The sequence below is a fragment of the Sinohyriopsis cumingii genome, unplaced genomic scaffold (assembly GCF_028554795.1).
Source record: "Sinohyriopsis cumingii isolate HCF-2022 unplaced genomic scaffold, ASM2855479v2 utg000622l, whole genome shotgun sequence".
Classification (NCBI taxonomy): domain Eukaryota; kingdom Metazoa; phylum Mollusca; class Bivalvia; order Unionida; family Unionidae; genus Sinohyriopsis; species Sinohyriopsis cumingii.
In genome coordinates this window covers 4692597-4836775 of record NW_028315918.1, presented here as the reverse complement: position 1 = coordinate 4836775, position 144179 = coordinate 4692597, and the positions used below count along the sequence as shown (strand labels likewise).

Sequence of the window (144179 nt, the reverse complement as noted above, 5' to 3'; positions counted from 1 at the left end):
CGATGACGTCGACGTGGTTTAATAATATCATGGGGAAAAAAGAAAATATTGGCCTAATTAACTTCATTAGGGGTACTGACATCAAAATGCCCTTATTAAATTTGTTTAGAGAGAGTTGTTATGCAATTTATTTTATTCAATTTCATGGAAAGTGTTGATGCTAGAATTGTTATGCAATTTACCTTTCAATTATACAGTTATTAATTCATTGGTATTATTGATTGCATGCGATCCAAATGTCCATATGTGTAGGATTCCATAGGCTTATATGAAATGACTTCCTTTGTTTGTTAGAACGATACAGATTATGGTGAGTTAGCGATACATACCTTCTTGTATCTGATTTTGTAATGTTTTAATAATTTTGTAGGTCAAGGATTGCCGTGAGTCACAATTTGTGAATCTCATGTAATATTAATCGAACATGTAGTAGTATATGTAAAATAATATCGTAATATTCGATAGACGCTCACGTGGTAATTTAAGACCTGCCAATGGAAGCGAAGTCAATGTCCTACGATACTAAGTCAGAATGTACGTATTGTGTAGAGACACTGAATAACGTAAGTGAATTTTATATACATCTTAGAGAGTGGAGTATACAGAAATTATGGGATACTTTTGTCCTTTAAGTAACAGCTTTCTGGGAGAGAGAGACGGAAAGGGACACATCACAGAGATTAGGAAGGATGAATTAGGAAGGAAGGGCATGCATATCAATCGTGGACATTGCGCTCTTTTCACCTCTCGTTATGATGATTAAATAAATCCTAATAGGACACACCTGTTAAATTCTATTGATTTAATCTAAGTTGAATTTTAATTGCCATTATTAACTTGTTCTAATAAATATGTTATTTTCTTGTCAAAAGGGGCTCGTATTGTTTCATTCTTCCCAGTATTCTCACTCAGTTCACTGCTGAAATTCTATTCTCCTTTCACTCCCGCCGGGCTATAATGTCGAGGGAGATCATCCTTTAGATAACGCCAGCCAAACCCAATTAACCACCCCTCTTACTGAGACGGAGACGTTAAGAAGCTACTAACACTAATTTGTCTTTCATCGCTGATATTACCAACGAATGAGCCAGTGATTCTCGCAGATTATTATTTTTACTGACTTTAGCGTGTAGATCAACTTCACGTCTGCGATATGTCGTTGTTGTAAATCTGGACTTTTGTACACGACATCATGAACACACCACGTCTGATCAATCGCATTCACTGTGGACTCTCCTGGTTTGGATTGATTTCCCTCATCGAGTCGAAAATCAAGTCGGGTTAGAGGACCACAGTACTTACGTCCAGGAAAATGTTCATCGCAAGGATACTTAGACCATCGAGTACCTGGTAATTTACCAAGTGAAGCAGCGATATCACCAACCGACTTCTCAGGAGACGAGATAAACCTATATGTTTTGGTGCTACATTTCACACACTTCTCTGTAAGTGCACGCATTTTATTTCTCGTCGTTATTGTTGCTAATTCTCTGGTATTATTAAATCCCTTGTACCGAATACAATATAAAATCATATTATTCGTTATTTTTGCACTAATATGGATGTGATTGACCTCTCGGCGATACAAGAAATAGAACCTGTCAAGCAGCTTCCAGCATTGCCAGTCTCTATTCGAGCAATTATTATAATGCCATCTGGGTCTGGGAAGACTCAGTTATTATTCAACATGATAATGAGATGGTTACGTGGAATTAGTTATATTTAGTCGCGCCATCTACAAATTATCAGCAACGATATGATGTTCTTAGCGATTTTAATGATAATGCAAATACTGTTGTAGCCGATAAATCGGGCGGGAATGATGTTATTGATTATATTACTGATATTGATGAGACTCCATCGGGAGATGATCTAAACGGGGAAATCAACAATCTCTTAGTATACGATGACGTGGTGATAGGCAAACAAACCAATCAAGCTTGGATATTATTTATAGGAGACAAAAAAGCCATCGATATTATATATGTTACTCAGCGATATACTCAAATACCTAAAGTGATAAGAGATAAATGCAACATTTTGGTTGTCTTTAATAATTCACACCAACACGCTACAAACTATTCATCAGACTTGCTACTCCTTTTACATGGATATAAACAAATTAAAAAACGTTTTCTCACAAGCGCAAACAATTTCTCATCGATTTGTCAAGATAAATTTACATGACCCCAGACCGAGGTAATGCACTGGTCTCGATAAAAGTTTTGTTTGAGACACCATACTCTCTCTCCTCGTTTCTATCCTTCCCGCTGACTCACTAAAACAACCACAATAACATTCAAAATATCACGTAAAGTCCTGTTTAGTTGTCGCCCAATGCTTGATACTTCAGAACAATAACAAACGCTGCCTCCTGCACTAACTTAATACTGGCGAAGTTCTCGCGGCCAGTCGGGCAGCCAATGGAAATAATCGGCGCCTGGAACAATATTGTACCTGTAAGCAATGTCAGGAACCGCTCGGTTTAGCTCGCTTGAACAAGGATTATATTGGATTTGATTTTATTCACGGTTGGAAGATTTGGGTTCCCATAGCAGCAGAGGGGGAAGGCTGACATCATAAATATCTCGAGGTAAATAAACAAACAGTCTTTAGAAATGTGTATATGCAGTTGCTTAGCACAATAGCAGAAAAATACGCTAGAAGTAGTGATTTAACAAAATAAAAACCAGAACGAAATCGTAGGGTACGTTCTCCCGATGTTTACCACATAGGTTCTTACATAAAAGCCTGACGATATTCTGATCGTAACTTTCTAATTTTAACCGTGACCTCTTAGCCCCAATTTATTGTACAATGTGAAAAAACGTAGTCTCTAATATACATCCCTGATTTCTTCCGATACTTGGCGGAAGACACCGAGGATGCTTCGAGTGACCTTTACATATTATATACCTATAGAGTAGCACTTTATGATGTTCGCTCATAAGAGAGTCGTAGATTTTTGGGCTTGTGATACTTCATAGAGATAGCACCCACCATCATGGTGAAAGTACCGAATCGTTGTATGTTTATTCCGGTTGTCCACCACACCCATTATTCGTATGGCGTATGATAAGCAATACGCAACACGACTATATCGTGAAAAAAGAATTTACAAGTTACAGGTATATGAATTGTTTTGTCAATTTAGTCCGGGCTCCAGCTAACCTATTATGTTGATTGTGTCACGTAAGACAAATGTTAATGATATAGATACCCGAGTGTGCGTGAAAAGTAAACCCCTCCATGTCTGGCTCGTAAAACGTATTAAAAAGAAATTAAAAGTGTTCAATGTTTTATTTGAAAAGCCACAAATAAGGAACAGGTATTGCACCAGGGTTATCTGAAAACAGAAATTTATTGAGCTAAGATATACAATTGCGTAAATGGATCCAGTCATTGTTCTGTCGAAATGATTCGATGATCATTAAAATCTAATAGCGAATTAACTACGAAATAATGGATAAGAAAATGATATCTGCAGAGATTATAAAAAAAAATATTTTTCGTCATAAATTGAGACCGAAGTGGAAATGGGACATTTTACCAACGTACAGCTACCATCGTCCTCTTTGGCTTTCGCATTGTAATTTGTCGCATCTTCGTAAGTACATCCACGCGCATCGTACTTCGGTCGGAACGGTGCGACACAAGAACTCGGGTTACGGATACACTTATCAATATCTTTCGCAACCTTGAGAGCTGAGAGATATGAACCGTGAACGTAACCGTAGTTAAGGCGGTCACCGTAATCCTCGGCAGAGTAGATCTTGTCAACACGTGCGTGGAGACCGTTGAAGGTATCCAATGTATATTTAGGCGGCCAATTGGAGAAGCTCCTCGAAACAGATGATCGCAGTACCACCTTGGAATGGCGTAGGAGACGGGCTGAGGAATTCTGCGGCCACCGTACATGACCATAAGCACAGACAGTAATTAACGTATTATCTCAATTTCGTTCAACCTCTCTAACCGTCTCACTTCATCACGAACCACAGACACTTGCAATATTCTGGATCCTGGAAGAGTCTTATCAACATTCTGCCATATGTTGTAGTAGTTCCCCTTTTCAGTGGCGTATAATAAAAACTCGTGATCGTCCCAAAAGTTCTCGGCAAACTGAACATAAATGTGCATTAGAAGAGCCTGTTGAAACTGATTTATCGCCTCTCGTTTCCAAAAGGTAGGGGTCGATTAAAATGAACGTCATCAGGTTAGTACTTCACATTGTTTTTGGTGCGTATTATGATGTCTCCAACCTTTTGTTCAATGCCTGTAACAACCTCACTCAAACAAAGCGTTTTGTCTCCATCTGGTAAAAATTCACTACGCAAAATCGTCTAATAATATTTAAGAATCCTCGACTATATTTGAGTGTTAAATCGTCTGTTGTATTGAATTCTTCATACGGTTCATCATAATAATCGTGCAACCCGGATATGGCTTCAGGAGCGTAAGAATATGAATTATCTATGTTAAAGAATTAAATTACATCGTCAACAGCAGATCTTGGATGCCATCCTTCCACTATTAAAGCACTGTGTATCGTAAAATCTGATATATGTATATATCGAGCCTCCTTTGTATAACTCTTATAAAACTTAAAAGATGGGTCGCAACTTCTGTCATGACGTTTGTCGAATTCGTTTGTGACATTCTGTCCCTTGCTATCTCGAACCATGTAGTCCTCATAGTCTGATGTGACGTATGAGAGATTAAATCTGTCTGCGATCAGGTGTAATGGATAAGTCCCGCCAGCAAGGATGCAAGCCGCCCTGCCTCAACTTTGAAATCACCGATCGTAACTTCCTTCATGCGTCCACCGACTCTAATTGACCCCTCCAGAATGATGAAATTAGTATAACTTTTATCGTGCAAAGCTTTGGCTGCAGAGATTCCAGCCATTCGGGCCCCAGGAATCAAAATTTTTGGTCCTGTAATGAAGACAACTAATCAAGCTTTTGTGTCTGTAAGTAAATATTGAATACAAAGATGCACAGATAATTTCTATCTCATTATGTCATTGTTTTAGATTCCTCGTACTCTCATTTTCTATTCATTGTCCTTATAATGCGACATAATGCGGTTACAATCGTTATATTAAATGCTTCTCAACTCAGAATAAAAACAGACCGCCTATTGGTCATATCTCGTTTACACAAACACAAATACGCAGAGACAGGGGTAGACAGGCAAACACACACACACACACACACACACACGCACACAGACACTTCGTAATGCATGTCAAGTACATATTTCAAATGAACTCGATTGACTGGTCTTTTGATCAAAAGAAAGTACTGACTTGTGATGACTTCAGTCAAGAACTCACAGTGAAGATGTATTGTTCCAAACGAGTAAATATTGTATTATTTACATTGTGCTTTTTGATCTATTATTAAGTCCCTAACTTTAGAACCCCAACCCAACCATCTCTCTCTCTCTCTCTCTCTCTCTCTCTCTCTCTCAGGCACACACACACACACACACACACACACACACACACACACACACACACATCATTTAGGAAAATGTTGCCTTGTGTTTGTGTAGCGGTGTCATTCTGTGAAGAAACCGTTATACAAATGCAAGCAAGATACGGTAAGGAGAAAAAATTCTGACATGCGTGTCTTCCATCTGAAATAATTCGAGATCGTGAAAAAATGCATATTAGACAGTATTATGCTACGTGATTTCTTAGACGAAATTAAGAGAATGAAAATCGTGCAGTGGCAGTAAAGCGGCTTGGAATGAAACTGATCGTAAAATTATCATCTTATTCGCTACAATATACTTTCTACAGTATTCTTTCTTCATTGTCGAGTAATAAGTTTAACACTAAACGCAACTTATGCATACTTCAAGATTTCAAGGACTTGTCAACTTATATGTATATGTGTGTGCAATTTTAAGGCAGAAACAAAAGCAAAGATAATAAAACATATCGATTTTTGACGTATCATAATAATAATAATGTCACGTTTGCTTAGCCCAGTTCATAAGTCGTGTATAAACTAAGGTATTAGAATAAGCCATGTGTGATGTCTGAACATAGCCGCACGCTAGAGTTAATCCCTTACACATAGTTACCGTGACCACAGAGAAGACCCGGCATCTTAAATCAGCACATGCATTAGATAAAGCGACTTCCCTCCTAGATGTTACAGCTTTGTCCTAAGATCAGAGGAAACGCGAGGGACTTGGGCGTGTTCTTAGTCCGTCCCCACGTGGACAGACAGCAAGAAAACTTTGTCCGCTAAGTTTGAATGGATCGAATCAAAGATACATTCAATCGGAATTGAGACGGATGATGTGGCAACAATTTCGATCCGAATTATAAGTTCTAACTAGCAAGCAAAAGGTTAGTCTCGCCTAGGAAGATTGATGAGCATCATATGGTTACTCCGAGAGAGCCAATTGTAATTTGGCGGTAAAACTTAGAGAAGAGATTCTAAGGAAAGGCAAAGCTTCGTAAAGGTCAGTAAGTTATTTGCTCGATTTTGCAGACTATTACGGCATTGTAATTTTATTTATGTGTAGCATGCATACGTAATTATTAGGATTGTTTAGTACGAATAATTACCTTTCTGTGTTTAATTTGCACGCGTATCTGAGAACTGAGCGTGAGTATTAAGTATAGAATTATGTAGACTGTTAGCTTGTGGTCAGAATTAATTTTGTAATTCGCTATTAGATTACTTCATAGTAAACTAGTGCATTTATTCATGTGGTAAGTTAGATTTTACACATGTTTGAATTGTTAATTTGGAAAATGGTTGAAGTTTGTAAGATTAGTTGATATGGATGTATGGATATGCCAGAGAATGGGTATTTGTATATTTGTGTACTTTGTATGAGTTGTGATGTGAGGAAATGCGTCTGATTGTTATTGATATTCTATAGTATAATGGGATAAGGAATATGTACTGCTGTAACGGAATTTATTGATGTATGTATGATAAGTAACTGATACCATGCTTTTATTACGACATTGTTTTACTATACAAGGACGTATGAGTAGTTCGATATGAATGAATGCATGACCGAATAAATTTAATAGCCGTTATCTGATGATAGGCTGGGTGTAGAGTGAGATGAAAGGGTTAAGGATAATATTGTACCGTCCTTGTATTTTCACATGAAGTTTTTGGGACAGAACTTCCGGATAAGTTAAGTCTCGAGTCTCTAAGATGGTTGACGGAAGTAAACTAGCAGAGCAGTCGGAGTTGACAAGTCTAGTCGGTAGAGAGTCGACGAGGAGGAGAAAGGAACAGAGGAGGAGAAAATGGATAAGCAGGAGGAATATAGAGAAGTCGATGAGGAGAAAGAATTTGGAGGATGTCGGGAGGAAGAGGAGATGAATTGTAGGAATTGGAGAGAAGAATACAAAGATGAGAAAATACAATGACAGTTGGAAAGCTACTTCATACTACCTGGGAAATTTTAATCATTTGATTATTGAATTGTCATTGAATTGTGATTAGTTTAATTTAACAATTTTGTGTATTCAACCATTTAACTGTCGGCATTGCTGAATGGGGGATCAGAGCTTTACATTCATCTTTCATTAATTGAACGTCCAACCAAAATCGAGCCTGGGTGGGAATTCTATAATAATTGAAATAAATATTGGAAGCACCCACCACACAGTGTCAGCATAACAACCCGAACACGCCACACATATAAAGCATGGAAACCAGACTACTTCAGGTGGCTTCCTCTTGTGGCTTAGAAAGAATTTGAGCAAGTCTATAAAGGGGTGTGGTCTAGGTAGAAATATTTGTGTTCGTTTCAGGGTCCAGTTTCGTAAATTGACCACTGGCAAATTTCTTAACTTATTTGTTCTATACCATATTTTATTATTTACTGTGATTCTGTAAACTCCAGACATCATTAAAGTCAGTTGCAAGTGAAATGAATTGGTGTCTAAGAAGACATTTCTCTGTTAAAATTTATTGAGTATTTGTATATGTATGGTCAATTTCAGTGCCTATGTATAAATGGATTTATTTGATATATCACTTTGTAAGTTTAATATGGTCGCACACATCAGTATATCAATATTCCAGCATGGTCTAAAGTTAATTGATTAAACTTTGATCTCTCCAGATTAGCTAGACTGTTGCTGTGATTACCCCCCCCCCAACACCCACCCACACAACATTGATGCTGCTATTAGCATGTCCAGAATGATAATGAAAGGTTAGGAACTGCCTGTTAAACATCATTCTAAAAGTACATCTAAAGCTCGTTATTTACTCAAATTTGGGATTTCTTTAAGTTTCCTAGAAGAGTTTATAGAAACTTTTCACTTCTGTCACTGACAACTGATATAACTTTTCTGCCATTACCTCATAACATTTATAACTTGCAAATCTCTTTTTGACATTCATGAAACATTGTAAAGGATTTTCGAGTCTGTCCTGATGCTATGGTGGTAAACAAAGACCAAAAACATTGTAGGTTGCAAACAGTTTGAAATCTTTCAAGAAATGCTGTCAATCATAACTCACACTGTAAATAATGCAATGACTGATGTCGCAACGTAGTCTCTTTTCTAAAAAGCGTAATACCATTTTTAGTTTTGCGCACAAAACGTTTTCCTTTATGCCATTTTGCTAAAGAATGTTTAAATATGTGTACACAACTTTTGACATAAACCATTTTCAGCCAAAGTCTTAAGGTGGCAGGGTCCAGTTTCGTAAATTGTCATCTGACAAATTTCTTAACTTAAGGTTATAGTGTGACTTTTTCAGCTATTATTGTGTACTATTTAAAGATAGGGATATATTTGTGAAATGGGTGTTTCGGGCATGTGTTTTTCTTGAAATTGATGTCAGGCATGTACATCTTCCATAGTTACTCTACAGTATATTGATAGTGAAATACCAATAGTCGACCAGGAAGAAGAGCTAGACTCCCATTTAGGTAAACACGTGAGTTTGGGGCAAGTAGAATATCTCAAAAACGGCTTCGATGAAAACTATTTTCCACTGCATCAGCCTGTTTAGCACACACTGTTTTGAAGAATCGTCATATAGGAACAGGGCTTGTGTTTGCACCGTAAGCATCACTTGGTGTCACAAATGACCTTCGAACATGAAAATTGCGAGTATGAATTTTGGGATGGGGTGCATAAACTTCTTCTCCTTTCAGCCGTCATTGACTTCTCTGGCCACGTGGATAATATTCTTTGTCTTAACATATGTATACAAAATATGGTCCTTGTAGACCTCACTTGTGTATTTTATTTTTTTATGACTTTTATACTAGGTCGCTGATTGCAGCATTAAATTTATACATAAAACAGGCCCCTGCCCCCTTTAGGAAACGTATAATTTTTATTGGTGCAGTCAGCCAAATATGTTATACCTTTCTGTTTCATTATGCATATTTAAATAATTTGTATGCATTAGCTTCATCATATTTCCTTCCTATTTCCATATATCAATTAGTGTTGTATGTAATGCTCTTTGGAGAGGGAGGTAACTGTGTTTTGTACCTCAATGTGAGAACTGTTTACATCATGACAAAGGAGCATATTTTGGACTTAACTGAATAAATATGGGAACAAAATGGTAACCATAATGTATTGTCTTGCTCTTTTTGTAGTAGTCAACGTTTGCACCCCATTTGTATGATGAGTATTCACATTTCAACATCTGAAGTGGGAATATGCTTTTCACTTTTCCTTTAGATTTCCTCTCTTCTTTCCCTCTGTGCATTTGCATTTGCATCTGTCTGTTTCTCGCTCTTTCTTCCTTATCTAATTGCATTTGTTTCTCTTCTTTTTGTAACTGCATTTGTCTTTTTTTCTCTTTCATCCTTGTCTAATTGCATTATTTTTTTTCTCCAGTTTCGTTTGTTCTTTCTCAACTGCCTTTGGTTTTCTTCTTTATCTTTCTGAAGTTTCAGCTTCCGTAATTCTAATTCCATCTTGTATTTTAATTTTAATTCCTTTAATTTTATTTCATAGTCTGACACAGACTTACTAATCGAAAGCAAAGCACTTTTATTCAAAACACTCTTTTCCACCAAATGCTGGGCCAAAATATTTATTTATTTCTTGCTTTGTTAAGGAAGGTTTTTGCCTCAGAAAGATCACATTTTCTGGCAAGTTGAATCAATTCATCTTTTTTCAAAAGGTCTAATTTTTTCTGCGTAGGATTGGAAAGAAAGATTTCCACTTTTTATGACATTTTTAACAAAGCTTTCTGATTTCCCTAAAGATTTCATAAACGTAAAATAATACTTGGGATTTTAAAAACATTTAAAAAACTAGAGGAATTCAAATTTAAAAAAAAAATTCTGATATATATTTAGCCAAAATTCATATCTTTCTGACAAGCCCCCGATTTTTTAGTAACGTGTTTAGGCTCTTTTAAACAGTAACAAGAAAAAGTGAAGACAACTAGCTTTGTAAAATTAAGGAATCCTTTATTTCCATAGAAAAACAAGGTAAAATACAAATGAGAATACAAACTTACGGTTTTACGAATCAAATCCCAAAAATAATCCAAGAATTATCCAAGCATTAAAAATTAGAAGTCCTACTAATAGAACGATTTAATGAAAGTTCGACGTCCGATGGAATCTAAAATGGAAGGAGATGACGTATGCCTGGCCAGTGTAGTACTGATGTGTCAAAAGTCCTTTGTTGAATCACAGAAAATAATATTCCAGTGCTTGAAATCTGTAAATTTCGATAACAGTCTTTGTCCAAGAGTTAATTTGCATCACGAGTATTTCATGAGAAAACTAATTTCTTAGAACCCAAATAATCTGAAGAAAAAACAACCACTTTGACGTCCCAAGTGTAAGGAAAAGAATAAAATTATTTCTCAATGCATTAATATTGAATCTGGCTACTGCGCAAAACAGATGACTGGATGAAGGTCAATCTTCCGGTAAAACCAGAATTTGAAATAATTGCTACATATTACTTGTCACTTACTCGAAGTGCAGACTCGATTCCACCTTGTGAAACTACTCTAACAAAAAAAGTTGTTCACTTCAAGTCATGAATCAAGATCCGGAACTAAGTCAGCGTTAGATACAAAGTTATATTGTTAGTGTTCACGAGACACTGATCTGAATTCCTGGAAAATGTCAAATCCAGCAAATAAAATTAGATTACAATAGCATCTAATGGAATACAAAAAATTAAAACTAACAAATAATCAATTAAATGAAATCAAATATAAATTAAATTAAATTTACATAACACTTTCCCCCATGAAGAAGAAGAAAGATTTATATAGTAAAACTTTCTTTTTACCATGGATTAATTATACATGAAGTTTTAAAAAAAACATATGAAGAACTCTTATTAATTATACAAAGTGTATATGGGATAATACATTCCTATTCACGGGAAAGTGCATCTGCTACTAAATTATCTTGTATCTTGATGTGCCTGATGTCAGTATCATATTCCTGTAACAACAAACTATATCTTAGTAGTCTTTGATTTTTGTTTCATCTTGCCGATGAAAGTAAGCGTGTTGTGGTCACTAAACAATAATCAAAGAAGGAGCTGAACTAATGTAAACTTCAAAATGTTGTAATACCATTATCAAAGCCAAACATTCCTTCTCGATTGTTGAATAATTTCTTTGGTGCTTATTTAATGTTTTAGAAAAACACAATTAACTCTTCTTGAATCAAAACTGCTCCAACCCCAACATCACTTGCATCAACAGACAGTTTAAATGATTGGCTGAAATCTGGAGCTGTAAGAATTGGCGCGCTTGTAAGTATGGCCGTTAATTTATCAAAAGCCTCCTGATATTTTTCAGTCCAAGGAAACTTGTTTTTATTGCTCAATAAAATTGTCAGGAGTTCAGCAATTATGAAACAATTGGAACAAAATTTCCGATAGCATCCAGCTATACCTAAAAATCGCATCAGCTGCTTTTTACTAACAGGCAAAGGGAATTCAGAAATAACCTTGACCTTAGCATATATAGGTTTAACTTGTCCATGTCCCACGATATGTCCTAGAAATGTTACATAAACACGACAGAACTCACTTTTTGGATAAATTTTCAATCTTGCATCAGTGAGTCTGTTAAATAATTTCCGAATTGTTGCAAAATGTTCTTTCCAGGTGTCGTGTAAATGACGATATCATCGATGTAAGTATCACAATTATCAAGACCAGAAGTGATCATATTCATTATACGTTGAAAATGACTTGGCGAACCTTAGATCCCACGCGGCATCCCTTTATATTGATAAAGTCCCATTGAAGTCACGAATGTCGACGTTTACTTTGCTCTTTCCGTCAGTGAAATTCGCCAAAATTCTTTCAAAGGTCATATTGTGTGACATACTTTGAATTTCCGATATTATCAATGCAGTCATCGATTACACTGGTCAACAGTGAAATCATTACTGACTTGAAAAGGCCCTAATCTGTAGTATTTTGGTGTGCCGAACACGAATATAACCGTGAAAAATTTGTATTGGCTCTCGTTTTGAAGATATTCATATACCTCATTTTCTATGTTTCACTGTGTAAATTTCTCCAGTAGGACTGCAGCAACATCCGGAATAATGATGTAACATTGCATAATACCATCATGCTCACATCATCCACAGTTGATTGCATCATTTTCTGATGCAATGCAATACTAATGCCATGCGGCTGCTGAAGTAAGTTGACGTCAGCAGTGTACTATACATGTGTAGGCCTATTATACTAATGCCAGGCGGCTGCTGAAGCTGACGTAAGCAGTGTACTATATAAAGCCCAATCAGATAGGTTCAGCATTTAAAATATTTTAGACGTTGTGCGAGACAGTTCAAGCTACTGTTACATAAAACTTATTATTTTATCCATTTACGTACAATAAAGAACAGTAATGCCTCGAAAGTGTGTTAATACCGCGGACAATTTTTGCTATATTTGTGGGGAAGTGACATTTGCCAACCAGAAGAAAAGTACCAATTCTCAAGTGAAGAAGGCATATCATCTTTACTTCGGATGCAAGGTTGGTGACCAAGACAAGCCTTGGGCTCCGCATATATGCTGTGCTACATGTACAACACAGCTTTCACAGTGGTTGAATTGCAAAAGGTCATCAATGTCGTTTGCAGTCCCAATGGTGTGGAGAGAGCCAAGCAACCACCTAAATGACTGTTACTTCTGCTTGGTTCCTCCTCTTTCCGGCGGAATAACGAAGCGAAAGAAGTCGAGAATAGTCTACCCAAACATTCCGTCTGCATTGAGACCAGTTCCACATGGTGAGGGACTTCCTATTCCAGAACCTCCAGCAGAATATTCTCTTGATTCATCTGACGAAGACAAAGGTGAGTCGACCTGTTCTTCTCCTGGTCCATCAGCATGCAGTGATCCAGATTTTCACTGTGGTGCATCATCAACCCCACACAGAATAACACAGGAAGAACTAAATGACCTGATTCGTGATTTGGACTTATCAAAGAACAAGGCAGAATTGCTAGGATCAAGACTCCAACAATGGAATCTTCTAGAAGAAGATGTCACAATTACTGCATATCGAAAGCGCCACCAGCAATTGGAGCCTTTCTTCAGAAAGGAAAGTAATCTGATATTCTGTTCCGATATTGAGGGCCTCATGAATGCTTTAAAAATCACTCATGACCCACAAGAATGGAGACTATTTGTGGACTCTTCGAAACTGAGTCTCAAGGCTGTGCTTTTGCACAATGGAAACATTCTTCCATCTATTCCAGTAGCGTATGCTGTCCACATGAAAGAGACATACGATAACTTAAGGCAGCTACTGAATTCCATTGAGTATAACAAGTACAGCTGGCACCTCTGTGGTGATTTGAAGGTAGTTGCCCTTTTAATGGGACTGCAGCAAGGATATACAAAATACATGTGTTTCTTATGCGAGTGGGATAGCCGAGCAAGGGAAATGCACTACATGAGGAAGGAATGGACTCACAGGCAGAATGTAGCCATTGGAGAGAAGAATATCCAACACCCAGCTCTGGTTGAGGCTCAGAAAATCTTGCTACCACCCCTTCACATCAAACTAGGTTTGATGAAGAACTTCGTGAAAGCCATTGACCGGACTTTGCCAGCATTCCGATACCTGCATGAAAAATTCCCTCGACTCAGCGAAGCAAAGATTAAAGAGGGAGTTTTTGTGGGTCCTCAGATTCGAGAGCTTTTCAAAGATGACCGGTTCAACAACTTGCTGGAAGGTGACGCGAAACAAGCATGGAATGCTTTTCGCCTAGTTTCTACAAACTTCCTCGGAAATGTTAGGGCAGAAAACTATAAGGAACTAGTAGAAGACATGTTGATGAAGTATAAGAAACTTGGCTGCAATATGTCTCTAAAGATTCACTTCCTTCATTCCCATTTGGATTTCTTTCCTAGCAACTGTGGTATTGTTAGTGATGAACACGGCGAACGTTTTCATCAAGATATCGCAACAATGGAACAAAGATACCAGGGAAAATGGTCCACTACAATGCTGGCTGACTACTGCTGGACACTCCTCAGAGATGCTCCCGAACAGCTGTACAAGAGACAGGCGAAGAAATCTAAGATGTAGTCAATGACTTGATTTTTTATAGGTAGGCTATTACAGTTGACCTTTTACTATTGGAATGCATTTCGTTATGTAAACATTAATTTCTTGCAGATTACAAAAAAACTAGAGCCAATTTTGCAATTTGACTGTCATATTCGTGTTCAGCACATAAAAATTGATAAGAATTGACTAATTTTATTTCAGTAACATGACTTTTGTAAAAATTTGTTGTCCAGTGTTATTGGTAACGGAAATTGTTGTTTTTGTCACACTGTTCACCTTACTATCAGTGCACATACGGAAAGTTTTATCTGGTTTCGGAACAAGTATACACGGTGAACTCCAGTCACTTTTACTGGGCTCTATGAAATCATTCTCCAGCAAACACTGAATTTCTTTTTTTCAAGTATTTCTGTTCGAAAGGGTTCATTGTCTACGGGTCTTGTTTCACAGTGTGGAATATACAGTTAAACTTCATGGAAAATTATGTTCGTTCTTCTAGGAACATCTGGAAATAGGTGCTCGTATTCAAATAATAATTGTTTAAGTTCTTTCCTTTCTTGTTGTTGCAAATGTAAACGTTTCTGGTCCAGATCTTTCATAACTTCTTATTTTCGAAGATTTGTCACTCCAACATCAATTTTTAGGATATTAAATAAGCACCAAATAAATTATTCACACTCGAGAAGAAATGTTTGGCTTCGATATTGGCATTACAACATTTTGAAGTATACATTAGTCCAGATCCGTCATCGATTATTGTTTAAAGTGACAACAAACCGTTACTTTCATCGGCAGGATGAAACATAAAAATGGAAGACTACTAAAGTTGAGTTTGTTGTTACAGGAATATGATATTGACATCAGGCACATGAAGAGGAAAGATAATTTAATAGCATATGCACTTTTCCGTGTATAACAATGTATTATTTCTTGTACACTGGGTGTAATATTTAAGAGTTTCAAATTAATCTATGAGAAAAAGAAAGCATTGTTATATAAATCTTTCTTTTTCTATATGGGAGAAGTGTTATGCATATTTGATTTAGTTTATATTTGATTTAATTTAATTCTTTGTAAACTGTATAATCTTTTTATTTTTAATTTCATTACATGTCAAAATATTTGAGTTTTGTTTACTAGGAACTCGATATTTTTCAGAACATTGTTTGACATTGGCTCTTCAGTTGTACACACCTAAAGTCGACCTAGTTCCCGAACTTTATTTAGAAATCAGTGAGAGATGTAAACAACTTTTTATTTTTTCCTATTCTTAGAATAAAATGATTGTCAAGGTCTTATATGTAAATACTTCTCGAAAGTTCTGGAAAGTTGACCCTCATCCGGGAATTCGTTTTGCGTTTCGAGTTACTGTATACTCTGTGTTTATATAGATTTTTGTCATTTGGGCTTCTAAACATGGGACTTAAAGGTATTTCATTTGTTGTGTCATTTTGGAGTTATTTCTAATTTTTATTCAGGTTAAATGGATTCTAAAGGAAAAATCTTTTTCCTGAAAATATATGACTGTTAATACAGAATTAATGGACAATGACATTTCATTAGATTTTATAGGGAAATTCAAACACCGGATTATTGTTTGTGAATAACGCATAACTGTGACACAACATCATAATAATAGCTACAGTATACGTCATCGCCTTCTATCTTGGATCCATTAGAACATAACATTATTAGGACTTCTAAAATTTCATTCGTTGATTATTCTTGGATTATTTTTGGACTTGATTCTTAAAACCGTAAATTATTATTTTTTCATTGTTACAGTATTTATTTCCCTGGGAAATAAATTATTTCTTAAATTTATCAAAGCTTGTTGTTTTCACTCTTTCTTTTGTTACTGTTTATTCGAGTCTAAACAGGTAAAATAATAATGATGCAGTCGGAATGTACAATATTGGACTAAATATCGTCACATTCACCCCCTCGTGTAATATGGTTGCTATTTCGATCCTAAATATCGTCACATTCACCCCCTCGTGTAATATGGTTGCTATTTCGATCCTAATATTTGGCAACGTCTGAGGTGTCGTGTACAACGACATATCAATATCGATGTCAAATTGATTAAAGTATTTATTCCAGCTAGAATATTTCATATGCCATAGTGGCAAAAGTGCGATATTTGCAAAACAATCCTTACTCTCACCTCCTCGTAAAAGAGGAGCTATAATTTCGTCTTAACCTTTGGCTATGTTTAGACTGTCGTACATCACCTCATATCATTTTCGACGTAAAATTTATAAGGAATCGATTAGAGATGGAATTGTTTTATGACGCTGTACAAAATGTACAATATTATCAAAAATATTTGTGTTTACCCTTTTTCTTCATCTTTGCCTACCAGGTAAAATATTTGTAAAAAAAACATATATGACCGAATTGGTGGTTAAGCTTGAACACTAAATCACGAATGTTGTAGTTCAAATCGAAAGTATTAGTAAAGTTCACATTATGTCACTAGTAAACAACATATTAAAGGAATAACTGTGCAGCGGTTAGATTAACTAAATCTCTCCGTACGTGGAATCGGTTCACAATTAATACTTCCAGTTCAGTACAAACGAATGTAGTTCTAGTCTATTTTTAGAACATTTTTTCCTCTCTCATTTTGGTGGCGATAGAAGAGTTTTATTTATGCATTTTTGGTTGGGATTTAAAGGTAACTGTTTATTCTTGACAATATGAGCTCAGGGTGTTGTTGTATATGTGTATTTCGGCGACAGTGCACAGTGAGGAATAAGGCCTTGGTGATGCTCCGGAAGTGAAATCTGTGTTCTGTTTACATGGTGATGTGTTGACAGTTCAGCATCTAAATAAAGAGCAGGTCAACCTTTGACGAGAACTTCACCGTGAAGTCATCTTTGAAGGTATTTTAGATTAGCATATGATTTGTATTGATTGTCACACAGTGGAAAGGTCAGTACTGAGAAACCAATGTAGATAACATATAGTAAAATTAATTGTGTCCTATATCCACGTAGCCTTTTATTTTGATCACATGACAATATGGCGTCAGCGTTCACCTGAATTCGTATAGCGGAGGGCAACGAAGGGATCATACAAAACAGGGAACCAGACCACTATCTTAATTAGAATGGGAATTAGTCTAGAAATGGGCGTGGTTTAGAAAGAATGGAAACCAGTCCAGAATGGGTATGGTTTAGTTAGAATAAGAATTAGTCTAGAAATGGGTGTGGTTTAGTTAGAATGGGAATCAGTATAATAATTGGTGTGGTTTAGGAAGAATGGGAACCATACAAGTAGTAGGTGTAGCTTAGTAAGAATGGGAACCAGTCTAGAAGTGAGTGAACATACAAAATAGGGTATATATGGATTTGGATGGCGAGGGTTGCTTGTTAATTAAAAATAGTGAAAGTTCGATTTTAGTTAAAATATATATTGGGAACTTATCTATTTGTAATTGAAAAAATAGAGACACTGTTTTATCTATATAATTTCTATCCTTGTACAGACTTAAGTTTGGGAAACGCATTGCTGAAATTAGCACCTGACTCTGGTGCGGAATTGAAAACACTTTTTCAAACACGTATAGGTCCAGAAAATTCAGCAGCTCATATGGATTTCTCTGCACAGAAGGTGTTCACACTGATAATTCTATGTTTGATTATGAGCATCTATAAGCTAAAAGTTATTTAATTGTTTGTATTATTTTCGTTGACGGTGCTGTTGTTGTTTCTATGAATCAGAAATTAATCGGTCCGGAAGGTGAAAAGCAGTGTTCTGCTTTAGCTGGTTGATTTTGAATTTCACTGCGCACGAGCGCCACAACAAGGATATATGATAAATATGATTAATGTTGAAGGTTATTATCCAAGAGCGATAAAAGTGAAAATACGCAACAACGATAAGGTGAAAAACATGAGGATTCTCGATCAAAGGGGTATGTAAATATTATTTGTAAAGGGTAATAGGCAGAGTAAAAATAAACTAGGATGATTAACAGTAAATAAGGTCATTAAACTATTCAAAAATAGGTTTGAACATTAGCTTAATATTTGAATAAATGTCGATATCCTTTGAGAAATTTAAAATACAATACACATCTACCGTATCGAAAATTCCTGCATGTGCTGAACGTTTTAGTAATAATTACTTGTTGGTTAGAGATCGAAACGAAATGTCGGAAAATGTTTCATGGCGAAGTATTCATTGCGTAATGTTGTTTTGTTTTTGTGTTGGAATACAGTCGTACGGTTGAATCTTAAGTTTAGAGTGTATGATGTAGATTATATGATATAATTGACTCACTTGCTTCATTCAAAAGGTTTTCACCTTGGGATGTCCTAAATACACATTAGGGGCCAACCACTTGGTAACACTATTTTACTTTTGAAATTAAAAAGTGTTACATATACAATACTACTCTGGAACAAACCCATTTCTTGCTCGTACATATCAGAGAAGGTTGTTGTTGTTGTTGTGGGGTTTAACGTCATATTTCAGCACACGATAGGCTATGCATGGCGGCCAGTATTAATGACGGAGGACGAACCCGGGGAAACCCCGGGAAAAAGTCATCGACCCACGAGAAGCTACTGGCAAGCTTTCTCACATACCCACTTTAGCCGAATCATAGACTCCAACCCACGCAGACGGAGGTGAGATGGCAGTAATCCGTAACGGAGAGAGCTTTAGACCACTCGGCCACTCGGGGCCACCAGAGAATGTGGAACGCACTCGTTAATATTCATTATCTCGTAATTCTCCATGGTTTCATATATGTAACGGTGCTAAATTCTGTAGATATTTTCGAAGTACATTCTGTTTTGGCCAGGATGACACAGAACCAATAAGACTGATATACGGGCTAGGTTCTCAATAAATATCTGCCTGCGAAGGATGTGATATTCTCTGTTTGGTTTGATTTTAATTAGGACCCGTTAGGTTAACAGTTAAAATCAGATAGAGGTCATGTTGCAGCAGATGACAAAATTGAGACAAGCTAGAGAAAATGTTTGGAAAATCTCTGGCCTATTGAAATAAGTGTAATAAAATTATATTTTCCATAATACAATAAAGGCAGATTAGAGAGAATCATTGTACCTTGGATGGAAATGTTAAGATTTTGGTGGTTTGGGAAATATAAGCTAAGGGGGGGGGGGGGGGCGGGTATTCTCCAAACGAAATTTCATGGTTTAAGAAACATACGACGAAGTTTTTACGGAGTCCAAACTTTTCTGCCGAAGCAAGACCTTCTTGACTTCGGGGAAGTAGTAGTATTCTCCCGTTTTAAATTGTCCACGGGACAGGGGGTTGGAAATTTGAGAGACCCTGGACCAGAGAAGATGAAATAATTTTTTTATGATTTGCTTGCGATGGCTCAGGAAGCACAAGGTTTATTTTAAATAACATACAATATCCATTGATGTAAGTTTGTAATTATTTGATGAATATATTCGTTTCAAATTCGTGCTTTAATTTTTCCTGAATTTAGAATTCAATTGTTTGCTTTCATTTGTCTTGACCTTTATATGACTTATGCATTCTAGGATGCCATCAATATTTCACTGATATGAAGTTGTTCGGATTTAGGGGTTTGTATGTAATAGAAATCATGTAATCTGGGAATCTCATGCCTTACTCTGCTACGAATTGTGAGAATTAAATTATTAAATTATCTGTCTTAAGTGAGTGATATATATATATATATATATATATATATATATATATATATATATATATATATATATATATATATATATATCATCATCATCATCATCATCAGTCTCATGACCTAGTGTGGTCGTTGAGGCACTGTGCTTCTGAACATCTGACCAGTTCCCTCCACTTGTCTCAATCACGTGACAATGCCTGTGTCTCCGCAAAACTTTTCCTGGTTCATTCTGTGATGTTGTCAGTCCACTTTTTTCTCTGTCTACCTCTCCTTCTGCCACCCTGGACGCTCCCCTGCAGGACTGTTGTGGATAGACTGTTGGCTCTAGTGACATGGCCATACCATTTCAGCTTTCTCTTTTTGACGGTGGTGAGGAGGTCCTCATATTGGCCTACTTCGTGCGTAACACCATCAGGCGCGAAGTAGGCCATTATATATATATATATATATATATATATATATATATATATATATATATATATATATATATATATATATATATATATATATATATATATATATATATATATATAGGCTAAGAATTTATTTTTTCTAAGTCTGTGTCAATGGATCGCTAATTAGCAAGTAATGTAGTTAAGATAAGATGTCAAATCCATTTATTCTTTATGTCATTAATTATGTATTCTTTCAGCTGAGAATGTATGGTATCAGCATATGACACGCCTTTCCACCGATATAGTTCAGCTAGTGGTTTGCAGTCCGGATGTAAAAGATTATCTGAATGGTCTAGTTATATCACAGTTACAGTTAGGAATGAGAATAGGTGCCAGGAGAGACAAAACAAATCACTTGAATAGGTTCTTTGTTTTTGTATCAGTATCAGGTTGTTTTATTCTATATGTTTGCTCAGATCTATGTTATTCCACTCATTAATTTAATGTTTTATGCTGCTACTTGCTAGATGAGGGTAATAACACCTCGATAATGATAACTAAAGCACCATAGCAGGTGGGGATATATCATGTCATCCACAACTACCTAACAATAGGTCATTTTCCAAGTCGACGAAAACGTCTATTAAATGTTCTTTCTTGATAAAGTCTAACCAGATGATAGCTGGTACTATGGTCATATCGAAATCCACTTTGGAAAGAATATATCACATTATTAGTATTCAAGTACCAAACAAGCTTGGTATACCAAACAAGCCTTGCATTGATCATTGGTTCCATCGTTTTATGCACAGTGATCGTCAGAGCAATGTGATCACTGTTATCCTTATTTGAACTGGGAACAGGTATTACCGTATTTTCTTTCTATAATTATTATAATTATTACCAGTCCATAAATCAAGGAATGGATACAAAAGAGAGATTAATAGTGGTTCCTGTAGGGTTTTCAAAAACTTGTAATGTACGTCGTCAGACCGCTTTTATTGTGTGTTGGCTATGATTATGTTACTTTTTCAACTATATATCTTATATGGTAAGGTATTATATATTTAGACATTAATGACAGAACAGTTAATATAAACTGGTTAGAAATAGTGCTGCAATTATTTTGTATTAAACTGATGTTTAAATTAATAACAAAGAAAATTTATTCCAGGTAAAAGTGGAAAATAAGAAATATATTTATTATGTAGAAATTGAATAATTGACAGCAATATACTTGAAAGGTTCCTTTATATTTAAACAATTAACAAAGAATTTTGAGCAGACGCAAGAGTGGATTTTCCGGATATAAAGTGAATTGTTTGTTATGTGGAGATGGAGCAATTTGCAGTAATTCAATCATAATGAGCTCCCTCATATAAGTGTTCAGACCCCCTCCCCCATCCCGACCTTTTTATTCTAGAAAGTGTTCAAATTTGATTAATGAGGACTAGTCCCCCAACCCCCAACTCTCCCAAAAAACATTCCAATAAAACAAGAACGGTCACTATTGCATTAAATCTACTTAAATTTTCGAAGACGCTTGGGCAATATGCACGCACACACACATATATTTATTATTTACATCACACAACATTTTAATATAAATATTATCACAGACTTGTTTCATTATTAACAGAGAAATCGTGTAAGAATGCAGCTAATCAAGTGATGTAACTACAGGAGATGCAATCCAAACTTGCGATCTTCTGATAGCTTCTTGTGTTGAAATTTAAATTATGGTTTATGCTTTTTACAGGCAAATTTCTGGTTGTTTGTCACCTTTGTAAGTATAAGGTAAATTGTTTAATCAATCAGAATATTTAATCAGAGTCGATCGATTCTTAACATACACTTCATTTTGAAGATTTTACCTTTTCTACCTTTGATGTTTATTGTATACGCCTTTCCAATATTGTCAGATGGTTGTTGTAGTCTGGTGTGGGATTGTAATGTATTAGTGCTATAAGCTGTCGCTCTTACTTTCAGCCCCCACTGCTGACTATCAGCAATTCAAAAAATAGAACCGAGAGCGTAAGACTTTCCTGCCAGTATATAGCTTCGCAGGTGCTCGTGAACCAGATCTCCGACTATGGTCATGGTCAAATAGCCCCACTCTATTATGGGTGCCTCGAGAGAGTAGTGGCTAAAGGAGTAAACCTAGAATAAAAACTCAAGAGTGGAGCTTCTAAGGCGGTCATATGCCAGCACCTTGCAACTTCCGACAGCTCCTTCAGCTGAACTGGTACCACATGTATTACGGTTTCCTTTAACTTGGATTCTTCTAGAAAGGCCGAGAGGGGGACCTTGACGCACGGGGATCCCATCGTCTCCCAAAAACCTGCCCAGGTCTGTGCCCTGTAGAAGACACTGCAGCTTCTCCATTCGGCATAGGTACATCATGGGAAACAAAAGATCCCTGTAATAAGTCTCACTGCTTGATTGGCGTATGGAACTGCTTCCGATGCTGGAAGAGAGATGCTGTATTATCAGTGGACATATACCATCTGCAACAAACTATGCAGCCGCCAGCCAAAAACAAAGTCCTTTCCCGCCACGGGTTGTCTGCCTCACTTGCTGCGTGGGGAGTAGAGTGTATACTGAACAAGTGGATAGAAAACATTGCACCAGGAAAAACAAGACCGAAAGTAAAAGACCAGCATTTTGGCTGGGCACATGGAAGGTGAGGACCACGACACCTAGACTCTATGAAAACCTGCATTGACGCTAGCAAGACAGCCGTGAGACGGCTGCGATCAACAATGAACTGTGCAGGCTTCAGATGGACATTGTCACTCTCCAAGAGACAATACTCTCAGCATCTGGCACAATCATGAGAAAGACTAGTCATTCTTCTTGCAGGGAAAGCCTCAAGATAATTCAAAAGAGCATGGCGTTGTCTTCACTATCAAGAACAGTCTGCTTGTCTCCATCATACTTCTCTCAGGGGGGAACTGAGGGGATACTGAAACTTCAGCTTCAGACATTAGATGGATTGGTCAGCCCAATCAGCGCATACACACGAACATTAACATCCTTTCTGGAAGTTAAAGACCGGTTTTTCGATGATATTGGAGAAATGCCAGAACCGGTACTGACCATAGCTACTGGTCAACTTACTTGGGACTATCGGGGGGGGGGGGGGTAGAGATGAATGAGAACGGCCAGCGCCTCCTTGAACTTTGTTGCCATCACCATCATACTATTGCCAACATCTTCTTTAGAACCAAGCCTCTACACAGTGTGTCCTGGAGACACCACAGGTCCAAGCGCTGGCGTCAGCTTTATCTCACCATCACAAGATGCTCGAACCTTAGCTATGTACATATAAAACGCAGTTACCATAGCGCAGACTGTGCTATCTCGTATGTGAATCAAGGTGAAGCTCCAGCCAAGGAAGCTGCGTTGCTTTAAGAGAACGGGAAGTCCTTGAACTGACACATGCAAGATCCACCTGCGAGAAAAGATGTTTGATTTTGTTAGTGCTCTGGAGGAAGCCCTTCCCAGCGTAGCTAAAACAAATAACACTAAAACATGGGAACAACGCAAGGACACTACCCACACCACTACAGTATCCGTCTTGGGAATAAAGCGTGGCAAGTCAGATGATTGGTTTGAGGCTCAATCAGAAGACATGCTTGCTGCTATCGAGGTGAAATGACCGAGTTTTGCAGCCTCCAAAACCTCACCAACCGAGAGGATCACGCGCACCCTCAGGACAGACAAAGTCATATTGGTGACATAAAGGGCGTGTATGATGGTATCAAAGTGGATATTCGATCTTCACAAAAAAGACTGCCCCCTCCAGGAGGAATGCTACTAGCGAGTTTATAACAAATAGGCTGAAGCAGATGTAACGATGGGTGGGGCAATATTCAGAGTATTAGTTAAGAAAAAACAAGGTCTGTCAGGATGCTATAAATACTGTGCAGGTCTTGATAGTGATCCAACACTCAAAGAATTCAGTCCAACGCTGGATGCACTGGCCCCTGTGAAGGCACATGGAAGGGATGGATTGCCTGATGAACTCATAAAATGCGCCAAAGAAACCTCCTCATATAACTGCACGAAGTCCTCTGAGAATGCTGGAAACAAGACTCAGTACCACAATACATTTAGAATGCCCGTATTGTGTCACCCTCTACAAGAATAAAGGTGGACTTATCGACTGCAACAACTACTGTGGAATTTCCCTTCTGAGCATAGCGTGGTAGCTCTTTACTAGGTTGTATTAAAAATGCTCCAAGTGGTTGCTTAATTATGCGGGTTGAGAGCCTAAAGATCTACCACCGATTTAATATTTGCACTCATGTAGCTGCAAGAAAAGTGTAAAGAGCAAGGAAAATCACTCAATGTTGCTTTTATTGACCTCACCCAGGCCTTCGACCTTATTAGCAAGTAGGCACTCTTCAAGACCCTAGTCAAACTGGTTACCCACCAAGTTTACTCAGTATTGTGAAATTCTTTCATGAAGACATGAAGGGGACCATTATGTACTGTCAGAAATGACATGAATCAGGGCTGTGTCCTTGCCCGCACTCTGTTTAGTATCTTCTTTTCCATCCTGTTCAAGTTCGTTTGGCATCAGAACAGACACTTGGAAACAGGTTGCCTCAGATAGGTGTGCATGGCAATGTGAGGTACAGGAAGGACTCATAAAGTCCGAGAGAGATCTTAAGCGGAAAGCAGAAGGACAAAATGACCCACACAAAGACCCATGGTTTCGTGTGACTCAAGGATGTCTAATAGTATACCTTGTAAAGAATATTTACCTTTACTATAAATTTAATAGGAATACATTTTGTATTTATTATTCTAATGGTTTTATAGTCCTCGAAGTTGTAGTATTTTTGTACCTTGCCATTTGTATTACCCACCATATACTTGGCACACTATGGCGCCAGGATTGTGCCGATGTGCCATTTAAATTCCCTCCCTACATCCATCCATCCATCTATCAATTCATTCACACATACATACATACATACACACACACACACACACACACACACACACACACACACACACATACATGCATACATAAATACATACATACTCTAGGCTCTATCCTGTATGACATTTTATGTGCAGCAGTTTTAAAAAGTCCATACATTGTAGGTGCTTGAATCACGGAAGGTATTATTGATATTTCACTTGCAAAACGAATACTATACTTATATAGGACTAACAATTAAATTGATTATTTTGAAAGTGACATCATATATCAATTTAGAGTCTTTATTATGAAGAAATAAGCCTGTAGAAGAAACCTACGTGTATAAATTAGAAAAGACAGTTTTTGTAGCATTATCCTTTTCATAAATAATTACTACAAGTAAAAGGGTAAATCAGATGTGTGAAAACATCACAGCTGACAGATGTGTGAAAACATCACAGTTGACAGATGTGTGAAAACATCACAGATGATAGATGTGTGAAAACATCACAGTTGACATGTTTATTGCAGTTACAGAGGAAGGAAGCTCGTTTAGTTTGCCTCACTTGGGAAGAGATGAGGTATTATGTATTGAGGTTTATAAAACAACCACTTCGCAACCTCCAGATATCCAAAGTTAATTTTATATCTAATAATTTCACTTTTTCACGCTCTATATAACTAGGATAATCATCCTTGTACCATGCTGTCAAGTATAATAATAACCAAGTCATATGCAAGTGTCAAAACATCTTGTTACGGCCATTTTACTAGACTTAGATACAAAGACAATGACATCCCATTCGATGCAGACTATATTTTCCCTGGAGATAATACTGATGATACCTTTGGGAGCCCACTGACAAAGAACATTTTGATTAGACATGCATTCGAAATATTTTGTCTAGGAATGCAAGGTGGGGATGGGAGAAAACTGCATGCTGATTGAGGTGTTGCTATCAAAATACTGATTTTCAATAGATTTTTGTTCTTTCATGCAAGGGGAGAAATATTATTTACTCAAACATAAAAAGTTTTGTACGTGATTCCAAAACTTATCAAGGCATTTTCTGCTAACCAATATTTTCATCAAAAAGCATGCATTACAACATCATAGATGTTCTCTCCCATAGTTGATATGTTTATTCTGCACATGATGTTGATACATGATTTTGATGACATATATTAAATGCTTAGTGTAGAACAGAGGTGCGCGTTATTACCAGAATACAGGCTTACCGCAGTCTTGTTCCCAGTATTACGTATCATGGTTATTGTTCACTGTAATGGTACTTAGGAAGTTTCCGTAAGCAAGTAGGCTGTTTGGTTGAGGATTTTACGGCACAAAAGCACTGCAAGGCTATAATTGAGCGATGAAAGTACAAACACACAACAAACAATGACATGCTGAAAATATATGAAGTTTCTCGATCAATGGGGATGTAAATGGTATGTATAAATGGTGATTAGATAATTAAAGGTAAATTAGGGTGATTAACCATAAAATGCTGGTTAAAAATAATCAACGAAAAAAGGTCACACATAGGCTATATTTTAGAATATCATGTTAACTTTCTATAAAAAAAGCAAAATACATGTCACATTTACTGTCTCAAGTCTGTCAGCAAAGACTGTAAGTAAATTCCCAAAAATCTTGTTACGAAATAAATGAAATTAACATCACGTTTTTACTTTTTATGATAAAATACATAAATAAATTAGCTTTGCAAAACAATTGTATTTGTCTTAGAGTGTATAAATATTTAAAAAAATCCTTTATCACATTTTCGACACATGTTGCGTATGAAAGCATGATAACAAAATTAATAATAATGAGGACTTTGTATAGCGCCTAATCCTTAGAAGCTCTAAGCGCTTTACAACATTAGACAACACCTATAAGATAAAAAACATATAATGATATGATTACAAAAACAAACACCATGAAATCAGAAAACATTAAAACTCATGCTGAGAATATTTTAGGTAGGAAATATTATTAGGTCTTTATGTTTGTTCTTGCAGTCGAAATAAGTGAGTTTTGAGAGCCCTCTTGAATGTGATCACTGTGCCTTTGTGTCTAAGTTCAGTGGGCAATTCATTCCACGTTGCTGGGCCTTGGTATGCAAATGAACGCTATCCAGATGACTTTGTTTTCATAGTGGGAATAATGAGTATACGATTGTCAGAAGAGGAGCGTAAGTATCTTGCTGGTGTATACACATGGGTGAGGTCGGATAGGCATGTTGGACTAGAGTCCGACAGTGAAACGTAGCACAGAGAACAAATTTTGTGTTTGATTCTGGATCGAATGGATAGCCAGTGTAGGGTACAGAGCAGCGGGGAGGTGTGCTTTGATCGTGGCACTCTAAGTATGATCCGAGCAGCTGTGTTTTGAAGTTTTTGGAGCAGATATTGAGATGAACTAGACAGAATTGGGTTACAATAGTCCAGTCTTGAAAGTACTAATGAACACACAAGTGTTTTAGTGGCATCAACTGAAAGATATTTGCGAACTGAGCTGATGCGTCTCAGCTCAAGATATACAGCCTTGCATATATTTATGACATGTTGGTGCAATGTGAGAGTACTGTCCAGAGTAACACCTAGGTTTCGTACTGTTTGTGTGAATTTAATGTTGGTGTTGCTGATATTTATTGTTGGATGGTAGCATCAACTTCACTTGGGTAGCTTGATTTGTATAGTTGGGTGTCATCAGCGTACAATTGGTGAGACACTGGATGATGATCTATGACACTTGAGAGCGACTGAGCGTACAGAATGAAGAGAACAGCCCAAGAACAGACCCCTGTGGAACACCACAACATAGATCAACTGGGCTGGAGTGTATTCCATTTTCAGATACAATTTGTGTCCTGTTGACCAAGTAGGACGTTAACCACAGTAAGGCTGTATCATGAATGCCAAATACATGCTGGAGACTGTGAAGTAATATATCATGGTCTATTGTGTCAAATGCTGCAGACAAATTAAGGAGGGTGAGGACTGTAATCTTTCCGCTATCCAACGCAGAGAGAATGTCATTAACTACTTTTAGAAGAGTAGTTTCAGTACCGTGGCAAGAGTGATATGCAAATTGTACATTGCTAAATTTAGATGAGATACAAGCTGGGATAGAACAACCTTTTCTAAGATTTTTTATATGAATGGGAAATTAGAAACTGGGCAGTAGTTCTTCCAATCGTTATGGTCTAGTGTTGGTTTCTTCAGCAGAGTTTTTACAATGGCAGGTTTGAAACATGATGGGAATTCCCCGGATGAGAGAGGGGTATTACTAATATCAGTTATTGAAGGCAATACTGGATCGAAGCACTCAAGCAGCAGTGTTGTTGGAATTGGATCAAGTTCACATGACTTTGGTGCACTCTTCATCACAATTGTACGTACGAAATCCATAGAGGCAGGTTCAAATGCTGCTAATGGTTGCCGCTCAAATTATGTATCCCAACTGTATGGTGACGACGAGTCAATTGAAGATGTGGTGTCAAGCTTATCTCTAATGGTTTGTACTTTGTCGCGGAAGAAATTTGCAAACATGTCTGGAAGGTCGACTGGATAGAAGGTAGTTGAAAGTGGTGTAGATATGTTCCTTGACATTGGCTTGTTAGTAAACTCGAAGAGCTCTTTGCAGCTGGAATTTTCCATGATCTTAGTAGTGTAGTGGGCGTGATGGTTAAGTTGGATATGGTGAAAGATATTCGGGCCAGATCCCAATTTATGAATCAGTCTCGTATTTTAAAATAATGTCATTTGTTTTGGTTATTTACAAGCGTATGTTGATATGCTGATTACACGTGTCCCTTTGATTTTAGGGACAGAGATTGTTTTGTGTTTAAAATTTAAACAAGTTCTGAATTCCGCTGTATATTATTCAGTTTGTTGAGCGAATGTGCTGGTTGTATACTGGCATCATTTCCTGGTTGGTGTTGAAGAGAATGGGTGAGAAAGTCACCCTTAACTCCGACTGAGGTTTTCAACTAACTCCTACGTTGCGATTGATGAGAACTGTGCTAGTCTCTTTGTCAAACAGGTATTTTATTGTGCTGATTACTTTTGCGTTTATGTTGTTTATCTGCATGGATGCCCACAAGGCTACATGCTATACCTTTTCGAAAACCAATCTTTTTTGCATCTATCATGGATGTTTCTCCTGCCTGAACAAGTTCTGCTGGTATATGTTCTAGATCAGCTGATTTCCCTTTCTTTAGTGCCTCGACTACATCTTCTTCATTACACACATTTTCTTGTCCTTCCCTACCCTTTCACTGCACCAACTTCATATCAAGTTGACATTTCGATTGACAGAATCTGCCTTTCTGCAGCTTCAAAAGCTCTATTTCTAGTAATTGTTTTAGTGTCAATTTCATTCTTATCATTTGCATCTTAAATTGCGCCATTAGAGGTTATCGACGATTTGGTATATTATTTGTTCATCGTTTGTTTTGAATATAAAATCACAATTTCCTTCATGTGATTCAATTTCTGACTTTTAAATTTAGTGTTCGCAGGGTGGAGGCAGAGGAAATTATTCGTCCAGTTTCAGTTTTGCAGTTTTATACCTGTTGACTTCCTGTTTCGTCAAAATATTGAAGATTTCTTGTGCATCCACGTTTTCGCTCGTTATTGTAACTCCTTGACGAAGAAGAAATAGTTCGATAGCCTCTTTTAACGTTTTTATTTACTTGCATTCCATGTGGAATCTCCATTGCCACTGAATGCTGGAATGCACACAATTACAATATTTCGACGTTTTCTTTAGAGAAAACACATTCATGATTTTAAATGAATATCCTCGCCGCAAACTATTGTTTGTCTTGCCAATAACTAATTTCAAATAGGGAGATCAGTGGCGGTTTCAAAAATATTGCTTGTGGGTGAGAAGGGAAGAGAGTAAAGCTAAATAGGCGAGAGGGTGTTTTACAAACGCACCCTCTCCCTGTTAAGGGCCCAGGGGAACGATGTCCATGGAATCTATTGCATTAAACAAGTATCTAGGTCACAATTTGAACCATCTAACTGCAAAGGAAAGCGCACTCTAATAAACGTTCTGGTCCTTTCCTGCTCAATTTTAGGTGGGATGAGGTCGTGCGATTGCAGGTACTGCCGGCTACGCCCGCTCCACAGCCGCTGGATTCGTCCGTGGAATGATGGACGGCTTTAACCATCAAATTAAACGACGTGTTATCAGAATATGACCATTTTCATGGACCTCCAGAAGGAAGACTCTTTTATGGGACGAAATGTAAAGAAAATAATGACTAGTGCGATCTGAGATTTGCATTTCAAATATGTTTTAGGTGAATTTGTCACATGGTTTAACTTAGATTGACCTTCACAACTGAATAATCTTTCCTTTTGAAAGTATACATGTTATGATAAAAATATTCTTGTATGAGTGGGATTTAATTTCACACCCCATTCCATTAACCATATTTTAAGAAAGAAAGTTGATTTAAAACATAATATGTTGTTATCAGACAACAATATTTCCGCCAATCTGTAAAACGTTCGGAGAGTTTGACTTTGGTTGAATGTACATGTATACTAATTTGTCCAGTGTCGAAAAGACTCTCTTTCTCAAACCAATAACATTTATTCAGGACTATGAAGTACATCTGATACTAGTAGACTTTCGAAGTTTTGAAGAATAAGTTTGTGTCCATTTTTCTGTTTTATCATGAAAGTCTATGTGTTAAAGTCATTTTCCAATATATGTTCCTAGTTAATTGGAATACGCTGTAGCTGCAGAGAATGGTTGCATGTGGGCATTGAGCTCCCTTACATTTCCAGTTAAATCACGGTTACCTTGCCTCAGTATGATAGATACCATATGTGAGGTTAGATAAAATATACTTTTATATGCTGGAGAAACAGTTTCTTATATAAAATGGTCATATTTAATAATATATAATAGTTACCGACAAAGCTTTGTTCCGAAAGGATTATCAGTTGGATTTTAATTTAATGCAAAACTGTTTGAGATGAATTCAGACAGAATAGGATAGATTCTGACTAAACAAAATTCCATCTTTACTGGCGAAAGACCCTTATCAGTAGTCATTATTAAAATTGTATTGTAGGGATATTTCATTGTGCAGACATTTAGTAAAGATTAGAGCAATTTTATGATTTGCACGAATGATAAGGATAATGTGCGCTATCAAGCAAGATATAAAGAGAATTTTCATATATAAAGGAGAGATTCTTCACTTTTATCAGATGTGACAAAAAACGAGTGACTACATTCCAAAAAACAATATATTTCACGCAAGGCAAATTTGACCAATTTTCTACAAAATGGAGTAAGTACAGAAATGTCATGCATTCGGGGTGCTCTGGAAAGTAAGCTTAAATAAACTAACGAAAATAGATTGCAGACCATAAACACTGCAAGAAAATAAAATCGTAAACAATAATTAAAACGGAAATATTAACGCCATTAGAAGTATGCTATACATTTTCCCAAGCATCTCAGTTTCAATGTATTATTGCAGGTTAGATTAATACTTTTATTGGAAGGCATCTAGATTGTTTAAAAGTCTGTTATTGTGATGAAATTATTATTGAGTTTATGGCATCTTTCTTTTAATTATCTAATGGATATACTGTCATTTTTTGAAACTCATTTTAAATCAAGTGTTAACTGATCAGTTTTCTATTTATCATGTTCTCGGGATGGGTATACTGCGGAGAGAAAGATACCTGTGAAAAGACAGACAATCGAGTACCCGAATATTCTGAAAGTGTTTATCAAAGTGGTTACCATCAAGTGTACATTTATATAAATGAGATGTACTGTGATACCGACTCATCGTAACACTATAGATGAATCTCTCAGAACCATATGGCCATCCCTAGAACACGGGAAACAGAACTAATCATGTAACACTGGATGCTTGAAATTGAACTGCCCACAGATTTATACTCGTTCATTTATTTGGCAACATGAAATGCTGTTGTAAAGGCCAAATGTAAACTTAGCTAAACTTGTGCATTCGTTACATGCATGCCACTCTACCACTGAGGATCTGTAGTAGGAAAACAACTCATCAGCTACAAGCAGTTTGAGCCTGGGTGGAGGACATATATCATGACGTAGGAAACTCTAAATATCTGAATGAACAAAATCACTCCTCTAGAACGATATCATTTGTAATAATTAGTCTGTCTTCAATTGGCTTAGCATAAGTATACTCGTTTTATAAATTTATAATATAGAAAATAACATTGATTTCAGCATGCTGTACCAAATATGTCGTATTGGTTTACAAATAATACAAAATTAATAGAAAACATAAGCCCCAAAAACTGTAGTAGGAGAAAGATACGGATGAAATTTTAAATAAACATTGTGGCAATAACATCATTCGCTCTGATAGCATTAGTTGTTTGGTATATTATTTGAATCTTATGACTTTCACCACATACACATAATATTAATAAGAGAATATTCTAGCTATGATTCAAAAGCGTTTAAGCCAAACATTCCAATTCAAGACCTATAGTTTATTACAATATATGAAGTATATTCTCGAGACACTTACTATAAATTAAAACTCATGCAACGTGCTATTCACAATCATCATTTTGTTTTATGTTCTTTTTGGGCCTGCGGTCTTCCATTAATTTCATCCTGATTAAACATTCATGTGGAAAACACACAGGTTTTATCTTTGACGCACAATGATTAAAAAAGAGATTATTTCCTCACATTTGTACATTGGTATTACCTTATGTGGTCCCTTAAGTCCCAAATAAGTCCTGTATTATAAGCTGAACGTCTACATGTGAATTTTCTTCATTTATCCTTAATTAACACTAACTGGACTTAATCACATTTATGTTGCAGGTCAGGTAATGCCCAAGCACCACTTTTTATCAATGGATTATTTACGTAGTGTATATACGGCATCATTATCTTGTAGAGCGAATCGATTCATTAAATTAACAACTCTTTGCTTTGATTTTTCCCTAGTGTCAAAAGGTTTGATATTGCAGCTATGCTTAAACACAAATAATGGTTAATTCATTCTCTTTGCGCTTTTGTTTTCTCTTAAATTATGACAATGTCGGCACAGTATCTGCTATTTTCAAAGCCGTCAAAGTGTGTCTGCTAACATATCCAGTTAAGACCACAAATGTTTCGAGAGCATACAGTAACAGTTCATCCCGACATGCAGTTCTGGTCTTCACTATGACAAAACTATGTAATTGGAACATTACACAATGGAGGCCAATACAATTTGTGAATAAACAACATATAGTTGCTAACAGCTGAGACTGCAATACAATGTTAAGACAATGAAATCAATATTTTCATTATATTGTGTATATGTTCATCACAAAATAAACGTTAATAGCAAAATAAAGTTAAGAAAACAATATAAAGTAAGAGTTATTACATACATTGTACATGTATGTGTGTGCATAAACACGTCTCCTAATGTAACTTAAACAACTTCGAACATAAAAAAGTGTTAAATAAACATAGGGTTCCCTCTTAAGATTTCATGGACAATCACTATGATTTTGTTTCATTACAATTCCTCTATACAAATTTCTAAACATTTCATCATGAATGTGTTTACAATATATGCAATGTATACACCAGTAGAGACGTTCATCACTGTTGATCAATATTGCTTCGTTATGATAGGCACTCAATCTTACAGAGATGTTCATTTCCAAACAGAGCTTTGAAACCTACCTATGTAATTTGCACAAGGAAGTTAAATTATAACTGAGACAATCAAAGTTCTAACATTTGAAATTCTGACACAGGAGTAAAAGAATTATCATACAAATTATAACGTATTTTAATTAGATCCAGAGGATTCCTCTGCAGAAGAATCAAATACAAGTAGCACAGATGTATAGCGTCAAAGATTGACAATTAATCATAACTTCATTTTATCTTTCTAAACAAATCATTATATAAAACCTTTAATAAGTTTAAATGACATAAACTTGAGCATTATAAGTTTCCAAATATTTCTAAATAAGATTGCAAAGATGCTCACAAGTGTGTTTGTACAAAATGTATATATAAATATATTATTATCGGTATAACATTGCTAGGACCAATTGCAAAGCTTCGTGACTATAAATAATTTTCGTCTGATCTGGTTTGCACAACGAGAAAGCAAAAACTATTACATTTATATTTTATATTAAAAGAATTACGAAACATTTAATGTCAGGATATAGACCATGTTAGATGCCAGCAATGATGAATATCATTTGAAGTCGAGCAGATTGTCGTCAAAATATATTGACTGTAAAGCTTCAGGTACAAAATATCATACTAAAATATGAAACGTAGGCCAATGAATGAAATATATGGAATTAAAGTTTGACAACATATATTTCGGATAGCACACATCTCTAAAAATTTAACTTAAGGAGTATAAGGTAAAAACAAATAAAAACAATATAATATTAAATTTTAACATTTAGAACCATATACGACGAAACATTATGCTCAGAAATAAAAATAAATCCATTCATGAAAAGCACAGCAAAATATAATAGACAATCTTTTATATATCCATCAAATACGGGTTTCTTGGTAGTGTTTTGGTTACTATCACATCTAATGTGTATAGATTTTACTTCGGTAAAATTATGAAGAACAACACAGTTAACATTTTGTGACTTAAGCTGATATAGAAAAAGCAAAGGATCGACTTTGTGACTTATGATAACTAAGTCAAGATTTCAATTTTATTAATTGTGCAATGCTATGGGCTATATACTACTGTGCATTAACTGAACAACCCAATATGACACAAAATTGAAGAGGAAACTGGATGCTTAATGCTGGCATATTTATGACCAAGTAATTGTAACTCAGATATCATATTCTGTGCACAGGTGTATTGTGTTTCAAACCTCTCTAATATACACTCTGTATTTGCGATCATCTATATCCACAACAAATATTTAGCGCAAGGAGGAAAAGTGGTTTTCATCCAAATGAACAATATGAGACTTTATTTGTAAAATATTCTTTTTCAAGACATTAATATCAGCAGTTTTTAAAATGAAGTATAAGATAAATCGAAAACAAATGATTGAACATTTAAAAAAGAACATCATTTTCAGTTTATCTCTTTTGTCACAAAATGTGTATTGGTCTTTCTTTCCTTGGTGTATTTGAGATGTATGAAAGTTACAAGGTAAACAGTCACTCAAAATCGTTCTCATCAATAAACACCAAACTTTAAAATTACTACAAATCAAAACAATCAAAATATAAAGTTCTCCATTTAATCCATGGAACGTCAAGTTTGACATCCAAACCTATGTTGTTGTTTGTGTCCAAGTTTATATGACAGGATTTTGGCCAACCTTGTTGTAATGTTGTTCATCTGAGATATTTCTTCATTTCTTCTCAGTATCATTATTGTTCTTATTACCGTTTGGAATAAACTTACATAATGAATGCAAACTAAATCGTTTAAAAATGTATTTTTTTTACAACGGTTACCTACAACAAACGAATGGTCAAAGTCTTAGTTTAGCTGATTTTTTTTGTGCAATTTATGACCACCGATTGTTTTTAAGAAAATATCTTTTGATATGTCATCTTTTGCCTGTGCAGTAATCTTAAGTGTTTTTTCTTGTCAGCAGTTAAATCAGGATTTCGAGCAGTTATTACTTTTGATGCTTCGTTTGCGACTGACTTTATCACGATAGTTAAATTTGTAACGTATTAATATCCGGTTGTGATTATTCCGAAGTCAAAATCTTTCATCGCAAAAGTTTATATAAAGAACATGATTCTCAAAGGAAACTCGGGTAAATTCCAAATTTACAATAACACATATTTATTCCAATAACTGAAATCCACGATTCCACCTCCATGAAACGTTAGTAAAATCTTGGTGTTATATATCAGTTTTTAATTTGTAAATGTATAATTTTATCATTATGAAACTGTAGCCTGGTTATATCATAGGATCAGGATAATAGTATGTTGGATAAAGAAACAATACATGATAAAAGCTCTTGTTTACAAAAATATGATGCTAATAGCAAAATTATACTGAGTTTTTTCCACGACTTATTCGGTACATTTAAATGTGACAATACATTTGATTGAATCGTTACTTGGTATCTTCGTTCTCCAAATCTTTCCCTAACAAAAACACGATTTTATATATATATATATATATATATATATATATATATATATATATATATATATATATATATATATATATATATATATATATATATAACTTAATCGTGAATATATTTTGCCCTAATATTTCCTTTGATCATGACGAATCAGAGGTTTCGCTTTACTCTTAAGACCAGTATGATCTCGTGTACTCAAGCTTGTTTGCTACAATTATATTTATTTCATTCAAATCATGACAATTAAATGTTATGCCCTGGGAATATTAACATAGTACTTAATTAGGAGTGCAATGGCTATGGTGGTTTGTTTTGTTTACTAATATATTGTTTTACAATGTTCAGGATTATTTCTTCTGCTGAATCCTGCTTTCCCATCGTAAAGTGTTTTGTTTCTTCATGTTTTCGTTTAACTTGACCATACGTTGTGTTTTACATTTTAAGCGGATGCAAATACTTTCGTTTTGGAAAAACTATTTATTCTCTTTATTTTTCTAAATGGACTATAAGAACGCTATATTTCTTGTTTCATATATATTTTATTTTTCCACATCAATCAAGCATCCACAGCTTGGTCATAGAGATGCGATTAATGTTTTCAACAAAGTTCTAAGGGCCCAAAATCCAGCTCCTTATTACCGTAACATATAATTGTTACCATATATTTGTATGCGTTAAAAGAATGGTAAGATTATTTCTTACCATTTTTGATAGTTCAACACTGGTTCCATGTCTCAATAGCCCTTAATATCATATCGTGCTAAAGATGGCTAGCGGCATTTTACAAGACTTTGAAATGATGACACGTCGTTTGTTTGCATTGATATATAAAAATATGAGAAAATAATTATTTTAGCATTTGAACGTTTTCTTTTTATCATCACTCCTGATATAGTAATTAGATACAGTTTCGAATATCAGGAAAATACTCTAGATGCCATGGCATAGGCAAACCAACAAATTGCTATGGTGACTATATAGAACGACTCACTTTCCCAAAGGCTAAAAGACTATCTTCAAATAGTAATTTTTTTTTATTTCTTCAACGTGGGAAAAACACATTTCAGTGACCATGTTTTTTTTCTCCAGGTTGGCATGAAATTTACGTACTACTGTGACACAAAAAGGAAAGAACGTATGCATTTATCACCAATGTTCCTTTTCACATAGTGCAGTACAATGGTCACAGTTATATTAAATTAAACAAATAGTGTAGGACTTTACATGACCATCCAGAACATGCTGTATACACTAGCTTGTCGAAGTAACCGATGTATAATATAATTCATTTCAGGTGATTTAAAAAAAATGTATTTACCTCCTAACATCTAGGATATATACAGACGAACTACATGTTATAGCCACCATTCATTGAACGATAACGTCTTTGATGCTTGAAATGTATATCATGCCAGCATACTTTGATAGTGTGGTAAAATAACTGAACCATATATTATCATATTGTATTTCAATATGATAAAGGCAAGAGTGAGATGCGGAACTTGATGTATATGAAAAAGTAACTTTAAAAAACACACAGCATTTTCTTAATAAGTTGTTTGTGTGTCAGTGTTCCGATTATGTGCACATATGAGAATATAGAAGTGAGATAGTAGTGATTGCTAAAGGCGAGTGCTTTGGACCATTCGGAAAACCTAGGCCCCCAGTGGAACGTTAGAGATAAAAAGGAAACATTTTGAACTCAACGGCAAGTAAGTCATTTGCTCAAATGTTGATAGTGACCTCAATGCCAAAGGCTTAGTTTTCGATATTCTCTCTTATATAAAAGGTACAAATTAGCCACAAACATTTTATATACTTTCAAAATCAGCTGATACCGCATATTTTATGAAATTTAGTGTCGAACACGAATTGATGAAAGAAGAAAAAAAAGCAAATTTATATCTTTGACTGCCGCTAACCTGTTTCGCTATACAGATAAATATCTAAATGGGATATTCAGACATGGAACCAATTAACGTTATGCCATGTACGTTCTTACTCTTTCTTTTATTGGCTTCCAGCATTCTGGACACAAGTTGCTCTTGTTTGCGCACTCATGACAAAGACTTCGATGAGCACAAGGTAACAAAAGTATGTTTTTCTCCCTTACTTGACAATATTTGCACAACATCATGTTCTTCAGTTTATGGTTGTCTGCGAGTAGTTGTTGGCATTCTGAAAAGATCAGATACATATCGAGTCTCCTGTCATATCCTAATTATGGTGGCGGGTTTCCAGTATGTTAACATTTGCAAAAGATTCGAGTTCACATTTTTTTAATTCATTTAAGCAACAGTGCATTTTTTTATATTAATTTCGTACTATATTCACTACGTGCTCTTCTGCATACGTTAAAAATCATTAAATTTAAGTTCTGTTATAATTCTTACGTGCACACGAAAATACTTTACTTTTTAAAAACTTGTCAGAAGAAAAAATTAAAAAAGAAATAACTTGACTATATAAAATAGAAGTATGCACTATTTCGTGAACATAAACTGTATGGAACACAAAACCAAACGACATTGCGTTGCTACGTTTCACAAGCTGCATTCCTCATTGATCATAGTTGTTAATTGCGTCATGAATTAGAAGGTATCGGTACTGTTTTACGAAAATATAATCGAATTGAAAAATTTAATAGAGTTTATTGTTACCATTCCAGTTGAATTGAGGAGTTAACAGTTGCAATGCGATTTACGTATATGAGTCTTCCAATTTAGAATTTTATACGCAACGTTTCATCGGATTCTTTTTAAACATAGCCTTGCCATTAAACGGAGAGTGTCTCGTGTAATAAACTTAATTCAATACTTTCATTTAACTGTACATTCGTAAATTATGACGTTAGACCGATTATCGAACATGATACAGTTAGATAAACCTCCACAGCAGCATAGTGAGTTTGGTATGGAGTGCGCATTCATAACTTTTTCAAGGTTTGAATGTTTGCCAAAATAAATTTCATATTTGCATAATTACATTTCATTTCATCTTGTCACTGAACATCGAGTAGCAAATGAAAAACAAATCTTATAATGTATGAGATTTTTTATGTTTTGTTTGATATGTGAAAGGAATATACGAAAACGTTTAATAATAAAAACCTGATGCAATCTTTGAAGACTTTCCAGTACATTATTCAAAAACCTAATTTATCCTATCAATAACACCGATCGGAATGCGAACGTGGTTTACTAAAGACTGAAGACTGCTTTGATTTTTACATCTAAATAGGTGATAATTTGATATGTCATCGTCCTGAGATTACCATATCCGAGCCTAGTAATACGAGAATATGAAAGCGGCACTGTCTTTATGAGATGAACTATTTTGACAACATATGACGTGGTTTCGAGGATCCAACAATTTATAGACATAAATGATGTTTCCTGCATCTATTGACACAGACATATTTGGTTGTCCTTTTCCATAAAAATCAAACAACGAATAGTTTATTTGTGTCATTTAAGTTGCATATTTTTGTTTGTACTGAATTTTAATGAAATATATGCTGAAGGATCTGACAACCATCATTCGTGGTGAACAAAATGATGAATATGATACACCTGTCATGATATAATTCAAATCAGAATCATAACAATCAAACTCGCATAAAATCGAGACAAGCATTAGTAAGGTTAAGGTTAGGTTTTGTCGAATGATCATACGCATTTGCATGGGTGTACATCAAATCGAAAATTTAATAGAGGTACATTTACGTAAATAAGACTCAGAATGAACTTTATCTTCTTCTATATCAACACTGACAACATTATCAACCCAAAGTCCAAGTTCGAAGAGTTTGATTGGGCTGAGGGTTGAATTTGGTTGTGATATAAATATTTCATATGAAACCTTTATTTTATTTCGTATAAATAAATTACATATCATCCTATATTCTGGACACAAGAATGATAAATTAAGGGCATTACTGCTTTATATCATTTTCCTATTATAACTTTTAAAAAGGGGAAAGCTAATAACCGGATTTGAGGTTAAATACATGCTAGAGCACGCTGAGAAGATTTGAGATTACTGACTTGATAACCTATGTTTAAATATATTCTTTAACATTAAAATGGAACATATATATTCAGAGTAAGAACTCTGATCGACTGGGAAGCATATATCAATCAGCTATCACGGACAACTTCCAATGAGCCATTGCTCAGCCTGATCTTGACACTATTGTATATTTACAGGCAACGTATGGTGGCAGGACAAGAATGAGTCGAATCGGATGGTCATCTAGACACTCTGAGCTATATAAGATAAACAATTTTAAATTTTAATAACTCATATTTTTCATCTGATTAGCATGAAGTTTTCACAATTCAAATACATTTATTACGTCAAGATCTATTTTTATAAGGGGAAAAGGCAGATTTAAAATAAACAACTATGCTTAAGAAATGCATATGGACATATATGACGAGTTGATGTTAAGTATTTCAACAAACAACTGTTGTTTTTATTTGGCTTTTACATTTCAGTAAAAGATCAAACTTATACATTATTGGAATCAGGCCAGTAACGCGAGAATATGCAACGATTGTCGTGTCTAAATTCGTCAGCTTCCTTCGTAAGAAACACTAGCTTTACACGTTTATGGTTCTTTGTGTCCATGCTCAGATTTAAGACTGTAAAGTAACCTCACTGGTAGAAACACCAAGAGCACAAATAATCAAAAGTATAGAAGGAACAAAAGACTTATACATCTAAACTAAATGTTAGATAAAACAGATACTGGTTAACATCATTACGTAGTTGCTAGGGTGTACACCAAATTCGTCTGATAGTTTCTTGTGATAAAACCGTTAGTACAGCACTCGGTAACTTACATTTATTGCTACATATCAGATACCATCTTTGTCACAAAATAAGGCAAGAAATAACTTGGTTTCGCCTTATAACGATTTGATAATTTTCGTCGTACCTGCGCATAACGTTACCTAGGGTGAATAATTGTTTTTCTAGGTAAGCAACTGAACTAGCAAGTATCTCGGCGTAGATCGTTTGGCACAGAGACACTAAAAGCAAGGTATGCACGGGTATTCAACATTTACCAATACGCACTCTCCTGTAGATTTAAGGCAAGTTTGTTTTCTAACTGACACACTGATCTTTGGATCTTGTCAAGGAGTGAACGTTCTCCATTTTTGTTTTCCAGCCATAGGGCTGTCTGTACCTGTCAGTATCTGTCTGTACGTATGCCGATGCATATGTATGTGCGCATAGTGGATCAATGAAGGGTGGGTGTGGTCAATACAAGTGGGCCAACCCAATTCAGGAGAACTGTGTGCTGTCTGTGCGTATGTGTGAGCGGGTATATCAGCCTGTCTGTCTGGCCGTCTGTGTGTCTATATGGATATGGATGATAATGTAATCATCAACGCTATACAAAGACGAAACCTCTAATTTATAAACCTGTGCGCATGGTAGATCCATGAAAGATGTTTGCGGCCGATAAAGTAAGGGCCAACCCAAGAATTTGGCAGAACTGTGTAATTTAACAGTGGGCACATTTTCAGTTTTTTATAAATATATATGAATCATACGGCTGTACAAATGACCGAGTACAATTGGGTCATTTTGATTACATGAGTTTATTTGAATCTCACTTTCTAAACATGACATTACATGAGATTGTTTGAATCTTATGTTCATTAGATTATTTGAATCTTATTTTCCTTCCATGGGATAATGTGAATCTCACTTTCATTACATGAGATTACATACGATTATTTGAATCTTATAATCATTACGTGAGATTATACTAATCGTATTAATAATGGGGGCTGTCTATAGACTATGGGACCTGCCATTAAAAACAGGGTCGTGGAACACTGGGGACAATATGAATATAACATTGTGGGGCTGTCTAGGGACAATGGGAATTTAAGATAGGAAATTTTAACATGGATGGGTCTATAGAGGGACACAGAGTGTTGGGTTTGTCTGGGGAAAAAGGGAAAATACATTACAGGGAAGGTGACGTCCCAGGACTGGAGATGGGTAATAATGAAGCAAGGGGCTGACCTCAATACGACTAAAGAGCGGGAAAAATCATAGAACGTTTTAGGCGGGACAGAGACAGAGATAACACATACAACAGGCAACACACGAACATAAACAACTATACAACCGACTAAAGAATTTTTCGGCATGCAAGCAAATATTTTCGAGGCATATGAGTGGCCCTGAAAAGGGCCTTTGTTTCATGTTAACATCATTCACTTAACAAAGAGGGCATCGCAGAGGTCTTTTTCTCTTCCTCAAACTTTGTCTGATTTCTGGGCCGTAGATGATGACTCTCTTCAAACAGTCTTCTCTCTCCACATAAATTCTTCCTTGCCATGCGCTCGTATCCGTGATCCTGTTAATTTAGCGCGATGATCTGACATACATGGGTAAATCCGTACGGAACAGCATTGACGATACGGGAGTAGAAGATTATACGTTTGTCCACATCTTGTGAAGAAAACAGGTGAAGGGAATGCAGTGAACTGTGGTTATATATAGGGGAAGTGCGGACCGAAACGGATTGAGTTTATTCCCCAATCCAAACACGCGTTACAAAATTCAGTCACAACACGGAGTCGATCTTCAAATCCGAAGAGCAGACTGTGACGTTACATTCCCTATATAGATGCGCTAGCGTCTGTGCGCAGTCAATTTATGCGACACAGTTTTTAAATATGACGGAAACAAAGAAGACAATGAATTGGGTGCACCGGCCGTGGAGACAAGAAGCGATGGTATTGCAGCAGCTACCAAAGTCAACACAGACCTACTTCCACAAAAAGTCGATTTTAATTGGGATTTAGTCGATTTTCTTTCTTCGCCACCTTCTCCTTCTTTACCACAGATAGAGGATTTTAAATAAAGACGGAAAGAAGAAATTGAGAATGTTTTACAACAGCAGAAAGAAGCAGAACAAGCTTTTCTCCTGCAACAACAATAGCGAGAAGAAGAAGAGGCAAGAAGAAACAACATCAAGAAGTAGCAGAGAAGAAAAATGGTCTAGGAGAGAAGGAGAATATTGAAAGCCATACGGCAGCAGTACTCAGACATTTTAGTAGAGTTAAAGAGTCAGAAACAAATGTATCATATTTCTTTATTACGACCCAAGAAAAAAAGACCTTCCCGAGTCAAACAACCCAGCCCTGTTACTACGCCTGCGATACCACCCCTAGTGATTTCTACCAAATCATTGACAGGATCCAGTCCAGAAGTAGGCCTTGGCCGTGGCAAATGCTTATGGCAGTTAAAGATGATCACGTCCCGTTCCTGAGTTGTTTTTTTTTTTAAACAAAGACCCAACAGTCCTTTTCAGAGCCACCCACTTCTCTCGAAAAGATATAGCATTTCAAAGGCCAAAATCAATTAAAACTCAAAAGCACTTTTTTACCCATAATGTACGTGTGTGAGTGAGTGAGTACGTGAGTGTAGGTCCATGTTCTTAAAAATCAAAACCATGAGACACACTTTCTACCAGGTCTATTCTGGTATACATTTTACAATCCAATTCACAATATAACACAACACTTTAAAATGTTCATAGACTTCTTCCGTGTCTTTTTTTACTGACTCCTTGTTTTGTTTTTAAAATTGATTCACCTTCACAGGTGTTTCCTCCTCTGCGTCTTCGCTTTCTTCTCGTCTTCATTTCTTCTCTTTTTTCTCTTTATGCACGTGTTTGGGTTCTTCCATTGGGGGACGGTACCTCTTCTTCATCCTGTTCGAAACCCCTCTCTTCTTCGCGCTCCTGTTGTTTCCTAGGGCATTCCGAAGACCAGTGTCCTTTTTCTTGACAATGATAACAGATATCTTGACCTTTGTCTCTTCTGACACCTGTTTTGCTTTTTGACGGTCTGGACACTCTGTAGACCAATGTTCTTTCTTCATACAGATATAACAAGTATCTTGACTTTTATCTCGAAAGGAGGGAAAGTAGTCCGTCGGCTTGTCGGAAGAAAAGTTTATTATGACACCTCGCAAAGCTCTGATTAGAAGTTCGATCTGTGTGGGCTCTTCCATCGTTTTACTCGTTTTGAGAGTGAAATGTATATTGGAAGGGAAGACACACACCCTTTATATAAACGCCTGTCTGAGATGGATATAAAGTGACTAATGGCATTTAAAATGTAGTCATTTGACTTTTCGCAGTCAGTATAAAACGACTGCACCATGTCGTAGAAAAAGGAGAAGAAAGTAAGAGGCAGAAACCTGATTTATCGCCTCGTACAGTAGCTGAAGTCTTGTCCCAATTTTATACCAGTGATTTTGAAGATGACATGAGTGAGTCACAATCCAGACCCAGAGAATGTACACCCAGCCAAAGTTCACCGCCATTAGTAAACCCTGAAAAATAATATTATATTCATGAGACTGAAAAGCGCTTCTCTAGAAAATTTAGAATGGCGGCTTACACTTACACAGTGAAGTTTAAAGATTTCAAGTCCGAGTTACAGTTGGATAGAGCTGGGGGCTTAATCACCGAGGTGTGGGATTCTTTGTTCACTATACTGAAAAGACAATGTCAAGCCAAAGAAGACGATCGCTTGAGACTTTCCATTCATCACGACAATTTAAAGTCCCCCGTTTGGATCGAGTTTAGCAGCCCAGCAGAAAGAATCTTCCAAAGTAATCGACAAGATTCAACACGTGCAACAATCCACCGACAAGTATCACATCACCAATGGAAAAGCGACACTGTTGTTTATGACCCACCTGTATCTTCCCCAGGAGACCGGACGCAAAAAAGGTGTATTGAACGACGACCTTCGTAGCACCAAATCGACTCTCGTACAAATTAACAACCCTCAAGACAAAATGTGTTTAGCCAGGGCCATCGTGGTGGGACGAACGTATACCGAAAAGAACGGCACGGTAGAATGGAAAAGAGCCTGGGAGCACATTCGAAAATTGAACCGAGGCAAACAACGAAGTGAAGCAGAACTCCGGTTACAGCAAGCAGGGCTATCCAAAGACACACTGCGGCATACCTGAAATGCAAAATTTGCAAGATGTCCAAGTTCCACGCTTCACCTTGAAAGTACACCCTCAATAAGTGCGCGGACCTCTAATGTTTTGAGGCAAATATTTCAAAGACGAAAAATACATTCACGTCTATCATCACGATGAACATTTATATGCCATTACTAATATCGTCCCATTCATGGGATATAGTTATTACTGTGAGAAATGTGAATATGCATATAACAATCAAGAGCAACACCAACATTGTGGATTGAAATGCTCAGGATATCTGGCCTCTCAAGCCTGCCTGGACGAAGGACAGGAACGAGTGCACTTTTGTCAGTCCACCCTGTTACCAGCAACATCTAAAGATGCACGGTTCACAGCAGAAAAGTGTCTGTCAACTGCTGAGATTGTGTCCTACTTGTAGACAAGGAATACGTACCAAGAGTGCCAAGTTACACGTTTGTCGAGGAAATAAACGATGCCATATTTATCACCAAATCGTGAATTTGGAATACGAATGCTACATTAAAAAATTATATTCCAGGTAATAGAAGAAAGATGACCAGAAGAAAGACAATTTCATTTTTTCCGATTTCGTATGCATGCATTCACATTCCTAATTTCTGTGTGGCTCATCGAGCTTGCGAGAAGTGCACCCAAAAGCCTAACTTTAATCATTACCCTCACTGCAGAAAATTCCTGGAGGAGGTGAAAAAATATTTCGGGGACCGAACACGCTACCCAATTTCGCCCAATGTATCTTAGACCCCATCAACGAGACGTGGAGCCAAGAGAACATCGAACATTACAGAGATTGTCATACTTTTGCCACGGTGAAGGTTCACAATTTTTTCCGGATACGATGGACAGTTTCTTTTGAGATACTATACAAAACAAGGCACCGAACGTCCTTAAGTGACTTTGAACGGAAGCAAAATCGTTTCTATGCAAGTGGGACCAGTGAAGTGTACAAATTCAATGAGTTATGCCTTTGAGTCGAATGCCAAAAACGTTTGGAATGACAGAAATTACCAAAGGTTATTTTCAGCATTTTGTCAATACCGAAACCACTCAACACGCCGTTCTACCCCATTTCCCTACGACCCCGGCAACATGCGTAACGAACAACTAAAACTTTCTGCACTTGGTACCAGGCTCACGCCTCGAACCCCTTCGACTTTCAGGAAAAAATGTTAAAGTATTGTCGTTCCGGCGTGGACATTTTACGGTGTTGCTGTGGAAACGTTCGAGAACTGTTCATGGAACACGGAGGGATCGATCCTTTGAAAGAAGCCTGCACCATTGCCAAAACGTGTTCCTTAGTGTACCGCCAAAGATTCATGCCCGAAAACACACTGGCTGTCATCAGCCCTCAAACGATTAACTCTCAAACGTCAGTACTCTGTCAAACCCCTACGTTGGCTGCATTACTTGTGCGACAATGAAAACAACTGGATGCAGCACGCCCGCAGCAAAGGAGGAGAAACGATCACCGGATCATATTTGGTGGATGCTTGTGACTTATAAAACCCCAAGATCGTGTACGAGTTTAACGGTCGCTTATTTCATGGATATGTCCCCTATGCTACCCTGAACGTGACACTAAAGGTGAGTTTTTACAACGGACCAATGAAGACTTGTACCAGGCCACTTGTCAACGGCACTTGAAGTTAGAACAGCAAGGATACAAAGTGGTGGAAATTTGGAACACGAGAACGATCACTGTTTCAAAACCGATCCCGAGCTTAAACGCATCATGGAAAGTTGATGGACCCAGTGAACCCGCGAGAAAGTTTGTACGGAGGACGGACGATTGCCACCTATTTGTTGTACCAAGCCGACGAGGAGAAAGAAGAAGAAATCAAATACTTGGACGTGTGTTCAATATATCCTTACGTGTGCAAATAATGTCGCTTTCCTGCAGGGCACTCCCAATTGCTGACCGAATACATTTATCTGGACAACATTAAACAACACGAAAGGCTGATCAAGTCTTTCCTCTCACCGACTTGTACCATCCCGTTATACCTCACCATTGCCAAGGCAAACTGATGTTGCCCTTGTGCCGTACTTGTGCCGAAACGTGCAGTCAAGACCGACCTTGTCAGAACAACCAGGAAGAACGCACCTTGAAGGGAAAGTGGGTCAGCGTGGAATTGTTCAAAGCTCTGGACATGGGATACCAACTGCTGGAAGTGTACGAAATTTACCACTTTCCCAAGACAGAAAAATACCACAAGGACGACGAGATTCAGAAGAGCAATTTTGCAGACTACGTGGATGCATTTTTGAAACTCAAACAAGAAGCCTGCGGCTACCCTTCCTGCTGTCACACTCCCGAAGAACAATGAAATTCAAAGAGAAACACTAGGAGGAGGAAGGCATCACTTTAGACCACGTCGAGAAAAACGAAGGAAGGCGATCGTTTGCCAAAGTGGTATTAAATTATTTGTGGGTCAAAATAGCACAATGAGCGTGTTTTCCCAAGACAGAGTATTTGACAGAACCTTCCCATTACATCCAAATGATTTACGACAAAACCAAATACATGAAACACACTGACTTTGTTCGTAAGGATTTGATCCTGGTCAATTACGAAGAAGAATTAGACTTTGTACAAGTCGACAAATTCGGAAATGTCATCATTGCAGCCTACGTGACAGCCCATCCTCGCTTAAAATTGTTCGAAGCTTTAGAACTCTTAGGAGATCGCGTTCTGTACTTTGACACGAACAGTTGCATCTCCATCGATCGCCCGGGTCAACGTCACCCTAACATCGAAGGAGACCGTTTAGTACACCCCGACGACAAGATTCTAAGTTTTGCTAGTGGCGGTCCTAAACATTATGGCTACGAATACCGGGACAAACAAGGAGAAGTGCACACCGAATGTTAAGTAAAAACATTTACTCTCAATTATCGCAACAGTCGAGTGGTGAACTTTGGCATATTGAACGAAGCCTTGCAGTCTGAACAGGATGAAAATTTTAGAGTGACCACCTACGAACCGCATAAGATTGAACGTTTACCCACACACCAAATCGTCAGTTGGCCTTTGGAAAAACTGTACCAAATCGTGTAGCTTCCCAACCATTTCACTTTTCCGTATGGTCACGTCGATATTGGTCAGCATATAAAAAGGGACAACGTCCAAGACAGATAGTTCATTGTAACTCCCAAGACGAAGCGAAGAAACCCTTCAAACAGAAATCATTCAAGTTCGGTGATTCTGAAGTAAACTCCGATGCTGTACCTTGCGATGATAGCCATGCAGTACGTTGTGACCTCAGCGATGCAGTAAAACATCATTGGAATTTCGGTATAACTACTACTACTACTACCATTACACCTACCATGGAAAGGGATGTTGGCTGTGTCAAAGCTGATGGATGCGAAAGTGATGTCACTCGTTAAACCCATCTTGTCATTTTCGACATGTTAGGAGAAGACGAAGAAGATATTAAGCTGTGGTTTACGCGCAAATGGCATCATCGTAATGCCAGTGTCATTTACATTACTCAAAATTTGTTTCAACAAAGTAAAGCCCGTCGCACCATCAGCCTCAATGATCATTACGTGGTCTTGTTTAAAAGCCCTAGAGCAGTCCTGTCCAACCCGCATGAGGCCCGTTCGCTGATTTTAAATGGCCCGCCAGAGCTCGAGCAGCAATATAGTCGTTGCTTTTCAGTTTTCTGCTACGGCCCTCTGATTAAGGAAAAACATTTTTCAGTCGTCCATGGTGTCAAACAGGTTGGACAGCACTGTCCTAGAGATAAGTCGCAAGTGCAAGTCTTATCCAAACAGTTAGGAACACCTTGGCTGACTCTTGCGTACGATGATGCCTCTCGAACCCCACACGCCTATCTACTCAATGATTTAAAACCCACCCACCCCACCTCGATTATTTGGGAATTCGTACCAATTTGTTTCACCACAGGTGTCAAGACAGAGGGACTGACCTGTACACGTTCCTTTCGTCGACTTAACAAACAAATCTATAAAACAAAAACTTGGAACTTTGGTTCTATCTCACACTGTGTCAACATGACGTCCATTCGGTCGCAACTTCCCGTAAAATTGATTCGTGCCTTGTACTGTATCAATCGCGAATAAAATCCACAAATACGTGCTCGTGTCTAGGAAGCCAGTCTAAAAGAAGTCTTAGGATGTTTTATTGTGATAGCAGGTCAATTACTGCAAGGTGTCATTCACATTCCTCATTAAACCAAACGCGTTTTTGACAGAAGCAAAGTAGCCTTCACGAAACTGGCCGATCTCCGCATCGATACTCAAACCAAAAAGCAAGTTATTTAGAAAAGCTGGAGGGAACGGTTTCCTAGGAGGTGCAATCATTCGTTCCCTTTTAAAATGGACTCATACTGCCCCCACAGTCCTTCCCAAGAAAAAATCCACTCTCAAAAAGGTCAAACGAAGCCCAAAGAAGACAAAGAGCAACGACGTAAAGACCAGGTCACAATGAGAGAAAAAGAAAAGCCCACATAAAAAGATAAAGAAAAGTCTCAAGAAAAGAAAAGCCCCCAGAAAACAGCTTCTACCCGCAGGAGAGACACTTCAGCGAGGACGCAACCTTGCATTAGCAAACCACGACCTGCAGCGACGGTGACCGCGTCTCCAGTCTCCTCAGGTTCTTCTGATTCTCCGTTGCTGGTGATGCCAGCCAAACCCGATTTGACACCCATTCTTCCTCATTTGATGAAATAATGGAAACCCGCTTCTCCAAACACCACTCCAGTAGCGACAGCCTCCTCCTCTTTAGCTGGAGTTGGCAGCTGCTCACAAAGTACTTTCTCCCAAAATCAAAATCCGAGAGAGATCGGGCATATTACAGCGTTTACTGGATTTGTCCAAGCAAGAACTGTCCCGATTTAGTCCGTTGTGAACCCCTTAACGACGCGTAATGCCTGTCATCAAGTTGATACGACGTAAAGACAATCAGTGGCGACGCATTCCAGTATAAAGAAATGTCTAAGGAAAAGAGTGGGAATCAGAGTTTTTGTGCTCCAGAAAAGCTTACGATATCATACACACACACCTAGAATCCATCCCTCTTCTAAACCCAAAGGAAAGAAAAGGAAAGGACTGCCTCCTCGTTCAGTCAAACATGGGGACATGTTGTCCGTCCTGTCCAAAGCTTCTCCACCCATGCGATAAAAAACTCATTCAAGCCGCCTCCAAAGATGTCATCTATACCGTGTGCGAATGTTGTTTGAACGCCTTGAAAGGTGCGACACCTTTGTCTAAGCACCAGAAAAATATGCTTAGCCAAACGTCGTCATGTTCTTTCCAAATAGTTCAAAAGAATATACCCATTCGTCAACGAAGAAGATGTTTCTACAACGCGGAGGCATTTTGCCTCTGTTGTTAGGACCCTTTCTGAAAGGTGTATTGGGAACAATGTTGGGTGGACTCGTGTGAGCAGTATACAAAAGACCAAGAAGATAATAGGGACTTCTGGACTAGAAAACTCTCAGACGTAACCCTTGAAATCGAATGAAAGGACGAAAACTGGCTTTAGTAGCTTACAAACGATGGATGGAACACCATCGTTGGCAAGAACAACGGACCCCACATTTGCCTCCCAATCCGAATTTGACCAAGATGTCCCAGTTACAACACGAGCTGCAGTCGTTGATGGATCGCAACGATGTGTCCGAAGCAGAAAAATCGCAAAAGTAAGAAAGCTTTAGAAAAAAGAGCTCTGCCCACTCTGAAAGATCTTAAGACCTTGATGAAACGTCCATCACCATCACTACCACAACCACCCCCAGTGATCAAGATAGACGCAGCCCCAAGAATGCCGGAGGAAGAAGAGATATGAGAAGTCTTTCAAACACCGTCAGCAGCTCCCATTCTTAGTAAGATTGCAACGTCCTTGTTGACGAATTGCCCCACACCCCATTGAGAAGAACGGAAAACTTGGGTAAAAAGATGATGTCCACTCCTTGGACGGAAATGAAAAAGAAAGAAGGGAAACCAGAAATGAAAAAAGAAAAGAAGACTAAAGCCACTCCATTACATCTTCCACCACCAACACTACCTTCGAGTTCTACACCCGTGGCACATCGGACGCGTAACGCCGTTTACAAACCACCCTTTCGCCCTCTCCAAAGTAGCATCAGCGGAGAGTGGGTAAATTATTGAAAAAATGGAGAAGATGTTAGCCAGCATTACTACTGTCGATCATATCGTGCAGGTTACGGAGGAGTTCAAAAATTGTATCGTGCTGCCAAAACCTGTGTTAAAAGTCTTCGTTTACCTCAAGTGTAACGATGGTTACAAGAACAACCCACGTACACATTACATAAACTGATTCGAAGAATATTTTCCAAAAGTCGCACCCGAGTGGAGGCATAGATCATCAATGGTAAGCCGATTTAGCCGATGTCTCTCATTTGACAATCTACAATCGTGGCTACAAATATTTGTTTTGTCTTTTCCAAATTTGCCTATCGAGCAGTGAATTAGTGCGATCCCTCCAACTTGTGTTGAAACAAAGTGGTTAGCACCCTCTTCTATGGCAAACCGACAAAGACATGTAATGTCTGAACCAAGCTTTCCGAAAATAATTAAAGAAACGTGAGATTCATTTTTCACCACCGAGAATCCCGAAATCAAAGGCAGCATAGTGGAACGTTTTCATAGTACATTGAAAGAACGCATGTTGAAATATTGTACGCATCACCAAACTCTCAAGCACATCGACATCTTACCGCACATGGTCCAAGCGTACAACCAATCTTACCATCGAAGCATCGGCGGGCCCCGCAAGAAGTGACTCCCGACAACGAAGTGACCGTTTACGAGCGACAGTTTGGTAATTTTGCGACAGTGGCTGTCCCCACGAAAAGTGGAGTGTTGACAGTAGGGGATTTGGAGAGCATTGGCAAAACCAAACGCACTTTCGACAAAGGTTACTAGGTTACTTACCGAACTGGACCACCGAATTGTTTCGTGTCACTGGACGAGTGCACAGCCGTCATCCTATCGTCTATAAAAGGAAGACGTGAACGGGGTAGTGTTAAAAGGAACGTTTTACTTGCCCGAGTTACAACGCGTAACCAAAAAAGAAGATGAAGTGTACGACATTGAAAGCATTCTCGAAAGAAAACCCGTAAAGTTGGAAAACGACGTGTCAAAGAAGTCAAACTCCTAGTTGGATCGACTCTTCGCAAGGCATCGACTATAAAAAGAAGTGACCATCATGCCCTTCCACACATCCTCAGCTACCACTACCACTGCAGTGACCACTCATTCATCGAGTTCTTCTCTGCAAGATCTAGAAATGCAACCCTTTTAGGTGTGGTGTGGTGAACGTGTGCTAAAAATGCAAATCGTCTTTTTCTGTCAAATCAATGTGGTGTATTGTGTCATCGATTTAGCCATTGCCAATTTGAGTTTGCAACAAGGAGACAAACCATTGTGGACCATTTTACTGAGCAGCTGCATCGGTTGCCTTCTTCCCAATCCTTCCCTGAAATACTCCTCGAACGGGAGCCTTGCGCCCAATGTCAGTCACCACTCCAACAACAACAACAATCCTCTTTTAGACATTCCTCATATTGCCAGCAACAGATCTCTGGAATTATGAATAACAACAACCAATTTGAATTAACCTTATCCAGTGACAGTTCCATGGAGTTGTTTCCCAACAACACTTTGTGTTGTAAAACGTCTAAATTACATCAAGCTATTTAATTGGACCACGAAGCCTATTGGGAAGTGGCTTTGGTGGAAATCATTCACCCGACTCAAGTCCTAGATGTCCTTCAAAATCAAAAATCTTTTACGGTCGAAGTTCATGACGAAGTGCAAAAATACTGGATAATTTATAATATGATAATAAAATACATAACTGACAAACTCAAAAGTGGAGCTATAACATCCTAATTCCCCCAAGCTATTATTGTAGCGGTCAACATTTGGTGAGCACGATTGCTACCATGTTTAATGCCTTGTTTCTTAAAGCTTTGGAGAGTGTCAGGAAAAGTGGCACTATTGAGTACCATAAAGTATCTCGTCGCCTACGTGTCGTTCCTTTCAAAGTGGATTCTGCCACCATCGCTGACGAGGAAGATGGAAACACCTATAACTTTCACCGCGACGTTGTACATCCTAACTATTTGCCCGTTAGCATGTCTTTTGTTGACACTGTCAACATTGCTATAAAGGGAGATCTCTGACACAATATTCCATTCACCAAAGGGAAGGTCACGGTGAAACTACATTTTTGAAAACAATTCTCGAAAGACTCGTAAGTCATGTATCCAGTGTACCGTGGTGTCACTCGACAGCGAGGACATGGCTTAGGAGATATGTTGAAATCAGCCTTTCGTTCGATGGCTCCGGTGTTGAAACCGATGGTGACTACGACGAAAACACCCCTTCAGAAGTCTTCATACTTATAAAGTTATATATAAAAAAACTAAGAAAAGAAAACCCGTCCGAGACTAAGACGTTTTTGATTATTAAAATATCACGGAGACCAAAAACATGATGCACCAAGAGTCTTGGACCTCTTCCAAGTCGAAACTGGATCTGTTTGCCATGCACACACCATGATGGTGATGCAAGAATCCAAATGGGTCGAATTTCATCCCGTCTCCTCTTTAACGGATTCAGCGTCCATCGAGTTTGACATCAAAGGACAGCCGGAAGATTGCATCGATCTGAATAGCAGTTACTTGTATTTCAAAGCCCAAGTGATAAAAGCGGCAGACAATGCCAATTCGGGCGAAAATGACAGAGTAGCTTCCGTCAACAATTTCATGCATTCCTCTTTTAGCGACAGAAAATCAAGCAAGGACGTTTTATTAGAATTGATCGATCGTTTGCATTTGGACATGTGGATGAAAGACATATATTTTCTAAATGGTATGGATATCCGCCTGAGACTTAATCTCAGCCGTACCGCTTTCCATATGATGGCTTCTGCCAACGGTTACCAATCCATCACCCAAGAAGCCAGACACTACATGCGACGCGTGGAAGTGTTACCTAAAGTAGGATATGACATCAGTCACACAGAACGACCGCCGGGTATCCGATACGACTCGTGGAAGTAAAAGCCTTCACCATTCCCGTTACCTAGCGATCCATGATCGAACATCATCTCTTCAAAGGACAGTTACCCAAACATTTAATCATTGGTAACGTAAAGAATTCATCCTTCAATGGAACCCACAATGAAAGTCCTTTCGAGTTTAAGCAATACAAGGTGAGATAAATTGAAGTCAGTCGCGATGTCAATACCTTGTGTACCAGACCTTTCGAAACTAACTTTGAGCAGAAAAATTACTTCAGATCGTACTTGTCCCTGTACGAAGCTACCGGACAGTTAGGGACCGACACCAGTCACGGCATTTCGTACGAGGATTATTAAGAAGGCTACGCTTTGTGGGCTTTTGATCTTACTCCAGACCAAGGAAACAACAAGGGGCATTTCCACCCTATAAAACCAGGCCAAATTCGTGTGGAACTTCAGTTTCCTATCCCACCCCCCGACCACAGGATGAACGTCATCTTGTATGCCAAACACCTGGCAAAAACAAATTACGGAATTGATCAAGAAAGATTGTTATGGATGTCAAAACAATCATCCCAGTCAAATTCAACACGATAAATGTCTGATGCTGAGTCAAGAAGAAAAATTGGACGATTATCTGGACGAAGCTTGGAGTCTCATCTCCAAAGAAACCGTGTTGCATCAGTGGTAAAAAGACTTGCGTTATCTTTCCTCTCCTCCAATGATGACTCGAGCGAAATGCCCAGACGACACGATTCAATAATGTGAAATTACAAGGCACATATTTCATGGGTGTTAACAATATTGTGTGTATTTTCTTCAGCAACACAGTCTTGGGTATTCTTTAGAACATTTAGTGACTTATTTCGATCGTCACTCTTCTAGAAACGATGACAAAGTAGATCGATGGTTTTGTGACCATTATGGTTATATTTTGTCTCTTCGCTAGGAAACGTAATGTAAATCAATGGCCCAATGACTTCCATTCCTGGAAGTCAACCTTCATTTCACAACATTGTCAACCTTGTTCAGAATAGTTTGTTATTTGAAAACGATGTTTGTTAGTTTATTTGATTGTTTGAAAAAATATTTATGGTTGATTGTTAATTGTTGCATGTTAGTTATTTGAATTAAAATGTTGTGTTTTGAAAAATGCGTCTTTCGTTTGTTTGCAATTTTTATGTTGAGTCATGCTTTTTAACTTCTCTCTGTCCCTCACACTCAAAATTAAACTATTCGAACATTCCGAATCTAAGCAGTGTAGATATGTTTTCTATGGCGTCCGCGCTTGAACAATACAAAGCGAGGTAGTCTCTAGTCTGACCATCCATTGTTGACTCATCCTCCTATGAAGATGTGCTCAATATTAGCCATGCTGAACGAAACTTACATGAATTTACATCGTGTCAGGCAAAGTCTGATACCGAAGCCTGCAGAGATAGAGAAAGTGAGAATGTTAAAAGTGACTGAAGACCGGATGGAAGAGCTCTTCAGAGAGGAAATCAAGAAAGAAAAGGAAGAATGGACGGAGAAGTACAAACTTCAGAAGCAGATGGAGCAGAGAGAACATCAGCAACAGCAGAACAGCAACCAGACAGAGGCTTTGTCGACTACCGTGTAGATACGAAAGCGTTCTCCTTCTTTTTCCGAAGAATCAGACCCTTTCCTGTGGGAATGCCTGTCACAAGACGGGGACGCAATCTTCAACGATTAAAGATTGTCATAACTCAAGTTGCCAGTTTGTGTGAATGTGAAGTAGTGTGATTATAAACACTCACTCATTTACTGATTTAAGTGTGTGTCTGTGTGTGTTCGTATGAGCTCGGGTACCTTCGTATGAATAGTAGAGTGTGTCTTTGCATAAATGCGCGTTACGTTTGTGTGGATAGTACATTTTAAGGTTTTGAAAGCGATCGCGTACGATTGTGTGGATAGTATATATTTGGTTTTTGATAGTATATTTTGTTTTTGTGGCTAGTATAGTAAGGGTTTGTTTTTTCTCCTTACCGTGTGTGGATAGTATATTATGGTTGTATGGATATTACAGTAGGGGTTTGTTTTTCCCCTTCACGTGTGGATAGTATATTTAGGTTTGTTGTGTCTTTTTTCTTCCCCTGTGTGGATAATAGATACTGTGGTTATTGGAAGTATATTTTGGGTTTGTTTTTGCTTCTCACCTTTGTGTTTATAACATAGTTGTTGTTTGTGGATAGTATAGTAACGTTTTTTTTAATTCTTCCCCTGTGTGGATAGTAGATATTGTGGTTATTGATAGCATTTGTTTTTATTTTGTGTTCCCGTGTGACTAGTATATACTATGTTAAGTGAGTGTAAGGTATGTTTTCTTTCACGTCCGTGCTTGACATATAAGGTCAAAGCGGTCGCGCCATTCAAAACTGAATAAAGGAATATGTCAATAGAGTTGTTTAACAAGTTGACGGAAAGTTGGTACAGGATGGTGGATGACTCCCAAGTGGTGAAAAGGCTAGAAATTTAATGGAGGTACCAAAGACTTTGTGACAAGTCAAGAGACCAGACTGAAAGTAGCCAGGGACCATGTAAAAGGTATGACTGAGTAGGAAGTCGAAACGGTAAGAAGTTTTATTCAACTTCCGTAAGTGAGAGTGGACACATTAAAGGAGGCCCTTGAAAATGTGATGAAAGTAAGGTGCTTTTAGATGATATATTGGACAGAGTGATCATATGTAAAGTAGGGACTGGACCAACAAAACAAAGGAGAAGAAATGATGAGAAAAGTGATGGAAAAAGAAGTGAAGAAGATACAAGACACGTGTCTATAGAAAGAAAGGACACATAAAAGATAAATAAATAAGAGGAGTTTGACAAGCTTAATGATAACTGGATGAATAATTTTTGTCCCTCTCTAGACCCATCCATGTTAAAATTCCCTATGTTAAATTCCCATTGTCCCTATACAGCCCCACAACGTTAAAATCCCATTGTCCCCAGACTGCCTGGACCCTGTTTTTAAAGATAAGTCTCATTGTCCCTAGAAAGCCTCATATTACTACTAATCTTACCGTCATACATATGAATCATGTATGTTTTGTTTTCCTATTTGTGAACGTTTGGATAAAGTAATTGAATGAGACGTACGTTTAGAGCGTGAAATAATCACTGTATTTGTAGTTACAACCTGAAGATATAAAAAGGTGGCTACTACTCATGCACATTACCTTCATTAGGACTTTGGACGTTCTTGCTTTGATATTTCTGTGACTCGTACTTGCTATTCTCTTCCGCTAGATCAATTCCATTTTCCTCTGCATCAAATATGACTTGAAGTATCTGAATGGCTGTTAATTTTGTCTCATCTATAAAATTAAAGGCGAAAAAGCAAACAAATACCCATGAATTAATGTTACATGTATTTCAATAAAGCAATGTTGACATACAGAAATAAGTGTGATCTTAGTTACAATTACAATACATAATAATAATAATATTAATATGGCACTTGATTGTTGTCAAATGCCATGGATGAACTCTGTGCATCCTAGGAAAGATGAAATTCTATATGCATCAATTACAGATAAATCGACCGCTCTGGTGGTCTAAGTGGTTAGAGCGTCCGCCTCAGATGAGGGAGGTTCGAACCCCAGCCGAATCATGCCAAAGGCTACTAAAAAATTATACTAGCAGCTGCCTCGCTTGACGCCCAGCATTAAGAGGTAAGCGTTAGGACTGGTTGGCCTGGTGTCAGGATAATGTGACTGGGTGGGACAGTATGATACATGTCTGCGGCATGATGCCCCAGCGCTAGATATCACTATAAATTGCCTCACTGCAGATACCGTATCGATGTGACCGAAAGTTTGTAAAAGCTACGTTAAAAATCTAAATCAGAGAAATCAAGCATTTCGTTCACACCCTTGGACAATTGCTGCTTTTAACCATGTATGTTACTTAGATAAACGTTCTAAGTAAATGTAATTTATTTCCGAATTTTCAAGAATCGACCACAAAGAATTATAAATTATAACATACCTACAAATGTAATGAGTTATCTGAATGTACTTCTCACTGGAATAAATGTGTAAGGAATTCCCAACCAAATATTCAATAAATATTAATGGCTATAATGGTTTCATTCCGCCAGGGAAGTATGCATTTTCTAATACAAGAGGTCATGCCTAATCCGTTTCGTATTTTGCATGGGTTAGTTTTTTAAAGGAAGAGAATTTCAAAGTGTTTTCTTCACTTGTTATCATGGCTGTTTCCAAAGGAACCCGCATATCTTAGCTATTGCAAAATTAATTTTATATGCGCTGATTCGTTGACGGTAAAACTCACTTTGCAACAGTAGAACTGCCATTATTGTCCTCATAACTTTAAAAGCAACACCGTTATCCTGTAATTTGATGCCATCTTTATTCGCGCTGTCATTTCTAAAGTTCAGTATCTGTAATTAAGCATTTCAGATTATGATTGAAGTTAAAAATGTTAATATTTACACTATCTTTGACACTTTCGTTGAGAGAAGTACAACAAGAAATATTATAACTCAATAAATCGCCTATGCCGACACATTAGTGGATAGTAATGTTGGATATCATAATGTATACGGTTACTTATGAATTGTTTACAATTGGTTGCATACTTGATGTTTAATTCAAAGCTTGAAAATAGAGCATGCTAGAACATAAAATACCTGTGATGTTAAGTTTTCTGATTGCAGCTAGAACTAACTCGGCTGTGTATCCATGCTCTAGAACGCTTTGTGCAGCAGGCGTGGAAAGAAAATTAGTGAATGCTTTCTCTTTATCCGAGCTCTGTCCTGCAAGAGAGGTTTTGTTTTAAGTACTGAAAGAACTTCTACTTGTTCAATGCCTGGCAAATATAACCGTTATTATCTAAAAAATAAATATTTGCTTTCACGCATATTGCAGCGAAATACTAACATCTCATTGCTTCATTTGAGTCAAAAATTATTTCGATCTAGACAAACTCATGTTGCAATGGGTACAATATTGACTGATCTTTGCTCAGGAAATTATTCTGTGAAGGCAAATAATCAAAAGCTCTCGTGTTGGTTTTTTTCTTTCTTTCGTGCAAGAAAAATATATTTTTACCATAGCGTACTCCTGTTCTTAGGTTGTATGTAGTCATTTAGATTTAAGAGTTTCAAAATGTAGGAAGTAACATTTGTTGTTCTTCAGACTTGAAACAACACCGAAGACAGATGTGATTCAAAAAATTAAAAAATATGTTATATATATATATATATATATATATATATATATATATATATATATATATATATATATATATATATATATATATATACATATATATATAATAATAATAATAATAATAACAATGAGGATTTTGTATAGCGCCTAATCTTTAGAAGCTCTAAGCGCTTTACAACATTAGACAACACCTATTAGATAAGAAACATAATAATATTATTATACAAACAAACGTCATGAAATTAGAAAAACATTTTTAAAAAATATGTTGAGAATATTGAAGGTATGAAACAGTATTAGGTCTTTAAGTTTGTTCTTGCAGTCGAAATAAGTGAGTTTTGAGAGCCCTCTTGAATGTGATCACTGTGTCTTTGTGTCTAATTTCAGTGGGCAATTCATTCCACATTGCTGGGCCCTGGTATGCAAAAGAACACTGTCCATATGACTTTGTTTTCATAGTGGGAATAATGAGTATACGATTGTCAGAAAAGAGCGTAAGTATCTTGCTGGTGTGTACACATGGGTGAGGTCGGATAGGTATGTTGGACTAGAGTCTGACTGTGAAACGTAGCACAGAGAACAAATTTTGTGTTTGATTCTGGATCGAATGGATAGCCAGTGTAGGGTACAGAGCAGCGGGGAGGTGTGCTCTGATCGTGGTACTCTAAGTATGATCCGACCAGCTGTGTTTTGAACATTTTGAAGTTTCTGGAGCAGTTATTGAGATGAACCAGACAGAATTGAGTTATAATAGTCCAGTCTTGAAAGTACTAATGAACACACAAGTGTTTTAGTGGCATAAACTGAAAGATATTTGCGAATTTAGCTGATGCGTCTCAGCTCAAGTTATGCAGCCTTGCATATCTTCATGACATGTTGGTGCAATGTGAGAGTACTGTCTAGAGTAACACCTAGGTTTCGTACTGATTGTGTGAATTTAATGTTGGTGTCGCTGATATTTATTGTTCGAGGTAAAAGATGTGAATGAGAAAGTCTTTGTGTTGTGATCAGAATGGATTCAGTTTTATCATCATTCATCTGCAGCTTGTTACATGTCATCCATGATTTCACATTGGAAATGCAACTCTCTACACCCTGGATGGTAGCATCAACTTCAGTGGGGGGTCTAGATTTGTATATTTAGGTGTCATCAGCGTACAGTTGGTGAGACACTGGATGATGATGTATGACACTTGAGAGCGACTGAGTGTACAGAATGAAGAAAACAGGTCCCAGAACAGACACATGTGGAACACCACAACATAGATCAACTGGGTTGGAGTGTATTCCATCTGCAGAAACAATTTGTGTCCTGTTGACCAAGTAGGACTTGAACCACAGTAAGACTGTATCATGAATGCCAAATACATGCTGGAGACGGTGAAGTAATATATCATGGTCTATTGTGTCAAATGCTGCAGATAAATCAAGGACGGTGAGGATTGTAATCTTTCCGCTATCCAACGCAGAGATGATGTCATTAACTACTTTTAGAAGAGTAGTTTCAGTACCGTGGCAAGGGCGATATGTAGATTGTACATTGCTAAAAAGACTGTTTGAATTTAGATGAGACATAAGCTGAGATAGAACAATCTTTTCTAAGATTTTTTATATGAATGGGAAATTAGAAACTGGGCGGTAGTTCTTTAAATCGTTATGATTTAGTGTTGGTTGCTTTACAATGGCAGTTTTGAAAAATGATGGTAATTCCTCGGATGAGAGAGAGAGGTATTAATAACATCAGTTAGTGAAGGCAATACTGGATCTAAGCACTCAAGCAGCAGTGATGTTGGAATTGGATCAAGTTCACATGTCTTTGGTGCACTCTTCATCAGGATTGTACGTACGAAATCCATAGAGACAGGTTTAAAAGTTTATAATGGTTGCCGCTCAAATTCTGTATCCCATCTGTATGGTATCGACAAGTCAATTGAAATTGTTGAGTCAAGCTTATCTCTAATAGTTTGTATTTTGTCACGGAAGAACTTTGCAAACATGTCCGGAAGGTGGACTGGAGAGAAGGTAGTTGGAAGTGGTGTAGATTTGTTCCTTGACATTAGCCTGTTAGTAATCTCGAAGAGCTTTTTGCAGCTGGAACTTTCCATGATCTTAGTAGTGTAGTGGGCTGATTTCGCTGCATGGACTATATATTGACATTCTTCTTAGCGGCTTCATAGATTTGCTTATGAATGGTGAGTCTGGTGGAAAGCCAGAGCCTCTCATCTTTACGGCGGTCTCTTTTAGCAGTGCGAAGCTGGTCCCTAACACTGCTATACCATGGAGAACACTTTTGAATTGATACTCTGCACTTGAGAGTTGGGGCATGTTTGTCAAGCAATGATCGCAGGCAGTTATCGAGTTGTTCTGCGGTAGGAGGTAAGCAAGTTTTTAGGTTAGCTTGGATGTCGTGCATTAGTTTGGTTCTATTTATCATGCGGAGGTTTCTCTTAGTAGCAGATAAAGGTGGGGGGTTAGGGACTGATACGTCAAAATGGCATATAATGCAGAGGTGATCTGATGCAAGGTCATGGGATACCAGGGAGGACCGTAGAATGTTATCATCAGGTCTATGAAGAATCCAGTCTAAAATGCGACCATGTTTTATGGGTGGGTTGGTTAACTGACTGTTTGAGGTTGAAAACATTAATGGAATATACGAGTTTTGATGTATTTTGATTTCCGGTACAGTCAAAGTGAAAGTTGAAATCTCCAAGAATAATCAGGTTGCCACCTATCGAATTTCCATAGTCCAGGAGATTCGGAAACTGCTCCAAAAAGAGAGAGTCGGTCAGCTGATTTTTCCACTAGGAAGAGGGCGGTATAGGCAGAAAAAATGGAGTGAACTTTGCTCCAGTGTGAGTGTGGTTTGGATTAGTTCAAACGATGTGTGGTCGAAATTGAATGGTGTGGTGTGCTTAAGACGTTTTATCATGGAGTTCTTTGCGATGATATCAATTCCACCTCCACGATAATTACGGGGGAACGACTTGATGGAGTAACCAGTGGGTGTTAGATCCGCACACGTGGGCTCATCGCCTGATGTTTTAGCCATGTTTCTGTCAGGAAAAATACGTCAATATTCTGGTCGTTAATAAAATTAACTATTTCTGTGCGCTTTTCCGGTGGTCCTACTGACTGGGCATTGAATAATAATTGTCGAGCCGAAATAAGGGAGATAACTAGAATTCTTCTTCCTGTTCTACGCCGGCTGGATTTGAAACAACGTTATATATACACACACACGCTTCTTCATACTTACATTGGATTTGAAGTTTGTGGGTATATCAGAAGTTGGAAATTTATTTATTTTTATTCTGACATTATATTCCATAAACCGACGAATTGTAATTCATGAAAACTACAAGGAGGGAAACACCAAAAGTAGTTGGAGCGGAGGGACCCGGTCCCATATGGATGACCCACAATAAATGTACAAAACTGTGACAAGCATGATTTATCAACAAAATGAAAACCATGCTGAAATCAACAAAATTTGACCACTTTCATCATTGTAATAGATTTATAACATCTCAGAATAACTATTATTAAAACCGCTGATATATTTTAGTGGCAGTAATTAAAAAGGAATTTATATTACATATAAGTAGAACAACAATACAGAAAGAATACGAAAATAATTATAAATATTATTATCTGACACCTTGAGCAACTGAGTTCCTTTTCTGAACATCTTCATGGAAATTCTCCCTTTCATTTTCTCTCTTTCCTGCGCCCACGAGTTCCCTTGGAATTGCTGAGGGACTCCGTCTCGGTAACAAGGTGTACATCTTAAGTATAAACAAAGAGGTGAACGAAAATGAATTCATTTACAAATTAACATTCTTAGTGGTGCCTTATGATCGAAACATGCCTTTATTTTTGTTCTGAAAATATGAGAAATATGGTACGTTCTACGTTTAATATCATATTTGGATATAATCCCATAATAAATGTCATTTAATTTGTGTATGACAATACTTTTTGAATTATGTATGGGCACAAATTTAGATTTCATCTTGCCGCTAACAGTGTTCACCACAGTGCATGGTCTTTAGCCTTGGAGATTTGCTAATACTGACTTCATTCACTTCCTCCAGCACTTACAAAGCGTAGACATTGTGTTTGGGAGGGGGACGCCGGTTCATCGCGAATTCTCAGGCCGTGGATTTGACCTTGATCATAGTCTTGACGGGACCATTTTTCTGTATGTAGTCACTCCGTAGACGAGCCTTATCAGACAGCTGTCTACATTGCAGAAGGAGTCAAAGGCTGTTTGTAAAATGTAATATTTATTCCCTTTTGCTATCCGTTACATGTGAGGAATTTTTTTAATATACTGCATGTTTCGGAATTTATTCTACATTTCTATTATGTCATTATATCTTGTAGACTATAATCTGTTTCAAGTTAGATAATTAATAGCTTAACAGACAAGTTAAATTCAATTATATATTTTACACATTAAATACTGGGGACAGATGGTTTCAGGAACTATACTGGTCAACTCAGTTTGAGAGACGAACGGGTTGGAGAGAAAATGAATAGTGGACAACACTAGGTCATTACACAACCACATCATCAGGAACTGCATTCGTATTAAATAGCCTGGATGCCACGATATAATAACACTATATATGTTCAACATAAATGCCAATGCTGTTGTATTACAGACAAGATAATTCAATTGCATGCTTGTTGATGAACAACATGTGATTGCATTTGTTGATATTCCTTACATTGATCATATTTGTTAGCAAATTCATATACTAATCTTACCTGTTGACAAAATCCATGCATTTATCAGATATGTGGAAAAACGACACTGTTTCTCATTATCTGTTGAAAATCCATGCTAATTTATCAGTTCGAGAACGCTAAAGTTTTGATAAGTATCATGTTGAGCCTTGTGCATGACAAAAACAGAGTGTTTAGTATCATGTTGAGCCTTGTGCATGACAAAAACAGAGTGTTTAGTATCATGTTGAGCCTTGTGCATGACAAAAACAGAGTGTTTAGTATCATGTTGAGCCTTGTGCATGACAAAAACAGAGTGTTTAGTATCATGTTGAGCCTTGTGCATGACAAAAACAGAGTGTTTAGTATCATGTTGAGCCTTGTGCATGACAAAAACAGAGTGTTTAGTATCATGTTGAGCCTTGTGCATGACAAAAACAGAGTGTTTAGTATCATGTTGAGCCTTGTGCATGACAAAAACAGAGTGTTTAGTATCATGTTGAGCCTTGTGCATGACAAAAACAGAGTGTTTAGTATCATGTTGAGCCTTATGCATGACAAAAACAGAGTGTTTAGTTCTTAGATATTAGTTTATGAGAGGTGGAAGTAAGGAAGGGTGTAATCGAGGTGACATAGATTCAACTATCATTTATTTACATAACAAAAATATCACATTCATGTGATTGCTTTAAATATCTTCGCGTGATCCAGTACCACCCGATTTTATCCTGTCACGATGAACTGTTAACTGAGTATTGAAAGTTGCAGTATGAGAAGAGGTTAACTGCATATATATATATATATATATATATATATATATATATATATATATATATATATATATATATATAGAGAGAGAGAGAGAGAGAGAGAGAGAGAGAGAGAGAGAGAGAGAGAAAAGTCCTATTTACTAAGAAATATATTTTCCAGTCCAAAATGTTCGGCTTTTGACAACTTGAAACATAAAAGTATACGCAAATTAAATATGCTGGCATTGAAAATAAAAATGATAACTGTTACGTTTGGAAGATGAGTTTCTTTCTGGTTACGCCTAATGAAGTCTTCCCCCTTGACACTTCTCAGATGATCACAGCCTGGTAGATATCTGGCGTGCTCCTTATAAGGGTCGTCTCCATATTCCCATGCTTTCAAACCGAGATCGCACCAATAGCAGCGGACTACGTCGCTTAAACCTGGATTTTTAAATATAGTATCAATATTTTCTCCGAATTGCTACCAGCAAAGTGTCTGCATGGGAGTTGTGATGCTAAAACACCTCTCAACCTGGCCCCCCCCCCCACTACAAAAAACATCACTCCAAGTCGCATAGAAAGGACAAAGGGGTAGGTATGGGTGAGTCGTCCTCGGCGTTAGCGAAGCATCTTATCCGATTAGAGCAATCCAGTCAAAATGGCATTTTTCCTCTCCTGGCTCTTTTCTGTGTGGCGTAACCTCGGTGCTATAATTAAAACGTCCACTGAAACTTTCCTGTACCTGTCACATCAAGTATATTGATTCTATCACGTTTTCGCGTATGTGATAAAAAAGAAAACTCTTTTAGACAGGTAAATCTATGATGCCTTCTTACAATAATGTGCAAGCAGCACGTACGTCTCTAAGCAGCAAGCAGATAAAACTGATACTGTATTACCCTGTTATATTCGACGAAACTTTCGTGCCAAGTTACCGCAGCCATTGACCGATAGCGGCGAGTACTTGAGATTCCTTAGATCAACTCGTTGCTAACTAGAACCTTGATACATTTAACGCTGAGGAATTTAACAGGAGCGTCGATCGAAACTCACTGAACCATCCTACGAAAAACTTCATTCACGCTGTCAGCATGTATATGATCGAAGTAACTAATTCTCTCTGGACAGATTCGACGTTGGACAAATTTGCTTTGTGTATCAATCTTCATTACTGATGCTCTGCAGTGTATCTTTCGCTGCGTCTTGCACATTATGTTTTTTAATTGTTACAAAAGTGGCATTCCATCCACGACGATGATCCAATATTACTGCCGCTAACCTCTCTCTTTCTGATCCGAGCCAAATGTTCTCTACTTTCAAAATAGAACACGATATAATCGTAGTGATATTTCTCAGCGGAGATTGTTTGGCATGAATAATAGATTGTCGTACTCACAGTTAGAGATGGAAGTAGTATTTGACAGCTTTTTAATCATCAATCAATCCTACAGTTTCAATGTTTTAAATTTCAAGGAAACATTGTTAGAAAATCATCCTGTATTAATAGTCACATATACTGCTGACGTTCTTTCGCGTAATCATATGTAAATTTGCTGGAGATTTGCTAGCATTAAATAGAAACCAGTATTACAGTTCGAACACAAAATAAAAGGTTTAGTAAGTAATGTCTATTCGTTTAGTGCGAAGGACGGCAAAGCAAACACGTGTGATTGGGCAGATTTCGGAAATTCACTTGCATCAAAAATGCAGTTATTTCATTCCAATGCAACTATTATGGAAGATGTTAACTTAACCATTTTCAATGCCTCATTTATATATTTTGTCTAACTTAGTGCCTAACGCAGATAAAATAATATTGGTCCATCTGAAAGTGGATTACCTCATAAATTAAGTAAAATAGTAATCAAAATAGTGACAAACAGTAATACATATAATTATATTGTTATAAAGGATATACAATTTATAAATTTTTTAAAAAATGTACAATTTTATATAGTGCATTGGTATTAAGGACATGAGGATACAAAGTATCTAACTTATGAATCCAGTAAGTTTCTTTTATGAGACTATTCATGTCACCATGCACAATATCTATTGAGATGAAAGAACAATCGAGTAGAGAGTGATTATTGGTGCTCAAGTGTGTTGAAATATTAGAGGAAAACTGAGGATCTTTATAGTTTTTATATTATAGCGATGATTATTCATTCTCTTAGAAACTTGTTGAAGTGTTTGGCCAGCATATTTGCATGCTATATTTTCTTACAGGTTATCAAATAAATCACTTCATTTGATATGTAGTTCGTATTATAACGTAGCGAAAATACCTCTTTTGTATTAGCGCTACTGAAAGAAGTACTTTATCTTATGTTTGCACATTGAGAGCACCGGTGTCTGTTACATTTAGATGACGAAAGTTGTCTTTTTTATTTTCTGTCTGTTTAGTTCAAATTAGAAAATCATCGCCTTGTCTGTAAGTAGCACCAACTCCTATATTATCTCGACTATGTACGCATCACCAATAATGGTATAGGTGTCGGTGCTTACAGTCAAGGCGATGGATGCCGTTTACCCGGGTTCAAATCTCTGTAAACACGAATCAAATTTATTTAGCCTGTATGATAATGTTATTTATTCGTATTTATAAAAATTATGATTATGTTGGTATTATCAAGCATTCTCCTGTATAATCCAGAGATATCACTTTAGTTCTGTTTGGTGTATATTTGCAATTCTCTCTCTCTCTCTCTCTCTCTCCCATATATATATATATATATATATATATATATATATATATATATATATATATATATATATATATATATATATATATATATATATATATATATATATGGACTTCTTGCATATCACTCGTGAAGAATATATTACCTTTCTTGAGCTGAAGGTGCCAAATTATAAAATCAGTTAAAAAATCTTCTGAAGTTTTAAGTCACCATATCAAGATATTTTCTTTATCCATATTAAGTAGTTAGAAGAATCAGTTTAATTAGTTAGTTAGCATCTTACTTCTTTTTAATGTAGCATACACCTATTGCATCATACGATACTCCATTTTGGCCGCTCTCACATGAGATTAATTGACATATCGCCAGTTGTCAATCATTCTGCTCGATTGACCAATCAGCGAGCGCTATTATACACACCCCTAGGCACTGTTTACGTCCGCCATTTTCCTCCAACAAGCTGCTTCTGTCGATATCGACTCGGCTATTGTATATATTTACAAATTTCGCAACGGTTCGGAGAAGTCGCCCCAAGGATCATATATAGCAATTGTGAGATATAGCCACATGGTTAAGGCTTTATTTATTGTTGTTTTTCTTCAACTTAATTTATTAAATTTATCAAATTTGCAATTTTTCAACTTTTCCATTTGATCAACTCCGCTTCTGTACTTAACGAAAAATATGTGTTATCTGTCCCTTTTGCTCTCCTCTTCAAATCATTAAATATTTGTAAAGATAGTGTTATCAATATTTTGTATTACATTTACATCTAAAAATGAAACATGCGTACTAGATGCAGTATAAGTAAATTTAATCGTCGGGTGAAAATGATTTAGGTGATCAATCATTTTTTTCAGTTTATCAGTTGAATGCTTCAAGATCATAAATATGTCATCTAAAAATCTGAACCAAAGAGATGGATTAAACTTTTCGTTTTGAAGAAAATCCTTTTTAAATTCACCCATGAAAGGGAAGAGTATATAGGAGCCATATTAATACCCATTATCTGTATGTAATTCGTATTATTAAACTGAAAATAATTATTTTCCAAGATAAGTTTTTATTATTTTACAAATATCTTCGCTAGATAGTGTGCTATTATTAGGATTGTTATCAAGAAAATATTTGTACGCTTCAATACCATCTGCATGAGGAATGTTGGTATATAGTGATGTTACATTTAATGATACCAGGATTGAAATTATCAGATAGATGTGGAATAGACTTCGACTTTTTAATGAAAGTAGTTGTATCTTTAATGTATGAAGGAAGTGATTTCATTAAAGGTTGTAAAACACTATCAATAAATTTGGACAGGTTTTCAGTATATGAACTATAACCTGATATAATGGGTCGTCCTGGAAAATTTAAAGCTAAATTATGGTCAGGATTTGTATGAGTTTTGGGTAATATGTAGAATTGAAGTGTACGTATGTTAAGAGGGACAGTATCAAATTCCTCATATATGGAATTATTATTTTTGAGGTGTACGTGTGTTAAGAGGGAAAGTATCAAATTCTTCACATACGGAATTATTTTTAGCGATTTCAATAATTCATGCTGAAATTTTTTGTTTCATTTCTAATTGACGTTCAACTTCTTTAACATAATCATCTTGATTCACAATAATAATAGTGTTTGACTTATCATCCTTTTTAATCACTATACTGTCGTCATTCATTAGATTATATACAGACTTAATTTCGTCCTTATATATATTACTGTGATATTGCTTTAATTTAGTTAATATCTCTTTTGTGACCGCTCCGGTGGCCTAGTGGTTAGAGCGTCCGTCTCGGATGCGGGAGGTCGTGGGTTCGATCCCCGGCCGAGTCATACCAAAGACTTACAAAAATGGTATTACAGCTGCCTCGCTTGGCGCTCAGCATTAAGAGGGACTGGTCGGCGCGGTGTCAGGATAATGTGACTGGGTGGGACATCATGCTACATGTCTGCGGCATGATGCCCCAGTGCTAGACATCACTATAAATTGCCACATTGCAGACATCGTAGCAATATGACTGAAAAATTGTTAAAGCTACGTTAAAAATCCAAATCACATCACATCACATCTCTTTTGTGATCGCGTATATATATAAATATAAATAGGAATCACGTAAATGATGAATTAATTCTGTTATAAAAAGGTTATTTGGGTGACAAGTTTTGGGATGACTTCTTCAACCAATTGGGGCGACTTCTCCAACCACTCTGGGGCGACTTCTCCAGATACGTTAGGGCGAGTTCCCCACATATCGACGTAACTTAGAGAAGTGCAAGCGATGGATAAATGCTCTCGCTTTCTGTCTCTGTCTCAATGTTGTTTCATATGGCAAATATTGCTCACCAATATCGTCTGGTATATCTTTTAATGTTATCAAGCCCGCCATTTTCATAGAATGTGTGTCGGAGTTTAAGACGTTGTCAAGTCACGTGTTCGGTAGGCGGAGCGATCTACCTTCTGTCTTAAGGTCAGTTGTTGTCTGGAACAAGCCACACTGGAGCAAGTGCAAGGAAACTTCGCAATTATGCTTCATTAGTATAAAATATACCAAAGACAAAATTATTAACTAAATGCAGCATGTCATCTTTTCAATGTAGAACTACATTGACTGAGCCAATCAACTGTTATTGCATCATACTGCAGTCTAAAGAAAATCGTTATATTTGTTCTCCGAATCTTTTAGATTTATTGCCTAGTGAAGAAACTAATATATCTGATACAGCAGAATATCTTAACGTATCGTACATTTCTTTCTATAGATGTAGTCTGTAGTATGAAAATATTTTTCCCTATTTCCGTATATGTTTAACATGAAACTCAAAGAGTCCTGGTCCAGATTGTATCGTTTCTGCCAAATCCAATCAAGAAATAATGTAATTTGTGGAAAACGTACTCTCTCTCTCTCTCTCTCTCTCTCTCTCTCAAGTTTGATAAGTTCGAGTGTGTGTGTGTGTGTGTGTGTGTGTGTGTGTGTGTGTGTGTGTGAATTGGATTTTTAACGAAGCTTTAAACAGATATATCGTTACGATGTCTGCAGTGTGGCAGTTTATAGTGATGCTTGTAGACATGTAGCATCGTGTCCCACCCAGTCAAATTATTCTGACAGCAGGCCGACCAGTCCTAACACTAACTTCTTAATGCTGCTAGTACCATTTTTAAAAGTCTTTGGTATGACGTGGTTGGGGTTCGAACCCGCGACCTCTCGCATCCGAGGCGGACGCTCTAACCACCAGGTCACGGAGCAGAGAATACATTGTCAAAACTAATTATTTTTTATTAGTTTTATAAATATGAGATAAAGTGGCAGCAAATAAGCGAAGATGTGATGTGTATGCATCGGCTAATAAGAACACAACCTACCGCTCCGGTGGCCTAGTGGTTAGAGCGTCCGCCTCAGATGCGGGATGTCGTGGGTTCTATCCCCGGCCGAGTCATACCAAAGACTTGCAAAAATGGTACTTACAGCTGCCTCGCTGGGCTTTCAGCATTAAAAGGTTAGTGTTAGGACTGGTCGGCCTGGTGTCCGGATAATGTAACTGGGTGGGACATCATGCTACATGTCTGCGGCATGATGCCCCAGTGCTAGACATCACTATAAGCTGCTATATTGCAGACATCGTAGCGATATGACTGAAAAATTGTTAAATGTACGTTAAAAATCCAAATCACATCACATTACAGAGCACAGTCTTTTCGCTGCAAATGCGCTTTATCTGGCTGGATAAAACGTGACTGGAAAACTTGCGAACTAGCCATGATTCAGCAAGGTTGTCTGTCAGAGTATGCGAATATGAAGGTTTGATTGTTGTGGTAAATTCAGTACTACGCAAGATCCTTCATCTTTTTAATATTGGTGTGCCGAGACAGATATCAATATTTCAGTTTAGCTGGGCTAAGCACACTTTATAGTGTTTTGCCTTAAAACCACTTTTGAGGTCTAATATGAAGTAAACCCTTTTCATCTTGCTTATCCTAATAAAACATCTTTCAAATATCCACCTGGATTAAAGGTGCTACTTACATTTTTCGGCAATGGAGACAAAATTTAGAAGACTCAGCATTTACTTCATTTTTTTTCCATATCAAAATGGTATGTATTTCAATCATTATTCTATTTTCGTCGCTGATCTGTGAGTGCCGCAAAGGAGCATTTCACTCCGGAGATTATAAATTTTGTATTATTGAATTACAAGTGACTGTACTTTTGCAAGCATATGTAAATCTTCCGTGGTATAGGATTTCGACAGCTTATTCGAGTATATGGTAAGCAGAAACTTACTTTTGCATTCTGTTATCAAATTGAAGAAAGAGCGTTTTGGTAACGTCTCATATCTCTCTAAGTTCGACGACTATGTAGGTGAGCGTAGCTTTGTCTGAAAAGGCAAAATTTTGCCCAACTATTAAGTTTAATCGCATGTAACTTGAGTTTGATCCAGCGCAGAAATGTAAATAATAGGTACATATGCCAAGTGTACAATGTACCATACAGTATGGAGGTTAGCAGCTCAGAGACTGAGGGGCAAATGTGGATCTGGGTATTTCCAAGTTGCTAGCCTTGTCTCATTTATAGTATGAGAGGCAGATCCAGTGGCGGAACACGTAATAGCAGTAATCTAAGAAACCTGTCGCACGGCATTATTTATCTTTCCTCAGACAATTGATTTTTCAACATTAAGCTTTCGTCAACTATCGCTGATGAAAACGAAACATTTTTGTGCATGATTATTTACCTCGACCCATCCGCGTTTCGAACTTTCCGCTTATGCAGTATTTACAAAGTACACCCGAAGTACATATGTCAGCTTCGCTAGCCAAGGTTCTGATACGTTAACCCTCTCTACATCTTGGCTGATCGGTCAGATATTTCAGTGCTTTGGGTCTGTCGTTTCCGCTAGATGAGGCGCCAAGCCACCGCATCCAATCAAAATCAAGTTGTTCAAACTTGAACCCTGTTCCTACATGATCGAGAGAAGGAGAGCGCACAACTGGATGGACTCATAAATAAGCAAATTTTCGCTTCTAAAAATATCTGATCGATCCGCCAAGGTGTAGATAGGGTTAACATATCGGAATCTCGGCTAGCGAAGACGGAGATATGTACCACTTATCATTATAATAAGGGCTTATTATTTGACTTGAGAAATGCTTTTCCAGCGCTGATTTCCCACAATAAAACACTACTAGTTCAATAATAAACTGCCGTAATACAAGTACATAAACAATAATGCTGTGACAACGTTTGTAAACATACATTTTATACATATAACTGTTTCTAATCGTTCTACTCAAGCCTTGTTATATAAAATAACCTGTCTACAATAATGCATACATGTTCTTAAATTTACGACATGTTAAAGATTGTGATCTTTATACGGTGGTGATAATATAATGTAGAAAGTAAATGAGTATGTCCTGTTGGCAACGACCTTACAAAATGATGATTAAAAGTAATGATCATATTATGGTTAGTAATGCAATGTTAATGTTAATTACTGTAATACCTGTGTAATAAAATCCGCCTTGTGCTAAATCTCGGATGCGTATTCCACTGTAGTTTGGGAATTTTGCAAAGGTGGAGAGTCTCACCTCAAGAGACTGGTACTGTGGACTTCTTGCCGGTTTCAATGACCCTGCCGTTTCTTTGTGATAATCTTCGGTCAGTTCTAAAGAGATGTTTTTATTTCTGAAAATTATCTGTCAGAAACAATTCATAGTAAGGTAAGTCAATTTTATATCATTTAATGACAGTCAATCTACCAAATCTAGCTGGAGATAGCACTCCTTTGGCATCATTAGAAAATATTCCATCAAAGATAATAATATATTCCTATCGTCTGACAGTATTCGAAAGTTGCTTTCACCCTATAAGACTTTAAAAGTAAGAAAACAATTTGCTCAAAATTATTTGCATATATTTTTCAATTAAATATTATATTAAATAGTTAGAAAAGCTACATTCTGACTACAGTTATGATATAACTTTCATCAAGTAATCGTAATATACAAAGTTTAGCATTAGATTATCTTTAACTTCAAATATAATATTATATTTTATAAGTATTATACTCGTGATGACAGCGGGAACTCCTCCATCCATTGCGACACCCCCGGCATTGAACCCGATTTTGATCTTAGGGTCATTCACAAATTGTTCCTGTGAACAGAGATCGTTCAATTATAGAAACATGTAAAACATTTTCTTTACGAATGTTGAACTTTGAATTCCCATATTTTCCAGCAAGTTGACAGAAATTAATCACTTTGTTTTAGTATCAGTTAAATCCGGAACATTACCTGTACATTTGAATTATAGTTTGCAACAATGATGTCGTATGAAGTTCCTACCTTTGCAACTGATACATGAAATGAAATTCAATATCCAAAAACGTATTAGCCACACTCATATAAACATATATTTACAAATGTTTGCTTGGTTGTACCTTTTCAGATAGTCATGAAACTATAATAAAATACCTAGTGTATTCAGGTCAGTGATATTGTGTATTAATTACCAAGTATTCTTGAATAGTCTTCCTTCCCAACGTGTGCTCTAGGTGGTTACAAGTCGGGGAGTAGCGAATATGTTCCAGAAGTGGGTCATCGTCTGGATCCCAATGTTTCAAAGCCACACCACACGAGTAGCACGTTGTTATGTCTCCCACTCCTGCAAAATTCTCATATATTTAATTCTGCTCTCATTTCATTTAACGTCTTATTACTGTTCCGTAAATTTAAAAAAAAATTAAATTGAAGCGATGGAATTGACATTACTTGAACTCTTTTGAAGGTCAATATTTCGAAGAAATATAGTGAAACTTTAATTTACATTAGAGCAATACATACATCTGTACACACACACACACACACACACACACGCGCACGCGCGCGCACACACACATACACACTTACATATATATAAGACTGCCGACGGATGCTGCACAGAAAAGAATCAGCTGATGTTCTGCTGAAAGTCTCTGAGCTGGCATATTAGCTACATCTTGAGGCATACATATGTGTTTCAGGCCGTACATACAATATCCGATAAATATTGACTATGCGATGTACCAATTTTAATGGATTTCGTGATTGTTTCAATCTTGGAAAATATAATGTTAAATGAAAATCATTTCGACACCATTATACTATTTCCTGGTACCTCCAAAGAATAATCAAAAACATAATCATTTGGTCTCTAGAACTTCACTTAACCGTGAAATTTTTTTCTGAGATAGTATTTTGTTTAAATTTTCCTTCCAGTAATTACAATATATAATTCGGGCCTTTGAACTTTATTTGGGTTTACATAATTTTTTGAAGGTATAGTTAGTATAAATGAACTGGAGTATTCAAAGTATTGTCCATAACTAGCTCAATTAGTTTAGAAAAAGTATCCCTTGGTTTTTACTTGATAATACCAACAATGTAGCATTTACCTTCGTAAGGTTAGATCTCTCAGATATAATTCTTGTTTTTATACAACAAAAGTATTTGCATTTAAAAAATATCAACGTAATTATGACGACGTATTTTTGATAAGGAAGGTCAATATTATACAAAATAGCTACAAATTTAGATGCTATATGAAACGTTGTCAATAGACCAGATATGTGTAGATAATATACATTAATTGTGCGAATCTCAGGGTAAGACTTCTTCGTGCTTAGTCATATTTCTTACTTTATTTATCTATTGTTTTCGGAGGGACGCGGAGGGGGTGTGGAGTAGTTTACCAACATTGTTGTCTTCGCTTTTTTTAAAGATATGTTATAATTATTCTTAAAATATATCCTTGCCATGAGATATCCCATTTTTGCATTTCTAATTTTGTAATGCATAAATCTGATTGATTAGTCTTATTTTGTGTCAAAACGGTCACTGTTCAAGAACTTTAGCACAATTCTCGTTATTCAGTAATTGTTATTGGTCAGTTAAATATCTATTAAATGTTCTTGATTTGATTCGTCTGACTCGATTTTTTCATGATATATCAAACTTTTGAAGCCATCTTTAGGGAAGGGTGGGTATGTTTATTCTATGATTTCTTTCCAGCCTGAAAGTCTGAATAAATACCTTGATAATTAGGTGATCCAATAAGTTAGTTTTATTTTGCCTGGATATCACTTCCTGTTTGATATGATTTCATAATATTTTGGATTGTTCTCAGACAGCATGTCACAATGTTCACTCATTTAAAAACCTCTACCAAAATCAGTTCCCTCAAAGTATGTACTCTGCTCCTGTCCCGTTTTACCCGTCTCTTCAACTTTCTTAATGATATTAATCTTCGGTGTTATTCATGTTTTTTCGAGCTGTATTCTGGGATTAGATTTAAATTTAAGAATGTGTGTCACTTTGAGTCTTGTTGGAGATACTTATATATTTTATTAACTGAGACCGATATGCATCGGTGTCTACAGGTCTTTTACATAGAAAGCATGCCAACTATATACTCTGCAATCTAATTATATGTAAACGGTTAAAAATGTTTGCAGAAAATACAAGACACGCCAAGACAAGAAATAAAAAAACAGCCACAAAGTAAAACATATTTGATAAACTTGATCACAAGAGTTCTTAAAACAGTTAATGTATGTATCAGATATGCTCAAAAGGAAGTCAACTATAAAAAGGGCTAAATGTAAAACTCTCTTATTAATGAATAACAAGGTATACTCGTTGAGATTAGTTAACGATCTGCTGGAGAAAATTTAACTTACCCTTGGGGTACTAAGTGGTGTAAACCCCACCCCTTGAGGTGGGTGGGAGAGTATGTACAAACTATACTGTTAGCTTCCTCTTGGTGTAGTTTTAATAAAAGATGAAAAATAGTGATGACTTATCATTTTTAATTGATGGGCAAGAAACAGCCTTTATTAACGTTCAAAATATTGATAATATAAGCTTTTTATATTAGAGGCTCAATTCTGTACCATATTATACATCGTAAATACAGACCATCAAAATGTAACCTCGATACGTATAAAGACTGGTTTCACAACTGACCAATAAAGATAAACGACACAGCAGCAGGGAAGTCGTACAGACCAGGTGGCTCAGATAAATTTAACCCTCCCACCGAACATTTATCCGTAGAAGCCTCAGATTTCAAAAATAAACCCTCCTACGAAAATTAATCCGCAAAATTTCAACCCAAAGTGCATTTTCAGACATAAAAAAAACAGCATTTTTTGGGGGGGGTATTGTAAAATTTGTTTGTGCCATAATGAATTATGGTGGGTTGTAATTTTATGAGTAAATTTGATCGAGACCGATTCGATATCTACTACGCGGATCATGAAGATTAATCGTAATAAAACCGTGCGGTGTTGCTTGAGCGTGACTGAAGAAATTTTTAAACTTATTTATATCCATATCACCGTTGCACCAAGTTTGATGAATATTCCTCAGCGTGTGAGTATCAACTCCATTAAATACCGATAGAATATTACAATTATCTCTAATAACCTTCGGAATTTGCGTATATCGCTGCGTCACGTAAATCACATCGGTGTTCTTGTGTCGGCCACGCGAGAATATCCTAGCTGGGTTAGTTTGCTTATCCAGCATCACATCATCGAAAACAACAAGATTATTAGCATCACCATCTAAACTTTCCACTGATGGAGTTTCATTGATATCCGTTATAAATTCTATTGTGCCATCCTCAGTTTTATCGCTAAATTCCTTTAGTACTTTATAACATCGCTGATCATCAACGGATGGCGCAACCAAGTATAATTTATCCCATTTTAACCATCTCATTATCAAATTTAGCAACAATTGCGTTTTTCCAGAACCAGATGGTCCAATAATTATCATTCTAATCGAATTTGGTAATGCGTCGACGTGTTTCACTTGCTCGCGTTTTTTCGTGGCTGAAAAATCAATTACATTCATGTTATTAGAATATTATGGATTCATATTGTGTTAAGTGTCGCACTCGAACTGCTACGCTAAATCCAATCGAAGTCGTTACACGCAACAACAGGAATGCAATCAAGGGAGAATGTGAAGTTTGCAAGACAATTAAGTTTAGATTTGTAAAAAAAAAAGTAGAACCGGAGGAGACATCGCAACCTCCTTAACAAATCTGCCTGGAGCTCCCTGGGCGAAATATCCCGGAGAGAAGCATCTACCAGGATATAATTACTGCGGACCTGGTACAAGGCTAGATATAAGACTTAACGATAATAATCAACCAAATCCTGGCGAGGATCCAGTAAATGCTATCGATAACGCATGCTACTATCACGATCTTGCATATCGCAGCGGAGATTTACAACAAAGACATCTCGCTGATATTAAATTAATTCACGCAATAGATGCTATTCCTGATAAAAATTTCAAAGAGAAATTGGCAACTTGGTTGATAAAAGGAGCAATGAAAGGTAAATTAGTACTAGGTGCTGGTAATTTATAATGGAGCAAATATATTATTCTCCGCGAGGATTTTGGCGAGGAAAATCAGCAATAGCCAAACTTGCTAAGGCAGCAAAAGTAAAGCAATCTGTCGCTGAATCGTGGCTATCGAGGCAAGCAGTCTGGCAAATTTATCTTCCTCCGCCTAAGAAAATATCATATGCGAGTTTCTCTGTCAGCGTCCCTAATGAAGTCCATCAGGCTGATCTTATGTTTCTTCCTTACGATACCGTTGACGGAGTTACATACAAATATGTTCTGACGGTTGTTGATATTGCTAGCAGATACAAGGAAGCGGAACCGTTATCGAATAAAACAGCAACAGATATTGCTAAGGCGTTTAGCGAAATTTATTCACGATCTCCATTAACATGGCCGAAGCTTCTCCAGGTTGATCCAGGTCGAGAATTTCTTGGCGCGGTTACTTCACTGATGAAAAAGAATAATGTTAAAATCCGTCGCGGTATTGTAGGTGTTCATCACAATCAAGCTATCGTTGAGAGATTCAATAAAACTCTTGCAGAACGATTATTCGGATATCAGTACGCGAGAGAATTTATTCAAGATAAACGATCTCACGATTGGGTAACAAGATTACCTCACGTGATTAACGCACTAAATAATGAGGTAACACGAACAATATCAATGAAACCCGCAACTGCAATTACAAAACCAAATATACCACTAAAGCGAGATTCTACTATTCCACCTGTGCTAGGTAGCGTCACGGTCAGATATTTATATAAGGAAGGAGAATCCGAGGGTGGCAGAAAAAGAGCAACTGATCCAAACTGGAGTGTTACGACACATAAAATATCAGCTGTAACAAGATCATCAGGAAGGCCAGCGATTTATTTTCTAGATTCACTAGCGCCACAACGCGGATTTACCAAAGAAGAATTACAAGTAATTCCAAAAGATACTCAATTACCGCCATCTTCGTTAATGTGAAATTTAATCCTACCTAACTGAGATAATTTTCTTACTCGAGAAACTGCTAGATAAACTAAATTTGACCAGGAAATTCTATCATCGACGATCCAGACCTGGCCATCTACTGTTAATCCCTGTGATGAATGTATCGTTGCTGCGTATCCAAGTTTCCATGGCGATCTTTCTATGTTTATCGCATCATTGACAAGATTGATATCGACGAAAATAATATCGTTCAAAACTAATATTTTTTCTTCTCCACATGGCAAAATAACATTGATATTTTGTTTCCTAGTATCAGTTGGCCTATAACACAACGGCACCTGCAATGTTGGAAATTTCTCACAGTGAAGTTTGAATAATATTTCCTGAATAACATCGCGAACAATTTTTCTGCTAGCAACGATCAAATGATCTGGACGCCATAAAGTTAGAAAATTATCCATCGAAGTTTCGTCGATTATTTTTCTCATCACATCACATTGAAATTTATTAGGTTGCAATCGAATCATTTTTTTAAACTCAGTTAGTAAATTATCATTAGATCTATAATCAGCGTTAATTTCTTCATAATAATCTACAAAATTTCTAAGCCACCTGTGAGGAGATTCACCATCAATAGGATCAGGTTGGCCGTGATCTCCGCACATTATTACAGCGGTATTTTTTTCTTCTAGCCAACCCAGGAATAATTTTAACACAACTAAATTTACCGTGCAAATTTCATCAAATATTATAATCTTGTTGATATATTTATTTCCCATTCGAGCTGAATCCCACAATCCACCGCTGTATTTGAAATAACTATGATACGTACAAGAATTAACGCCACGTTGTTTTATTTCTCTCGCTAGTCTGTGAGTTGGAGTCAACACGATCATATCAGAGTTTGAAAATAAGTTTATTGCTCGTGTTGTTTTACCACTACCGCCAGGACCATTTAGGTAAACGAATTTGTTTCGTGAAATTGGATCAAACACTGATACTGCTGTTGATACTTCATCGCATTTATCTTTATGAAATTTATCGCAATCTTCTACATCCGCGTCCTCACAATAATCTAGAATATCCTCGTTTTTTATTCTCCAAGTTCCCCAGGAACCATCGGTGATTAAATTCTCCAACCTACACTGATATTTTTTATCAATATAAAATGAATCCGTTGCAACCCTTACCGCGATATCAGAAAATTTATTTATCATCGACAGCAAATTAATACTCACATAAGCGAGCATTGATGATCTTAAATGAGTATACTGTGCTGATTCTCCATCAAGATAAGTGATCACGGTACCCAACTTTTCTCCATCAATAATAATATTTTCTCTGTTGCAAAATATTCCACGAGACACTGTATCGGCAATAATAAAATCCATCTCAGCATCATTGATAAATAACCTAGCGTGGCGATGTTTATGATCAACTGATCCTCCTTGAGTAAATTTACCAATTATTTTTCTTCCAATATCTTTCGCGTTCTCACAATCCGTGGGTAACCACACCTCGGTCTGCTTTCTATACGATATAATCGCTTCACTTACCGTCAATGATATCAACATCGACGAATCCAACATATACCTCAATAATACCGTAGGGACCCATCTTCGCTGAGATAAATGCCGACCAAACCAAATATAACAAATTTTATGCAAATTTTCAGCAAGTTCGAATGAAGTAACATGAGCGAATCCTGTCATTACAAAATCGGGTAACGGTCCGTTAATTGCAACTCTAGTCATCTCGTTGGTAGGATGACCGAATTTAGCAAAGTAATCTGCACAATCGCCATACCCAAGGAAACTTCCAGGATAGCATGCGCTCATATCAACGGAAATCATATCTTCGAAATAGTATTTGGTATTCCATAATCCTCCATGGCCGTATTCGATACAGCTAAGTTGAATATCATTGAGAAATTCATTTCTTGTAGGTTTCCACGAATTTCTTTCTCTAGCAGCATGAGCAGCAACAGACGAAATGGTAAAGCAATTTGTCAGTAATCGATCTGGATTTGACGAATACTTCTCCGCGATATTTTTCATCGATTCATGTAATATTTCATCTCGGTAAATATCTCCGCGTGGCAAGATAAATTGATCGTATCTTTCTTCGCTCGAGAATAACCAAATCGATATTGGATCGGACTTGGCTAATAGTTTGATATATCTAAACATTGCATCAGAATTGTCATTCCCAGATTCCACGGGATAAAACTTAACAACACGATCTCGCGGGAATATCATTACCGACTGACTCCACGCATGTGAATTATGATCAACAATTTCGATTGGTGTTCCTCGAGAATTATACGGCGATGAATATAATATTTCACCCGATAGTGTTTTAACCGTAATAGGAAATTTAAGTTTCTTACTTAACGCAGCAACATCATCGATTGATGCGCCATCAGTAACTGTCTTTGCCCATGAATTAATTTTATCCAATCTCAATTGAGTCAGACCAGATCCGCGACGAGCATTTTTCATGTGCTCGATAACTCGCTCAGCCACGCAGTTTATTATCGGAGATTCCCTCATCGTAGGTAGATTTTTCACATCAGGATTATTATTCAGCCGATAAATTCCATAAACAACAGCACTAGAAGGATACGCCCTAGCATAATAAGGACCATCAATCCCCAGCAGCAATCCTGGTTTCGAATTTTTATCAAGAACAACATTTTTCTTACCGCCACGTACTGGATCTCGTTTATCACGAATAATCCAAATGTCATCGGGCATTTGTGCAATAAATTTTATTCCGAAAATAAATCTCTCTTCTTTGTGTGAGTTTTTTATATGTTCGATTATCTTCTTCGCTCGCTCCAAATTCATCGTAGCATCAACAAAGTTAGTTTTCCATGTCGACCAAACATGAATCGCTCCATCATCAAAAAATTCCTTCTTCGCATTATCAACTTCAGGAATGATATATTCTGCCTCATCAAGATCAAATAAATCCATTATTATATTTTAGACAAATATTTAATTATAATAATGAAGCAATGTTCATGGATAATAGTCGGATCAACAAAATCATGCGACAAATCCTGCAGAGGCGAATACTGTGGTGCTCATATATACGAAATTCGACGAGGCAACAAAGGACCACAACGATGTTTAGTTTGCCAAGTTGGCATTCGAGGAAAAACAAGATTATGTTTCTCTTGTGGAGGAAAAAAATATCGTGAGTTACGAAGATATTATGAAAAAAGATCTTCGTCAGTAATAAAATGCGAAGAAGATTATATTAATCGTTTCAAAGCAAATTACGATTTAAACAAAGAGAATATCATATATGGAAATGAAATCAGCGATTCCCACAATGAAAATCACATGCGAGTATAAATCGCATCCCATCATCGAAGGTTACGAAGCATCTGAGGATGGTAATGTCAGAAACATCAAAACAAAGAAACGTGTTGGTAGTATTTGTAATTCGGGATATCTCAAATTTACAGTCCATAAAAGAAATGAAAGAACAGAATGTTATTCGAATCATAGATTTGTGTTCGAATGCTACAAAGGACCAATAGAGAGAGGACTTGTTATCGACCACATTGACGGTAATAAACTTAACAATAAACTTTCCAATCTGCGCGCGGTAACCCAGAGTGAAAATTCAAGATTTGGTAATAACCGTGGATTTCCTAATTATTCGAGGACTGTTAAATCAGTGAATCAAGCAACAGGTGAGGAAATCGCGTTTACATCGATGAGTGCAGCAGCAAAACATTTCTTTATTGAACCACGATCAGTACAATTTGTGGCAGAAGGAAAATATAACGCAACATTTTCTTATGATGCTGATTCATGGATCAAATTCTCCTATGTACCAATAATATTTGATTCGGAGAGTGACGAAGAATAATTGAATATCTCCGCAAAACAAAAAAAAAGATTAATTTTGAAAATTTCCCTGGATTTTATTTATTTTTTTCGCCCATTTTCCCACGGAGATAGATTTGGAAAATCTCACTTGCGATTTAAAAATCGGGAATCAGAGATTCTCACGATTTCACCAAAAGATTGATACTTACAGTTTCTCCTCGTATATCAAGTAAATTTCCTTTCTGATCCGTTAGTTTGAAATTTATTCTTGTCAATAATCGATTATGACATCGCAGGTAAAACGGATTCATTGGCTCCTTGATTATCAAGTAACCAGGAGATGCGCTAGGTGAAAATGAATACAATATAAAACCCTGATGGGCTTGATTTGACTCTGACGCATCAACATTATAACTACCCTCGACAACGTCCGCGTGAAGATAAATCGCGATAACTTCCGTTATATTAACGATACCCGGCGATATGTGCCGTCCACCTTTGTCAGGATCGTTATTGTGTTTAAGAATCAATTCTGAATGTACTTTTTTGGTCCATGCGGCATATAATTTCGGAAATAAATCATCGATGGTATCAGTGACGGATTTTCTCATCGCATCAAAATCAGAATTAGGAAATTTAAATTTTGGTAGTGTTTCCTCGGTTAATTCAAATACTCTCATGAATTTTTGTTTCTCACCCGAGTTCTTGATCAACTCGAATTTGCTAATAGGAAGAACATATTCGGCAATTGATATATCGTCGACTATCGCCCGAATAAACATATCATGATAATATTCAATATCATTCGCAAGTTGATTTAAAATCTTCACGTGCTTTATAATTTCGCTACATGAACCAGATTTATTTAGGATGCATTCATGAAATGATCCGCGCAATAAATTTAATTGTAATTCGTGTTCTTGAATAAACTCGTCTAGTGTTCTTCTTACCAAGATACCGTCTATGGGGGCTATTATCCTGTTAATGTGGGTAGCGTCGAAGATTTTCACATCTGGGGGGATTTTAGGAAGAGGCAGCCATGAGAGAATTCTTTCGTTAATAAAAGTGAAAGCGAATATTACCAGGTTAAATTTGTGGTTATTCATGAGATTGATGGCGCTGTGGATCAAAGGCTTGTGTTTGATATCTCCATACCATCCTTCGTCGGTTGTAAAATCTTCCTTTTTTGGTTCCGGTAGTTCTGGAAGGGTTTCATCATACCAACCTGGAATAATAACATCCGATTTCTTTGGTTTTATCAGAGGTGCGACCTCGGGCCAACCTAATATATTCCTGATCGATGATTGGTAAATATCTACCACGTACGGTGATTTCACTTCTATCATTGACGATAGTGTTGGATCATGTGAAGATATCTTTATTCCCGGAGTAGCATCGCCGGTTAAATTTGATATTCTAGTGGTAAACTCATTATTCAGCTGATCAATTTCGTAACTACCGGTTGGTATACCAACGACGATCCAATCGGGTGTTCCATCGGGTTTATTTTTATTTGCAAAAACAAGTGAATTATTTGGCATCAAATTACCGAATGATTTTGATCTAACATTAGGCCAGCTATTGTAGACGCGTAATTGTGTTAACGCAATTTCATTAACGCTAATTGGTGTTGAGAAATTAATACTAAACTCGGGTTTCGTTGAACTTAGCGATATTAACGTTGTTGTCGGCGGTGTCGTGTTTGTCACGATCTGGGCTAGCTCGGACATTATTAATATTCATTTGTTCAATCTCCGAGTAAATACTAATCATTGAAGAAAATTCTAGATCGGATATAATACCGTCGTTGAGACTTTCAGAAAGTAACAGTGATAATTTCGAGTACGCGTCATTGATCTTAGCAAATTTACTTTTGTACGATGATAATTTCTCACTTGTGCACGAAGATATCTTTTTCGCGATGATATTAAGAACACCGGCAATTGTTGTTGTTGACGAGATTATTATTGTTGCTACGATTGGCGCTATCATTGTTACCGCGGATAGAATTATTCCTGCACCAGCGACCACAGCTGATACCGCGTACACTGCAACATCAATGATAACTAATTTGCGCTGGTATTTATTTATTTTTGTTTGATAATCGTCAAGTTGTTTTCGCAACGAATCCTGCCATGATCGCGCCTGATTGTAACGGTAATCAGATGCGGTCATTTATTAATCTACGATATCAATTGAATGATTTAATCCCGAATATATTTACATAAATATTCGAAAACTATACTATAACCAAATGGTCCCATATTGGTTCTATCTGGTGGTTCTAACACAAATATATGATCATAACCTGCGTACATAACATAATTAAAATTTTCACCAAAAATATTATCACCCGCGGTTTTTATTTTAAAACCTACCGAAGATTGAATGAATATTCGATAATATCCACTAATTGGCGGGTTAAATGTAAATGTGTTATTCACGGGTGTCCACCATGCCTCTTTTCGTACCTCTACCACAAGTGGCACACTGCAGGTAAGATTTTTTGTTTCTACCTCATCCGGTATCGAAATTCGCGATAATCTTCCAAGGTTCATTGACGATATTTTTGTGTTGATTTCGTTGGCGTTTGTTGTTACAGCAAGAAATTTATCATTGATAGTTTTTATTTCTGTGTCGTGTACTGATGTATCGAGTTTTTTACGTATGAATTCAAATATTTTATTGATATTTTGGCTAACTTCATCAATGACATTGTCGAGTTTTTTCGTTATTGCATCATGTGATATTTTATCGACTTTTTGACGCGCTAATTCACGTACCACGTTAATTTCATCGTTGATGGATTTTATTTGTACTTGCATCGCGTTAATTCCCCTGGTAAATTCAGGAACAACAACATTGCCGAGTTTAATAATTTCCTCGTTGATTTTTTTGTTGAGATCGTCGATCGATGGTTTCTGACCCATCAAGATATTTACTTCGTTAATTTCGGCAAGAATATTAGTAATTTCCTCGTTGATTTTTTTTATTTTCTCGCTAAGATCGTCATCGGTTTTCTTATTTGCTAGTTCGTTTGCGGCGGAGGAAGTATCAATGGATGTTTTTATATTCTCGTCAAATTTTTTGCTAAATTTATCTAAAGCATCGTCAAGTTTTTTAAGGTCGTTATTTAGCCTATTAAGTCTTTTTGTCATTCTATCCTGAAGATCGTCGTGTAATGCTTTATCGGCCTTCAGGGATAACTTTGCTATAATATCGGCGATATCAGCAATAGATTTTAATACCATCTCCGATTGGCGAGTAAACTGACTAATGTGATCGCGGTATTCGTCTCGCTTGATTATATCAGTTATTTTAACGTTACTAGTTTGTAATCGCCCTTCTGTATTTTGAAATACAGCAACTTCACCAGGATCAACTTCTGACAGCGATAAAAGATTATTAATATCACTCTTGGTTGCAAACTTTGATGTATCGATGTCGACTGCATCTTTTTTTTCTTTCCTAAAGAGAGATCTACCGTAAATGTCAACCATGATATTTATCTACGGTATATTCAAATAAAATTTTGCGATAAGGATTGGATGATTTTGAAATTGCATCAAGGACGTTAATTGACTCCGGGCCGCATATTGGTGGATCTGCTAATGTTTGTGTTGGAAGTGTTGAATACCAAACCGGAAGTTTTAGTTTTGACACGTATTTGATAAATTCATTTGGCGGTGCTAATCCGTATGAGTCGAAGTAAATAACTTCGCGAGGATTAATCGCGTAAGCAACCCAGTGAGTGCCAGGGCCGGAATTTTTATCGAGGTTTATTATTCCTGTCTCGGTAGGATTTGGTTTATCTGGTAGTTGATATCGCATAAATACGCCTCTGAAAAATTTTATTTTCTTTTTTTTTGCTTCACTTATTAAATCTAAATTTGAGGCTGGTAGGCTCGACTTAGACCGGATCCGTACGGGGGTCGTCTTAGGTAAAGGCCGGATCCTTGTTGCGGTTGCATCAATTTTGCGAGAAGAGAGAAGGGGGAGATAAAACCTCCCTTTTTTTTACGATATCCTCTTCCGACGATTTTACTTCCTATTGCGGAACCTATCCCTCCAAGTGCGCCCAATCCTAATGCTTTTGCACCTGCTATTGCCGCTGGTATAAGCGCAGCCAATGGAAAAATACCACCTACTTTGATCATATCTCTGATTGCTCCTATTGAGAGATTCAAGCGAATACCAGTATTTGCTGATCTGGCTCTGGTGAAATGTCCGTGTTGATTTTTAGTTAACGATAGTTTGTTAGGTCCACCGTGAAGTTGATTACTTTTTAAGGTTAAACTTAAACCTCGTCGCGCTGTTGTTGCTGCATGAAGTTTTTTCACCTGACCGGGGGTCAGAGTTACGCTGACGTGATCGTATGGCATATTAATAATCACTTAATCTAAATTTAGAATTTATTACATGTTCTCTACGGGTGCATCGATGACTCTCATTCTACCACTGATACCCTCCAGGATCATTGTTCTATCACTAAGAATAACTGCGATTGCTCTTGCTGGTCCTCCCGTGTTAATTCTGGCTTTGAAATGAATATCAACAACCGATTGCTTTACTAAATCGAGATGTTCCAGGGAAAAGTAATAGATAGGATAGAGAGTATTAAAATCTAGTTGTGATATTTGCAATCCGGTATCAATATTTTGATCGCGTCCCATAAAACTTAGCAAGCGATGATACGCGCGCGCCGTGGAATAATTTTCAAAATCGATGGCTATTTCCTCGGATGGCTCCTGTTGGCCATTTATTCTCAACGATACGTTTGTTGCCTCTAATCGATCGAATATCATGTTACTATGTAATTGATCGTCTCTGATCATGCTTTGCAGAGCAACAAAGATATGTCTAGGTGCGGAAGAGCCCTGCTGTGACGCAATTCGCCAAGTAAATATTCCGTCCAAATTAACATTTTCGTTGGAGTCAGTCATTGTTGTCAACCAAGACATGATGGATTTTCCTCCTTGATTCATAAACGACAGTAATTTTTCTTCTATGATCATTGATGGAACTATTGCTGGCATCCACAAGGTAATTTTTTCAAGGACAACTTTACCAGGATCACCAGGATCTCGCCAAATGGCTCTGTCATCATTGGCATCTCGAACGAAAGATATCGTATGCTTCGCTCCGTAAATAACTTTTCTGAAATGTCTGCAAAATCCAAAAATATGAGATAATGGAATTGCACAGGAGAATTTTCGTTCAGCTCCCTTTAACATATTTTTTCTTATGGCAAATCCAAGATTGTAATTGCCATTGGGGGCAATCATCGCTGAACGAATATCAGCGGGGATGCCAGCAACGGTTACCGGTATACCGATATCAAATGGTAAATGTTCAGGGTAGTTGGAATTATCCTTGGCAAACATCATACTAGGACCGGCTGATCTGGTAAAATCATCCGAGTATCTCGCTAGACCTATGATAGTCGTTGCTATATCAACGTTGTTCGTAATTGATTCAATCTCTCTTCCATCAATCATGTAAGTGGCATTCTTGAATAATGCCATGATACCATTATTGACAAAACCAACACCAAAATCCGCATCGTAGTTGGTACCATCAGCTGCCTTTACAATTTTACCAACAAATTCGATATACGCCTCAGATGGAAGAAAATATCTTGTTGTATCGTGGACTTGAATTTCCTTCCGATTTCTTGAATCTGGCTCAACTACATCGTACGAGAAATACTGAAAATCTCGCACTGATGTGTCCCTACCTACTGGCTCGTCCATATCAAATACTTCATTTGACACTTGTGCGAACATTTATTACTAATAATATCGTTTAAAACGAAGACCACTACCTGAAACAAAACTTGTATTTGCTAAATTTGTATTAGCAACATTCTGTGCTGGATTTATATTAGCAACTTCCTGCACTAGATTTGTTATAGCAGCTTCCTGTGCTAGATCATTTATTTTTTTATTTGCCGCATCATTTATGGCCTTACTGACTTCAGGTGGCATTTCTCTGGTAATAGGTAATTTAACAGGTTGCTTTTTACGTACTAAACTTAATATTTTATTTTTGATAGCGTTGAAGCCTTTACTGGCCAAATTACCGATACCAGAAATGGCAGTCTCACCTATCTTTCCTATCGCTTTCAACCCAAATTGCTTAATCACGGGTCCAATTTTAGGTATTACTCGCGTGACAAGACTTCCAACGATATCGCCGAATCCATTACCGTGAATATATTTGTATACTGGCAATCGAGAGTTTACTATGCGAACCTGATTAGGTCTGCGTTGATGTTTATGAATAATCATATTATTTCAATTGTGTTGATTTAATCGATGAGTTCATCGACAAACTCCTTGTAAATGTGAGAATCGATGATACCACCACGGAATAATCGCTGACAAATATCTGATGCTTCGTTGACTATCTCACGGGAGTTATTTCCGGCTCGCTTTCCTCCGATTAATACTTCGAGGCGAGATACATCATTGACAACACTGTCGGGACAAACTGAATATCCGCTTCCTGTTTTTTTTGTTTCTGGAGATTCCAATGGCGTTACGTAGAATACTTCATTTGACGGCGATGAAGATTTCTTCTCCTCTGCTGATCCTGATGATGTCCCTGACGACGTCAGTGGTGAATATTGTTCTAGTGGAGGTGAAGGGGTACCGCCCCTAAGTGTTGCACCCTCCCCGGGGTGAATTCCCCATCTTAATGGTTTTTCAGTGGGACCCCTGTAGTTTGACGCTGTTGGTTCCACAGGTGGGGGTCTCCAAGAGGGGAATGCAGAAGGTTCCCTTGGATATAATGTAGGAGAGAAAAGAGGAGAGTGGTGAGGATCAAAGGAAAATGATTCAGGACTATCACTTTTAGGCGGTGAACCTTTATCTTTAGGTGACGAACTTTTACTTTTGGGTGACGAACTTTTACTTTTAGGTGGCGAAATTGTCTTTCTCGCACTCGCAGCTCTATATTTAATAACATCTGATGAAAATTTTCTAAAATTTTCATCATCATATTTTACTGGTTTTTCTATACTACCAAAATACATCATTGCTAGCCAATCAATTTCGTCAATTTTATCAACATCAATATCTTTTCGCAAAAGTAATCTTTTATTTTCCGGAGAATTATCCGCAGCCATCTGAACTGTTGAATCATAGTTGCGAGTTAAATGCAACATGTTTTCATCCAAATAATTTTCAGCAGATATTCTAGGATTAAGAATAAACGAACTACTAGCCGGTGATGGTACATATTCGGGAACAATTATTGGTTCATCACTCTGATCTTTTTTCTTTCTTGATTTTCTTTCTTTTTTCTGTGGTGGAATATCTTCCTTTGGTCTAGCTCCTAATTCCTCTGGTTGAAATATTGGCTCCTGTAGTTGAATATCTTCCTGTGGTGCTGCTTTTCTTCCTCGTGTTTTAGTTTTTTCCTTCTTCTCCTGTTGTTTTCTTTCTTTTTCCAGTTGTTTTCTTTCTTTCTCCAGTTGTTTTCTTTCTTCCGCCTCTTGCTTATTAAATCTTTGTGTATCTCTTGCTGTTTCTAAAAATCTTCTGTAACGCGGATCCGTTGTCTTCTTTATTGATGTTGTTTGTGTGTAAATTTTATATACCATATCATACCAACTATCGCGAGTTGCATATCTTTTTTTTCCCACTGCAGTCAAAAATTCAGTTCGACTACTAAAATATTCCTCCGCAAATTGGCCAATCTCATCTATATTATACAATGTCGAGAGGGGCTGTGATATTATTTCCCATCCCTCATCGGTGAAATTTTCTCTTAAATTATCAATATTATATTTTCCTTTTATCATTGAGATTTTTCTTTCTCCCGGTTTTCCACCTCCAGGTTGTCCTCCATCAGTAATTGCAAGTTGTTGCGCCGCTGCTGCTATTGCTAATCGCTCGGGTAATGTTCGTGATTGATCCTCAATACCTTTCAACATAGGAAAAATTCCACGTTTTCTAGCATCTGGATCTTTTTCGTCGCCATATACAACCTGCTCAATTGTTCCGGTTACTGGCTTCAACCATTTTGCCGAAGTTTCTGAAATTCCATGTTGCATATCTTCGTAACCACGAACATTTTTCTTAAATAATCGTTTTGTCGGAATAAACTTCTTTAATGCCGCTAATTGCTCTCGCGCTAATCTGGCCGAATGAGGTTCTCCAACTGTGCTAACTTTTCGACTCATCTTATTTTCAACTATATTGTTTTATTGTGAAATAAAATTAGTATCCGCAGCCCACCATAATTCAATTATGGCACAAACAAATTTTACAATACCCCCCCCAAAAAATGCTGTTTTTTTTTATGTCTGAAAATGCACTTTGGGTTGAAATTTTGCGGATTAATTTTCGTAGGAGGGTTTATTTTTGAAATCTGAGGCTTCTACGGAGAAATATTTGGTAGGAGGCTTAATTTTATCTGAGCCACCTGGTCTGTACGACTTCCCTGCTACGACACTGATAAACGTAAAAAAAAAATTCTATGTGCGAGAGAATATTTGTTAGAATGTAGACTACCAATGGAACAAAGACACAATACACCGTGTGCAAACACAGTGATGACAGATACTTAGACTGTTTAGATTTACATAATGTGAAAGAGAGCGACATACTGATATGTTGATATAATATGATAATAGAAATGAGCATCTTTATTACGGGAACTATTGAAGAAAAACTTTAAACGTGAAATCATGTGTATTTTTCAAATGACAGTATATAGGAAAATGACCCAGTTGTAAAATGTTGGAACTAATCATTCGCGTTTAAAGTTCATATTTGCTGTGATTTCAAAAGTATTAGAAAACAAAGTAAAGGTTCCAAATAAAGTAGTTAAGATGTATGGGCGATAGCACACCCTACACATTCTTAAGGTATTTACGCCCATTAAAATCAGAACACAAACAGCAGCAGGGAGTGTGACCAGACCACTTGCTAGAAAGTTCATTAATGAAAATAAAACTTTATACAAAAAAATGAAAACTTCAAACGTAATAACACCAAACCGAAGCCTCGAACTAAAAACAAGAGTTTCTTTAATTGGGTTAGCTCATTTTGTTACTTCATCTTTATCGCTCGTGTTTTTCTTAATTTTTATGCGTACTTTTGTTTACACGTCAGACACTCTTTTTTTGGTCGCACCCTCCCTTCTTTTTATAGTGCGTGAGTAATTAAATCATTATTTTATCAATAATGGAATCTCGTACAGCTAGATTAGCTCGAGAGCGACTAAAGTCAATTAAGAAAAATATCCCTGTTCGTGATACTGTCAAGCAGCAACTACAAGAGCGTCAGGAGTCTCAGGTGGAATTTTCAGAAGGTACAGAACAGGTATTTAAACCAATTGTCGAACCAACAAAGAAAATTGTTGCAGCAACTGAGGCGGTTCAAAAAGCTCTTGAAACAATGCCTGTTGTTATTGCTGGCCCTCTTCAAGCAGCTCAACCACCACCCCAGCAACCTCTTCAACCATAACCTGGAGTTCAACCACAACCTCTTCCAAGCGTTAAAACTAACATTATGGACAAATTTACGCCGGACGGTATTACCAATATCCTTGACCCAGATAAATCAGTTAATATTGCCGCTTTTGGATATCGTCATAGAGATAAATATGTAAAACCCTAATATGTTAAAACCTTAAAATCTGTCGATCAGGGATATATATCGCGTCGCTACTGATACTCCGCAGATCAGATCTATGGAAGATATTAATAAGTTTGCTATTTTTAACCAGACAGTAGATGAGTATATTGAACAAGTAAGATAAGAAAGGAGACAAAAAGAAAAAGAAATGAAGTTGCAACTTAAAGAAACTAAACAAAAAAGGATATTACGCTCAGCAACAAGTAAGAAAAAAGCAGACAAAACAACAAGTGAGCAACTGGAAGTGGTCTTGTTACTCCAGGAAGTGATCTTATTACTCCATGTCCCAGCAACTTCCTTGCAAATGTTGAACGATTAGAAATTCTGATTGGCGGAAAACAAGCCGGTAATAATTCCCCAGAAATTGTTAATGAAGCAGATGATATTTGTCAACAATTATTTACAGGTGGTATCATGGACATTAATGTTTATCGGTCCCTCAATGATGAAATCGTTGATGATTATCACAGTGATTGACAGTATAAAATTAAATCAGTTACAAGAAAATAAGATGATAGTACATAATGCTCAACGTGGACCTGTAATGGTCAGGGTGACAAATTCGCTATTACCAATGTATAAAGTTACCTAAGGAGATGCACTCGGTAATGTTGTTCAGGTTTTTTTTTATAGAAGGATAGCCCCAAAAGCAATACCGATAGCAAGACAATTATCAATGAACGCTATTGACGTTGTTCGTGATTAAGGTATTAGTGCTTTTTGGTGATGTTGCTAGGAAAACATTCTCGGTAATCAAGAACAGACTAGCACGATTAATACGACGAAAACCACAACCAGTAAAATTAGCCAGTACTGAGGTTATGCCTGCAAATGATAGTAAAATAATAAATCAAGCTGCAAATCAAAAACTAGCAGAGATGGCGGTGTAGGACTATCAGAAAAAATATATAAATACTAATCTGGAAACAGGAAGTGGTCTTCGCGTTACACAATAACAGTTATAATAAAATGTTTAAACGTATATATCATTTGACATTGATGTGCCAGTTCTCAAAGATAAATCTGTGCACGATTATCAATATTATTCTTATGACGCACGAGAGCCAAATCAGCGTGGACTAATAGAACTTCAAGTTCAGGATACAAGTAGATATTTTTTACCTACTGAAGCGTTTACTGAAGTAGAAGTTGAAATTCTGAAAACATAATAATGAATATGGAGATGATGTTAGAGTTGATTTCGTTAAAAATGGTATTATGGTGTTATTTAACAGTGTTATATGCATGATTGACGGAAGAAATATTGAAATATTTCAACGTCGACGTCGACGTTGCCACGATGATAGCAAGATATTCAGATTATTATTCAAGATTAGCTGGTCCATCAATGATGTTTGTCAAGGATAATTTGATCAACCTGACAACAGACAGTATAATATAAGACGACAAGAAACAATGGAGGCGCTGCTGACGCTGATGTGTAAAATATGAGTATTAACGTTAATCCAGAATTCAACTTAGGATTCGCAGCACGTCGATTAATGATGAAAGATGGTCATAGAAGATTTTCAAGCGCAATTCCATTATCACATATCTTTGGATTTTGCAGAAATGTCAGAAAGGTTATTTTTGGAGCTAAGCACACAGTTGTACTGTAAGAAAAGCTACTGACGATGATGCAGTCTGGCGCCCTGTCGGTGATGCTGGTAACGAAATGTTGACAAAAGTCTTGTTGTGGATGTCAGTAATGACTTCATCAATCGACGCAGAACAACGGTTGCTCCCTTTTATTAGTCAATGTGGTAAATCAACATTATCATGTTTGACGATGACCACAGATAGTATTCAAAGTAATATTAATGGTTTATTTACATGGCAAATAGCATCACAGGAAGGTGTTTCTGCACCAAGACATATATTTGTTGCTTTTCAAGATGCTACACGAGTAAACTCACTAACACGCAGTCCAAAGATATCTGACAAACTTGGTGTTACGGAAGTTTCATTAAGGATAAACGGGCATCAAAAACCAGCTGAGGACATAATACTGAACTTTGAGAACAATCATGTTGCACGTACATATCATCATTTGATGAAATTCATGAGACGTGATCAAACTGTTGATTCGGGTCTGCAAATGTCACCACTAGCTTTTACAACACTGTGTCCAATTTATTACTTTTCTCTGGAACATGTAGACTTACTCAGGCAATCTGTCGTTGATATACACTTCCGAGCTCAAGCAAGCGCATTACCCGCTGGTGGTAATTACAGAGCAATCGCTGTTATACTCTCACATAAAACAATGCCACATGTGTTGGTGGACGAATGAGAGTTATTGATGCCTCAGTATAAAACATGTGATCAAATCGCTCCTGATAATTATAATGTCATATAATCATGTTAGTGTCAGTCTGACTCCTGGTCAGATTAAAAATTACAATCAGTGGCTTAAACGAATTCTGGAACAAAAATAACAATAAACAAGATCAGATCACAGGAGGTCAAATTAAACTATCACTGACTGAACGTCAGCTCAAACACTTCAATAACGACAAACGATAAAATACGGTATTAGATTTGATCTTTCTGCGGATGCCATTAACGACGTAGTTAAAACATGTGGTATATTTCCACTTCTTGCAGTATACCAGCGTTCATAGTCGCTGAAGCCAAAGCTGTTGCAGAAGTAGCTGCACTTAGTGCTGTTGGAACTTCTGCTCAAATGGCATTAAAGAATACAACGGAAAAGGAATTAAGCACGCAGGAAACTTAAAACAATATCACGGACACAACAACACAGAAGGCGTCTAAGAGCGCCCAACGTACCGCAGCCCAGTCGATTAAGATTATCAGGCTCACGGTACGGTTGCGGTCTAAGATTACCAGGAACGCATCACTGGTACGGAAAAGGTCTGAGACTTCCAGTAACACTTCGCTGATTCTTCATATGTCCAGTTTTGATTTACTTGATGCTGCTAAAAAGTTAAATATAAAAAATTCAGAGATGTTTTATGCATGATCAATTACAAAAGAAAACAAAACAACCCGCGTTCAAACCGGTATCACTAATCTCGATAAAACTTCTGATCCAGGAACTCATTGGATTGCATGCGCAATTGATCCACGTAGAATTGTTTATTTTGATTCGTATGGGTTGACGCTCGAAACGAATTTTTAAAATATGTCGGCAGAGTGCAAAGCAGCCCTATTTAGAATAATCCAGTCTGGTATTCAACATTGCCAACGTAAACAATAACTGATCCGCCAATATGTGCCCGTGAAGTAATTGCTGTACTCGACGCTGTGTCATCATCAGCAATACCAACTCATAATGTCGTGGACGATTATAGAAGACGACTCTATAGCTGTTCACCGTCGTTTTAAACAGATCTTAAAGTATAAAAAACTAGCGAAATAACTCATGAAAATGTGAATAAACAGATTAGTGATGAAATATCTGAATTATTAAATCTTGCAAATGTAGATCCAATCGAAGTGGTTGTATTTCAAGATAAACAAGGAAAATTAAAAACAAGTAATGATTCATTGAAAAATATTATCGTTAGAATTAATGGCGTAACTGAATATTACATAACTGTGTTTCCTAGTAATGGAAAAAATAAGCCTGGTGTTATTATGTCAACGCTTTTAGATAATATTCGTGGTCGAGTACAAAAATCCGGTGATACAATGAATGGCTATCTCCATATGTCTAATAATAAAACTACTGATTTTGGAGAACCAGAATCAGATAATGACGCTGTAACAAAGTGGTACATCGACAACAGTAACCTTCCAATGATAAACTCGTTAGTTTCAGTTAATAATGAAACGTCCGCATTTAGATCTGACTATAATACTCATGTGAACACATTTTTAAATGTTCGTAGAAACATAAATAGATCCATTAGTGTATTTTTCGGAAGATCACCAGTCATCGACATTAAACTCTCAATCGTAAACAAAATATACTATAGCATCTGGACAGCCATTATGATCACCACTCAATGAATCCATTAAACATCGCGCTAAGGATACTGGTGTATACAGGTTTTCAGTACCTGGCGTTACAACATTTGCGATATCTACCACACTTTCACGGCGTTATCGACTCCTGACTCAGTCAGGAGGATCTCCTGGATATATGTTACTGATGTTGGAGCAATAAACGAGGAAACATATTTAGTGGAACACGAAGAAAAAAAACTCGGCTTGATTTACTGTTGGTGTCTTGAATTAGTCGCTAAATTCCCACCTACTTAAAATATAATGAGCATTCAGATCAACGTTCAACGTTTTAGATATAATCAGGCACGTGAATGGCAAAGAAAACTAATAAATATTGTTGACGAGTATACAGTAAAAGTAATAGAAATATCGCAGACATGTAGTTGTTGTTGATATAATTGTTTAATCAGCGTCTGCTGTTATCGCAAAAACCGGCGTATAGCTATCAACAATAACAATAACATCACCAGCAATTATAACAATTTGTGTTTCAGCTGCAACAACAATTGTTGTTGTTCTTAATATCATCACAGAAAATATCAACATGTACAAATACAAAACTACAGGATTAATAATAAAGTTCCATGCAAGGACGCTAGCATACTCCAAATTATCTTCATTGATATCATCAGGTCTTAGTCATAGAATAATATCAGATTCTGAGTTCACAGAAATGATTAAGATTTATGACGAGGCAAAGACTGTCAGAATCTAAGTCTGATTTAAATAATAATAATAATAATAATAATAATAATAATAATAATAATAATAATAATAATAATAATAACAATAATGTCAACGTCGAACGAGCTACTACAGCAGATTGTCGTTAATATAAATCTGCTCAAAACAACGATGATACCAGTAAGCTCAACCAATCCTGACTTCAGCGTTAATTTTCCAACTGCAATTCCAGCGAAAGAAATAGGCTAGTACAATTACGAGTATATCATAGTTGGCCAAATATTAGATCAAATTCATTCGGTGGGTTGCAAGCAAATAATTCACTGGCATTTTCGTATAAAAATTAACCCGATGTAACTCCAGATTGGAAATTGTTGGAATGGCAACAGGCAGTTATCAAACTGAACAAATAAATGATGAATTCCAGCACAGAATTAAATCTAAAATAGCTATTACTGTTCATGAACCAACATTATCATCGACGATATAAAAATAACTTCTTTAAATTATGCTGTAGATATTTATCAATCATCAATCCGAAGTGTGTTAAGATGGGCAGAAATTCCGCCAAAATATCAAGGATCACAACCTACAGCAGCACCTTAACCAGAACGATGTGATTATGTTTTAAATAAACGATCGTATTGGGGAAATATCCAGAACATAAGAATATTTCGTTTTGGAAAGAAATAGAAGCTAACCCTGACGGTGTTAAATTAAAAACCTAATTCAGTGATATATGGTGGCAGTATGGAACATTCGAAAAGTCATTTATGATCACTACTTTGAAGCTTACCTTATATTTTATTGATCGTGATCATAAACGATATCGAGATAAATTACGCCAGTTATTTACAGAGTACCTTTTTGACGTGAAGTTTACAAACAAAAAAGAAAATACGAAATTATCAAACAAGTAGAACTCTTGAACCAGGTTGCATCTAATTTTAAAATTTTTTCATCAGAGTATTATGCAAGCGGTTATCAAATCAGAAGATGCACTTTAACGGATGTTTCTTAATAAATATTCAAGTGCAACAAATCCACTATCAGAGGACGCGCTACCGACATTTAAATTGCCTTGATTAAACGCCGAGGAGCTAACGAAAGAAGTTAACGATATTATTGATGAATCTTATCCTTAAATAGTTGAAGTATGGACAAAATTAAACCCACCGGCAGTTATTCACAAACATAGCAATGATCCATACGATGGAGGTCGTCATATTTCACCAGAAATTGTTAATTTAACATCAACGATTGCAATTAATCTTGTACCTGACGCAACTGACGGCAGCTATAAAATGGGTCTTGAATAATCCAGTCAGGCTCAACAAAGATATATTCTTTATACATATACTTCTCAGGTATCTCCTGGATATTTGATCGTACAAATACAAATTAACCCGGTCTATTTGCGATTTCATAATCCGCTATTATCAGGAATACATTTCAAAGTTACTGGCCAATCTGGACATGTACTTGATTTACCAAAAAATGTTTAATTTTAATCTGTATGTAAGATCATAGATCTTCACGTTAGTGGTTGATTTTCAATCCTGCATAATCAAGGGAAACACAATGTATATAACAGAATGTTTCAATACTGCATAATCAGGAGAAACTATATATAACATTATTTATTTTTACTAATATCGTTCAGATTTCAGGTAAATGGCATGTAACAATAATGAAAATTAGTTAGATCTCATCAAATTGATGGAGTAAATATTACTTGAAATAATGAAAATCAGTCAGACTTTATAATTGATGGGGTAAATGATACTTAAAATAACGAAAATTAGTTAGATTTTATAATTAATGGGGGTAAACTGCTGCTCAAAATTGTGAAAATCCCAATGAAAAATAAAAATTAGATAATAGTAATATTAATAATAATAATAATAATAATAATAATAATAATATTAATAATTTCACTCTTGACTTTATTATAACATAATTTATTTTTTAATGATCATCAAACAACTTCATTAAATTGATGGTTATATTACCCATAATTTTTCAGATTATAAAACAATTTCATCAAATTCTTGGGGCTAAATAATACTCAAAATAATAAAATTTCATCAAAAACAGAAGAAAGAAAGAAATTACATAATAATCATTTCATCCTTCACAAAGTCAAGGAATAAATAAATATATCATAACAGAATTTATTTTTTAATAATTCTCGTCCAGAGTAGTTGTTCAAATCAGTCAGATGTTATAATTTGATGCATATATGATACCCGAAATTGCAAAAATCAGATTTTATAATTTGATTGGGTAAACGGTGCTTGAAAAGTGTGGAAATCCTAATGGAAAACAGAAAATTACATAAGAAATATAATTATCGGAATTAAAATTTTTTAGTATTTTCAGAATCAGAATAAATATTTTTGACATAAATAAATCTGAAGCCCTTGACAAAGTCAAGGATAAACATTATAATCTGAATCAGAATAAATATTATCAGAAATAAAAATATATCTGTATCAAAATAAATCTTATAATCTAAATATAATAAATCTAAATCAACATAAATATTAAAATCTGAATCAGGATAAATTTCATTACCAGACTAAATATTATTATCAGAATATTGTTTTCTTCACTGATTATTGAATTTGCTTAAGTAAATGATACTCAAATTTATAAAACTCAATCAGATTTCATAATTTTTAGGAGTAAATTATATTAAATATAATATTATGGGACTGATTTCATAATTTGTTGGGGTAAATGTTATTAATAATAATATTATAGGATTGAATCTTAATACATTATTTGATCAGAATAACTGAACCAGAATAGAAATAAATCAATCTGAATAAATATTATCAGAATAAATATGAATCCCTTGACTTTGTCAAGGATAAATATTATAATCAGAATAAATATTATAATCATTATTATTACAAACAGTAATAAATATTAATTAGCAGAATTGTTATTGTTTTCTTCAGAATCCGTTATCCCCAGACAAAGCTGAAACGTTTGCTGCAATCCCGTTTATTGACATTTTCACAATCACTGCGGTCACTGGTGACGGCGCTATTTTAGCAATCTGACATAATCTTTCTCAATTGTCTTACGAGTGTATTAAAATTACTTTTCGTTTCGTATTTGGAAGATAATTCTGGTCTAATATTTTCAATTGCGCGTGAGATAGATACGAATTTCGCAACTTCTGTATCTTTGACTGTCGGCATGGATTGAAACATAGAGTGTTGAGTAAGCTCAATGAATCTGTATTCTGCTGGTAGTGTATATTTATCTTCAAATTTTCGTTGTTGTGGTGATTCAAAATCACAAATAATTTTCTCAGGATTTATGTCATCAGATATTTTTGAACTGTCATGTTTAAAAATTTTAAAAGCAGAAATAATAGCATTAATATTTTCATAGTTCATTATACAATAAATATATGTTTAAATTATATACCCTCATCCAAGACGATATACAATTGTGTAGTATAGCGCAAATACAACTAGCTTACTAAATGATGTTTCACATACATGTTCACTTCCAGACTGAAACCGTTAAGAATTCTGGGCGTCTTTTGCACTCATGATGACGCTTACGCAGAATTTTCTGGAATAACTATTTGAATTCTAAAACTAATTGGCAGATGTTCCAGAATAATAGAATAGCTGACTGAGTTTCCAAACAAATTGAATTCCAAAACAACTGGACAGTATGTTCCAGAATAGCTTAATTACGTGATTTTCTGGAGCATTCTGTGTAGGTTTGATGAATATATATGGCACACAGAAATTTTCTCTCCTTGTCAGTCTGGAAATGTATTCGTGGGAGTGAACATGTAATTAAAACATTTTCTTGAACTGCGTTATGTTAATATGCCACACAGACATTTAAATTAGTACTGAATAATGACACAAAAAATAAAATAATCGCGTTAATTAGTCATAAAATATTACGCAGTAACAGGCGGGGGGTAACTACTTAATTGCTCTACCGAAGAGAGTTTTGCTTGAAGAGTTACCTCAATTGATATGTTTGTCTCTAATAAACTTGGGATATGCTGAAATATTATTTTTAGTTTATATTTCTTCGAAAACGCCGATTTAGTAATATCATCAATGACACGCTGAACCGAACGCGAGTGAATTTAATAATGTTTGTTTCCTGCGTTCATTGACTAAAATATTATTTCTTCAGCAGTCTGTGCGTTTACGGATTTAATAATTCTCGGATATTTACTGTGGTTACCAGTAACACCACATGCAGAATTCTGACTATGTGTAATAGCTCATAATTACCCAAGGAACTATCTTTCTGATCTGAATTCATATGATCAATCACATGACCCTTTTCGATTAATCCGTGAAAACACTCGTAACGAACCTGTGCCAGAAGTAATGTTTATTCCCCTGTGTATTGAACATGATATAACCAGTATTAGTGACATTACCGACTGGTTTTCTTAGTCGATAGTACCTAATAATACCATCACGTGATGCTTCATAATCCTCGATGATGGGATGTTTTACAAATTCATTTTCCTCCAATTTACAGAATAATATTATTTTTTTAAATAGTTATTTTGAAAATCTGGCGAGATAATCTTTTTTATAACCTTTTCATTATTGTCTGTGTTATTGTTTAATTATAATATCGTTTTTCATCCCTCTGTATTTTTTGCCATAATTTTACACGCACAACTGTGTTTTTTCTCTAACCCCAACACCACAGTCAAGTACGATTTTGGTCCTAGACTTCCTCGACGCACGCTTAAGAGGTGAAGTCCATAGAATTAGCTTACGCAGGCTTTGTTCAGGGACTTGTAGAACCGATGACAAGCCATTTGAGTTTCTTCTTTGTTTGAATCATTATAGATATAATTATGTTAATTTAAATATTTATATGTCTGAAGAATAATATGGAAACATTTGAGTGATTATCTACAATCAAGCCTTCTAAATCTAGATTCGATCTTGACAGAAGAATCAATGACTTGCGGATGCGAGCTCTGGTTGATCCGATGGAAACTCTGATTTAAAGTATTCGTGACGCCAAGAAAGAATTTAGTAGAGGTGGCGCATCTCATGACTGGTCAACATTCAGAAATATACGCGACACCAAAGGTGTTATCGATGCTATAATGAATGACCGGGTAGCGACGATTGTTAATTATATCGACAAAGATATCCTTTTAGAATTTAATTTCTTGCTGAAGTAGACGATACTTGGATTATCCGTGACAAACGTGACCCTGTTCGATTACATCTCACTGGAAATATTGCTACGTTAAATAAAAATTCCAAACCAGAAATATTGACTGGCATTGATAAACCGTATTATGAACGAGCGTATACTGTAACTGCAGTTATTTATGCAATATATCCGATAAACGATAAACCTAGCGTTCATGATCTTAAACCAATATAATGTTCAAAAATAATATGTAGCCCAGCGAACTACAGAACATTTCCCAAACGCGCTACGTGGAAATAAACTAACGGATCTAAGAGCTAAAATAATTAATTGTTGGGCAGAAACAGATAAAGATATCGGAGCGTCTATCAAAGACGTTGCTGAACTGGAAAAAAACTAAAATTCCCAGTAATAATAAAAACAATAACCGAAAAGATTTTGTATGAATCAAACTAAAAATCGAAAAAGTATTAGATATTATAAATATTACTGATCGTGATGATCATGCATGAGCCGTGACAATATTTTCTCGTGATAGAACAGTTAAATTTATCAAATAAATATTTTCGATTTTATTAATCAGACTAGTAAAAGTGATCCTGCATCTGTACGGTTGTTCCAAAGCTTTGAAGATGATGGTGATGTGATAATCCCTGATGGAAATATTTGTATCGAAGGAAAAAGCAGATTTGATCAGTTAGTAAGACCTAATGGTGATATTTATTGAACAGAGTCTCTTCATACGAAAATGAAAAGTATTGCGTTAAAACATATCAGCGACAATGAACAGTTACTCTGTAATTTTTTTTTTCTGTTCCATCTGTCGCAGCTCCTTTCTCCCGAGCGTAAAATTCGAATAAACCCACTCGGTTTGAATTTCTCGATGAACTAATATCAAGTTGTGTCGAATATGGACATGGTGGAGTATGGCATACCAATACGATTACAGAAGTATGATATAATTTGATATAGCAGCGTGTTATCTTAGACGTTTTCTTGGAATGGGAAAATGTTCAGAATATTTTAATAGATTTGGACATCGAACATATAAAATGACTGGCGTTTCTGTAAATGGACCTCTACCAGAGTTTGACGTAACGGGTTTTGCACAAATTACATCATTTAAGTTTGCTGAAAATCTTCATCCGATTTGTTATGTCTGGTTTGGTAAACATTTTTTGAGAGAAAATGTGGGCACCAACAGTATTGTTACGATACATGTTTGATCCAGGAATTTTATTTTCATTACAGTGAGTGAAATATTAACTTTCGTTTCGTCCACAAAAACATGTTTGGTTACCAGAAGAAAGCAAATTGTTATATCCACTTTAGGATCCAGACATGACTGACCATGAAATTAAACAAACAAAAGATCACAGTAGAAAGATAATTGGAAAGTTCACGTAAGGTGGCTTACGTCATCGCAAACTAAGCTGTTGTAGGTTAGTTATTGACGATGCTAAATCAGATTTTATCATCGCCGATACAATAAATAAAAATATATGTATTAGTTGAGAAACAGCTTTCATGTCAAATGGAACTAAATTAGATACAATTGTGAGTTACATTGATGGCGACTCACCACAGTATATTCATGTAAGTTCTTCGATGCTCACGTATGTTGCAATACATATATTAACGATGGTTATCAGATTCCCTAAATTATCCGTTAGAGTAGCGACAGATTCGTTTTATAGCGATAAGAAACATACAGATTTGTTAAAACAAATAAATATTGGCTCTGAATCATAATGGGGTTAATGGAGAATGAGAACACAACAACTCCACGGTTATGATGAAACAGCTGATCACCATAAGTATATGGTCATGTTGCCAGACATAAAACAGCTTATCTAAACGGACCAGGTGCATCAGGAAAGACAGCAGGTGTGATCGAATTATTATTATTAACATCTACACTTAGACTCACCAGGGAAATGAAATAGCGACGGGTAGAATCAAATACTTATCATAGCTTCTTTCAGTGGAAGGGTAATAAATGGACTCCTGAACGAATGGATAAAATATATATTAAAAGGATTATTATCTGGGATAAATTATGTACTGTTTCATTAGAGACACTACAAATATTTCTTTACTGGTTGTTGACGAAATATACCGCTGTAATAATGTGTGGTGATCATGATTAACCACCACCTTTTGTTGGATTGTCTCCACATGAATGGTTGAGGACCTTTGTTGATTATTATGTGAAAAAAACTGATGATCATAAAGCGCTTGATCCAGATTTAAGAGAGTTTAAGAAATTAATCAGACTACAACCAAATATAATTCAGTGTGAAATAATTCGTGAATAATTAAATAAACTCCTATTAACAGTTTTTGGAATTAATGGAGACCAGATGATTTGTTAGTTGCACGTAGAACGATAGTTTTTGATACACTTCAACAACAATTTTTGATGTTTCATAAAGAAAACATTTTCAACTCTACCCGTACCATTGTGTTATCGAGCAGCAATACTCGACGGCAAAATATCAACGTTGAAATTCCAGGTTGTGGTATTAGACAAAATTTTGTACTAAATATTGTTTTAGTTCCTCTCAGTGTTGTTGAGAGCGTGTTAATGGGGACAAAACTCAATGGACGCTAGGATATGCTATAACGATTCATTCGTTACAAGGCTTAACTATTTCTGATAACAATATCTGGATTGTAAATGATTGAATCGAATGGTCGAATTTAGTTTATCTCGCAGTGTCTCTAGTCAAAATAATATCTCAGCTGCGGAGCGTTATCGTAGACTTCACAGAAAATAATAATCAAACTACTGGCAATAGCGATGATGTGGTAAAAAAAAAATGGTTATAAACAGTGTGACAAACAAAATAACTATGACTTTGATCTCGACGCTGAATTTATCATGACAGTGAAACAACGACAGAACAATCATTGTGCAAGCTATAACACAGTAATGTTGTGACAGTATTCGAATAATAATCCAAGACAGTTTACTGCAGATACAATTAATAGTAGTCTTGGTAACACACGCGAAAATGTGATGCTGACCTGTCTTGAGTGTAATCGAGGTCGAGGCGCTAGTTCACAAACGTGAATGCGGTGGTAATTGTGTATCCTCAGGAATCACTTGTACTTGTTCACGTACAAATCCACGCTGGGCAGCAATTGAATCTAGTCTGTAGATTGCAGGTCTAACCGTGGATCTTACCATGCTGGATTTCTATGGTTCGTAACACTCCAAATAGGATCAGTCGCTCTTTCTTTACCATCTTCAAGTTCACCAGGTTCATATAAATACCTCACAATCGCATTACCTAGTACTGGTTCCTTAGAAAAATGATGTGGTTGTATTGGTAAATATATTTTCTGTGATCGGATTGATGGGTTTCATAGAAATTGCAAGAGTAATTTCATTATTTAATGCAGATAACATACTTGGTAGTCCTGTAACCCATTCATGAGATTCTTTTGTTGTTCTGAATTATTTCCTTTACATACTGATATCCAAACAATCACTCAGCAATTGTTCGATTCAATTTGACGTTATGTTATTTCATCACAGATGATACTGCACCAAGAAATTTTTTGCCATGATGAATCAGTAATAAATATGGCCACCGCTAGGGTACTCGTTGATAAATTAGTTCAAACGCAGATGCACATTCAGTTGCTGTTTTGGTTGATAGTGGTTCTGCTTCTTTATATCTACTTGCAGCGTCAACGACAGTCAATGCTTATATGTATGTACGTGATTGACATTTACCAAGTTTAATGGTATCGTGTGGTACAAATTTAATATCTGCTTGATTAACTTCATTTGGAGCGCGCTGACATCAACATGTGCATACTGGTGGTTGTAGATAAATTTGTAGCAACAGAACGTGTGACATTTGCTGCAATAGCAAGTTTACTAATCGCTACTCTACCCCTCGAATATCCTCTTAGGCAATAATAACTCGATACCATTATAATAATAATCGGTTGAATAATTTCCGGCCCATAATACTAGAATACCTTTCAAAGCAGCTTTTACTAGGAAGTTAGCAAGTTTTTCTCTGAGAGATTTTTTTATGGAATTCAACGAGTGAATAAACTTCACAACTGCAATATGTCGTTGTTGTAAATCTATATTTGTATAGGCTACATCATGAACGTGACGTGCTTGATCAATCGCATTTATTGGATACTCTCCAGGTCTTGGTTGATCTCGCTTATCAAGTCGGATATCAAATCAAATTCCAGGACCACATTAATTATATAATGGAAGATGTTTATTTCCTGGCTACATAGCCGTTGGAGCTACTGGTAATTTTCATAATGAAGCAGCGATATCACCACCTGTCTTCCCACGAGACGATATAAATTTATATTTGCTTGTACCACATTTCGCACACTTGCTTGTAAGTGCACACTTTTTTTGTCATTATTGTTGTTAATCCACTGTGGGGTGGATGTTCTGTATTGAACACAATATATATTTATATTATTTATTATATTTTTACAACATGGATGTCATTAAGTTTTCAGCAACACGAAAGCAAGAGCCAGTAAAACGTATTTCAGCATTACCGAATTCCATCAGAATGATAATAATAGGTCCATCAGGATCGGGTAAAACACAATCACTGCTTAACTTAATAATGAGATAGCTCAAGGGGGATACGTTATATTTAATAGCACCATCCGTAGATGATCAGCAATGCTACATTGTGCTTAAATTTTTTAATGAAAATTCAAAATAATTGGACGAGGATGGTAATGATATTATTGATTTTATCACCGATATTGATGAAACCCCATGTTAATTTATATTGCTTCTTTTACGTTGGAAGGAGCATGATTAAAGTTATTGACTGATTATTGTATGCTTTTTTGATAGAGTATGGCTTTAAAGGAGCAACTGGTATGAAACCGAATAGGTATGCTATATCCAATCATTAGTACTATACTGACAGAGGAACAAGCTATGGTGGACGAATGGTTGTAAATAATATTAAATGCCATAAGTCATAGTGAAGATCATAAATTATGCATCAATGTACCAATGACCCTTTAGGTTCGACTGTGTACAATGTACGCATGTTGATATGTAAGATGACACAAATCAAAACTATCAAAGACAAAAAATGAAGTGGGAATATGACAATACAACAGGCAATATTTTAGAAGTTGATTCATATGTATTAATACATATGCACAGTTATGTTAGTTTTTATCACTTAACACCCCTAATAATAGTAACATGCATACAAGTTCTATCACGGCTACAAACAAACATAGTTGACAGGTGATAGAAAATGAAATCAACATTAGCCAATGTATTACGTGCGCTGAAAAGGGAAGATAAAGAGGTAATATGATCAAATTAATTTAAAACAACTATGCATTGATTTAAGGTTACGTTTATAGAGGACGCATATTCTAGTATCATTTAGTGACGATCTTTGGGTACCACAACATATTATGTTAAACACCAATGTGAGAAAACCCACCCTATCCCAAAATTATTATTCAATACTTTTTAACAACATATATAAAACTCTGCAATAATTTTATACGAGGAAAACAATTGTAACATTTCCATTAGAAGACAAATATAAAACTGTTTAAAAAAAAGATGATAATTATCATTTGCAAAGAGAATAATGATAGCTGAGAATTTATTTTTGATAGTATTAGGAATAAAAAGGTCAAATGAACGAAACTTATTTACGCAAGGAAATGGTGGATGTATGAACTTGAGCTATAAACAATTATAGTGATAATATTCATTATAAATGGCACGGACTCGAAAAACATTCATGTGATGATCTTTACAAAAAAGTTGTAAGAGAACATTGACTTTTCTTATGCGATCACAAGATATGTAATAGTTTTAACATGCCATTAATAAACATAAACGTTATATTATTCAAACGAGGAAAATATTTTTTTTTAATCTGAAGAAAGTTCTTTTCTTTTAGAACTGAAAAAGGTGAAAATGGGGATTGAAGAAATTAAGAAATAGGTCATCAAGAGAAAGTTCAACTTTGACAAGAATCTATGGAGATTATAAGAATATACATTATATGACATTACATATTTGTTTATGTAAGGTGACTACAGATATTTAGTGGAGAATGTAACACGTTTGCCATCTGGTTACTATAATGCAACTCTGCAGATCTATAACCAAATGTGCGCACAAGCTGTATTTGAAGTTTTTTAATCTTACTATATTTCATTTTATTTTTTTTAAAAAATGCCTTTTTCTGACGTCTTGAATAAATTAAGTTTCCTCAGTAATACATACTATGTCCTGTTTATCTCAACATTAAAGCATAAAGAAAAACCTAATATTGTATCATGTGTACAATTACACACTCTTATTTCATAATATTGTATCATGTGTACAATTACACACTCTTATTTCATAATATTGTATCATGTGTACAATTACACACTCTTATTTCATAATATTGTATCACGTGTACAATTACACACTCTTATTTCATAATATTGTATCATGTGTACAATTACACACTCTTATTTCATAATATTGTATCACGTGTACAATTATGCACTCTTATTTCATAATATTGCATCATGTGTACAATTACACACTCTTATTTCATAATATTGTATGACGTGTACATTTACATACTCTTATTACATAATATTATATCATGTGTACAATTACACACTCTTATTTCATAATATCCACCCCTCAATGATATCTTGGCTGGAATAATTGTTTTCTTCTTTGTATCGTCTATGTTAGCACAATCATCTGTTAGAAACGTATTTTAGTGCATTGGATAATATAAATAATTTTACCCATTTCATTTTCACCATGGTCTCTTATAATTTAATTTATGATATTTAAATAACCATTTAGTGTTATAGTCTTGTTCAATAAAATCGATGGGCAGGTTATGATAACATAAAAAAGAACTATGGCCGTTTTTCATATTCGCGTGGGTTCCATAATCTTTCTATATTACGTTCTAAAAGATACGTGCACATCTGCCGGTCGTATATAACGGTAGTTATATAGAACTATTTGATCATAACGATACATTCGTTCAATAATGTTTCATTTTCTGAAAATAAATAAGTAAGAAATTAAACAACAGAACATGGATCAAAGATCTACCTTCCCTTCGACCCCTATCTAAATAAGGTCTCCTGCATTATACTTTAAGGCGAATAACGTCTCGCTTTCTTGAATAAGGTCATTAATCTAAAGCAATCATAATCACATGATTGAATTTGTATATCACTCACTACCCCAAACAAATGTAAAGGACAAGGGTCGTTCTATCGAACCACTGTCGTCCTCCCGGAGTGTTGCAATCGTGTTTGATTTTGTGAATATAATTGATGATGTCCCAAAATATGTAAATTAAATTATACCCGTACTCCATACTACGTTAAGAGCAAACTAAAGGAGTTAAAATAGAAGGGTGATGTTTCCAGAAAACATCACAGCTGCCTCTAGAAGGTACATAATCAATTTCTTTGTATACACTCATAAGGATCCTAAATAGTTCATATTTTAAAAGTGCTAATTTTAAGTATTTTGATACGCACGACGATGTGGTATGTTCCTGTCGATATAGTTTTCATGTATACCCTGTCTGTGCCCCGGTAGAGCGTTTACATTTGCCATGAGAATACGAGAATCTCAGTTTATATTTTTTTTTAAATTTTATATTGGACATAGGATGCATAGTGTTATGCATATTTAATGTAATTGTTCGTCTGCTAGTTTTAAATTGTTTTATTCCGGTATATATGTTATTGTAATGTAACATTTTTGCTGGACTTGACTATGTCTAAAATTGAGTTCATTTCTGCATGACCAGATTGTGTTTGTTTTATTTTTCAAATTTATTTTATTTATGTAAAAACCAATAATAGCTTCATTATTCTCGATGTGTATGAGCTTATTATCAGTATTATTATTCAAGTAAACAAGGAAGGAGTACATATGTTGATCAGAGTCAGGGTTTTGGAGATTTCCAAGTGAATTTTGTAGACTATTGTGTTGTAAATAAAAAAAAGGCTCATCAGATCATTCTAGACGGTTAGTTTCTATTAGGTAATGGTTATTTTTAGAAAAAACTAATTGTGACCTGAGGTCAAGCAGAGAACTTTATTATCTTGTGACTGTGAGGATTTTTCCAGTCGTACTTTAATATCTAGCACTTTAAATTGTATTATTTTGTGACCAACATTTAACAACAGTACCAATGAACGTTATATTTAACTATTTTGTAAAACAATCTAAACGAGATTAACTAAAATCCGATTTACTTTTCTGCAATGAGGTGTTGATAACAGGACAAAACTGAAATACTATAACATAATGAAAAGATAGCTTTATTTAAAATTTGAAACTTTATTTGATGAAAGTTTTCACAACATTCATTAATCTCTGTTGTTTCTTGATTTTTGCGTGGATTTAATGTCGCTAGACAGCTACTCCGGTAATAATAACAGTTTGTAGCAATTTTGAAAGAAACTGCATAAATCACAACGCAGTTATTTATTGAGCATTATTTTATCTTGTTTTTCATTGTTTGTTATTGCTTTTGAATGTGGCAGCACTTTGATCCATTTAAAACCATTAGAATGTTTATAGATATACGATACAATTTAATATTATTCTTTTTTTCTGACAAATATCAAAACATCCAACTGCGATTAATGACTGTCTCGCTTTCCACAGCGATGCCAATATTCAATTTCCTCTAAAAGTTTGGTTCCTTTCCTATTGATGAGTAAAATATAAAAAATAGGCTCTTCAGAACATGTCATGAAAAATTGAATATACTTGATTGTGTGGAAATAGACGAAATCTTTTGAACCTTTGAAATTTAAACTGGTTTAAAGCTCTTTTTCTATTCAGTAGCTAGAAAAAACTAAGCTTATACTTGTGGTGGATTCCATGAACGGAGAGAACATGTAGTATACAGCAAAATAAACAATTTTTAAAGAAAAACAGTAATAATAGAACAACATTTTTAATATTTCTTTCAAAATACTCTTTGAAATTTTGGTGCTCCTGTTTTCTAACAGGTTAAGACTAAGTCTGACCTAATGTTAGACCATCAACTGACCTTAGATTTAGTGTCAGTAGGTTAATCTAGGATTAGAACTTAAACATTGCTTGCTGCTTCATATCTGACTGACTGTTACCTTTGTAGAAGAATCCATGTTCAGCCAACTTTCTTGGGTTTTGATGGCTCCTCCAACACTTAAATGTTGATAGCCGTGTTTGAAAATTGCTGAATAGTGTGTTTTTTTCGGAGCAGAAGGGACTGAAAGCAGTCGAACTAGCTCCTCTGCCTTCTACATCGTTTAGGTTATCCACGTGGTGGCTGTTGATACCAGGTTTACTGTATATTGCATCTTTAACGACTATCACTGTACTTTCTGCATGATTGTTTCGATCGCAGCGATATTTGTCACATCCGACATGTTTACTGGGGCAAAGCTTACAAATGTGGTTCTTTCTTTTGGGATATGATACCAGTCTGTTGCCTTGATATATGGTATTGTCAATGCTGTAAACTTTGTCTAAAGTTCCATCGATTTCCATGATGTCATCTTTAAGCTCATTGTACTTCAGCAGCGCCAAACGACGTAAATTTCTGTTCGCTCGAAGTTCTAAAGTTCTTTCTATGGTTTGATGCCAGTAAGGGTCTCCCATATATATTGAGCCATCTCTTTGCTTAAGAATAATGCTCTTTTTATTTGCCCTTAAATTAACATCCGTCAGATGCCTTTTGCAGCACATAAGAGCCTCAACGATCTTTTTTGGGGGGTTGTCGAAATATATCTTTACACTTTTCATTCGCTTGCTAACTACCGCAACGCATTCATCCTCGATCTGTTTTAGTGTGGATGTTATAGCGTCACGTCGCCTTTGAATTGAAGAAATCGTAGAAAAGATAATGATTACCTCAAACAAAATCAGTTCTGGTGGCGAATGCATCATGGTGACAAATGTGTGATTTTCCAGTCGGTCAGTCAGGTGCTCTGCAAACGAATCACATGCCTGTAGCCTCTATTCCGCATTGACACATTTGGATTTCCTGTCTACAAGGAAGAAAATGGACATTGTGATTAAGATAGGTTGAATTAAATTCCATTTTATTGCTAATCAAACTACATGTTATTTAAACAACATATATGAAAACGATAAAGAGTTATCAAATATATTGAATGTCGTTACAATACTTGCTATCTGCTCCCTGAACAAGAAAAACTAATACAGTTTTGATGTATAAAAAAGAAGTGCTTATATAATGCATGAGGCTGGTAACTAATGTCAACTGTTGTATTTCTTCTCCTTTTTTTCACCTTTAATGCAGCCCTAGCACAAGTACACTTCAGCAACAATCAATTGACAGACTGTTTATCATTATTATGCTGTTCATGATATAGTGTTTATACAGACAAGTTGTAATCTGACCAATAGGAATGTTAACTACTAATTTTCCTATAACATAACATATTAGCATGAATATTAATCAGGATAGACTCATTGCTCAGGGTGAACCAAACTTAAACGGGTAATCATGGCTCAAGGTTGCATTATTGGCTAAATGTGTGCAAAATAAGAACAACACAATTATTGCAAGTGGTGACTTTATTTCAGCTAGCAATGAACATTAACAATAAAATACCTAATTATGTTTAATTAAAATATGAATATATAAAATTGGAAAATATATAATCCTGCTATAATTACAAAAGCAAAGAAAGTATATTATAATGAACTGTTACATTTGTCTTTCATTTTTTCGATACAAGCTGTTCATCTTTACGTGATTCAGACTGTCATCAAGTTTGTGAACTTAATGACTATCCATGAAGTCTGAACACAAATGTGATTGGGTTTCGTTACCGGGAACGGCGGTCCCCCAGAGCGGTTTAATAATTTCTTACTTTAATTCAGCATATTGAACTCGGTTCACCTAATGGAGCATTAGCAATTGCATGCAGTGAGAAAACCGATTACCTTAAGTTATATGGCCATGGATTTCACCATAACCAATGTACTTGTAAAGTTCGATTGTATTGTCACAAAACAACTATTTTTGCGGGAAGCTGTACAGCTTAGAGACGGCTTTCTGAATAAATGCAAAGCCTCTAAAAGAAAATATTAGACGCATGCAACGCCCAACCAAACCAGGTACTGATTATATGGTCAACAAAACATAAACCAATAACTTTTGCAGGTGGGTCCCTGGGCAAAGAAAACGCACACATTGCAAAATATATTACATGGGGCAATGCACCGTCAAACAAGGCATTTATAGTGTGCTGAAAACAATATATACTAATAACCTTTATGGAAGCAGTCTTCAGATGTAACAGTATGTGAAATATTAAATTTTATTTGTCTTCTTATTATGTTATAGAATTATTTAATATATTGTTTGTACAAGTATTTATTCTAACTTTTACAGATAGCCAAGACCTGTGTCATATAACTCCATGGTATTAGGTTGATTTAATTGAATGTTAGGCATTTTATAACGGAACAAACAATTTGAATATATTTATAGGTTGAGTGTATTAAAAATGAGAAAATGTTCGAACTGCTCTAATTCAGTGAGATTATTTTAGTCTGATATAGATTCATATACGGACCTGGTTAATATACTGACAATCTAGAGCAGCAGTTATAATGAAATTATTTAATACGTAATGAAGCAACTGCAGGTGCGTGCACGCGTAAAGTATATCATCACATTTGTACTTGAATGTGTCTCGTGTACTAAATATACGGCTCTAGTCATTATAATTTAGCTGATTTTGAATTATGAGTCATCGAACTCTGTGGGGTTTCGTATAACCTGTGTGCTTCTGTTGGTAATGACGTCGGTTCGGAGGACAAAAGTGATTTTATCACGGTGAACGACCAAAGCTTCGAGACCAACCGGTCTGCAAGGAATAAGGAGATGGTGTGTCTTAATGGACCTTCTGCAGACAGGGAGGCGAGGGCCATGTGTGGCAACTACCTGACTATTGGAACCAAAAATAGTTAGTGTTCGTTAACTTTCCATTAAATCAAAATTCAATTATTCAGTATCACTATATGAGAGAAAATCAAATCAGTGGATGAAATATTATTCACATTTTTCATACTTTTGTAACTCCTCTACTGTGACACCCTTGGTGATAGACAAAACATCATTCAGTGTTGTTTTTGCATTCTGTACATCGGTCATCCATGGTGACATATCTATATATCAGTCATATTTGTAGATGAGTTATATAAGTTATCTCTTGTTTGATTACGCCTTTAAGTTGCATGTTCTCATTTGTTCAGTTAGGATTCATTCAACTTCAATAAAGATAAATAAACGTCTCGTTCACTAAACTGCTTTCAGTGCTATTCTAATCCCAACACGTGAGCATGCATTAAAAACCAAGCACTTATTCAAACAACTCTCCTTTTTGGCTGCAGAATGTGAAGGTAATATTGATTTCATTGCACTGCATCTATCGCATCAAGGCTAGTACGATCATGCATATGCTTACGGTTGCATCAAACAATGATATGTATTGCATGTGATACTCCTCTGGCCATGCGTATAAAGCTATGCAGGCAACTCTCGGAGTGTGGAGCGTACTTCGTTGTTGTAATTCCATCCCGTGAGGACTTCAGTGATTACAATACTAGTATATAATTCCGGACTCCGCGGGCAGACTGCTTTGCCCAACACTACAAAACATTATGCTAATAATGGAAACAATGATGCGTACCTGAACTAACCCTAGCCCGATTTGATGAAATCGGTTCTAATATTATCACACTATTGATACAGCTGAAATGATTATATAAAGGTATTGAAATGTACATTTTTGGTCTGAATCTACCAGTAGTTGTATAAGAGAAGGTCTGCCAATCTAGTTTCCATTCTGAACATAGAAATATTCATCACTGAAGCACCCTCTGCAGATGACTGCGCCCTCCTGGCCCATTAAAAGCCTCACCTACAGGCAATCGTAGATAGGTTCTCTGAAGCCTCCAATCTATTTGAACTCACAATTAGCCCAGGAAAGACAGAAGTCCTCTTCCAGCTCTCCCCAAACACCGTCCATTCACAACGTTGCATCATCATTGGCGACACGCAGCTGAAGACCGTGGACTGTTTCAAATATCAAGGCAGCACAATATCCAGTGATGACTGCCTGGACAAAGAGATCACTGCGAGGATACAAAAAGCCAGTCAAGCACTCAGACGACTCCTAACCAACGTCTTGTAGCACAAGGACTTGCACCTGTCAACACAGATGAAGGTGAACAATGCAGTTGTCATAAGATCTCCCTTGTATGACTGTGAATGAAACGTGGAAAGTCTACCGAAGGCATATCAGTCAGTTGGGACAATTCCAATAGCGCTCCCTGAAACATATCATGCAGATCAATTGGCAGGACCGAATACCCAACCAAAACGTCCTTGATAGAGCCAACAGAAGCATCGAAGTCAAACTAATCCAGGCCCATCTTCGTTGGACTGGTCATGTCATCCACATGGATCAAAACAGACTCCTAAAGCAGCTGTTCTTTAGCGAATTAGCCCAGGGCAAGCGAAACCGAGACCGCCCTCACAAGAGCTACAAAGACAATCTCAAGACGCACATCAAATTGGCAGACCTTCAACCCCACCAGCTAGAGTTCGCTGCATCAGGGATAGGTCACTGACGATCCCTGACCAGAAAAGCCAGTTTCACCTTCGACGCTGCAGCTTGTAAGAGACATAACATAGCTGTGTCCCAGCCGCCCCCAACCACCGGAATCACATGCCCCATCTGCAACCACCTGTGTGCATCGGATTTAGGACTCCGGAGCCACATGCCCGTCCAGCGTCGATGAGATCGCACAACTTGTCTTCCTTGGCCCAAGAGATTACCAAGTGGAATAACGAAACAGAAGATAAACATAATAAACGAACCTCAATATAAAATCTATGTAAATGTAAAGGTTGGGTCCACCCAAAGGAATAAACAATAAAGTCATTCAGTGGTCGATTTTAAAATTGATGATCAAAACAGTGGAATTACATCACTGAAATTACCTACCATGTGTTAAATTCGGGCTACCTTTAATTAATTTGCTTGGATCAAAACAGGTATGCATGCAATTACTGTCTGATTTGCAAGCATCTTGATGAAAACAATCGTATTAAATGGGCAAAATACATAAAACAAATTCCTGTATTTCGATGTTTCCGATTCGTCTATGCTGAATCGTCTAAATTATGCATGAAAACAAATTATCACCTGATGCTTCATAGCCTAATTAAAAAAAGCTTATATGTCAATTTATACAGTCTGGAAGGCAGTTTCTATCAGCTTCTTGTACACTGACTGATTACACAGTGCATATAAAATTGAGTTCGAAACGTGCCTGTACACAAGGACAGGTACCTAATTCGTTTCTCATAATGCTTAATGTTACGATATTACGAATACAAATAATTTCAGCATTACATTAGCATACACATGCTTTCTATTAATTACGTACGTGCTTTCCATTCACTACAGTGTGAGAATTGTTGTTTCATCCTTGAGGAAAAACGGTTTTTCGCAATATATTGTTTGGTATCCTGTTGCTGAACAAGGGGACTACCTGGTCGGCGCCTAATATAATAGCCTCTCATCAATAGTAGGTATACTATTTTTCTAGTATTAAATTCAATACAGGATGTCAAAATAAAAGTTAATATTTTATTGTCAAATATAGTACACAGGCTGAAGTTCATGAAATGTATAATGAAAGAAACTTAAATCAATTTACTAGGCAATAGATGCATTTTCAAACTATTTCGTATTCTATTCCCGCCCCACCACCACCAATATAGACTGATTCCGCAGCTATATAATAACTAGTGGTTCTATATCTGTGTTGAACAACAGTCATATCTGAGTGTCAAAACTGACAGAAGTAAAGATAAAAATCAAAACTAATTTTGATAGGACACACTTTCATTTCAAACCAAGGAATAGTTCTCAAAACAGGTGTATAGAGTGTTAGAAATATATAAAAGTAAAACTGGATATCGAAAAACCACAATATAAGTAACCTTTTAAGAGAACGTGTTGCACAAAATAGAATTTAAAACAGGTTCATGCCCTTATGATGTTAAAAGAAAAATTTGGTGTAATATAAGGCCGCCTAAAACCAAAGATTGATAGGTTAATCTGTATGTCGCGGCCTCTGAACATAGGAAGTAAATATAATTTCAACAATATTCAAGCTCAAGAAAGCATTAACATTCAGCTTGTGTCCTATTTTGCATATACTGAATCATAAATTAAAGTAAAGGGAGCCCATATTTAAAAAAGAATAATAAGACAAATGTTATCCAAAACCAGCGATAACTAGTAATTCAAAAGACAAATTTAAAGAAATGAATCCTCTCAATTGAAAACTGAATAGAACTGAAGTTACAGATAGAAATGAAAAATTCAAAATTTCCATCAAACTGAAAACATAATTCGTTTCTAGAATTTTCTATGGTTAAAATCAAGGCTATATCTAAAACTCAAAACCAAATAGACATGTATATCCTACATGGCATTAGTGATGTAGGCACAAACATATATCCCCAAGTATGGACAAAGGTCAATCTCACATTACAAATTAAATATAATAAACACATCCCCTCATAAAGAAGAAAGATTTATACATTAAAGCTCTTTTACTTATTAGTCAAATATACATATAAAATAATAACTAAACCTTCATAGGAAGATGTCTTACAACGTCATAAATGCACCCAAAAGTAGTATAGTAGTTCAATACACAGGAAAGGGCTTCTGCAATCTGCTTATCTCCTCCCTTGATATATGTAATGACAATTTTATGTTGCTGTAACATCAAACTCGACCTTAACAATAACTGTTGTTTGTTTTTCATATTGTTTTGTCGCAGAAGGAGCTCGATTATGAAATAATTTCTCTGGTGCTTTTATAACATATTTAGAGACAAAGCATTCAGGATAATCCACTCCATGTTTTCCTTCATGAACCAGTATTCCACCAAACCTCCACGTCACTTGTATCAACATATATTTTAAATTATTGACAATAGTTTGTAGCCGAGTGACCTGATGCGCTCCTAAGTATGGCATTTAATTTATTAAGAACCTGCTGACATTTTTAGAATAATTAACCTTGGATTTCTTACTAGCAAATTTGTCAGGCACTTTGCAATTATTGAAAACTGTGAATACAATTTTCGATAATATCCAGCCATACCCAAAACTACCGTGTTTTTATTTTCTGATGGGCACCGAGAACTCAGAGATAGCTTAAACATACTTTGACAGATTTAACTTGGTCATATGTCACAATTTGTTCTAAGTGTTAACAAACGCACGGCAAAACTAACTTTTACTTAAATTAATTGTCCGACTCGCATCCCTTAGTCGATCAAAAAAATTGCGAATGGATTTCAAGAGATCTCTACACGTGTCCTTGTATATGATGACGTCATCAATGAATGCATCGCTGTCATCTATTGCAGATCATATCGTATTCACTAAACACTGGAATGTTGAAAGAGAAGTTTTCATACCAATGGTATCACATTATATTGACTAGGTCCATCTGAAGTTGCAAATCCGAAATTTCTTTTGCACTTTCCGTGAGTGGATTTTTCCAAAATCTTTTGAAAACGTCGAACTTTGTGACATATTTCGAAAAAGTCGATATTTTTGGTCTTTTAAATAAGTCTGCTTTTTGACACTGTTCAAATTCTATAGCAGTGCCCATACACAAACTATTATCTGGCAGAACAATATATGGCGTACTTCAATGACTCTTAGTTTTAAAACAATTATGCTCTAGGTAATATTAAATTTCCTTTTTGAAATATACCTCCATGTGAGGATTCATCCTGTAAGGATGATGTTTCACAGGTGCAGAATCTCCACTTTCATCATAATGGTAGATTTTTATTTCTTCGTGTGGGAACATCTGGAAACAAGTGCCCGCATAATAGCTGTTTAAGTCAATTATTTTCTTCTATCAGTAGATCGAAAGTTTATGGTGATTACAACCAAACTCACTCAATCTGATTGCACGCCAACGTTTAAATCCTCGCTGTGTGGTACAGGTATATCTAAACTAATTGACTGATTAACAGCGTTATCTCTAACAACATACTCCCGTGTGTATCTAGCAGACTTATTTTTGTTTCCGCCTCATAAGGGGTGTCAATTACATACTTTATGTAACTTTCTTTCTAACTGTGTATTGACCATAATGCTTAGCCTGAAGAGGATTTTGAGATATGAGCAAGAGAGGCAGAACGTTATCACCAAGCTGAACATTCATGTATGTTGTATTTCTTGCCTACCTTAAAATCCTTTCCAACTGTGTATATTGAAGATTAGTTCATGCTATTCCACAAGCATTCCATAACTTGTACTTAAAATCAGAGACATGACCAGGAGGATTGATCTCTGAGATTTTGTTGAAAGAAATTTCCCTTTTAATATGTTCAATTATGCATAGATAGTATTCCAAAATTTAATTGAAAAGGAGTAAAACTTAATGATTTCTAAACCGATTCTCTAACACCAAATAATGACAAATGACATTCGTAATATCTTTACCTGTATCAAAGCAATATGAGCGGAACGAATTCTTTAAAGTCTGATAAATTCTTTCCCATAGACTCGGGATGATAGGCAGTAGACTTAAATTCTTAGCTGACTAATTCATACGTCAAACTGTTACTTGTAATTTTCATATATAACATTTGACCTTTCTTAAGTGTAACAGATTTGGAAAGGCCAAAACGTGGTTTGAAAACTTTTTCCAAGCTTCTACAATGGTTTTATTCTGTATGTTTCTTAACTAAATTGCCTTTGTAAAACTTGTGATGCACACATTGTGGTCAAAATCTATTGGTCTTAGGTTAGGAACAAAGTCTATCATTATTCCATTAAATAGATCGTCAAATGCAGGAATATATTGCAGATTGGCCTGCTATATCTTCTGACAGGGTTTTCTTGTCATTTGAGAAGTATGACAATATCTACATTATTTGGAAACATCACTATTAATATCCGGACAATAAAAATGATTCAAGATCTTATCATAAGTTTTATTCACTCTTAAATGGCCAGTCAAAGGAAGTTTATGGGCTAGACTATGAATTTCCTGTCAATACGACTTAAGAACAACTATCGAGGTAGATCACTGACCATTCCACATCAGCGGGTACTTCAAGAGGTCTCACTTTTCTCATAATAACCCACTTTTAACAAAATCGCAAGCTGGTAATTGTATGACTTCATTTTTTTCGCTAATAGCCCTCCAAAACAAGCAGGATATCTCATGACCTTTGACTGTTTGATTAAACCTTATTGACCTTATTTTATCACCTTTCATAATGAATACTAGGGCTAGACTATGAATTTCCTGTCAATACGACTTAGGAACAACTATTGAGATAGTTCACCGACCATTCGACACTAGCGGGTACGTCAAGAGGTATCAAATTTCGTATAAGAAGCCACTTTTAACACAATCATATGCTGGTACTTGTGTGGCTTTAGTTTCGATAATAGCCCGCCGAAACAAGCAGTATGTCTCATGATCTTTGACTGTTTGACTAAAAAGTATTGAGCTTTATTTTATCTCCCTTATAATAATGAAGAGCATTAATGGTAAAAGCATGATCACTGTGATCGAAACCTGTATATTGATCCATAACTAAGCCAAAGAGACCTCATAAAAAATGACCAATAAATGTGCCAGCCAAAGAAATAATTTCCTAATCAACATCATTCTCAAGAGTTGTCTTTGCCCTAGCTCTAGTAATTGCACAAGCAGGGTGTAAACCAGGGATTTCAATTTAAACGTGATCAACATTTTGATCCAAACAAGGCTTGTCGCTTGAAAGTGGATTAACTACAAACTTTTCTCCAGCTAAGGCATTGCCTAACAACAAGTCAACACCCTCATTGGGCAAAGAAATTAGCGCTACGGCATAAGATGGGTAAAATCACCAATAAGAGATATTAACCCTTCGACATGAATGCTTCCTACTTTTCCATAATAAAATCAGAATGGAGTTTATTCTACCCAACCAATGTACTGCTTTCAATGTATGATCATGCCCTTGACCTCATAGATATAAAAGCATTTGGAATAACAACATAATTCTTCTGGTGTTTCTTACCAATCAGATATAACGAGACCTATTTTAATACAATAAATGCACATAAGAAGAGATAAGGAATTCCGATCAGTCTTATCAGAAGCATGAATCCTGCCAGTTGTACACAATTCAGGCTTGAAAGCATTTGTATCAGACAAATGGTTTTTAACCGTCAGTTGTATGAGCAGCATCTTCCAAAATTCAACACTTTTGCTTCTTGAGATAGTTTAGGTCACAAAGGATGCAGTTCTGGATCTCTTTAACTCATATATATGTTGTCGAAGGTTAACATAATCTTTATCAACCTTCTTGGATGAACACCACCCATCAAACAGTTTTTCTTTTCCCAGTTTCTTTTTAATAATTCCTAAACCTCTGTTTATATACCTTAAGTACCAAGTTATATCATTTCAAGAAACATTCCTTAAATACTTCATAATAACAACTTTGAACTACTGACATATTTGCCTTTTAACTATAGTATATACACTGAAAAATATAAAGGAGGAATATTAAATAATTTACAAGGCAATAGTTACATCTTGAAATATTTAGTACTCTAGTTTTATTTCTCACCTAGTAGACAGACTTTCTGATTTTAGAATAATATATGGTCCTATGCTTAGAATCACCAATTATAGATTTTGATTAGCTCTTACTCGCTTCGGGGCTGAGTTGAATATCAAATATGTTACGAGTCTATGCTCTTAAAATAAGTAACAGAAAAGAATGAAAGGCAAGTCGCGTTGTAAAATTTAGCAAATAATTTATGTCTCTGGAATAGAAAGTGAAAATGTATTGCGAATTAAATCCCAATATAATCAAAGAATTATAGATACAAGTCCTAATAATAAAATGTCCTGGAATGCGTATGTATCAAAAGTCTCTTGTTGAATCACATAAAATTTTATTTCAGGTTTGACTTTGTTATAAATTCCAGTGAATGTCTTTATCCAAGAATTTTATCAGGGCACTTTTGCCTTATAAGAGACAAAAATCACTTGAATTCAATAATTTGAAGGAAAATAATCAGCCCAACATGGTCATAACGTAATACAACTTAAAGTGCTAGACGTTAAAGCACAACTGGTCAAATCCTCACAGTCACACGATAATATAATTCTCAGCTTCACGTCAGGTCACAATAAACATTTTCAAAAAGCAATCATTATATGATGGAAAATAACCTTCTAGAAAGATCTAATGAGCCTTGTTTATTTAGAACACAATAACCTATAAAATTCATCTAGAACCGTAAGTTCTATTTCTCATTTTTAACATGTTTTTCTAAAGAAATTAATTAATTTTTAAATTTAACAAAACTTGTTGTCTTCACTCTTTTCTTGTTACTTTTTGGTTAAAAATATACAAAACTAATATATGTACTTAGATATCAATGAAAGTACGATATAACAAATCTCGTTTGTCATTGTTTTCCTCTTGACAGTTGTTTATGTATGTGTATATACAGTATATCTATTTATTCCATTGTGATCAAATCATTCGTGTAGCTAATGAATCAATCTTTTTGGAAGTAACATCTTAGACATAGTCAATGAACATATGTTGGTGATAAAGGGAGAGTTGAAACTCCGTTAATTTAAAATTTAATTTCACTTTGAATCACTTCCCTTGATATGTAGTGCATGTATTTCACAACTAACTTCCGGTGCATATATAATAAACAGATGATATCTAAGTTATGTGTGTACATGTAAGGAAATAGTTAACGAGTAAAGTGGAAACATTGCATTGTCACGAGCGAAATATAACCTTGTATCTACTCAAACAACTGTTGGTAGATTTACTTTTCAATATATATTTGTTAGCGCAAACCTTTTCGATTTACAATCATTAGTTTCTCCATTCTGTGTCAATGCGATTAAAGGTCGCATTGTTGCAAAAACAATTTAATACAGCTACTTTTTTCATGTTCAGATTGAACATTTCATGTCACAGAGATTTTAATTGTGACAGCAATGAATGTTTTCATCCGAAAATGAAGAGGTTGTTATTTTCATTAAGACATCTCTTGCAGGGATTGATAATTAAACATTGTTGGAGTGTGTCTTCAATATTAACAAGACAATATTCTCCAACGGGCTTCATAGCGCAACATCAATAAACAGCCTATTTTAATGAAGACGATATTACTTATGAGAATTTCATTGTTAATTTGTTTGTTTCTACATTCAGACGTTAATTGTGTATGTTTCCAGGCTTGCATTCTATTTTGCTAAGAGACTATGCACCCTAATTTCGATTATCTCTTAAACTGGTTTGCAGTGGCAATTAATCAATACCTGATTTATTAATCTCCTCAGACACAATTGTGATTGTGTCACAATTAAAACTGCTACTTAAACAATTATTTTACAATGTGCAATACGTGTTTCTTACAACTATGTGTCGTTGAGTGTAACAAGTATACGATACTTTATGGGTGACAGAATATCAGCAGGTCGTTTAAGATTAGTCTATGAGTCATTTTGGAAACTCATTATAAGAAGTTTATTTTTAAAACTTGGGGTTTGTCTACTTATTTTTCATATTTATGCATTCTTCATTGCTCCTTTTTATTGATTATATTAATGTATACTTGACAGTCAAGATTCTTGAGACATTTTAAGATATATTCATTCGGATGGGGAGAAGGAGAGGAAGTGTGGGAAAGAGAGAATGAAAGAAGATAAAATATGATAGGTTAAATATGAAAATATAGATTGAAACTATAGATCTAAAAAATATGCATAAGGGTATGTATACTGCCTCAAAGTAATGTTGTTGTTGTTGTTGTTGGTTTAACGAATTTTTCAGCACACGATAGGTTATACATTGCGGCCAGTATTAATGGTGGAGGAAGAACCCGGTAAAATCCCCGAAAGAACCACCGACCAACGAGATCGTCAAAGGAATGAAAAAGTAGTTAAAATTGATATCACCAATATGACGATTTCATTTTTCTCCCACTAATATACTTCAATATCTCGTTATAAAATATCTAATAAATAACGACTACATATAGCTTCTCTCGTTATAAAATATATAATAAATAACGACTACATATAGCTTCTCTCGTTATAAAATATATAATAAATAACGACTACATATAGCTTCTCTCGTTATAAAATATATAATAAATAACGACTACATATAGCTTCTCTCGTTATAAAATATATAATAAATAACGACTACATATAGCTTCAGCAAAACGTTAAAGTTCTACCTCTTCTCGAGGGCAGGTTCTTATTTTTTCAGGTGTGTCAGATCATGCCCTGGCTTGGAAGCATAGAGTGTAGGTTGCTGCTTATATGATATTAATGAAGTGCTTACCGGTTTTTAAACAAAAATTATCTTAAAAAAAATAGTTTATTACTAATCACTTATTCACAATTATATGATATCAGATCGGAGAAACGTTTATAAAACAAACACTCCAATAATATAATCTCCTTTTACAACAAATATTCATTGATATGAGAGATGCTACAATTCAATATTACTTTTTTAAAAGAAATTATTAAATATGCATTTCGAGAGCACATTTTGGTACAGAGGAATATTGTTCTTCAAAACCATGTTTGCTATGATTATCGGTTAAACGTACCGCGTGTTTGTTCACAAATCGTACAGGTTTACTAAAGACCAGACTCGCTCACTCGATCTTTCATTTATCTGAACGTCTTTTCTGTATGGAGGCGTTAGAAATCAGTTCGCAAAATAAGCTCAGTCTGCAATCTGTGAACAGTATGAAGCATTAATCACACATTAGACCTGTAGCTCTTTAATTCAGTAATGTTGTTTGCGAAACGGCTGCCGTCTCTCTTATTTCCTGCGTTATGTGAAATCTCTTGCTTGTATACTGGTCTTCCTATTTGTTTTGTATATTTCATGTTATGACCTACAAGCATTCACACTTAGTTCAATGCTGATATGCTATGTACACCGACTGAAGTGTTGTGTTACTAATAAGCTATGTTATGTCTTTCTGTGTGTTGAGTAACTGGTTGATTTATGTTCAAGTCTAAATACAAGCATGTTTTTCTTTAAACAATGCTTGTCTCATTTAAGTCTCAGGTTTCTATAAATCTACAAACTCCTTGATATGAATAGCCATTACTAAGTAATAAAGTATACAACGGACTGTACATACCAAGTTTAATGGACGCTATAATCTACTTCCTCATTTTATGTAAACCACAATTTTAGTCGCTTGTAAACACAGGGCCGCGCTGTATAATTTTATTCTAAGATAAAACTCCAGCTGTCACTTATTGTAACAGATATCCCTGACCAGTATTGTCTGAATGACTTACCTGACTTTGCGAGGGTCAAAATATATCATGGATGTCCTCTGTAGGCAGCCATACTCAGCATGGGGAATGTTAGCGCTATAAATACACTTTTGTGTAGACAAATCATTTATGATCTGGCTATACCGTAACTTGGTACGGAACAATCGAATTTTCTTTCACACATGTAACTCAATACACGGTAACTACAGAGAGCAGTGATCAAATCGATTTATTTTATCAAAATGTAGGTCAATGGTATAAAGTATAAAGTACTAAATCAGGTAAAGCTATTACACGTTGTTTAATTTAGAACGTTGACACCACTAGTTTAAATGTCAATAGGACAAAATATTCATTGTGTACTTGAGAATAGTGAATACTGGTGCTTTAGGTTTAGGCGAAATAAAGCAAACACCGCGTATTCTTCTGTGTTTGCCAGTCAAGTCGAATGCAGGAACTGAATGCATATGTGTTGCATTTGTCCTTAAAATGACAATGAGCTGAGGATAATGGTGATTTGGAGTTTTCTTTCGAATGCAGGAACTGAATACATATGTGTTGCATTTGTCCTTAAAATGACAATGAGCTGAGGATAATGGTGATTTGGAGTTTTCTAAGTATTATACTGTAATATGATCGGACAGGTTTTGTCTAGTTTCATTTGTGCATTGTAGTAACGTTATCTCTCCGCAATGGGCAATCAGCGTGCTGCGTGAGTATGGTTTTTATTTTACTTCTGCAGAATAGAGGCATAGTCCTTATGTCAGCAGATTTGGGAGACTCGTAATCTGATGTTGTTGCTGAAAGGTGCTCATTATGCTTATCATGTTAGATTAACCATTATACGGGGTTACTGTATTGTAACAGTTGCCTATGCATTCGGGAATGACCTTAAACAGTTGAACTAAGTTCTCAAAATTCCGAGCCATGGACTCAACACTATTGCTTCCACCTCCACCCCCTCCTTCATACGACCTTACACAGCAAATCGTATATTAACCCTATATTATGGTACATATGTATTGACGCTGGTATGAAGTTTAGTAGCCTACGTGCAGACGCTGATATTTATAATAGAAGAGATAAATGTATCTTAAGGTATACATGAGGATTTGTAGTAGTCTTTCGAGGGTGGTCCAAGTGGGGTGCTTGTTGCTGAAAAGTTACTCATTAGAATTATCGTATACAAATCGTGATTATACTTTGTTGCTGTGTGCAAACCTTTGCCTAAGAATGACCATCAACTTTCAGGGTACGCCCTTGGATTCAGAGCTCACCCGCACTCCCCCGAATATATACACACGTACTCCGGTAAAGGTCTGTACTCACCAAACTGTGTATGGACGCATTATTAAGGTACATATCAGGTTAAGTAATCTATATGTATGTCCTCGTATCTGTAATTTAAGACAGAAACGTATGTTAACATACACATGTGTGGATTTTGTAGTATTGGTTTTACTTATTAAAACATAGGTAATCTGTCTGTATACCCTGGTATTTGCAACGTAAGAGGAGGTAGAAGACTAGGATGAGGAGGAGGAATGAGACAGAAAGATTTGGATATATTTAACCTAGCTTTCTTAATTTTAGTCATATCGCTACGGTGTGTATAGCGTGGCATTTTATAGTAATGTCTAGCACTGGGGCATCATGCCGCAGACATGTAGCATCTTGTCTCACCCAGTCATTTTATCCTGACACCAGGCCGACCAGTCCTAACACTAACCTCGCCATGCTGAGGGCCAAGCGTGGAAAATTAGAATATTATTTTTTAGAGAGAGAGAGAGAGAGAGATAGAGAGATGGATAAAAATCAAAATATACAGTTGTCACTCAGAAAGAAGACAACAAACTGTGTGTTTAAAACAGAAAGGAAATAAGTATGGTTTGGTAATGAAAATTCGGACAAGAAATAAAACATATAGATGAAGCACGCTATAAGTCGTATGGTCACTGTATAAAGTGGTTTTGATACTAAAAACCTACTTTGGACAATGCTGCAAAAAATCTAATATTTCTTTAGAATAGTCTCTTTTCGCGAAATGCGGGGTGATGGAGTTTTCCAAGAACTCTCTACTTGATTTTTTTTCTTCATGTCAATATATAAGTTAGATACTTTGCATCCTAATGGCCTTAATGCTAATGAACTATATATAATTGTATATTTTTTTAACACTTATGTATTGTATTTCCTTTCTAACCATGTAATTATATGTATGACTGTTTTCTGTATTTTATTTTATTATTTTACTATTGCACTTTTGGTAATTTAAGGTATAATGATGTCATTTAGATATACCTACTAGACTTTACGGACCTAACTAAAACCGGATAATGATTAAACTACAAAATAAACCGTACATATGCTACTGAGTCCGTTCCAGAAACTATTCTTATGTAGAAAACATTTCCAGTTATGAATTGATGATTTCACCTTTTTGTGTTGTACATCTCAATTCCATTAATTTTCCATCATTATTTATTTTACTGATTTTCTTCTATAATATTCATTTCAGCTACTCCAACAGTTAAATGTAAATATGTCCCAATAGTATCACGCAAACCAATGCGTATTCATGCCAGACTTACCGTAGAGTCGGATACCTCCGACATATAGTAGTTTAGGAGAATCACTTAAAAGTAACACATTAAGACATACAATAAGCATCCAATATTGATATCACTTGATTGATAACTTACTGTTATTATAAATGTCTCAGCTCAAACTTCTAGTACACGAAATCCATATTTCCTCTATGCAAATCAGATATAAATTGAAACTGATAATGATTTCATCCACAGTCTTAGAGTGAAGATTGAAACAATATAGATATTCAGAAATAAAATCAAGCTAGTAATCTGGCTGACAACCATCTATCGGAAAATTAAAATCAAAGTCACATAATAGCTTTGTGCCATCGTCAGCGAATGTCGCTGCACTTTCCTTTAACTGCACAATGAAATCTGATTATAATTTGCTTATTTCGAACTTAACTAGCTGAACTGAACAGTCTTCACATTTTGAAACTTGTCGACCTTACCTTAAAATAGTATGGTAGTTACATGAGGTTGCCCGAATGAAACAAATACAGCACATTGTTATGGACCATAATACAGAAACTATTCCAGGCACGTATTAAGTATGACTGCTTTAAGAAACATTTGAGGTTCATTTCTTAGTAGATGCACCACTACTTTCGTTTTATTTTGCAAGTGTGTAATTTCGAACTATGTCTTGTGGTATAAAAGTCGAGCGACAATATTGTAGTAGACCTCAACAAAGGGGTCAACATTAAAGCTCTTTCTAGAGTTAAATCATACTTTGTTTTAATATCTGGATGTATAATGTAGGTGTATTCAAACAATATAATCCAGGATGTGTCCATACTGAAATAAAATAAGAGCAGCAGAGAGGGCGAACCCACCTTTTGCTGGAACGGCATTTTTGAAAAATAAAGCTTTCCACGAAAATGAAACTATAAGGTCAATAACGCCAAACCGAAACCTCTAACCATCCGAGGGTTTCTCTAATTGGGTTAGTTTATTTTTGTTACTGTATTTTTGTCGTCGTCGTTTTTTTTTAGCAAGAATGCACGCGCGTTTACCGGCCGTGACACTTATTTGTAGTCGTGCCCCCTCTGCTGCTATACTTAACTCATTGTTATTTCAATAATGGCATACAGCTATATTAGCTCCAGAACAATAAAGAAATTTCTTCCTGTATGTAATTCTGTCAGGCGAAAATTACAAGAACATCAGGAATTTCAAGCTGATTTTGCAGAAGGTGCAGAACAATTATTTAGACCTTTTACAAAGGCTACCAAAGGCTTTCTTCCTACGCTGGAGCAAACCGCTAAAGCAAATGGAAAAATAGCAGAAAGAACTAAGAAAACAAAAAAGATTCTACAAGAGCTTCCAGTTCAAATAGCTGCAGCTCAACCACATTTACAAGAAGAAATTCAACAAGTAATCGATAGCATTGATAGAGTCCGCGAGGAGGTCAGTGATGTGAGAGATCTTGTTACACCAAACCAAAGCTAGAACAAAAACCACCAACTCAATGTACCGAAAAAGGTTATGAACTACTTCAAAAGGATTCTGCATCGATTGCCGCTGCAGGATATCAAAATAGTGATATATTATTAGATCAAAATACCACTGATTCTCAAGAAGTGAAATGGGTTCCTTTTGTATTTCTTGAATCTCGTGGTATAACTAGAATCACTCATAAATACAAGGATGAATTTGAAAAATTTGAAGAAAAAAGCGAAGGAGTTAAAAAAAAAAAGCTCCATTATCAGGAGATATATTATCATTAGAAAAAGCTGCCATTCGGTCCACCTAATATTGAGGAAGAATTTTACGATGCACCTGATATCAGCGCTACTGGAAGTGGCTTTTCTTCCCTGACTACGCCAGACGGAAGTGGTTTTATTGCTTGTCCTAGCAACGTTCTTTCTGACGTAGAACGACTAGAAATAATAATAGGAGGGAAACGTGATAGAAATGATTCTCCGGAAATTATTAATGAAGCTGCTGATATTTGTCGAAGATTATTTACAGGCGGTATCATGGACATCGATGTGTATCGGTCTCTTATCGATGAAATCATAGATGGTTTCCACAGTGATTAGATAAATAAGTCATAATAAGATGATAGTACATAATGCTCAACGTGGACCTGTAATGGTCAGGATGATGAAATCGCGATTACCTACTTATGAAGCGATTTACGGTGATGGGTTCGGCGATGTTGTTCAATGTTTACTCAAAAGAGTAGCTCCAAAAGCAATGCCGATTGCAAAACAACTAGGAATGAAAACTATTGAGGCTGTTTGTGATAAAGGTATTGTTGCTGTTGGTGATGTTGCCGGTAAAGCGTTTTCGACAATCAAGGATAAATTAGCACGATTAATAGGACGAAAACCTAAACCACCAGTAAAATTACCAAGCACTGAAATTAAGCAAGCAAAGGTCAGTAAAATAATAAATCAAGCCGCAAATCAAAAACTAGCGGAACTGGCCGAGGAAGCAGAAAAAAAATATAGCATCAGATTTGACAGCGGGGAGTGGTCTTCGTGTTATACAAAAATAATTATAATAAAGCTGTTTAAGCGTATATCCGATCCAGCGTTTGATATGGATCTCGGCATCTCTGAGGTTTTGCTACAAATAAACGGACATCAAGAACCATCTGAGGATATATTGCTAGATTTTAATTAAAAAAAGTGCATATCATCGTTTGGTCACATTTATGGGATGCGATCAAAACATAGACACAGGACTGCACATATCACAACTAGATTTTACAAAGTTGTATCCGATCTATTATTTTTCACTGGAACATCTTGGTTTATGTAGACAATCAGTCGTTGATATACATTTTCGAGCTCGCGTAAATCCAGGTGGTGTCAATTACAGAGCAATTGCTGTTATACTCAGCGACAAAACAATGTTACTTGAAGGAGCTGGTGGACGAATGAGAGTTATTAAAGCTCCAGTAGAATATATCTAATTGTAATTAGATCACCGTTGATATTTATAATGTCATATCATCATGTTAATGTCTGTCTGACTCCTGGTCAGATTAAAAAACTTCAATCCGCGTCAGTAAAAGAATCAGGAACCACAATAACGCTAAAATGTAATCAGATCACAGGTGGTCAAAATAAGTTGTCGCTGACAGAACGTGAACTCAAAAATTTCAACGATGCTTAGACAGCCAAGACTGGAATACGAATTATTCTTTCCGCAGCTGCCATTTCAGATATAAATAAATCAGGTGGTATATTTCCGCTTCTCGCGGAGATACCAGCATTGATAGCCGCTGAAGCCGCAGCCGTTGCAAAAGTGGCCGCGTTAGGTGCAGTTGAAACAGCTGCTGGGATGGCATTAAAAAAACTACAGGAAAGGGTCTGAGACTTCCAGGAACCCCGTATGGATACGGACAAACCGTAAATGGAAAAGGTATGAAACTTCCAGGAACAATTCCTTAGCCTTGACTACGTCAAGGGAGCGTCAAGACGGTCCACCGCTAGCAGTTCTACCGATGTCAAATTTTGATTTCCTTGATGCTGCTAAAACATTAATATATCAAAAATTTTGGAGGTGTTTTTATGCGCGATCAGTTACCACATAAACCAAACAATACTGAGACAGAAAGTATCAATCTTCATAATAGTACTGGTGCTGGAACTCATTGGTTTGCATACGCGACTGATCCACGTGGAAGTATTTATTTTGATTCGTATGGATTAGCACCGCCGCAGGAATTCTATGTGAAATCGATAAATGTACCAACCTGGTATTCAACATCACCAACACAAACAATAACTGATCCACCAAAATGCGACCGTGAAAACATTGCTGTACTTGATATTTCAAAATCAAAATTACCACCTTACAAGGTCGTGCATGATTATACAAATGCACAATCTAAAAACCGCACGGGTTGAAAATCGTGATTTATATGGACCTTAGAATATAATAGTAAATATTTACGGAAGAACTCTCAGTGGTACCACTAAGGGTAAAAAAGCGCCGACAACGTAGATATGTCAAATTACGCGACTAAAGTCGAACTCGCTGATATTATGAACCTCTGACCGAGATGAAGCTGACCGAGATGAAGTTGTTTTTTTTCAGGATAAATATTGTTTTATAAACGAGTAATATCAAGTGGAATGACATAGTTCCTAGAGTTCTTGGCGCTACCACGGATACTATTCCAGTATTTACTGACGGCGGTAGAATCAGAGATTCAAATAATTCAATTGTAGCTATTAGAAATGAAATTGCAAAAAGTGTTTTTAATCGTTTGCGTACCACAAGTGATACAATGATGAACTTTGCATGAATGGAAACAAAATAGTTGTTTTGAGAGATCCAACATCTGATGAAGATGCCGCTACAAAAAAAATATGTAGACGTTAGCTATAGTACCGAAGACGCCAAATTATCCACGCTACGAGCCGAGTATGACGTTCACGTAAACATGTTCATGAATACGCGTAGAAAGTTTAGAAAAATTAATAAAATCGCAGAGGAATTCTTTAGCACCCCGTTAACTGTTGACGTGAAACTCTCTGATATTAAAACAAAACTCGGTGATATTAAGATAGCTATATCAGATATTGAAACGATTAGAAAAAGACTAGAAGATGCCATAAGTGGAATTCCTGATATCGTTAAAAAAGTAATCTGATTAAAATTCTCTACAAGCAGATTACTAACAACGCATACACGATATCATCAGGATTCTCAACATGGTCACAGCAAAATAATATTATCAAACATGCCACGGATGTCACTGTTGTGTATACACTGTCTGTGTTCAGCGCTGCAAAATTTAGTATGTACACTACGTATCCAAGCGTCATTCAACCGACACGTTTTTTTGAACCGTGTCTATTGTGTTAAATAGTGGAGACGAAGAAACATTTATACTAGAATTAGCTGATAAGAAATTAACCGCGGTATCTTACTGGTTGTGCTTGGAATTTGTTGCTGAAACACCTCAATTGGTTACTGTATAAAGGGTAAGGAGCACTTCGATCGACATTCAAAAGTTCAGGTATAATCAAGTACATGATGGCAAAAGCGCTAGAGGGTATCGTTGACGAGTATACAATTAAGGTAAAAAAAATATCGTAGATATTTTTATGCCGTCATGTTTTAAGTTTTTACTTGCAGAAATGATATCATTGATATTTTCATAGTTCATTATACAGTATATAGTATATATTTAAATTATATTTCTCATGAAATAAATGTTCTATAATGGCGCCGGTAAACAAACAATGATTATGATGACACATTTTTAAAAAAAATAAATAGTTGTTAGTATAATCGAGATAAATCTTCACCCCGTTACGTATCCTTAACAGAGTTATCTAACACAATCGGGAGATACTCAAACAATAGCTTTGTTCATACCTTTTAGAATACGCGATTCGTATATTTTATTTGCAACTGATTGTATTCAAGGTACGCAGATATTAAAATATTTGCCGGCCGCATTCATTGATCGAATATTGTTTCTTCCCAATCTCTTTATTTACGGATTTAACGACTCTGATAGCTCGCAAGTTATCTAAATAGTTATTTTTTCTTCGCTGAATCAATATGATCGATCACAAGACCGTCTTTGATTACCCTCTGGAAATATTCGTATATAAATTTATGACAGTAATAATTCTTTCTCCCAGCATCAAATCATAGATAACCAAAATTATCAACAAAACCAACAGGTTTTTATATCTCGACTATGTCTGATTACATCGTCATGAGATGCTTCATAATTCTTGATGATAAGATGTCTCACAAATTCCTTTTGCTCCATTGTATATAATATTATTTGTCTAAATTATTATTTGTCTAAATTGTTATTTTTTAAATCTAGCTAAATAATATTCAGCGTTTCTTATAAGTTTCTCATTGTTGTCCTTGTTATGTTTTTTATCATAATATCGCTTCAGCTTTCTGTATTTTTCAGCATTACATTGCACACACACAATGAACAAATTGCTATATTGAGTAAATAAAGTCCAAGCCAGGAGTTATTGACTGGTATTGACAATCCGTATTATACACGAGCGTATCCTATAACCGCCGTTATTTATGGGATATATCCGCTAAATGATAATCTCAGCGTTAATGATTTAGCGCCGATGAAATTTTCGAAAATAAATTGTGTAGCCGAACGAATAACGGAACATTTCACAAATGCGATACGTGGAAACTGGTTAACGGATCTACGACGTAGAAAAAATAGATGAGTGGGCTGAATTAGTCAGGGATAAATTAGCTACAATTACTAATGTCGCTAAGTTAGAAAAAATCACTAAAATTCCCATTAATAGTAAAAACGATAACAGGCGAGATTTTACACGATTCGAAACATTATGAAAAGGGGGACCTCCGATAAATGTCGTTAATCATAACGCGAATGCGTGGACTAATGCAGTAACAATATTTCCACGAAACCGAACGTAATATTTTATGACGGTTATATATTTGATTTTATTATCAAAATAAGTAAAAGAGACCCTGTGTCCGTGTTGTTGTTTTCAAGTTCCGATAATGAAAACTATGATCAATTTGTACGACCTAGCGGAGACATTTATCGTTCAGAGTCTCTCCAAGAAGAAATGAAAAATCTTGCGCAGAAATTTTCATCGCAGTCTGACAATATTTAACGATTACTAAATAATTGTTTCACCGTTCCGTCAGTTGCTGCTGACTTTGCAAGAGAAAACAATTCGTGGAAGCCAACACGATTCGAAGACATGCAGTTAAGCTGCTGTGAATACGGACACGGTGGATTGTGAAATACTAAATACAAACACAATGATGGTATCTCGGTTTATATGGTTGCACGCTATCCGGGAAGTTTTCTTGGTATGGGAGAATGTTCTGAATATTTTAAGAGATTTGGACATCCCACACATGAGATGACCAGAGTTTCGGTAAATGGAGTATTACCCGATTTTGATTTGACTGGATTCACTTGTATAGAGTCATTCGAGTTTGCTAAAGGTCTTCATTCATTTTATTATGTCAGGTTTGGTATACACTTTTCAGAAAGGAAGTGTGCTCCAATAGTTTTATCACGATACACGCTCGATTCAAAAATATTATTTTCGTTGGTTGTAAGTGAAGTAATTGTATCATATCGGAAGCAAACCGAAGTTTGGTTACCACAAGAAAAGGAATATTCTGATAAAACTGATGAAGAAAATAAAACCGCAAAAGATCTTGGTAGAAGAATAATCGGTAAATGTACTCAAACGATATGATCATAAATGACATTACACAAGATTAATTATAGACAATGTTGAACTCGATTTTATAACTGCTGATGCAACGAAGAGAAATATATTTGTAAGTCGAAACAACTCTTACTTGTCTAACGGAACACGATTAGGTACAATTGTTGGTTACATTGATGACGAGTCACCGCAGTTTACTCATTTAAGATCTTCAATGCTCACGTTTTTTCGATAAATTTATTATTGATGATAAACAGATTTCCAGACACCGTGGTCAGATTTGCTACGGATTCATTCTATATCGAAAGAAAATATTCAGAATTGCTGACTCAATTTTATATAAGTACTACTTACGATGTATCATGGGGCGAACTGAGAATAAAACAAAAAATGTTATGTAATTATTCCGAATCCGCCGACGTTGAAATCAAAGATATTTATTACAAAAAATAATCAAATATCAAAATTATCATCAGTACCAGTTGTATATGATCCTGTGACTAGACATACGACTGTTTATCTAAACGGACCGGGTGTTCTGGTCAAACAACTCGTGTTATTGAATTATTTCGGCAGAGTTCAGTTGATATGGTTGTTTTAACACCTAGACACAGACTCGCAAGAGAAATGAGTGAACGAGGAGTACAATCGTGTACTTATCATAGCTTCTTCTGATGGAAAGGGGACGCATGGACTCCTGATGGAATGGGCGAGAAATACATTCCAAAGATTATCATTTGGAATGAATTATGCACAGTATCTAAAGATATATTAAAAATATCTATCTATTGGTTATTGTTGAAAAATACAGCTGTGGTCATGTGCGGAGATCATGGTCAACCACCACCTTTTGTTGGATTGTCTCCGCACGAATGGCTAAAAATATTTGTAGATTATTATGGGGAGATAACTGATGACCATAAAGCGCTCGATTCAGAATTAAGAGAGTTTACGAAATTAGTCAGACTACCACCGAATAAAATTCAGTGTAAAATAATGCATGAGATAATTTCAGAAACTCCTATAAATGACTTTTGGGATAGATGGAGACCAAGCGACTTAATAGTTGCAAGTAGAAAGATAGTTCGTGATACACTTCAGCAGAAATTATTTCAGTTACAACGAGAGAAGTTTCAGAATTGCCTGTACCATTGTGTTATCGACCAGCAGATACGCGATAACAGAATATTGACGTTGATATACCAGGACCCTTGACAGAGTCAAGGACGAAACAAAATCTTGTATTAAATGATATTGTTTTAGTTAATGTCAGTGCTGTTGAGGAATCGCTGAAAATGGACAACTCTCCGTGGACGTTAGTATACGCAATGACGATCCATTCGTCACAAGGATTAACCATCTCTGATACAGTTGTTTGGATCGTTGATGATCGTATCGAATGGTCAAACTTAGTTTATCTCGCAGAGTCTCGAGTCAGAAGAATATCTCAGTTGTGGAATGTTATTGTAAATTTTACAGAAACTGCTGGCACCAATGACGAAGTTGTTACCGATGATATAGTAAGAAAATAATTAGTTAGTTATAAACAATGCGATAAAGAAAATTTAAACGCGTCTTTGATCTTGACGCTGAATTTATCATGACATTAAAACAACAACAGGATAATCATTGTGCGAGCTGTAACACAGAAATATTGTGGAGCAATAATCTTAATAATCCAATACAATTTACCGTAGGCAGAATTAACAGTAGTCTTGGTGATACATGCGAAAATGTGAGGCTGACCTGTCTTGAATGCAATCGACGTGGGGGTGCTAGTTAAGAGAGGACGGTGGTAATTGTGTATCTTCAGGAATTATTTAGAATTGCTCACGTGTAAATCCACGTTGAGGAGCAGTTGAATCTAATCTGTGTATTGCAGGTCTACCCGTGAATCTTACTACCCTGGAAAGTGTATGTGTAGTTACACTCCAAATAGGATCAGTTGCTCTTTTTTACCACCTTCAAGTTCAACAGGTTTATAAAAGTATCTTACAGTCACATTACCGAATACTGATTGTTTTGAAAAGTCATGTCGTTGTATTGGTATATGTTTTTTTGGGTGATTGCATTAGCGAGTTTCATAGCAGTTGCACCAGTAATTTCATTATTTAATGCAGCTATCACACTTGTTAGTCTTGTAACCCATTCACGAGATCTCATATCTTTCTGACTTATTTTCTTCGCCTATTGGTATCCAAATAAACGCTCCTCAAGTGTTCGGTTAAATCGTTCAACCATTGCCTGATCGCGATGAATTGCAGCATGTCCTCGCCTGATTTTGACATCATGTTTTTTCATCAACGACGATACTGCACCCTTCAATTCTTTGCCAGGATCAACCTGTAGCAACCGTGGCCATCGTAGACCACTTGTAGTTCAGATCCTCATTGATAAATTCCGTCAAACGCAGAAGCAACTTCAGATGTTGTTTTAGTAGATAATGGTTCTGCTTCCTTGTACCTAATTGCGATGTCATCGACAGTTAACGCGTATTTTTATGTCAATTGACGTCTTCGTATTTTGATAGTATCATGTGGTAAAAATAATATATCCGCCTGATGAACTTCATTTGGAACGCCGACATCAAAATGGGCGTACTCGACCTTTTAGGCGGGGCTTGATAAATTTGCCATATTGCCTGTCGTGCTAACCACGCTGCGGCGGCAACACGTGTAACATTTGCTGCGTCGGCGACTTTACTAATCGCTGCTCTACCCTTCCGATATATTATTGGGCTATAATAAATCGATTACATTATAATAATGATCGGTTGATTAATTACCGGCCCAGGAAACTCAGTTTCCTAATACTAGTTTACCTTTCATCGTAGATCTTACCAACCAATTAGCTAATGATTCTCTGAAAGATTTTTTTTATAGAATTTAACGCACGATTTAATTTCACATTTGCAATATGTCCTTGTTGCAGATCTTTACTTTTATAAGATACATCATGAGTATGATATGCTTGATCAATAGCGTTTATTGGATACTCTCTGGGTCTTGGTTGATCTTGGTTATCAAGTCGGATATCAAGTCGGGTACCAGGACCACAATAATTGTATCCTGGAATATGTTTTTCTCCTGGGTATTTAGCCCATCGTGTTCCTGGCAATTTTCCCAGTGAAGTAGCGATATCACCACCTTTGATATCCGTCTAGGACGAAAAAAAATGTATTTTGGTACCACATTTTACACACTTGCCTGTAAGCGCACGCTTGTTATTTTTTGTTATCATAGTTGTTAGTCCACGTGTGGGAGTGGATGTTCTGCATTTTACACAATATAGATTCATATTATAAGTACATGGATGTAATTGATTTGTCAGCGAAAACAAAGCAAGAACCAGTCAGACATCATTCAGCGCAGCCAAATTCTATCAGAGCGATTATCATAGGTCCATCTTGGTCTTATCAAACACAATTGCTACTTAATTTGATAATGCGATGGATCAAATTGGATACGTTGTATTTAGTAGCCCCATCCGTAGACGGCGAGCGATGCTACGACGTACTTAAGGATTTTAATGAAAATGCAAGATTGTTAAATGAAGATGGCAGTGATATTATTGAATTTATTACTGATATTGATGAAGCCCCATCTGTAGTTGACCTCGATGGATTTATTAATAATTTAGTAGTATACGACGACGTAATGCTGAACAAATAATCAAATACAGCTCGGATATTGTCTCGAGGCATACACAAAAACACGGATGTTTTATGTTACTCAGCGATACACACAAATACCTAAAGTGATCAGAGATAACTGTTGTTGTTGTTGTTGTTCTAGGGTTTAACGCCATTTTTCAGCACAAGATAGGTTATACATGGCGGCCAATATAACTGGTAAAGGAAGAACCCTGGAAAACCCAGGGAAGAACCACCGACCCACGAGAAGCTACTGGCAGGCTTTCCCACGTACCCACGCTAGCCGAGCCTTGGACTCGAACCCACGCAGACAGAGGTGAGATGGCAGTGATCCGGAACGGCGAGCGCTTTAGACCACTCGGCCACTCGGGGCCCCAGAGATAACTGTAATATATTAGTTGTGTTTAATCGAGTTGATACACATACCCTGCGAAATATTCATCAGACTTGCTGCAGTGGAGATATGGACATGATTAAGTTTAAAAACTTTTTCTAGCGAGCACAGTCAACTCCACACGGATTTATAACAATAAATTTAGATGATCTTCAATCACGATATCGTATAGGTCTTGATAAATTTTTAGATGAGACTGAAAATGATAGCAGCAGAGAGGACGCGACCACAAATAAGTGTCACGGTGGGTAAACGCGCGTGCATACTTGCCGAAAAAACCGACGACGACAAAAATACTGTAACAAAAATAAACTAAGCAATTAGAGAAACTCTCGGTTGGTTAGAGGCTTCAGTTTGACGTTATTGACCTTATAGTTTCATTTCCGTATGAAGCTTTATTTTTCAAACATGACGTTGCAGCAAAAGGTGGGTTCGCCCCCTCTGCTGCTTAAGGTCACGGGGAAGTAGTAAAGGTGGAAGAAAATGTGGATCAAAGAAACAATTTGTCCCTTTAAGAATGATTTTGGTCCAACACACGCAGTTTGATTTTACTTAGGATTGAAAGGGATTTGTCCTGGATGAACCGCTTTTGATTTTTTCCTTCTTGCAGAAAGATGTTTTCTTCAGATTGGAATGAAATATTACTTAAGAACAGACAAAACTGACAGGCCACTGTACTTAAAGAGATATATGACACAGTTGTTATATGTTACGTCTCTATGGTCATAAGTTAAGTAAAAAAATAAGCAAAATCAACACGTTTGGTAAAACGTAACAAATAGTTTCCGTATCAATGGTATAAAATGAAGAAAAAAACGTAAACAAATTTGCTAATAGTTTTATGGTTAGTAACTGTCAACACGTAATTATGCGTCTATTTATCAATTCTATGCAATTCTACGCTATTTAGTATCTAAAAATAGACAATATGCACATCTAACTTTAACCACTACAATTTTCAGCCATGAACAAATGTTGTGTTGTTTGGCAGCTGATATCGATGACGTTAGAAGCCAGATTTGTTCATTAACATAACCTTTGGCTTTTTTTCTTCTTCTTAGTATCGTTCTACCTGATCTGGGTTTTCTTCTTTGCTTGTCTCTGTATTTTTAGGGAGGCAGTTATGTTGTGGTGGAAATAATACCGTTTGCTATTACAATCAATTATTATTAAACAGAAACGAAGAATTTCTGATACTTTAGCATAAGTTTGTATTACGTCCTACAAATGGATATATTGTGCAACACCGTGTAAAATGGGGTTCCTGAAGGCAGATGATTAACTTCTGCTTTGGTATGAACAAAAGTTAAGTTTCATGCTCTTTGCAGAACACCTAAAGCAATATTTCTAAAATAAATGTTAAATAATTTATATATTGCATCATTCACAAACATTACGTCTAAATGTGTTGGTTTTCATCAGATTCCAACATACTAACGTATTTCTGTCCAATAACAAACAATCGCATTTTGTCTAGTATGGTCCACAGAAATTACCGAGCACATGATCATTAGATAGAAGTAAATAATCTAGTACAGGCCTCCACGAATCATTGTCCACACCTTTCCGAATTTGAACGCAACATTATCTAAAACAATATATTTAAGGTTTTTACAACATCGTGTGCCTTAATGTGCCTTGACGATATAAATAGTATTACTTGCTTACTTCTGTCTTTTTCAGAGTCAGCTAATAAACAGGGATACCGTTTTCCTATAGTATGTGCATCTTTGTATTTTCGATATCACAACAATTTACATATCATTCATGTGATTCTAAACGAGCACATGAAATGTTTCTGCAGTATTATCTTTACTGATTGGCTTCGATAGTAAGAAAGCTGTTTAACCTCGCCTCCTGAACGAATTGTTTTCACTATGAACATCTTGACGGCCATTTTTAGACTCTTCACTTCGGTAATTGAGGACAAAATGGTCTTGTCTGTCTAAATATGGTCAATGTACCCCACAGGGGCTCGCTACGTCACGTATAGCATATTATCATACGAAACATGGCGTAAAATCCTAAAGACAAAAAAAACAAACAATAAAGGTATTGATCAGTTGATAGCAAGTATGTGCGATGGTGGTGGAATGGGGAGGGGCTGTATACATGTAACATGGAATCCACCCTATATACAAGCGTGGTTTAAATGTTAACTTTGAGAAGTAAATAATCTCGACTCTCTTAACAGAACAACGTGGGCATAAACCGGTCTCCCAAATGACAGAATTGTATCCAACTGCAGCATACTTACGCAGTAAATGTTTGATGCAATTCGGGTTCCAAATGGTGTTTTTCATTTCTTCTGTAGTCTAGTGTTCCAAATCAAATAATGCAAATATGCGGTCATAAATAAATTACTGCAGTTATGGGAATTTCTGTATCAAGTAATCCTCCTTTTACATGAATATCGCAACAATGTAATGCTTTATATTTAAAAATGACACTTTAGGGCAAAAATGCATCGTCTACTGTACTCTAACTGTTACCGTATCAATGTGACATCTAATTCATTGGTCATTCTGTGTTGAAAAATGATTTTGACTGTACAATTTTGTGTTTATTCCGAAGGAAACTTGTTCTTTGATTTATAATTTATAAAAATGTATAATCTATTTCTAAACGTTCAAACTAGATCAACTTCTTTCGTGACTGTTTTTCCGCACAATAAATACAAGTTCCAACATCTCAGTCAGAATGAACAAAACTATTCGTTTTTCTTTCTATCTGATTACTTCCACTGAAATAAATACTATGTGATAAAAATATCAAATGGATAATTGATATTTACCTTGTTATACATTAATATTCCTAGTCTTCTGCTTAAAATATTTAATCAACAGAATATAAAGGAGTTATGATCATGCATAACATATTACAGCAGACGGGATTCCATCCCTGCCAATGATGATAGGATAAACCCAAGCGTATTTGATTATGCACGCATTATAAATTGCTTTCTATTTCCATTACTGAAAAATCCCACACCATAACTAGCGTCGGCCCTGTACAGAATGCAGTAGTTTTAACTATTCGGTTGGAAAATCAAAAAAGAATATGAACTAGAGCACTCTTTAATAACAAAAAGACAACCTCATGCGTTAAAGCAAGATTTTACATGTCAGAGTATCATAATTACATTCAAGTTGCTATGTTGGGCCTTTGCAAAAGGTGAACAAGATTACATATTAACTATTATTATGGCGTATATGACTTTAAATTATGGTCAGTCTTATATATTATTCATAAATCTTTACAACTAGCCCTTAACATTCCTTTTACTTTACGTTTACCTCCATTAATTAGATAGCAATGTACATATCCGGATATTTTGTATTTTAACCATACCGTCCTTAACTTCGTCAATACCCTGTGTTTATTCAAATAGCACTAGGAGCTTCTATTTTTACAACACACGTAAAAAGTCATACAAATGAATAATAGTAATGTCAATCAGAAGAAATGATATAGAAATAAATTAGGAAAAACGTTTGGCCATAAATACAAGATATATACCTTGCTACTACATTATTTTGTTAGGGCACGTGTTGCCAGTTTATTTACCGGCTCTCGTAAAAATAGAACTAAACTGAGTACATAATTTCAAACATTGAAGTAAACGTGTTCTTGAAATGTCAAAATGAGTAAGCTCTTGAGAAATGCATACCTTTTTATTACCCTTATCATATTATAAATGTTATGAAAGATTTCAGTTACCACATAAATCGAAGAACTTACCGATCGAAGTAATTTCACGCCTGAAGAGTTTCCAGTCCAAGGAGAGTTAATGTTTAGCGATACTAGACTTCTAGCCTTTTCATGGATCAAGATCAAAACAAAAAATACATTGCACGACTTCGTATCTTCAGCAAGACATAATTCATGGGTTGACTGATTATCATTATCACTAGAGCATTACATGTGGTCTGAAAATATATATTTTCAGAAAACAGCATGACGTATTTTCGTTGTAATCTCATTGATCATAACACACGTGGTGGCATAAATAGCTTCCTGAATAAGATTAAATGTGCACCAGAATTAGTTCAAAGTATCTAGTGTGGATTTATAACTTCTGACTTCAATGATGATTGAGA

General features: G+C 36.1%; 1 protein-coding gene across 3 annotated transcripts; it reads right to left on the bottom strand.

Annotated features, from left to right (window-relative positions):
- Nucleotides 1-31791: 31791 nt before the first annotated feature.
- On the bottom strand, nt 31792-143972 carry LOC149773706 (baculoviral IAP repeat-containing protein 7-like). 3 transcript variants are annotated; one of them, XM_089946071.1, is made up of 10 exons: nt 143821-143972; nt 111970-112872; nt 74654-74805; nt 74208-74295; nt 73643-73804; nt 65698-65870; nt 63605-63731; nt 59403-59528; nt 57928-58065; nt 31792-38871 (listed from the first exon to the last, which is right to left on the bottom strand). In XM_089946071.1, exons 2-10 carry the CDS (start codon nt 112769-112771, stop codon nt 38675-38677), a joined length of 1965 nt encoding a protein of 654 aa, XP_089802197.1. In that variant the 5' UTR covers nt 112772-112872; nt 143821-143972; the 3' UTR covers nt 31792-38674. The 3 variants fall into 3 exon arrangements, with proteins under 3 accessions (XP_089802197.1, XP_089802196.1, XP_089802195.1); XM_089946070.1 differs by lacking the exon at nt 143821-143972 and adding an exon at nt 129305-129414; XM_089946069.1 differs by lacking the exon at nt 143821-143972 and adding an exon at nt 126283-126429.
- Between the last annotated feature and the right edge of the window lie 207 nt (nt 143973-144179).

Coding starts and splice junctions, on each gene's coding strand:
- LOC149773706 (XM_089946071.1), bottom strand. CDS start 112,771: ATGATGCATTCGCCACCAGAACTGATTTTGTTTGAGGTAATCATTATC. Junction 74,296..74,653: donor AGACTATTCAAGAATACTTG/GTAATTAATACA, acceptor CTCTGTTCACAG/GAACAATTTGTGAATGACCC. Junction 63,732..65,697: donor AAGAAACTCATCTTCCAAAC/GTAACAGTTATC, acceptor TTTATACTTAAG/ATGTACACCTTGTTACCGAG.